The sequence below is a fragment of the Nyctereutes procyonoides genome, unplaced genomic scaffold, assembly GCF_905146905.1.
Source record: "Nyctereutes procyonoides isolate TBG_1078 unplaced genomic scaffold, NYPRO_anot_genome, whole genome shotgun sequence".
In the NCBI taxonomy this organism is placed as follows: Eukaryota; Metazoa; Chordata; class Mammalia; order Carnivora; family Canidae; genus Nyctereutes; species Nyctereutes procyonoides.
This window is the reverse complement of record NW_026575125.1, coordinates 81,916,192-82,038,087: the sequence shown is the minus strand read 5'-3', so window position 1 is coordinate 82,038,087 and position 121,896 is coordinate 81,916,192. Positions and strand designations below refer to the sequence as shown.

The following is a 121,896-nucleotide window of genomic DNA, read 5'->3' as shown; positions in this document are numbered from 1 at the left end:
GTCTGCTGCAGGCTGTATTCATCTTTGTCACTCAGAAACCCAGGCTTTAAACACATGTATTCAGGATTCCTATGGTGGTGGGAAGGGAATGGGGCAAATCATGCAGTGGTTCTTAAAGCTGCCACCCAGAAGTGATACATCACTTTTGTTAAGATTTCAACAGCCAGGGACGCTGGGTGGCTCAGCGGTTGAGCGCCTGCCTCTGGCCCAGGGTGTGATCCTGGGGTTCTGGGATAGAGTCCCACATCAGGCTCCCTGCAGGGAGTCTGCTTCGCCCTCTGCCTGTGTCTCTGCCTCCCTCTCTGTGTCTCTCATGAATAAATAAATAAAATATTTAAAAAAAGATTTCAAAGGCCAACGCAAATCAGATGGCCATTCTCAACCCCAAATAGGGAAGGGGGGGGTAAATTTCGACCACGAACCTGAAAGGAGAAAAGCTGGAACTCTCAGAAGAACCACACCAATGATCATGAATTCTGTATTCTAGCACTTTTTAGGAATGACAGGCAGGAAGAAAATATAATAAAGAGACAAAAATTTGGTAACAAACAAGAATACATGCAAGTAATAAAGAGGCTCATATTAAAATATAACTGAAAGGCCCTAAAAAGGCTTGTAGAGTGAATTGTCAACTTTTAAATATTGAATCGAGGATCCGATTAATACATACTCAAAGTCGGTCAGTTTTCCTGTATAAAGAAGCAAACCTATACCATAGTACACTACTCATCAGTCTTTATGGGTCCTGCCATTTTTTGGAAAAGTAATCAAATAACCTGAGTTTTCCAAGTTCAGATAAGACCAGAAGCATTTGAAAGGCTGAAATTTATATTATCAGAACATTGTTCAGTAGGCATCATTCTGAATACCTCTACTTTCACATTCATTTCTGCCATTTGTGACAACACAGAAAGACCTTGAGTGTACTAAGATAAGTGAAATAAGTCAGATAGAGAAAGACAAATACTCTATGATCTTACTTCTATGTGGAATCTTTTTTTTTATTTATGATAGTCACAGAGAGAGAGAGAGAGAGAGAGAGAGAGAGAGAGAGGCAGAGACACAGGCAGAGGGAGAAGCAGGCTTCATGCACCGGGAGCCTGATGTGGGATTCGATCCCGGGTCTCCAGGACCGCGCCCTGGGCCAAAGGCAGTCGCTAAACCGCTGCGCCACCCAGGGATCCCCCAATCAATAAATTTTTTAAAACCACAATAACATTTGCAATTGCTCCAAAGAAAATAAAATATGTAGGTGTGAACCTAATAAAACATGTACAGGATCTATATGCTGGAAACTGCAAGCACTGATGAATGAAATCAAGGAAGACCTAAGAAATGGAGAGACATACTGTGTTCAGGGACTGGAAAGATCGAACACATGAAAAGTTGTCAATTCTCCCCAAGTTCATTTATAAGTATAATGCAATTTTGATCCAAATACAGTCATGTTTTTTATAGACATAGATAAGCTTATTCTAAAATTTATACAGCAAGGTATGAGACCCAGAATAGCTAAAACAATCTTCACAAAAAATAAAATGGGACAAATCACTCTACCTGATATTAAAGCCTCTATGTGACTACGATAATTAAGACCATGTGTTGTTCGTGGAGCTCAGACACATAGATCAATGGAACAGAGTAGAGAAAGTAGAAATCGAGCTGCACGAATATGCCAAACTGATATTTGACTAAGGTGTAAAAGCAATTCAATGGCAGGAATATATTTTCCAACAAATTATGCTGGCGCAATTAGATATCCATAGGCAAAAAAGCGAACCTTGATCTAAATCTCAAACCTTGTGTAAAAATTAACACAAAATGGATCATAGATTTAAATGTAAAACTTAAAGAGTGGCTGGCTGGCTCAGTCAGAAAAGTATGTGACTTTTGATCTTGTGGTTGTGAGTTCCAGCCCCACGTTGAGTGTAGAGATTAAATGAATAAACTAAATTACATTTTTTTAAAAAATTTTTTTTAAATTTATTTATGATAGGCACACAGTGAGAGAGAGAGAGAGAGGCAGAGATACAGGCAGAGGGAGAAGCAGGCTCCATGCACCGGGAGCCCGATGTGGGATTCGATCCCGGGTCTCTGGGAAAGCGCCCTGGGCCAAAGGCAGGCGCTAAACCGCTGCGCCACCCAGGGATCCCTAAGTTACATTTTTTAAATGTAAAACTTAAAGCCAAAACACTTTTAGAAGAAAAATATAGGAGAAGATGTTTGAGATCTAGGGCTGGGCAAAGAGTTCTTAACATCAAAGCACGATTAACAAAAAGAAAAATGAAAAAAACCAAAACAAAACAAAAAGAAAAATTAATAAATTGACCCTCATCAAAATTAAAACCTTCTGTTCTATGAAAGCCCATGGGAAGAGGATGAGAAGAGAAACTACAGACTGGGAGAAAATATTTGCAAATAGCCTATGTGACAAAGGACTAGTATCTAGAATATATAAAAACTCTCAAAATTCAACTGTGAGAAAACATTCCAATGAAAAAAAATGTGCAAAATATAATGAGGAAACAGTTCACTGAAGAGGATACACAGATGTCAAATAAATACATGAAAAGATGGGAGATATCATTAGATATTAGGGCAATGTAAAAATATAACCCAATGAGCTATCCCTATACACCTATCTGAATGGATAAAATTAAAAATAATGGCAACCATTGGGCCTTTATCCCTGGGAAATAAAAAGTTATGTTCACTCAAAATCTGTAGACATATGTTCGTAGCAGCTTGATTTGTAACTGCCAAAATCTGGAATCAACCCAGTGTCTCGCAATTGATGAATGGTTGAACAAGCTGTGATACATCCGTACCACAGAATATTAATCAGCCATAAAAAGGGAATGAATTATTAATATATGCAACCACTTGGATGGGTCGCCAGAGAATTTTGATGAGTTAAAAAAAGCCAGTTTCAAAAGGTTACATAGTGCATGATTCCATGTAAAACTCCTAAATGTCAAGATTACAGAGTTGGAGAACAGTTTAGTGGTTGGCAGGGAGTTGGATGACAGGGAGAGAAGCTAGGTGGGACTGTGAAAGAGTAACACTGGGAATCTTTGTGGTGCTGGCATTGTTCAGTATTCTGACTGTGATGGTGGCCACATGAAGCAATACATGTGATAAAATTTCATATAACTATATACACAGGCAAATGGATGCATGCAAAACTGGTAAAGTTGGAAGAAGGTGGATGAAATATACCAATATTGTACTACAGCTAAGCATGATGTTACCATTGGGGATGAAGGGTATTCGGGATCCCTCTGAATTATTTCTTACAATTGTAAATCTACAATTATCTCCAAATAAAAAGTTTTAAGGAGTAAGTCATGATCTGTGCTCATTTGATAGGGAAAAAATTAGGTATGGAGAAAATCCTCAGTTTAGTTTAAATAAGACCTGGTAGGAAGTATAGGTTTGGACTCACCCAAATTGGAGTTCCCAATTCAGAAATCCAGACAAACTAATACAAGGGCCACCAGCATTTCCAATAATCAAGAACCTTTCAGAAAATTCTGGCAGCTGCCTTATATAGTTTTCAAGTATGTAAGAGATGATAAGCAAAAACTGCCCAGTTGGTAAGAACCATTTGATCACTCTATATTGTTTTAAGCTTTTTAAAAAAATTTTTTAAGCTTTTAAGCCACTAGGTTTTGGGGATGTTTTATTATGTATTAATTGGAATATTACATCAAGTAACGGGGAGTGAGTGAGTGATTGTAGCCAGATAGATGAGCTCTATTTTATTTTATTAAAGATTTTATTTATTTGACAGAGAGAGAGAACATGAGAGAGCACAAGCAGGGGGAGAGGCAGATGTAGAGGGAGAAGCACGCTCCCCACTGAGCAGGCAGCCCAGGTGGAGCTCCATCTCAGGACCCTGGGATCATAACCTGAGTCAAAGGCAGACACTTAACCAACTGAGCCACCCAGGTGCCCTCAAATAGATGTTTTAAATTTCAGTAACTCTGCTGATTTTCAATGCTGGGATTATGTTTGTCTCAGGCTGTTTTTCCTGAGACCCATTTTCCTGAATACACAGTCTCTTATCAGGTTGGCAGTGATGATGGGTGTTGGGGAACGTAGATACAAAGGAAATCGAACAACTAGTCCTTGACTTGAAGAACTCACAGTCTGGTGAGACAAAACATCAGCACATTAAATGGCATGAAAAGTTATAAGGCAACAAATCAGCAAGTTCAAACTAATATACTACAGCCCAAAATTGAATGCATGTGGCAATGTATGGCTACTCAAACAGGGGGATGGAGCTAGACATTTTCAACCCTGAAGGCAACACTTTAGAAAGGGCCCCTTTTCCTTTGTTAACAGTGAAATAAACATCTCCAGCAATGCAGGGGCTAGCTGAATGATATTAACACTTCCAAAGAAAGAAAAAGGAGGTAATTTCCAGAGACAGTTATTCTTGTTTTAATTTTCCTTTGTTCTGTGTCCCTGATATGTGATTTGGGGGCAAGCTACAATTTCCCTGAGCATCCATTTCCTCATCTCCAGGCTGGAGTAACAATCAGAGGGTGTGGGATGAAAGTCAGGAAACCTGACTTGGAATCTCAAATATGTCATTTACCAGCTGCATGACCTTGGATACATCATCTCCCTCCAGCCAGCTAATTTCCTCATCAGTGACGTGGAGATATTGAGCTTCATGGTTCAGAAGATCCCCACGGATTCTGACACTGGAGGCCACAGACAGTTCACAGTTGGTCGTGGGGGGTTAAAAAGGAATGATGATGTATATGAGAGTACTCTGTAACCTATAAAAATACATAGATGTTAGAAATATCAGTATGATCCAGTTCTATGAATAATAATAATAATAATAATAATAATAATAAGCCCCGTAGTTCTCTTCCAAATTTAGGAGCTTAAAATATAAATGGTACTGTCAATGCAGCGCTTTTGGGGCCCTTAGAGGATTCTGAGAATTCTTTGTAACTGCCACTCATCAAATAAACACAACTTTGCAGTAGTCTGTCTCAGGCTCACCAAGGCATCTGCGGTGCTATTGTGATTTCAAGGCTGGGTCCTTGGCTCAACTGGAATCCTAGGGACTGCTACAACAGTGGTGGCTGTGGTGGGCTATTCCGAGAGTTTTCTTCAAAACCCTTGACAGTAAAGGCCCTTTTCAGGGAGCACGGGGACCTTCTTTGTGGGAGAAAGCAGATTTCTAAATCGTTTCCTCTCCCTCCACACACACACACACACACACACATACACACACACACCCATCTCCACTCTGCTTTTAAGGACACCAACACTTTGCCACTTTTCTAGCCCATAGTGTGGATTCGGGAAACGCCCCGAAATGATAAGCAGTTTGCTGGGGCATAATCTGCGAGGCCAGCTCATCCTTCGTCCCGCGCACCGGCTCAGGACCGGACCACGTGCACCAGAGGGGCCCTGTGCCGGAGGAGAGGGGTTGCGGGCTTCCAGACACGGAGGTCGGAGGGTGGCCGGGGTCTCCAGGGCCCGCGCGAGTAGTGGGGAGCTCCTGGGTGCATTCCAGCGCAGAGGGGGAGGAGGGGCCGGAGGAGAGGTGCGGTCCCTTTAAGACCCCAACGCAGGCTTAGCCAGAGGAGGGGGGTGCAGTGGGGGCGTTGCGTGATGGGAAAGTCGCCGGCTGAGCCTCACACTTTCTCCTGATTTCTTAACTTTTGGGCCTGGGGAGCAGGAATAAAGCGGCCGTGCCGGGGTGGGGACGGGGTGCGGGCTGGTGGCGGCTGCGTGCCCGCGGACTTCCCGCCTGCGCCCGGGTGGCCGGCCTCTCCGGCCAAGTGGGGAGCGAGCGGCGGGCGGCGGGCGGGCAGGTGGCCCCGGGCCGCCGCCGCGCCCGCGCCTTGGCTCTGCCTCCAGGAGCCGAGCGAGCCGCTGCTCCCTCGTGGTGTGAGGGCGGTGATGTTTTTCCTCCCACCCACTTCTGAGTCCCCCCTCCCCCCCTCGTGCGCACTCTAGCTCTCGCCACAACCTGCAAGCCCCAGACTTCGGAGGAGCGCCCCGGGGAGCTCGGAGCGCGTGCACGCGTGGAAGACGGAGCAGGCCAGTGGCCAGGTCAGTGAGCAGTGCCTGATGCCCGCTCCCCCTGCCTTCCTTTCCATGCTTTGCACAGGTGGGGTGACTTCTGTTGGCCCAAGCCGCCCCTGGACGGTCCTCCCAGGGTGCCCCAACTCGCTCTGGGGTCCAGTTGCTGGCGCCCGGCTGGAGGTGGGCTCGCCGGCTACGGACCGGCGCAGATTAGGGACCCCGGATTCGAACTCATCACTTGCCGCTCCTCGCTGGGCTTACTTATCTTCATGCTCTGGCGCCCAGGGGAGGCCACTTGGGTAGCCACCCATTGGGTTCCACAGTCCTCTTAGTTACTGCCCGTGTCCGGAGCCTTTTTTTTCTGGCTTGCTGAAGTACCCTGGACCAGCGGGTGATTAATATGTGCTAAAGTTAATGAAACAGGGCGGTCGGGGGCGAGAGGCTTCTCTGTCCTCTGGGTATGTCTCATTTTCCGGCCCAGAGCTCTGGGGTCAGAGCTTGAGACGCTAGGCTCAGGAAGCAAGGGAGTACTGCCAGAGCTTAGGGCCTGGAAAGCCTGCCTTCCAGACCCTCCCTGCTGGCCCTGTCACTAACTCTGTGAGAATGGGCAGTTGAGTTCTCCGGGCTCCAGGGTGCCCATTTTGAAGGTGGAGTTGTTGTGGGGCATAAAATGAAATGATGGATATAGCAAGGTGTTTTGCAAGCCAAATGCAAGGCATTGTTTGTCAATCATAAGCAGCAGTGAAGGCATTGACTCTGAGACACAGACACCCTGGGCTAGATAGGGTTGCATTTTTTGGTGGAAACCCACCACCAGTGAGCTGAGCTTTTCTTGTTGGGTGGCGGAGTGGGGAGAGGATTTCAGCAGATGGACGGGGGCCCGAGACCCCAAGGTCTTCTTGTTTGTCCCAGAGAGAATGCTACCCCAGGGGGCTGTACCACAGGAGACAGTGAATGTGAATTTACGAGGTCAGTCAGGCCTCTCAGGAGGATTAAAGAGACACTGTGGGCCAAGAAGAACTGGCTGATGTGCCCATCCCTTAGCCTTCCTTTGGGAATGCCTCTTTGGTTCTCTTCTATCCAGGAGACCTCTTCTAAGAAGGTCTGGACTTCTGACAACTCGATGGCCCTGATGGCCTGGCAGTCCCAGCCCCGCAAGGAGCCTTTGGTCCCTTTGCTTGATGCAAATGAATTATGTGAATGCTTGTTTCATGGAGGTACCTTAATGGATTACACTTCTTTAGGTTCTGACATGTTTCTTGTTCTCTTGCAAAGCCCCTGCCTCCCCACACTCCTCCCCAGTGTTAGTTGCAGGATTTTGTTTCCTTACTTGCTTTCTTGTGGGGGAGGGGGCCTGGATCCCCCAAAACATGTCGGTGGCTATGTTTCTAAGTAAACTGTAGAAGAGTCAGTGCGAGTTCAATGGCACAACAGCCTGTGTGAAGCAGAGAGTTAATGCAGAAATAACTCCAGTTAACTGGGTCAAAGTATAATTTGAAAAATTAAGGACACTTTGGCTCTTTGCAAGTATAAGAGTCGGCATGTTTGCTGAGCAATGCTTGCTTAGGTTTATTGCTTTCTGCCCAACAAATGTCTTGAAGCACCTCCCTCCCCCAAAAGAAAAAGTTAAAGGGATCAAGAGAAATTGAACAGGGCGGGGTGGGGGGGGGAGTCCTAGGGAGAGAATTCTCCTCAGTTTATATTTCTGCACTGAATACAAAGACAGGGCTTCAGATCTTGTAAATCAAAAGTGAATATTTATAAAGCGATTCATTTTCTGATGTTCTTCGTCACAGCCTGGGAGGCCACACAGATGACAGGAACGCCAAAAGAGATTAATTACTCTCTTGTCACCAACTTTTCTATTTGCTCATTACATTAGTTGGGACCCAAGAAAAGCAAAAAAATTCTGAGAGCCGTTTTCTTGCCAGCTTGAGTTATGAAGCAATGCTACTGTTCGCCAAATCGCCCAGCCATTGTACAAGAAAAACAACCCTGTTGGTTCTTGCTTGGGGAGACCCGCAAATTGCAGTTTGAGAACTACTCCCTGAGATCTATATGTGATTGTGATAAATTGGATTTCGGCAGTTAGAAAAATCTTTCTCGTTCGAAGGCTTGGGAGATAAGCTTATTAAATGAGGCTCAGAAAGAGCCTCACTGGGTTGGGCAACTGTGTTAAACTGTTCATGGAAATTATTTGCTTCAAGGGAACCTGGTCACCCTCAGAGGACAGAGACGTTCTGAGTGATTGAAGCTGGATCACAATCTTGGGAAGGAGGTGGAGAAGACACGTGGGTTCCGCAAATCAATCGTGGCACATGATTCTGTATGATCAGTTTTTCTTTGGCTGCGTAGCCATAGTTTCAAACAATGGCTTTCCAGTTATCCAGACAAGTTAGTGACGTTCGAAGTAGGAGCTATGGCATCCGCATCACGGCCCAAAGACAGTTCAGTTTTCCAGAATGATCATCTTGCATTTCTGCCAGATCTTTATTCTTAAGATTTAGGTTGGCTCCTCAGAAGATATCAATGCGAGGCACCTGGGTGGCTCAATCGATTGAGCAATTGAGCGTCTGCCTTCAGCTTAGGTTAGGGATCCTGGGATGCAGCTGTGAGTTGGGCTCCCTGCTCAGCGGGGAGCCTGCTTCTTCATCTCCCCCTGCTTTTGCTCTCAAATAAGTAAATAAAATCATAAAAAGGGCAATCAGTGTTTTCTCTTCCCATCTGGGGTTAACCCCGAATTAAAAGATGGTGTTTCTTGAACGTTTAAATATTTTCAGATCATCTGTTGGAAGGGTGTTACAGACTCTGAAGTCTATGGAAATGACCTGTGGCAGGACCTGAGCTATAGCAATCTTTCTATGTTCTAAGGCTCAAAAGGTTGAAGATTTCCACCCCTTCAACTAGAAATGCAAATATCAAACTTTTAAGAGTGGTCACTGTTTTGATGGTCTTTGGCATGGTGGTGGAGTGTGAACACATTGTCTATTTAAATTTGCCTAATGTCTTTTAAAAATGGCCCACTGGAAATTTCCATTTCTCAGTAGATTTCATGTGAGAGCAGTATGTCTGAACCATCAAGGTGTTTAATTGTATCCATTTGCTAATAACATCCATCTTTTCCATCAAAAGTGACCAAACTGCGGATCTTTATAGATCTCATAGAAGACACAGGAGAAACATTGACCAATTTATGCCTCATCCCTGAAGGATTAATCATAGCAGTAGTCTTGAAGCTGAGATGAGTTAACTTTTCATTTCAGGAAGTATTTGGGTCCCATGCCTATTATTTTTGTCTTGGTTGCCAAAGGAGCCGTTTTGCAAACCCTTTTCTCCCAAAGAAAATCTCTTGAGAAATCAATTCTAATTCTGTTAGAAAGGATGATTTCATAATTTTTTTTAATTTTTATTTATTTATGATAGTCACAGAGAGAGAGAGAGAGGCAGAGACACAGGCAGAGGGAGAAGCAGGCTCCATGCACCGGGAGCCCGACGTGGGACTCGATCCCGGGCCTCCAGGATCGCGCCCTGGGCCAAAGGCAGGCGCCAAACCGCTGCACCACCCAGGGATCCCCAGAAAGGATGATTTCAATATTCATTTTTATTTTCCTACGACTTGCTTGTAAGGATTTTAGCCTTAGCAGTGGATAGGAATGCATGCTCATCTGCTTGAATTCCCCCCCAAACTTTGCAAGACAGGAGAGGCAAGTTCTCTTTCTTACACAGGAAAACAGTGCTTACACGTGCATAAATTCTCCAGCATATTTTTCCCCCTGACAAGTTAAAAGCATAAGCATTGGTGATCTTCAGTCAGTTTCAGAGGACCTAAGTCTCTTTTTTCTGCTTTTTTCCCAGCAGCTTGAATACACCGGGCCCTGAAATTTTGAGTAGCCTTTTACAGTGGCCAGGATGAGAAAAAAGTGGAAAATGGAAGGCATGAAATACATCTTCTCCTTGTTGCTGTTCTTTCTTTTCCTAGAAGGAAGCAAAACAGAGCAACTGAAACGTAAGTATCTTGAGTTTGAAAAACAGGATACTTTCTTCTAATTTCTATGAAAATGTGGTTATAATCTGTAGGGATGGTGATTTAGCTCAAATGTGGCCATACCATTATTCTAGGAGGAGAAAGTCAATGTTACTGGTTTATGCACGAGTTGATAAAAGAATAAGAGCTTTGAATCGGGCCAACTCAATTTGGGGCTGTTTTTCTGATTATCATATAGTTTTCATCTCCTAGAACACATGACACATTAGCCTATTTTCCTTTTCCTGTTCTAAACTGTACAAATATCATTCCATTTTACGTAACTCTAGAAATATCTGACAGATGAGCTGGATTTTTTCCCAAATTTCAGACTCTTCAGCAAAGGTTTTTAGTTTATGAAAAAAAAAAAACACAGAAAAGAAAAAAAAGAAAAAGAAAAAGTCAAGCAGGCTCTGCCTATTCCCTTATGCCACAAAATAAAGAAGGAAAAAAATCTTCACATGAACTGGATTCAGATGAGAAATCCTTTGAGGAAATTGAGATTCCAGGGACCGTGAACAAATTGGATGCCGTTTATTGAAAGAACGTCCCCGCAAAGCCAGGGAATATTTCTAGAAAGTCAGCGATCCGTGTGATGGGCTAACACACTGGAGAAAGCCGAGTGGCAGCAAGGCCAGGGGGGTGGGGGGGGACAATTAAGCCTCCTGGCCACCACATTTGGGAGATTTATGCATAATCGTTGACATTGCTGCTCTGGTTAGGAGCTTTCTGCTGAAAGGACGAGCCTCACCTTCTTGGGGCCACTTGCAGCCTTCTCTGGGGGCGGACCCTTGCTCTAAACTGGAAGGAAAAGCGACAGCTTCAGTTCCCGTCTTTGGCTGCATCAAAAGAAGCTCAAAATGGAGCTGGTCCAAGAGGGGCATTCATTCTCTGCTCCACTGAACTTATTCATGAGGAGGAACTGGGAAAATCTTCTTGGTCGGAGCTGAAGCAGCATCTGAAGCCCATCACTTAAACATTTCTCTCCATTATCAACAGAAGTTGAATGTTGCAGGCATGAGGCTTGGGGGCAGGAAAATTGGTGTCGGATTCATACCACCATTAGGTGTCTTTCTGACCCGCAGTGCTTTTCATAGTAATCTCTGTCTTCTGCCTGGGAGAAGGGGTGCTCTTGATGGGGCTCCTATGAATGAGTGACCTATGGTGGTATCTAGAGCAATGGGAAGGAAATTTGGCAGGGCACAGTTATTGGCAAGGAAACCTGCATCAGTCTCCCTTCCTCTTTCTCTCTCCTCTCTTCCTCAAATTGACCTCCTTCTTCTATCAGGAAGCGCTTCTTTGAGAGGCTGTGATAGAAACATTGTCCATCCATTCTCAGCTCTGCTTACAAGCCAGCTGGGCCAAAGATCCTTGCTCTCTTCTGAAGAAACTTCCCTTATGACCTATTTCTGTTGGCATCACGGGGAAGCTTGCAACTCTTAGAAGCCATCTCTTCTGGGAAGTCTTCCATATGTATGAAGAACTGAGGAATGCAGTCCATGCAACTTTGAGCTTAACCAACAAACCGAAGAAAAATAGGACTTCAAAAGCATTTACAGGCCCCAAGCTATCACTTTCTAAAGTGTCCTGCTACCTATGAATTTGTCCCAAGCCCTTTTGTTACTCAGTTGGTGTCAGAATAATTATATAGAAGGTGGCCTAGGGCCCCAGTTCTGTTCTAGTGGCTCAAGTTCACAGTCAGATGAGGCTAAGGGCATAATTATTCCCTGAATGAACAGCTCATTCAGGGCCACAAAGTGCCATTCTGTGTGGCCACGCCCAAGCTAACTGTCTCGAGGACATGTGCTAAGTTATCTCCACTAAAAGGGAAATCTCAAAGCATATGATGTCTGTATGTTGCCTTGATACACACACATACACACACAATCATACACACACACAATGCATGCACGGAGATTGTACTGCAGCTCTAACAATGAGACATTAGAAGCAATGGAAATGTCAGTCTAGTGGGGAATGGTTACATAAACGATCCATGTAATGTACTACCATGCTACCATTAAAAACATCACATATTACAAATTTGAGAGCCTTGCTAAATGCCGAATTAACTCCTTTTTAAATTTCTTGAATTTTATTTTTTAAAAGATTTTATTTATTTATTCATGAGAGACACACACAGAGAGAGAGAGGCAGAGACACAGGCAGAGAGAGGGAGAAGCAGGTTCCATACAGGGAGCCCTATGCAGGACTCGATCCCCGGACTCCAGGATCACGCCCTGAGCCGAAGGCAGACACCCAACCTTTGAGCCACCCAGGTGTCTTGTATTTCTTAAATTTTAAAATTAATAATACTTGTGCAAAATGATCTGAGAGTATCTGGGCTTTATGAAGATGCGTGTCCCTCAGTTATCAACACACTTCCCAAGGGTAGCCATGACTAATAATTTGCTATGTATTCTTCCAAACTCTTCTCTCTGTGTCATAAAAACACACATACATGTTTGTAGGGTTTCTCCTTTTCCAAAGATGGGGTATGATATGTAGTGTTCTGTAACCTTTTCTTCAGGTACGGTCTAGGACATCCTTCCATGTCAGAACCTTGCCACATAATGGTGCCATATTCTTTCTCATGCCTGCGTGCTATCTGGTTGTATAAGCATGCCACGGTTTAATTAACCAGTCGCTAGTTGTATATATTGAGGTTGTTTCCAGGCTTTGCTCTCACAACTAAGGCATTGATGAACACCTTAGGGCACTTAGGCCAGTATTTGTGAGGAATTGTTTTGTCAGAGTGGCTGTTTGGTTTTCACCTTGGTAAAGTGCCATCAAATTGTCCTTCAAAAAAAGTTGATGTCAGGTCACGCTTCCACTGTCTGTGTATGAGTGTCCTTTTTTAATTCCTTCACCAAAAATTACAATTAATCTTTGTATCTTGGGGCCCATTTAATAGGGGGAATTAGATTTCAGTTTTGCTGTGATACTTTTCCTATTACTAGTGTATCTTTGCATTTAGTTTTCCATCCAATTGTATTTCTTCAGTGAGCAACCTATTTTGCAGTTAGGTTGCTTGACTTTAGTGGTTGGGAAAAACTTATTTATTAACATGTTGTTATTTCGAACCTTGTTAGTGACTTTTGGTATTTACTTTTTTTAAAAAAAAAGATTTTTTATTTATGCATTAATGAGAGATATGGAGAGAGGCAGAGGCCTAGGCAGAGTGAGAAGCCCAATGTGGGACTTGATCCCAGGACTCCAGGATCATGCCCTGAGCTAAAGGCAGGCATTCAACCACCCAGCCACCCAGGCATCCCAACCTTTGGTATTTAAAATACTATTTTTCCCCCTCTGCTGTTTGCTTTAAACTTTAATTTAGATTTTCCCAAATGTAGGTTTTAAGTTTTTGTGTAGTCAGGACGGTTATGTATTTCCATTATGGCTTCTGAATCTCTTCTTATTCCTAGGGAGGTCTTTACCACTTACTCTATTATATTTCTTTACTACTGCTTTCATAATGTGGGGTTTTACCCGTAGTTCTCCATTCCATCTGAAATGTATAGTCATCGATGGTGTGCTATGGGGAGCTGACTTTTTTTTAAATCTGGGTGGAAGGTTCATTACTTCTTTTTGCTCATCCTTGTGCTTCTGTTCATTCTGGAATTTCCACAGTTGGCAAGCATGACTTTTAAAACATGGATAAAAATCTGCAATAACTCCAGGAAACATAAAAGTGTAAGGGCTGTAAACCCTCACATCTCTCCTTGCTGCCTGATGCCATTGTACACAAGGAAGCCAAGGCTTTTGACACTTTGTGGGTTGGTTTCAGTATAAGCTTCTGTATCAATTCAGATGCTCTGCAGCCTGCTTGCGCCCTCCTGTCTAGGGCATCAGGGTGGAAGGAGGAGTCATGCCTTTGGTTAAAGATGCTCACTCAAAAAAAAAAAAAGATGCTCACTCCATTGGTATAGAGGAGTCTAAAGAGGTCTGGAGAAAAGGCCATATTTGCAGAAAGCTGTTTCACCAGGAAAGGGAGGGCTGGATGCTGCCACTTGCTAGTGGCTAATTAGCTGTAGTTATGTTGCTCTCTCAGGAGACAAGATGAGTTCAGGAACCCAGAGAATCCTGATGGTTTATTGCAATGGGTGACGGAGCCGTGTGTGGCTTATCGAAAAGTCTGTGTCCAGAATCAGCAAGGTTTGAGGTCTACAGCCAGGGGGAAAAAGTCTTTCTGTAACTGCATTATGCTCTGTTGTTAAAGTTGCAGTCAAAGAGGCCAGGAAGCTCTTTTGAAGTTCAAAGGAGCGGAACATTCAGCGCATAATAACTCATGCAAATATGGGACAAACGAGCTGAAGAGTTTGCCTCTTTTGGCAGTTCTAACGTGGGTAATGAGCGATCAATCAAAGTGAGGTGGAAGAAGTGAGTTGTTGGGAATGTTCAGTGATGTATTTCCAAAGGACCAGCCTGTGCCAGGACTGGCAAAGGTTCTGGAGAGAGGGATTGTCCGTGTTATTTCATGGAGTCCATTCCTGCTGTATAAGGTGACTTAGCTGGATCTTCCAAGGGACTAGAATCTCACTCATTTTTTCTCTTCAGGAGAAAAGCATCCAACATTCACAGTTGGCCGAAAATGGGCCTTTTATGTGAACCTACCCAGAGCTTCTCTGTTGTGAAAACCAACCAGAGAGGCTTGAGTTTTCCTCTTCCAGATTCTCGTTTGGAGATTTGAGGTGATTATCGGACAGTAGAAAGAAGCAAGCAAAAGAGTTAGATATCTTTGCCTCTTGGAGGCTCTTGTAGGTGGGAGCAGATGAAAGGGAAAACACCTTAACTTTGGATACCTTAATGCTTTGCAAAGTACATTCTTAATTATTCTTTACGTTGGGAGTGCCACCGGGGTGGGGTGTGGAGGCTCTGGAGTCAGCTTAGATCCCAACCCCCAGCTCCATGGCTGGCTTGCTTGCTTGCTTGCTTTTTTTTTTCTCCATGGCTTTCTTATGGGCTTTGAGAATGTTACCTAAGTTCTCCAGCTTTAGTTTCCTTATCAGCACAAGTAGGGGAAATTATAGCTTGACAACCATGAACATGGTCACTAGCAAAATCATTGGTATTGTGTGTGCCAAGTGCCTTGCCACAGGGGCTGGCACGTAGTTAGCCTTGAATGAGCAGTAACCAGTAGAGGAACTCTCTTGCAAGCCGAATGATATTATGCTCTTAATTTTTCAGTAAGAGATTTGAAACCCAGTGAGGTCAAGTGCCTTGATAAAGACAGACAACAAGTCCGAGCCAGGACTAGAACTAAAACCCAGGTCTTCAAAATCAGTGTTGGGTTCACAACCCCACTTTGGTTCTAGCAGGTCTCTGGGGGCAGCCAGTTCATTCTCTTGAATAGAAGCCCATTCCTTTGCTTATGGCAGCCCCTTAACACATAACGGATGATCCAAGTGTATGAAGAGAGAACTTCATGACCAGAATTCTTGAGAGGCAGTATACTATGAGGGAATTATTTTTATTTTATTTATTTTATTTATTTTATTTTATTTTATTTTATTTTATTTTATTTTATTTTACTATGTGGGAATTAAAAGGGACTCACACAAACGTTATTCAGGAACCTGAATAAGCTAAGCCAAAGCAAATTTGTGAGGAAGGGTAAAAATATGTGCCTTTATGTCCGTGCTTCTTAGATTTCCCTAACTTCTCAGTAGGATTGGAATGTCCTCATAGTCCAATGGGAAGAAGGCTGTCCTGACTTTAAAGTCAGGAGACCTGGTCATTTCTGTTGCTTGCTATGTGGTATTGGTTGAGTCATTCAGGCTCTCTGAGCTAAGAATTTTCTACTTATAAGTGAGGGTTCTTGCTTTCTGGACAGCAGAGTAAAAGACACCAGAGTAGGCACTGAGGAAGTGGGGTAAGGGAAGTTGAGCCCTGCCTTTAGGTTCTTGGAGCACACCTGGACTTTTATCATTGTCACGAAGTTATGGCAAAGGGTATTACTCCCGTAAGCTTTATAGGCTGCCTGCTTCTAAAAAAGATTTAGATACAGGTTGTATGTGAAAGAATAGCTGCAAGCTAACAGTTTTAAAGATGAAATAAAATAGAGCACATCTGAAGAAAGTAGAAAGTGTAGATGTTTTTAGCAACTGGTTTGGTGCGCTATGGTATTCACACTCTAAATTTGGCTTGTGCTTCCGAAAAGATAAAAAGAGGCAGTTTGGGTTGGCTGGCAAGAGGAAATGACAGTTTTATCTACAGGGACTGGTCCCTACCTCCCACCCACTCAGGCAGTATCAATCATGGGATGTTTGCATAAGGCACGTTTGAGTAGTACAAGGATACCATCAGTAACCTTGGTTTCAGAGAAGAAAGAATGGCCTTTCTTTATTGACTCTGTAAAGGAAGAGGGCAAGTAGTAAATCATAACTCAATAAAAGTCCTTCTGTAAGTGTTAAGGCAGTGTGGTCCAGATCCTTTTAACTTCAGAGGATCTCGACGTAGGCTAGGTTGTCAATTATCAGACACCCTAAGCAAGCTTTATATCAAAATTATTTTTTAATGGTTTTAAAACATGCCCAGAAAGAAAGCTAAGTTGCCTCCAAAAGATAATAAAAAAAATGAAATAGATGCTCGCTGTTAAACAATCAGAAGACAAAAATATAAGAAGAAAAATATAAGAGTCACTGGTAATCTCAGTGTGTAAGGAAAACCATAGCTAATTAGTATATATGCTTCTGGTCTTTTTTTTCATGCTCATTTATACATATTATCATACATATACATCATTTTACAGAAATGAAGCCCTGCTTCAGAATCAGCTTGGTTTATTAAGTCAATTCACAATCTATTCTCTGAAATGCACTTGCAATGGTGATAGATCCTATGTCGTTTGAAGTGAAAGCTTTTTCACTTTTTCGATTTTCTCGATTATCTGTTGCAGGGCATGCAAAGTTCATCCCGTTGTGAAAAAAGGTCAAGAGCGCATCTTGAATTCTTGACCATAATGGATAGAAGGCAAGCCTCCTTTAGCAGAGACTTGCGCTGCCACCAAGGTGCTGATAGGAAGGACAACTTGTTCGTCCAAACAAAAGCTTTGATTTTTACCCAAAGTTCTGTGCCAGATGACATGTAAGAGATGATTTTTAGCCAGAAAAATAATCAGGTCACATTTTACCAGTCTAGCAGCCTTTCTGTAAAATATCTCCACATGGCCTCATTGTGAGGCCTGATGAGAATACCACCAACTCCCAGTTATCCATGCTAATGGCAGGGAAGGGCCTAGAAGAGCCCAGTAAGTTGAGATTTCATGGAAAATCTCAAGTTCTCATCTGATCCAGTGGTGTGGCCTTGCTCACTGTCAGACCTCTTTGAAATATGGACTCTCCTCTTCTCCTTGAGTTTGCCCACCTGCTAGTAGAAAATTGAACTAGCCACAAGGCAGATAGTGGAAGGGCCATGATGGGTTTAGGCCGCTCAATATATATTAATTTGAATTAATTGGGGCCAAATGATCTAATAAGTAGGAGTAAGGTAAATAAGGCCAATACAGAGGAATAAGCTGCACGTACAGGACGGAGATTTTGGCTTTTTCCTGGCTTTTCTTCTTCACTAGCTTCCATAAACCTGGAAATGAAGTCTTAAAGCCATGAGGAAACCTGATAGAGATTTCAATCCCAGAAACCCAATTGCCAGGGAAATAGGAGACTTTTACATCTTTAACGATGCTATGGTGTCTTGCCCTTCCTCTTCTCTGCTTCAAGTTTGATGAATAACAGAAGTAGTTATGCTTTTATTTTTTCTACCTTATTATAGTCTATAGTAGTCTTTTAAAAAATAATTAAAAAGGAATTGGGTTACTTGATTTGTCCACTTGTGTAAGGAACAGCAAAGATTCATCGCTCATTTCACTGGCTGTATGTGTCATAATAAAATAAATATTATTGCAATACTTGCATGATGATGTGTCTACCGTAATAGCTCTTATCAAAAACAGTTCCTAAGAATGTTTTCTTGCTTTTAGCCTGGCGATGAAGTTATCAACCTTACGACCTAGCTCTGGGTGCTAGACAGTAACAATTGGGCAAAATATTGATGGCATAGTGGCACATCTCTGTTGTTCACTTTTAATCATCATTATATCTGTTAACCGGGGCCCCTAAAGTAGCAGGGATTGCCACTGCTGATTAGGGCCAGCCACACCATTTGAAAATTAGCTATGATGATGCAGGTTGAAGATCCATCTCAAATGTTAGTTGCAATTCCTTTGGGACCAAGTTCTACTCACAGATACCATTAGTTAGTGGTAAGTCATGCATTCTCCAGCTGGTATCTGTCAGCTACTGGCAAGTGATAAGCTTACTTTTTCTTGCCTGTGTCGTGTAGAAGTTGGCAAGTCATCGTTGTTTTAATAAAATCAGCTCACATGTGCTTCTTGTCCAAAATGATACACTGGGATTTTAGGCGTGGTCGATTATGTGTGCAAGTCATTAAATTCTCCCATGGGCTAACGCCAAAATTTTGTAAAAGTTCAGACTTAGAAGCATGTGTTGAAATGGACTTGACCATAGTTTCTTAAAATTGACTTCATTAAAAGCAATAAGTTCTGCTCTGCAAAAGACACTGTTGAGCAAATGGAAATACAAGCCACAGACAGAGGGAAAATACTAGCGACACACGTATCTGGTAGAGGACTTGTGTCTAAAATATGCAAAGAACTCTTAAATCTCACACAAAAAAGAAAAGGAAATGACCAAGCCAATTAATAAATAAACGAAGAGCTAAACAGACACCTCACCAAAGAAGATATACAGGTGGTAAATAAGTATATGGAAAGATGCTCCCCATCATATGTCATTAGGAAATTACAAATTAAGTCAGCACACCCATCAGAATGGCTGATATCAGAAATACAGAGAACACCAAAAATACTTGTAAGGATATGGAGCAGCAGGACCTGTCATTCGTTGCTGGTGGGAATGTAAAATGATATAATCACCTTGGAAGACAGTTTCAAAGTTTCCTACAAAGCAAAGCATTGCTTCACTATGTGATCTAGCAGCCATACTCCTAGGCATTATCCAAATAAGTTGAAACCATGTCCACATGAAACGTGTACACATATGTTTATAGCAGCTTTATTCATGGTTTCCAATAATTGGAAGCAACCAGGATGCCCTTCAGTAGCTGAATTGGTAAATAAGCTGTACGCCCATACAACAGAATATTACTCAGTGACAAAATAAATGAGCTGTTAAGTAATACAAAGACAAGGAGGAACTGTAAATGCATATTTCTAAGTGCAAGAAGCAAGGTTAAAAAGACTTCACATCCTGTGATTCCAACCATATGACATCTTGAAAAGATGAGACTATAAAGACAGTAAAAAAAAATCAATGACTTTCAGGAGTTGGGGGGATGGGGGAGATGAACAGACAGAATACAGGGGATATTTAGGGCACTGAAGCTATTCTGTATGATACCATAAAGGTCGCTATATATCATCATGCATCTGTCATAACACATACAACTACGCAAAACAAAGTGCATGCTCACATAAACCACGTGCTTTAGTTAATATATCACTAGCGGTTCATTAATTGTAACAAAGGTACCACTGTCAATGTAAGATGTTAATAACAAGGCAGTTGGGGGTGGGGTCAAGAGAGGCCATATGGGAACCCTCTGTACTTTCTGCTCAATTTTTTTTGTAGACTTCAAACTGGTGTAAGAAATAAAGTCTATTAACTAAAAAAAAGAAAAAAGAGTAGGAGTGATCTTCTGAAAATGTTAAAAGTGGTGATCTTCTGGTAGTGGAATTAATATGTGATTTCTCATTCTTCTCTGTATTTCTTTTGTTTTATTAAGGTATGACTTACATGCAACAAAATTCACCCTTTTAGTTGGGTGCAGTTTTCTGACTTTTGACAGAGGCATTCTGCCAGGTAGGCACCACCATAATCAAGATACAAAAATGGCTCCGTCATCCACATTCCCTCTGCGCCTCTTTGTAGTTAAGATTCTTCCCCCTCCCCGGGCCTAGATAACTATGGATCTGTTTTCTCTCTCTGCAGTTTTGCCTTTTCCAGAATCAAAAGAAGTGGAATCATACCACATGTGGACTTTCAGTCTGGCTTTATTCATTTAGCATAATGCCTTTGAGATTCATCTATGTTTGTGTGCTTCCGACTTTCATTTCTTTTTATTGCTAATATTCCATTGTGTAGATGTTTATAAATTCATGAGTTGAAGGACATTCTAGTTGCTTTAGGTTTTGTGGATAATGAAAAGAGCCATTCTAAACACATAGGTATACGTTTTTGTGTTAATATATGGGTTTTTTTCTGTTATGATGATCACTTTCTTGTTGTAGATTTTAACAGGATTTGGGGGAAATTTGCATACAGCTTAGCGACACTGTGTCAACAATATTTCACTAACCAGTTTTTAAAACCTGCATTAGCTGACTAAAGTGCCAGGGTTTTCATGAACTGCATATATGCTTTTATTTCACTCGGAAAAATACCTAGGAGTGACATTGTTGAGTTGTGTAATAAGTAAGTGTTATGTTTAATTTCATAAGAAACTGCCAGCTTGTTTCCAGTGTGGCTTTACAGTTTTGCATTTCCACCAGCAAATATGAGGAGAGTCCCAGTTGTTTCACATCCTCACCAGTACTTAGCATGGTTTAGGTTTTTTGAGTTTAGCCATTCTGATAGGTGGGTGATGATATCACATCGTGGCTTCAAGTTGCATTTCTCTGCTGATTAACTATATGTTTGATATCTGTATATACTCCTTGGTAAAATGCCTTCAAATTGTATTCCCATTTTAAAAATTGGATTGTTTCCTTATCCTTAAGTTTTGAGATGTCTTTACATATTCTAGATAAAAGCCTTTAATTAGAAATATGATTTGCAAATAATTTCTCTCAACCATGGATTTACTTTTTATTCTCTATGCTCTTTTTCTAAAAAGAAGATTTTATTTATTTTAGAGAGAGAGAGTGTGTATGTGCACAAACAGGGGTAGGGGCAGAGGGAGAGAGAGAAGCAGATTCCCTGCTGAGTGGGGAGCCACTCAGGGCCCGATCCCAGGACTCTAAGATCATGACCTGAGTGGAGGGCGGAGGCTTAACCAGCTGAGCCACCCCAGCGCCTCTCAACACTCTTTCAAAAACAGAAGTTCTTAATTTTAACAAGGTCCTATTTTCTATTTCTTTTATGTATTGTGGTTTTGGTGTCATATCTCAGAAATCTTTGCCTAACCCAATATCACAAAGATAGCCTTCAATAATTTCTTCTAGAAGTTTTATTTATTTTTTATTTCTTTAAAGATTTTATTTATTCATGAGAGATACATATAGAGAGAGGCCGAGACACAGGCAGAGGGAGAAGCAGGGTCCCCGAAAGGAGCCCAGTGTGGGACTCGATCCCGGACCTTAGGATCACACCCTGAGCCGAAGACAGACACTCAACCACTGAGCCACCCAGGCATCCCTCTTCTAAAAGTTTTGAAATATGAAAGTTTACATGAAAGTCTATCTATGATCCATCTTGAATTAATTTTTGTATATGGTTTGAGTTACAGATTCATTTTAGTTCATGTTTTGTACATGACTGTCCAAATGTTCCAGCAGCATTTGTTCAAGAAGACTGTTTCTCCGTTGAATGGTCTTTGCACCCTGGTTGAAAATCAATTGAATACATAAGTGTGGGTCTATATTTTGACTTATCATTCTGTTCTGTTGGTATATTTGTCTAACCTTTTGCCAAAAACACATTGCCTTGAAAACTATGATTTTACATTAAGTCTTGAAATCACATCATATATGTCCTCCCAAATCTTTCTTGGTCAGAATTGTTTTGGCTATTCTAATTCTTTGCCTTTCGACATGAACTTTTGAATTAGTGTACCAATTTTTACAAAACATCCTGCTAATATTTGGTCTTAGGTTTCCTTGAATCTGTAAATCACTGTGGGGGGAATTGACATCTTCACAATATTGTGACTCCTGATTCACAAACAAGACATACCTATCCATTTTTAAGCCTTCTTTGATTTCTTTTATCATCGTCTTGTAGATTTCTGAGTACAGATCTGGGACACATTTTGTTGGATTAATGAATACCTCAGTGTTTCCATGTTTGGAGGGAGCTATTTCAAGTGGTAATTTTTAAAATTTCAATTTGTTTGTTCTTTATAGAATATATAAATGTGATCGGATTTTTTTCTATTGGCCTAGTATTCTGTAATCTTGCTAAATTCTCCTATGATTTATAGCAACTTTTTAATTTATTATTTATTGAAGTTTGGTTTGCCAACATACAATATGACACCCAGTGCTCATCCCATCAAGTGCCCTCCTCAGAGCCCATCACCCAGTTACCCCATTGCCCTGCCCGCCTCCCCTTCCAACTTTTCCCACTTATTTTCCCTCCTTGCCCTTATAATCCGTTTTACTATTTCTTATATTCCCTGTATGAGTGAAACCATATGATGATTGTCCTTCTCCGATTGACTTACTTCACTCAGCATAATACCCTCCAGTTCCATCCATGTTGAAACAAATGATGGCTTTTTGTCGTTTCTAATGGCTGAGTAATATTCCATTGTATACATAAACCACATCTTCTTTATCCATTCATCTGTCTAAGGACACCGAGGCTCCTTCCACAGTTTGGCTATTGTGGACATTGCTGCTATAAACATTGGGGTGCAGGTGTCTCGGTTTTTCACTGCATCTGTATCCTTGGGGTAAATCCCCAGCAGGGTAATTGCTGGGTCATAGGATAGTTCTATTTTTAACTACTTGACAAACCTCCACACAGTTTTCCAGAGTGGGTGTACCACTTCACATTCCCACCAACAGTGCAAGAGGGTTCCCCTTTCTCCACATCCTCTCCAACATTTCTTGTTTCCTGTCTTGTTAATTTTCCTCATTCTCACTGGTGTGAGGTGGTATCTCATTGTGGTTTTGATTTGTATTTCCCTGATGGCCGGTGATGTGAAGCACTTTCTCATATGCTTATTGGCCATGTGTAGATCTTCTTTGGTGACATTTCTGTTCATGTCTTTTGTCCGTTTCATGATTGGATTGTTTGTTTCTTGGGTATTGAGTTTAATAAGTTCTTTATAGATCTTGGATACTAGCCCTTTATCTGATATGTCGATTTGCAAATATGCTTTCCCATTCTGTAGGTTGTCTTTTAGTTTTGTTGACTGTTTCTTTCGCTGTGCAGAAGCTTTTTATCCTGATTAAGTCCCAGTAGTTCATTTTTCCTTTTGTTTCCCTTGCCTTCATAGATGTATCTTGTAAGAAGTTACTGTGGCCAAGTTCAAAAGAGGTGTTGCCTGTGTTCTCCTCTAGGATTTTGATGTAATCTTGTCTCACATTTAGATCTTTCATCCATTTTGAGTTTATCTTTGTGTATGGTGTAACGGAATGGTCCAGTTTCATTCTTCTGCACGTGGCTGTCCAATATTCCCAGCACCATTTATTGAATATTCCCCTGGCTATTCGGGGCCTTTTATGATTCCACACAAATATTTTTTGTATATTTTTTATTGGAGTTTGATTTGCCAACATATAGCATAACACTCAGTTCTCATCCCATCAAGTGCCTCCCTCAGTGCCCGTCACCTAGTCACCTCAACCCCCCGCCCACCTCCCTTTCCACCACCCCTTGTTCATTTCCCAGAGTTAGGTGTCTCTCATGTTCTGCCACCCTCACTGATATTTCCCACTCATTTTATCTCCTTTCCCCTTTATTCCCTTTCACTATTAGATTCCACACAAATCTTAAGATTATTTGTTCCAACTCTCTGAAGAAAGTCCATGGTATTTTGATAGGGATTGCATTGAATGTATAAATTGCCCTAGGTAGTATAGACATGTTCATGATATATATTCTTCCAATCCATGAGCATGGAATATTTTTCCATCTCTTTGTGTCTTCCTCAATTTCTTTCAGAAGTGTTCTGTAGTTTGTAGGGTATGGATCCTTTATCTCTTTGGTTAGGTTTATTACTAGGTGCTGTATGGCTTGGGGTGCAATTTTTTTAAAAAAATTATCTATTTATTCATGAGACAGAGAGACAGAGACACAAGCAGACTCCACGCAGGGAGCCCGACATGGGACTCGATCCCGGGTCTCCAGGATCAGGTCCTGGGCTGAAGGCGGTGCTAAACCGCTAAGCCACCAGGGCTGCCCTGGGGTGCAATTATAAATGGGAATGATTCCTTAATTTCTCTTTCTTCAGTCTCATTGTTAGTGTATAGACATGCCACTGATTTCTGTGCATTGATTTTTTATCCTGCCACACTGCCGAATTGCTGTGGGAGTTCTAGCAATCTTGGAGTGGAGTCTTTCAGTTTTCTATGGACAGTATCATGGCATCTGCAAAGAGGGAGAATTTGACTTCTTCTTTGCCAATTTGAATGCCTTTTCTTTCTTTTTGTTGCCTGTTTGCTGAGGCTAGGACTTCTAGTACTATGTTGAATACCAGTGGTGAGAGTGGACATCCCTGTCGTGTTCCTGACCTTAGGGGAAAGGCTCTCAGTGTTTCCGCATTGAGAATGATATTTGTTATGGGCTTTTCATAAATAGCTTTTAGGATGCTGAGGAATGTTCCCTTTATCCCTACACTCTGAAGAGTTTTGATCAGGATTGGATGCTGTATTTTGTAATGCTTTCTCTGCATCTATTGAGATGATCATATGGTTCTTGTTTTTTCTCTTGTTGATGTGATCTATCACCTTGATTGTTTTACGAGTGTTGAACTAACCTTGCATCCCAGGGATAAATCCCGCTTGGTCATGGTGAATAGTCTTCTTAATGTACTGTCAGATCCTATTGGCTAGTACCTTGTTAACAATTTTTGCATCCATGTTCATCAGGGATATTGGTCTATCATTCTCCTTTTTGGTGGGGTCTTTGTCTGGTTTTGGAGTTAAGGTGATGCTGGCCTCATACAATGAGTTTGGAAGTACTCCATCTCTTTCTATCTTTCCAAACAGCTTTAGTAGAATAGGTATGGTTTCTTCTTTAAATGTTTGATAGAATTCTCATGAAAAGCCATCTGGCCCTGGACTTTTGTGTCTCGGGAAGTTTTTGATGACTGCTTCAATTTCCTCACTGGTTATTGGCCTATTCAGGTTTTCTATTTCTTCCTGTTCCAGTTTTGGTAATTTGTGGTTTTCAGAAATGCATCCATTTCTTCTAGATTGCTTAATTTGTTGGCAAATAGCTGCTTTATAATACATTTTTTAAAATTGTATTTCCTTGGTATTGGTTGTGATCTCTTTCATTTATGATTCTATTAATTTGAGTCTTTTTCTTTTTAGTAACGCTGCTAGTGGTTTATTATATCTTATTAATCCTTTCAAAGAACCAACTCCTGGTTTTGTCAATCTGTTCTACAGTTCTTCTGGTCTCTATTTCATTGAGTTCTGCTCGAATCTTTATTATCTCCCTTATTCTGCCTGGTGTAGGTTTTACTTGCTGTTCTCTCTCCAATTCCTTTAGGTGCAAGGTTAGCTTGTGTATTTTTTTCCAGTTTTTTGAGGAAGGCTTGTATTGTGATGTATTTCCCTCTTAGGATTGCTTTTGCTGTATCCCAAAGATTTTGAACGGTTGTATCTTCATTTTCATTAGTTTCCATGAATCTTTTTAATTCTCTGATTTCCTGGTTGACCCATTCATCTGTTAGTAGGATCGTCTTGAACCTTCATGTGTTTGAGTTTCTTCCAAATTTCTTCTTGTGATTGAGTTCTAGTTTGAAAGCCTTGTGGTCTGAAAATATTCAGGGGACAATCCCAATCTTTTGGTATCGGTTGAGACCTGATTTGTGACCCAGTATGTGGTCTGTTCTGGAGAAAGTTCCATGTGCACTAGAGAGGAATGTATAGCAACTCTAAATCTTACTATTTATAGTAACTCTAAATCGATTATTTTGGGATTTTTCTTTGTAGACAGCCATACCATCTAATATTAGATCAGTTTTGTGTTTTATTCTCTAATATGTATGCCTTTTCCTTCTTTTTCTTATCTGATTTCACTGGCTATGCTCTCCAAAGTGGTGGAGCAGGCATCCTTGCATAACTCTCAATCTTAGGGAGAAAGCATTGTCTTTTTCCATTATATATGATATTAGCTGTAGGTGTTTTGGAAGATGCTCTTATTAGGTTGACAAAGGTCCTTTTCTACTTTGCTGAGAGTTTCTGTCACAGGTTGATGTAGAATTGTTAAATGCTTTTGCAGCATCTATTGTGTTGATCACATGATTTTTCTTCTCCAGATTGGTGATGAATTATGGATGAATTATGTTGCCTGAATTGTGAATGTTGAATTAGCCTTTAATTTTCAGGATAAATACCACTTGCTCATAAAGTATTATCCTTTTTATATATTGGTGGGTTTAAATTACTGAAGTTTTATTGAAAATGTTTGTATCTATGTTCAGGAGGGATATTGGTCTCTATTTTCCTTCTTTTTTTTTAAAAAAAAATATTTTATTTATTTATTCGTGAGAGACACACACAGAGAGAGAGGCAGAGACACAGGCAGAGGCAGAAGCAGGCACCCTTCAGGGAGCCTGATGTGAGACTTGATCCCAGCGCCCCAGGATCACGACCTGAGTCGAAAGTAGATACTCAACCACTGAGACACCCAGGTGCCCCTCTATTTTCATTCTTGTAATACCTTTAATCTTGTTTTCATGTCAGTGTCATGTTTACATCAGTGATTTAGTTGGGAAGCAATCTCTCCTCTTCATTTTTTTCTGAAATATTTGATATAATGATAGAATTCACCACTGAAGCTATCTGGCCTTGGAGTTTTCTTTGTGACAGAGTTTTTTTTTTTTTACTACTAATTCATGTTCTTTAAAAGATATAAGAGGCACTCCTGGGTGGCTTAGTCAGTTAAGCCTCTAACTCTTGATTTCAGCTCAGATCGTGATCTCAGGGTCTGAGATCCACCCCGTGTTTCAGGCTCTACACTCAGTGGGTCTGAGATTCTTTCCCTCCTTCTCCCTCTGCCCCTGCCCCTGCTCATGTGCTGGCTCTCTCTCAGAAATAAATAAATAAATAAATAAATAAATAAATAAATAAATAAATAAATGGAATATTCCTGTTATATAGTTCTTCTAGATTGAGCTTTGGTAATTTGTGTCATTCAATGAATTCATCTGTTTCATCTAAGTTGCTAAACTAAGTGACATAAAGTTATTTGTAATACTCCTTTTTTATGCATTTTAAAAAATGCCCTCTGTTGTCCCTAATATTGAGAATTTGCATCTTCTCTCTTTTTCTTTGCTTGTTTTGTAAGAAGCTTATCCATTTTATTAATTTTATTATAAAACAGGTTTGGTCTCACAGCTTTTTTTTTTCTGTTGATTTTCTGTCTTCAATTTCACTGGATTATTTTGCTCTAGTTTTTCTAGTTTCTTAAGGTGTTGGTTTCAGACTTTTCTCCTTTTCTAATATAGGTATTTTAGTGATATAAATTTCCCTTTAAGTACTTCTTTAGCCGAACCCCACTGATTTTGATATCCTGTGTTTTTATTTTCACCTAGTACAAACAGTTTTCTAATTTCCCTTTTGATTTTTTTCTTCGACCCACAGGCTCTAAGATACCAGTATATTACAAGTGGCTGTCTCCTGCAGGAATTGATGTCATGTTTTTCATATATATACATTGACGTTATTATTTTATTCTTTTTGGAACTTTGTGAATGTATTCCAGTTTTCTACATTAAGTACGCATCACTTTTCTAAAAAGAAAATAACCAGTTAACATAAAATAATGCTCTGCGTTTTGTAGTACTTTATAATTTACAGAGAGTTTCACTTAATCCTGCAATCTCTGCTTGAGAAACAGATAATCTATATTCCACAGATGTTGAAAACTGAGATTGACAGTTTATTTTTTATTTTGTATTTTAAAATTTTATTGTTTCCTGGGAGGGAGAGGAGAGGAGAGCGGGGAGTGGCAGAGGAAGAAAGAGAGAGAATATCAAGCAGACTCTGCACTGAGTGCAGACCCTGGCACGGGGCTCAATCTCATGACCCTGAGATAATGACCTGAGCCAAAATCAGGAGTTGGATGCTTAACTGACCAAGACACCCACGCACCCCTATTTTTAACTTTTTTTGAGATTGACAGTTTCAATGATTTGCTCAATGCCACACAGCTAGAGCTAGTTAAAATGCAAACCCAGATTTTCTAACAGTTCATCATTCTGAAGAAGTTGAAAATCAAGATTTGAAAAGTAAATTGGAATTTATCTTGTGAGTAGCTGGAAAAAAAAAAAAAAACATTGAGCGTCTTTGAAGCAGTGATTGACCTGAGACAAGGATCTCAGTGTAGTTTTAATCTGCATCTCTCCTTACTAGTGAGGTTGAACATCTTTTATGTTTATTGCCTATTTTCCTTTTTTCTTACCCCAAATTTTTGCTCATGTCCTGGATAAATAGATCATCTTTTTACTGGATTGGTTGGTCCTTAACTTATTAATTTAAATGATCAGAAAAGGTTCCCGATACTAACATTTTATTTGTTGGAAATATCTTCTCCCAATTTCTTGCTTATCTGCCTTTCCTTTATTTTAAGATTTGGATCATCAGAGGAATGGTGTACTGGAGAGTGGGGGAAACTAATGTGTTTGCTACAAGAACAGTCTTGGTTTGCTTTGACCTTGTATGATGGGATGCAGGAGGTAGATGAGGATGGGATGCAAAGGTGAATCATGTGGTTTGGAAATTCATTTACCAGTCATTTGCTAATTGATTACATTTATCAGCCACAGTATGCTAGACCTGCTAGCAGAGAGTGAAGAATAAATGCTGCCTGCTTTTAAGGAACTTTTACTTTAATGGAGAAATAAGACATGAAAAGTAATGCAAGTAACATAGTATGTGCTCAAGTAATTGTAGCACAAGATAAGCTGTGGCTATGAAAATCTCTGTTCATCAAAGAAGAAGGAGGCATTGCTTTTGAGTAAATTGGGAGTTGCTTATATAAGAAAAAGTCTGTAAGTTGGAGGAAAGCAAGGACTATGGGTATTTTTGCTCACCATTTTATCCTCAGCAGTAAGCAGAGTGCCTGATAATCAGTAAGTGTCCAAATATTGTTTAATGATTTAATGATATTAGCATGCATGGGCAAAGCCATTTACAGGAACTTAACATAATGTGTTTAGTTCATTACTCCTACGCCACCTCTGGGCAACTCTGAGAAGGATTGATCAGCATTTCGGATGTTCGCTTGCATTTCAAAAGCAAAGGAGTACAACTTCTTTCAGGAAGGACACATGACAGGCTCCCTTATCCTACTGTTGTAACAGAGCAGTAACCAAGATCTGTGCTTCACTCGGGCAAAGCTGGGTCTGAATCTCCTGTCAGTTACTTACTGGTTATATGACTCTTGATTTCCCTCATCTATGAAATGATACTAACAGTGCTGCCAACCTTACTGGATCATGGTAGGATCAAATAAGCACAGCACTTAAAAGCCTGAGCCCATAGGAGAGCTTCTGTCAACATTCCCTATGCCTCTGCTCCTGATATACACTAAACCAGGTAGAATGTGTGATTGCCTTTGGGTTTAACGACTTTGTCCATGGTGTCTAACAGTCATATTCTCCATCTCCTTCCTTGCAGATTCAGAGACATATTGTGTGTTTCAAGACAAGAAGTACAGAGTGGGTGAGAGATGGCATCCTTACCTGGAACCTTATGGGTTGGTTTACTGTGTGAACTGCATCTGCTCAGAGGTACAGTGCCATACCCAATTTTGCTCCTCATCATGTATTGGGTACTTCCAATGCCCGGGTTGGCTGGGAAGCAGGCATGGTTAAAGCCTAAGAGGAGTTAGGAAGCAGCTTATAAGGAGAAATATACATCTCCTGACTAATTTTCCCCTTGGTGCCTTTTGGTTGGATTTGTGTGTGTGTGTGTGTGGGGGGAATCTCGAGTATTTTCTAGGGACATATATTTATGGTCTCTTAGGCAGATGATGTGGGACGTGGTGGGAGAATGTAGAATAGTTTTATAGTGGGAATGGGGAAACAAAGACAGACCATTGTAGTGCCTGGATCATAAGACAAAATCGTTTTGAGGATCATTTTCAAGGCTGGCCTTTGGAGAAGAGATTAAGACAGATCATACACTGGTTCATTGGGAGAGAGTGTATTCTATGTTGTTTCAGCCAGTAGGGGTAATTAGGATCGAGGCTGTGAAACCTTGGCCTGTACCTGCTGATGACTAGAGTTCTCTTGGCTTGGCCTTGGCCCCTGGCCAGTCATTCAGAGGGGCGTTTGGACACCTTAAATGCCATCTTTGCAATAAGCAATGCAGGAAGTCTCGTCTTCTTTCCATGGCCTTGACTCAGGACCATAGCTACAGTCCATCTTTCTCAAGAAGCCCCCTACCATCTTACCCTAGGCCAGGGTTTCTCAGCCTCTGGACTAGTGACATTCAGGGACAGATCATTCCTTTTTGGTAGTGGGGATGGGGGGTTGTCCCGTACATTGTAGGAAGTTTAGCAGCACACTTGGCCTCTACCCACTAGATGCCAATAGCACTGATCCTGGTTGTGACAACCTAGAATGTTCTGAGACAGGGCCAAAGTGGCTTGGGGATCAAAATGACCCCTGGTGGAAAACCAAGTAGGTAAGGCCTTGAGAATGGAGGACTCTGAGCGTATGAAAAGAGTTTTTAGTACTGGCCTCTCACTTGAGACCTTGTGGAATTCCAAACTATAACTCCTCCTTAGTGCCCAGGTAGAACAGAAGCAGTCACTTGCAAGCCAGATTTCTTTTGCCATTTACACAGAAAATTGGGCTCTGGAGTAAAGACAGACCATGTTTCCAACCCTGGCTCTGCCACCTGTGAGCCCTGTTACCTCGGACAAGTTACCTAAACTCTCTAAGTTCCCTTCAGCTTCTTTTTCTTCAAAACGGGATAATGATACTGTGTATTTCATATGACTGTGGTAAGGATTAAATTCACTAATACAATTCAGCTACTTGAAAATGGGCTTGGTCAGAGTCAACATTTAAGAGATGTTAACTGCTGTCAGTGTCATCATCCTCACTATCATTATGGCTATTATTTTTATTAATCTGTTAACTCTAGAGCAGAATTCAGTTTAAAGCCTTAAGGAGGCATTGGTGTAGGCCCCAGCCAGGAGTGGTTTCTGATGTGCTTTGTTGATTTCACTTGAAGATGATACTACTTGGCTCTGATGAGAGTGGAACATAAGGAGGCTCTGTGGTGTTTCCAAATGCAACAATCCAAAAAACGTGTTCTAGGAAGTCCATGAGAAAAGAAAGAGGTTTAGGGTATGGTAATTCAGATTTGTATAAAAGAAGCCTGCCTCTTTAAATGGTAGTAAATAGAGCATCTGGAGGCTGATTAGCTGCCTGGTATTACATGATTGTGTCAGATTCTTGACCCAACATGTTGGAAATGGACAGCTAACCCTTGGGGGCTGAGCTTTGCTGTCTGCAGGGCTGTGAAAATGTTAATATGATCCCAGAGCTGACAGCTCAAGTGCTAGGCATCTTCTCTTTCCCTATCCTCTTTGTCACCCTCTTCCCCCACAAGCACATGATAGATGTAAGTCACCCTTGTTTGGAATGAATTATGGATGGAAATGCTAATGATAAATTTATTTCCAAAGGTTTCCTTTGATCTAGCAATGGTTGAGAGCTGTCAGAGCTGGGGATCTTGTAATTGTAAATCAGGCAGGGACCCAGTCAGTCACCCCGCCCAGGCATACTAGGTAATCAACCCAATTCCAAACCCTAACCTGTTCTCAGAAAGCTTATGACTGAAATGGAAAATGAGGAGAGAAGGCAGCCCAGCCTGCTGGACCAAGGCAGAGTTATATGGAATCCAGGACTCATGTGCCAGTGATGTCTCCTTGCCCAGGGGTGGCTAGCAGCTCAGAGGACCCACCACTCATTGTCCCTTCCTTCCCATGGCATCAGGCAGGTGATTGTGTAATTAGACTAGGCTCCTGTCAATGTGCAGCTGGACCAGGAAATGGTGAAAACACTACATAAGCAGGCCAGGAGGTGCCTGCCACAATTGGTGAGAGGATTTGATAACTGGAGCAAGAGTGACCCCAGCTTTAGAAAAATATGCCAGTAAACTATCAACCAACCCAGCAGAGGGACTAGTGATGCGAAAAGGGAAGAAAATGCTGATTTCATTCAGCTTTTTGGGAGTGCATCATTCATTGTCTGGGTGAGTCCCTGCATGACTATTTCCCAAATGGGCATGAGCACAGGTGACCTGTGAAAGACCTTAACGTTTTTTTTCATGGTTTGCCCCTTCTCTTCCAGAATGGGAATGTACTCTGTAGCCGAGTCAGATGTCCAAGCCTTCATTGCCTGTCCCCCGTGCATATTCCTCATCTGTGCTGCCCACGCTGCCCAGGTAAACTGGATTTCCTCTTTCTTTCCCAGCTGTGGTTCTCCTTCCTCCTACTTCCACCCAACCCACTCCATCTGCCTAATTCCCCAGAAGGGAAACTTCCAGACAGAAATTACAATAGGACACTTTTAGGCAGCCTGCGCTGGCCCCTAAATACTGTTTATAGCCCAAGTGGGGCATATTCTAGGCTCTAATAAGTTATTGGTCACCCAGTAACAGATTTTCATTGGGCTTTTAATCATTTGAAGGTGGATGTCAGTTGGGGGAAGGGAATTGTGGCCCAGAGAGTCTGTGCCATAAACAGCCTCTTCCTGCCATAGGCAGCGGGCACCAGGGGAGTTGTAGCATGGTGGCACGTGTCTTAAGCAATTAGTACTGGGATTGCATAAATCAAAGGAGTTGAACCAGTAAGGTTTATGACAGTATAAAGCTGCTTGCCCGCTGAATAGTCACCTCCTCCAGACTTCACAGTTATTATGTACACATTGTTAAGAGCAAATCCCAGGGGAAGGCAGGCAGAGACTTTTTCACAAGGCTGTTAGGACATCTACTTTGATGGTTTGTGGCTAGGGTGTGTGTCTGAGGCAGGGGCTCCCTCAATGACACTTTGTTCACGTCTGACTGGGGCCTGGCTCCCACACCAGAGGCATGCAAGCGTGGAATGATTAAGAGAATGTCTGAGGGCTGGACCGTGGTCCTAGGAAAGGCTAAGTGACAGCCTCAGGATCTGGGTAGTAGAAGCCTTATACTCCTGTAAGTTGATCTTGTTTCTCTCTAGGATGAAGATTCTTGAGCTGAAGTCTGTGGGTGGATTTTATGGGGTCAGTGAACCCTTTAAAATTGTTTTGTTTTTGGTGTAACTATGTATACATGTAAATTCCTTTAGAGAAGTTCCATAGCTTTATCGGTATTTGTTAAGGGGGTGTACATGACCCTAAAAGCATGAAGAACCACTAGTCTGGGGCATTGGTGGTTCTTTTTTAAGTAGTAGGGAACCTCCAGAACTTAGAGAAATGAAAAGTGTCCAGGTAGCAATGATAGGAATGGGGCCAGGAATAAAATTCAGTGAAAATTTGGCTAACATTTCAGTTACAGAAATGGAGGTGTTTATTTTTTTATTTTTTAAGTATTTTATTTATTCATGAGAGACACAGAGAGAGAGGCAAAGATATAGGCAGAAGGAGAAGCAGGCTTCCTGTGGGGAGCCAGATGCAGGACTTGATCCCAGGACCCCAGAATCATGAGCTGAGCCAAAAGCAGATGCTCAACCACTTGAGCCACCCCGGCATCCCAGGGAATGGAGGTGTTTAATGGAGAAGAAGCCCCCAAACCATTTTGGTCACTACCTTTGTGAAGTATACTTTTCTGCATCAAGAAATACACTCTGCTGAACACAGGGGGTTCTTTTTCCCAGCTGGCAAAAGATCATGCCATGTCACATTTATCATTCTGAATATTGGTGATGATAGTATATGCTTTAAGATGTAAGAGACTGATTTGGCATAAGATCTACCTGAAAGTTGGCTTTTGGAATAAATCCCCAAATAAGGCTTACTATTTTTATATGTGTTTCTTTGTTTCTTCTAATTAAACTGGATTATGGGGATTCCCCGGGTGGCTCAGCGGTTGAGCGTCTGCCTTTGGCTCAGGGCATGATCCCAGGCTGGGGATCGAGTCCCGCATTGGGCCTCCTGTGAGGAGCCTGCTTCTCCCTCTGCCTTTGTCTCTGCCTCTCTCATGAATAAATAAATAAAATCTTAAAAAAAATAAACGGGATTATGAAGGAAGGATTTGGTAGATGGAGCGAAATTTCTGATTAAAAAGGCCAATCTGGAAATTTTTTTCTACCTTTTTTTCCCCCAGAAGTCACCAAAAGTGCTATAATGCCATAGAAATTTATCTAAACTATGAAGATATTGTTCTTTCCTGGGAAGGAAGTGACCCAGATGCGAATCACAGGGTAGAAGAGCATACAGTGCATTATGGGTATCACCTACCCCAGCTACAGAATAGGAAGCAAATTTTAAGAAAAAGGAAAAGTATAAGCCAGCAGGTTTTCTGAGTGAAGAAGAAAGCGTTAAAGGAATTGAGGTCATAAATAGCAGAAAAAAGAGAGTTGCCTTTAAGACTTAAATAAAGCCAAGTTTGTGAACTATAGAAAGGAGGTGTTCATTTTCTTTTCGTTCTTGTCCTTGCAGGTCATGTCCTTGTGAATTCACTTTCCTTCTTGTTAACTCTATAACCTTTACCAGTTCCTTCTTTGAGCAGTGGTACCAAGGTTCCTTAATCCTTAATATGCAAAAATGTCTTTTTTGCCCTCATCCTTGAGTGATAATTTGGCTGGGTATAAAATTATAGGTGCATGCTTGTTTTCCCTTAGCATTTTGAAGATACTAACAAATGGTCTGTTGACTTCCTCCATTTGTGGATAAGAATTCTGCTGTTTGATTGTAGTTCTTTTGTAGGTAACTCATTTTCTCCTTCTTCTAGCTTTTACGATTTCCTCTTTTTCTTTGGTGTACACGATGAGGTGTACAGACATGTCATTTATTTTTATGCCTGTTCAGTACATAATTTTTTCAGCTAAAGGACACAAATTTCTTTTCAATTTTTACTCACTGGTTTTCTGAAAATTACATCTTACCTTTTTTTTTTCTCATTTTCAAAGTTGCCTTTGGCATATATTTTTGCAGCTCATTTAACTTATCCTCTGTGTGTGTCTCTCTCTCTCTTTTTAAAAAATGTATTTATTTTAGAAAGAGAGAGACCATTGCAGGGAGGGGGAGAGGAAGAGGGAAACTTAAGCAGACTCTGAGCCTCATGAGCATGGGGCTCAATGTTATGACCCTGAGATCATGACCTGAGCTGAAACCAAGCATTGGAAACCTAACTATACCACCAAGATGTCCCTATCCTCTGTGTCTCTTAATGTGTCCTTTATTTTTTTTTTCATCCTGGTACACTCCCCATAATGAAGTAATTCTTCAGTTCTGTCCTCCAATTCATGAATTCTTTCTCAAGCCTTTTCATGCCTACTTTTTAGGCAGTCTGGTTCTGTTTGTTCTTTTATTTTCAATAACTGTATTCCCCCCACACACGTTTTTGGATTACATTTTAAAATATCACATATTGCTATTTAATAGACCCATGTTAGTATTTCTTGGGATCTTATTTTCTTTATTTCTTAAAGGTATTTAACTATCTAATTAGAGTCCATTTTAGATTGTTTCAATGTGTTTTTTCAGGTGTAAATTCTCACTCTAACTGGGTTTCTTGACTTTCCTGGGTTTCTTTTCTTAGTTCTAAGTTTCTCCTTGCTTTCTAAAATCTTTGTTCAAAAGCTCATTGTCTGTGTGTAGAGGGATGGTTTCCCTTGCATATGTCCTTCCTTTCTGGTGGGAAGGTTATTCTAGGCCATGTAGTTCACTTAGCTCTGAATTAGGTCATATATTAGTGTCTTAGCTTGGGCTCCTTCATACCTGGATGGTCTATTTCTACCTCTATTTTCTTTTCTTTTTTTAATATTTTATTTATTTATTAATGAGAGACCCGGTGAGGCAGAGACATAGTCAGAGGGAGAAGCAGGCTCCCTTTGGGGAGCCCGATCAGGACTTGATCTCAGGACCCCAGGATCATGACCTGAGCTGAAGGCAGACACTCAACCACTGAGCCACCCAGGTGCCCCTCTATCTCTATTTTCTTATACAGTGCTAGTCCCTGATGATGATCTTAGACTGGGACCTCAGCTGCAGCTGCGTACCTTGGACAAGTAGTCCATTTGAAGGGGCTACTCAGGTGGGAAGAGCTATGTCAGCCCCTGGTTACATGTGAGGAGTGTGTCCCTCATCCCCATCTTTACATGAGAAGCCACTTGGAGGCCATAGTTCTTGCCTGGCCTTCTGGCCCAACTGTCTGTATCCAGTCCCAGGCGCCAGTGGCCCATATGATTTTGGCCCTCCGTTCTTTGCTCTGCTTTTCCTTCTGTGTTTTATTCCACAAGGAATCTTCTTTTGTTTCTGAGCATGATTTTGCAGTTTTATTCATTCATTTTTTAATTTACTCACCCTTTTAATTACTTACTTTTTTATATAACTGTAAGTTTTACATTTTATCCCTCACTCTTTGGTGAGAAAAGAGCAGGGCATTCTCTCCTGTGTTTAGCCTGCCATATTGACCTGGAATGCAAACTGGCTATTCTTTCTGTTGAAGATCAAACAAGAGTAAACAGGTTTAAACCTTAAACCATAGCAGAGAAGAGTGGAGTTTGGTAAGAGGATGAACTGTGGGACACAGTAGCTGTTAAATCCTAGTATAAATGTCTAAAGAGAATTTTAGTCTCTGTACAGGCATATTTCCGTAAGGAAAAAGATGCCCACCCATCTGAGATAGAGTTGTCACAATTCTGCTTTGAGACAGGGCAAGGGCTGTGATGACTCCTCTGTACTCCTTCCACCCCAGTGGTTATTAGGCATGAGGAAACTCATGCCTTCAGGGCCACAGGAATGTTTGGTCAAAGGAGGGGGCTCCAATTTTCTGTCTTAACCCAAAGGGGAAGGCACTGTGATGAAAATGTCCTCATTTAACAATAGGAGCTTTATAGCCAGAATGATGAGTGAGTCCTGTATTAAAAAGAGAAGATAAGCAAGGAAGCCATATACCCAAGGTTTGGGCTCTACACACTGTCGGATAGCAGTGTGGACTTCAGGGAGCATTTATATGGACAGAGATGGATTCCGTAGGAGGATCCTGCTGGACATGTCTAGAGCTCATCTTCCACTGAAGGAGACAGAGGAACCAGCACCCCCCATTTGTTTCTATGTTTCTCCTGGTTCTTGCTCTCTAAACTCTGTACCCTAGACATTTCCAAGGTTCCCACTTGCATTCGAGGTTGTCTCCTGCAGCTCCTGCTGAACTGTGGGAATCAAAGTTTGCAGACTGCTTTTCCAGAATTCCCAGAGAGAAATCCACACTGATCCCCATTAAGAGAAAATGAAAATTTTTTCATCAGTACTTCCTCAAGTGTCCATGGCAGAGGTCAGGTCTTGGTTACATACAACAGGGTGCTCTACTGAGCCCAAGGAGGCTGGTACTGCATGGAGACTGGAACATTCTTAATGGAAAAGTCAAGACTGCACAGAAGTCAGAAGGGTCACTAAATCTATCCCAGTCTATAAGCAGGACTCTCTATAGACCCTGATAATGGGAGATTTATAGGAATGAAATTCTGTATCTTCTCTTTTGGAGAAGTGGAGTGGTAAAGGGGGAAGGAGAAGAGAAAGATTATGACTTCTTTCCTTTTGTTCTTTATAGACAATTTTATGAAAAGACTCATAGTGACCAGGAGCCTAAGTCCTGATATTACATAAGATTTTTTTTAAGTAGGCTCCACTCCCAGCATGGACCCCAACGTGGTGTTCAAACTCACAACCCTGAGATCTAGACCTGAGCTGAAATCAAGAGTAAGAATCTCAGCTGACAGAGCCACCCAGAAACCCCTACCTAAGGTTTTTTTTTAAGTGGCCATTCCTAATGAATTTGCCACTCAGAATTCATAAATTTGTGTTCCTTTGGGGGTATTCGGACATTCTTGGGTCATTAAAGAGCTGTTTTAAAATTGCCAAAATATCTGATTTGATCTCTTACCAGCAACCTAATCCACAGCATTCCCTTTTTGCTGGGTGTGAAAAATGTAGTTCTGTGAAATGGTTTTAAGGACAGTGATGGTGTGGTTTTGCCAAGAGAGGCAACCCTCACCACAGACTTTTAAATTCAAGGGAGATTAAAGAAATGACCTCTCCAGTGATGCTTTCTAGTCTGTGTGTTTGTGTAAGGAGAAGCTGGAAGCCCCATGTGACTTGTCTCCTGACAGTAGTTGGGTTGTGAACTAGCTGGCAAATATAGGCATTTCTGCTATAATATGATCTATTTATTTCCTAATTTTTAAAAAAGATTTTATTTATTTATTCATGAGAGACACAGAAAGAAATAGAGAGAGAGAGGCAGAGACACAGGCAGAGGGAGAAGCAGGCACAGGCTCCATGCAGGGAGCCTGACATGGGACTCGATCTTGGGTCTCCAGGATCACGCCTTGGGCTGAAGGCAGGCACTAAACCACTGAGCCACCCGGGCTGCTTGCATTTCTTCATTTTAAAGAAGATTTTTATAAGTTTTAAATTCCAGTTAGTTAACACGGAGTGTAATATTAGTTTCAGGTGTACAATTTAGTGATTTAACACTTATGTGCAACATCCCATGCTTGTCACAAGCCATCCTTAATCCCCATCACCCATTTAACCAGTCTTCCCACCCACCTCTCCTCTGGTGACCATCAGTTTGTTCTCTATAGTTAAGAGTCTATTTTCTGGTTTGCCTCTCTTCCCTCCTCCCATGTTTGTTTGTTTTGTTTCTTAAATTCCACACGAGTGAAATCATATGGTATTTGTCTTTCTCTGACTTACTTTGCTTAGCATAATACTCTCTAGCTCTGTCCACATTGTTGCAATGTACAATATTGCCCTGTGCAACATATAATATAATATATTACATATATATACATATATGTGTGTGTGTGTATCCCCCAAATCTTCTTTATTCATCCATAAGTCAGTGGCCATTTAGGGTCTTTCCATAATTTGGCTATTGTTGATGAGGCTGCTATGAACATCAGGGTGCATGTATCTCTTTGAATTGCATTTTTATAGTATCCTTTTGGGTAAATACCTAGAAGTGCAATTGTTGGATGGTAAGGTAGTTCTATTTTTAACCTTTTAAAAAATATTGTATTTATGTATTTGGGAGGGACAGAAAGACAGTGAGTGAGAGCACAAGAGCAGGGGGGAGGGAGAAGCAGACTCCCTGCTGTGCAGGCAATCCGATGTGGGACTCGATCCCAGGATGCTGTGATCATGACCTGAGCTGAAAAGCAGATGCTTGACCGACTGAACTACCCAGGAACCCCTATTTTTAATTTTTTGAGGAACCTCCATACTGTTTTCCAGAGTGGCTGCAATATATGCATTTCTGAAAATCCTCACATTCTGCAAAATCACACACTGAAAAGTAACAAGGCTTAAGGAACAAACAAGATTGGAGAAATAACTGGAAAGTTATACAACTTTGTAAAGAAGTGGGGAGCCTACTACTCACTCTCCCTCTGCCTCTCTCCCCATTTGTGCTCTTTCTCATTCGCTCGCTCTACTCTCTCTCTCAAATAAATAATAAAATCTTTAAAAAATGAACTATACTAATAAAAAGCTAGCATGATTTAAGAATGTATCTTAGATATCTAATAAATAAAAGAAAATTACAGTAAGTGCAAACTTCACCTTTTCAAATGGTGATACACCTCATCTTCTTTTTTAGGGGCACCTGGGTGTCAGTGGTTAAGCATCTGCCTTTGGCTCAGGTCGTGATCCCGGGATCCTGGGATCAAGTCCCGCATCAGGCTCCCTGCAGGGAGCCTGCTTCTCCTTCTGCCTATGTTTCTGCCTCTCTTTGTGTGTCTCTCATGAGTAAATCAATAAAATCTTTTTAAAAAATAAAATAAGATGGCAACACTAGCTTGAGGGAAGAGGGAATCAGGAAGGGTTGAAGCTACTGAGTTGTAAAGATAGGAGAGAAATGCCCAGAGATCAGAAAGAATCACGTTATCAACACTTATAGAACAGAGCGTATGGCCAAACTCAGCCAAGACAAAGAATGGGGGGTGGGGTGTGAATGGGAATTGGAGAGAGTACTGTATCTTTTCATGGTTTGCCAGTTTCAGTTGAGTTCATGTACGTGGCCTTCAGCTGCTATCCCTCAATAGAGTAATGTACTGGGATAAATAATAATGTGCTAGGAAAAATCATGTATGAACCAATGTAGTTTCTACTTTATACCAATAGTGTTCTCTTATTTACCACTTGAGTTTGGACAAGTTAGGATGACACAAATCTATACCATAGGGGAAATCGCCTCCATAAGATGAGGTAGATATACATTATTTAGCCTTCGACAATTTCCAGTGAGGCTTGCTGGTCACTCGACCACTCTGATTCTGGTTTTTGGCCTTTAATCACTGACCTAACTACACAGTATGTTCCCCTTCTTGTTCTATGACTGTGTCCATGTCTGTGACTTTTACTGTTACAACAATCAAGTAAACAGGCCTGTTTTGCTCTCTCCAGTGGTTAAAAAAAAACAAGGGGGGATTTCTTTAATTTCTGTTGTGGTAAGGTAGTAAGGTACGCATGACCTAACATGATTTCAGAGTATATGACTCAGTGGCCTTAAGAACAATCAAAATGTTGTGCAACTATCACCAGTGATGTAGTTCCTGAAAATTTTCACCACCCCAAAGGGAAACCCTGTGCCAATTAAACAGTATATTCCCTTCCTCCACCAGCCCTGAGTAACCACTAATCTGCTTTTTGTTTCTATGGATTTGTCCTTTTCTGGACATTTTATGTGAATCAAATCATGGAGTATGTATATAGCCTTTTGCCTTTGGCTTCTTTCACTCAGCATAATATTTTCAAGATTTATTCGTGTTGTCACATGTATTTGCATTTCATTCTTTTTTAGGGCTACATAATATTCCACTGTATGGACATGCCACATTAATTCAGTAGCTCATGGACATTTGGGTTGTTTCCACTTTTTGGCTATTGTGACTAGCGCTGCTTCTGTTAACATTTGTGTGCAGGTTTTTCTGTAGCATGTTTTAAATTATTTGGGGTATCTCCCTAGGAGTCGGATTTCTGTGTCATATGGTAATTATCTTTCTACCTTACCAAGGAATCTTGTCTGATTTTCAGCCACTTCATCTTCTTTTGGTTCGTCTCTTTGAGTATCTGTTGATGGCCATCTTCATGGCTGCTAAGTGCTGCTGTTGCCATCCTCTGTGTCTGATCTCCATTGCTCTCTCCTGTCTTCTTTTGTTCTTTTCTGAATTCTCTATTCACCTCCCCCTTGGATTTTATTGAAAAGAGTAAATTCCTTTTAAACAGTAAAATAACAGCCAACTATCATACTCTTCTTCCTTTAAGGCAACTACAATAATTACAGTATGCAAGATGATCATTGGGGGCCATTTCCTTACCTGCAAAAGATTGATGTATTTTCAAAAAACCCTTTTCTGACTCCAGAGCTATCCAAAATCCTCAGGATTTTAAAATATTAGTCTTCAGATAGCAGGAGTTTTACTTTATTATTATTACTGTTGTTGTTGTTAGTTTTCTTATACCAATTGTTGAGAGGTATCCACAGAGATATGCACTGCTAATCACTAGCCCCTCCATGTCTATGCTGTCTGCTCTCTTACATCTTAGACCCTTTCACTGTCTTCCATGCTTTATTTCTATTATCTTTCTCATGCACTCAGTCCTTGAACACTGTGCAGAGTACAAAGTGTTACAGCCTTCTTCAGAAAAGTGGCACCCAGCTTGCCTCCTGCCAAGTGAGGTTATCATTGTCTCTGGTAAACCCTGGGGATTTAGTGGTTTTTGAAAAAGAATGTGGGTAATAGTGAAAGGGAATATAAGGGAAGGGAGAAGAAATGTGTGGGAAATATCAGACAGGGAGACAGAACATAAAGACTCCTAACTCTGGGAAATGAACTAGGGGTGGTGAAAGGGGAGGAGGGCGGGGTGTGGGGGTGAATGGGTGACGGGCACTGAGGGGGACACTTGACGGGATGAGCACTGGGTGTTATTCTGTATGTTGGTAAATTGAACACCAAAAAAATTAATTTATTAAAAAAAAGAAAAGAAAAAGAATGTGGGGATGCCTGGGTGGCTCAGTCAGTTAAGCACTTGGCTCTTGATTTTGGCTTAGGTCATGATCTCAAGGTCGTGAGCTCGAGTCCCATGTCAGGCTCTGTGCTTGTTTCAGTCTGCTTCTCTTTCTCCCGCTGCTCCTCCCTGTTCTCTCTCTCTCTCTCTCTCTCTCTCTCTCTCTCTCTCTCTCCTTCTCTAAGAAGTAAATAACTAGAAAAAGAATTTGATTTCCTGCTAACATGTTAGAAGCCCCTATGTCATATAAGAACAAGACTTTTAGGATAACTATGCCTTTGCTTCATGGTAGAGTAGAACCCCTCTATTTCAGTGGACATTAAGCAAAGCTTGCCCCAGAGAAAGGTAAAGAAGGTGACACTTCATTGAGGGATACTGAGAAGCTCCATTTGTCCCAAAGAAATCTTTCATTTGTTTTCTGTATTTAGGAAACCTCCACCATTACAGTCACTCTTCTGGGTTAAAGTTTGTCTCCAGGAGCACAATTTTATGGGATGATAATAGAATCTACCAAGGAAGCATTTATATAGGCAGGTAAACTTGAAAGTTTCTGGGCAAATAAACTTTCTGGATAAGACAAAGTTAAATAGGTAGCTTTTAATGCAGGACTTCTCAGAGCCTTTAATATATTAATATACATTATGAATCTATGAGACAGGTGTATGGGATGCAATCTTTTTCAAACTTACTCAGCTGAGGTTTTTTGTAAGGCACTTTGAAAGATTAGTGTGCTTTAGTATGTGTTTTAAGAACTCTTGGATTATGCCATTCAGTTTCCAGAAGTTATTTATATAATAGCAATAAGTTATTAGTATATAGAGTATCTTAGTTTGGAGAAGTTCATTAGGGTGTCAGGCCCTTTTAAAACAAGTCCCCAGACTAATGTGGCTCAAACTTTTGTGTGTTTAAGGACTACCTTGGGAGATTTGATAAAATGCAGACTCTCAGGCCTTACACTAAACATTCTGATTCAGTTGAGCTGCAGTGGGTATTCTGCACTTGAAACAAGCATCTCAGTTAATTCTGATGCAGTTGGACTGGGATGGCACTTAGGTCCCAGGGAAGATCTTGGTAAAGGAGATCAAGAACACTGCCTACAGAGAGCAGTGCTGGGCAGGGTCTTGGAGGAGAGGACCCTGTGCACACGCCAAGGGCAACAAAACAGCATTGTTTCTCTGATAATGGGGAGCATAGATACAGCATGACTGCATGACACTTTCCCAGGACCAGCCCTAAAGTGACATGTGCATAGTGTTCCGTCTGGCCAGGCAGCTTTCCCAGAGTTCCCACCTAAAGCCTTCCTCTTCTGCTACTTTCCACATTCAGAGACTCTGGCCATCATGTCCAGAAAGAAGGACCCTCCGTGGGGGAGCTCCCCGCTCCTCCCCGCCCATTGTCCATGACTTGTTGTTGGCAAGAAATGAATGGCATTTCTCGGAATTCGCCCAGGAGTTTCTGCTGATAAACAAATGAAACTCTCAAAGGGAAAAGCAATCAACATAGTTTGAAATAAAATCAGTGTTTTCAGCTTAGTCTGTTTTCAACTGCATCTGAATTAAGAGTCACATCTAGGGTGTTTTAAGGAAAGGCTTAGTAAAATGCGCTTTAGCGAGCGTTCTTCCTGGTTGCGGGGCTGCCTCTTAAAGCAGGACCTGCTTTCAGAGGAAGCAGAGCAGGTGATTATCACCTCAATTTCCCATCACCTGTGCCTGTCTGGCCAGCAGGGCGACAGCCCCCATTCTCTTCCCCTGTGTCCCTGCCAAGCTGCCTGACCCCTAAAATGCTATCATTATTACGGCTTCGTTGTCTTTATTTTTTAAATATTTTTTAAAAGATACATGTATTTATTTGGGAGAGAGAGAGAAAGAGAAGGGGGAGAGGCAGAGGGAGAGAGAGAATCTTAAGCAGACTGCACACCCCATTGCGGGGCTTGATCCGTGACTCTGAGATCACAACCTGCACCGAAACCAAGACGCTTAATGGACAGAGCCACCCAGTTTTATCTTCTTAATTCAGGCATTGGTCTATCTTTGAAAGTGGTGACTTAACTCATATTAACCTTCTCAGTTTCCTCTGCTCAGAGGATCTAGAGAGCAGGAGTTGATGGTAGAACATGGAGATGGATGGGGGGGAGGATACCCCAGGGCCACTAGCCTGGGTACTCAGAGGAGTTTTGGGGGATGGGGGCTTAAGGGGGAGGCTGGAGAGTCAGGCTCTATGTTTTCCATGCTCTTGTGGGGCACCAAACCTCTCTGTAATATCAAGGATAATAAATTCTTTATCTGTGGCAGAGGACACAATAGTTTCTAGGATGAGTTGCCAACTCTCAAGTTTTTTACTTTGGGGTTGTTAATTTAAAACCAATATGTTCTAGAAGGAACCAAATATCCTTGCTATCTGTTGCCTAGAGCCAAGAGGTTTCACTCCAGGTTTTGGATGCAAAATCACTATGACCCAAAGGTTTACCAGATTATTTGCAGCCACTAAGATAAATAACAGTCTTTATTAGAATGATTTTCATCTGATTTTTGCGTTTGGAGTTTTACACTGTCAGCTATTCCCTAAAAGTGATTTTAGAAACGGGCAGATGTAGGGTGTCAGTTGTTGCAATCTGTTCCAAAATCTATCTCCTCACAGGACTCTTTATTCGGCCATCAAAATAGGCTATTGTATAAATGTCTTGATGTGTTGTCGCTTATCTTTACCACATACATGCTAAGACCCAGAGAGTAGGAGGTGGTTCAGCAGTGCGTGTGTGGCTCCTGAAATAGTTTTTTTTCCTAGGGCTATACTCCCTGAATAGGAGAGAAGCTATGAAGGATATGTACTGTATCTTTAAAGAAAGGAATAAATCAAAGTTGTGGGCAGGACAGGGAAGAAGAAGGTTGGTTGGATTTTTTTTTTTAATAATTGGAGAGAATGGGTAAGACCTCAAACTTGGGAGTAGAGGTTACTTTTAAAACATCAAGATAAGGTACGTGTCCTTGCAAGCTCAATTTTTCTTTCCTTTAGCAAATTCCTGCAGCTTTGATTTGTTTTTTTCCCACATTTGCAAAATCATGCCCTCAAAGAATCTAGGGCCAAATCAGAGTCCACAGTCACCATCATATCCTCTGTATGGTGTATTCTATTATGACTGATCGGACAGAAATGGGGGTTGAGAAGGAGGGGCAAGGAAATTTGGCTTGCTTTTTTCCTTGCTTTTTCTTTGTTTCCCTTTTTATCTCTTCCCTGCCTCTCTCCCTCCCTTCTTTCCATTCTTCTTTTTAAATGTCTTTTAGTTTTTTATTTTTATTTTTGTTAAAGATTTTATTTATTTATTCATGAGATACACACACACACACAGAGAGAGAGAGAGAGAGGCAGAGACACAGGCAGAGGGAGAAGCAGGCTCCATGCAGGGAGCCTGACATGGGACTTGATCCTGGTTCTCCAGGATCAGGCCCTGGGCTGAAGGCGGCGCTAAACCGCTGAGCCACCCGGGCTGTCCTAAATGTCTTTTTATTTAAATTTTTTTTTCTGTAGCCTGGGTGGCTCAGTCAGCTAAGCGACCGACTCCTGATTTCCACTCAGGTCATGATCTCCTGAGATCATGCCCCATGTCGGGCTCTACGCTTGGATCAGAGTCCTCTTGGGATTCTCTCTCTCCCTCTCCCTCAGATCCTGAGATCATGACCTGAGCTGAAATCCAGAGTTGGATGCTTAACTGAATGAGCCACCCAGGTGTCCCTATCATTTTAAACACTTTTAAGTATACAGTTTTGTAGCATAATGTACAATTGTATTGTTATGCAACCATCACCACTATCGATCTCAGGGATGTTTTTCGTCTTCCCGGACTGAAACCCTGTTCCCATGAAACAAATCTGCATTTTCCCCTCCCTCAGCCCCTGGCGACCATCTCTTTCCTTTATGTCTCTATGAAATGGACTGCTGTAGGTACCTCCTGTAAGTGGAATCAAACAGTATATTTCCTCCTGGGACTGCCGCCTTTCACTTAGGGCAATATCATCAAGATGCAGCCTAATTGTGGTGTGTCTGTTTCTTTCCCATTGGGGAAGTGAGCAGAGAAGAAATTTCAGAAGGGGATGGTGGTACAGAGGAACAGCTGAAGTTGGAGACAACCAAGGGCTCCTAGAAGAATCTAGCAAATGTCAATTTTCAGAGCACACTTTTCATAGGCTGAGGAAGACTCCAAAAACCACTCTGTCTTGAGCAGTGACAGCCATGACTGGTGGTAACTGGTGCTAATGACTGTGTGAAGTCCTGGCTTTTGGAAGACATTTTCATTATTAACGTTTCCTGGGGAACTTCAGACTGTGTCATCTATTAGCAGCTAATGAACAGCAGGTCTTGTCATTTTTTGGAGAAATACATAGAGGTAGAATGGTGTCCTTGTTTCTCTTTATCTGGAGAAGTTACATTTCCAAAAGGGCCTCCTCTGAGATTTCTTTCTGAGGGGAAGGACATCTGGGCCATTCAGTATGGTTCGAGGAGAAAGATTATTAAAGGATCAGAGTAGCAAACCTAAGAAGCAATGTTGGAAGAAAAAGATAATTAATGAGCCCCGTGAAAGAAAGATTGAAGAGATTTCAACAATTTTCTGAAAAATAAATGGAGCCTCGAGGATGCTGATCAGCTTTATCCTTCCACCACCAAAGATGGGGAATGGGAAGAAATGGACTTTAGCACAGTTGACATGGAACAATGGACTTGGGCAGGGCTTAAGGATGCTGATGCCCCACAGTTTAAAATCTGTGTATAACTTTTCGACTCCCCCCAAAACTTAATGACAAATACCCTACTGTTGACTAGAAGCCTTACTGATAACATGAATAGTCAATGGATACATATTTGTGTGTTACATGTATTATATACTGGATTCTTGCAATAAAGGAAACTAGAGAAAAAATGTTATTATGAAAATCCTTATAAGAGGGACTCCTGGTAGGCTCAGTCAGTTAAGCATCCAACTCTTGGTCTCAGCTCAGGCCTTGATCTCAGGGTCATGAGTTCAAACCCCATGTTGTATTCCATTCTGGGTGTAGAGCCTACTTAAAATCATAAGGAAGAGAAAATACATGTATGGTACTGCACTGTATTTACTGGAAAAATAATCAGCCTATAAGTGGACCTCACAGTTCAAAGCCAGGGTTGTTCAAAGGTCAGCTCTACTTCTAGGCATGGATAAGGGGAGCAGGAGTCTTTTAAAAGTCAACATATAACAACTCAAACTTAATGCTGAGTAAAACCCAGACACATGTATATGCACAAGTGCATACAATGCATTTCGAGTAATATGAAGTTCAAAACAGGCAAAAATAAACTATATTATTTACAGAGGTACATAAATGTGATAAAACTATAATAAACAAGGCAATGGTTATCCCAAAAGGCAAGATTGTGGGTCCTTCCAAGGGGAGAGAACAGGCCCCCTAGGGTGTCAGCAATACTGACACATTTTCATTTGTTTTTGGATGGTAATGATTGGAGGCAAATGTTGACCTGAAAACCTTTAAATGTTACAGTTAAGCATAGGATTGTGTTTACACATATGGCTGTTTAGGACATGTTATTTTTGTGTAATTGTTTACGTTATTTTGATCTTTTTGGTGTTTGGTTTGGTTTCCTTTGGTCTGGTTTGCTCTCCCCCCCCCCCCCCCGCTCCCCACTCCCACATGCGCTGATCAGTACCAAAGCCTGGACAAAGGCTGTGCCCTCCGTCCTCTGGGTATGCCTTTGGAATTAATAAGAAGGCATCTGGGGGCATTTGGCCTTTGTCCTCTGAACCACAGAGCCCAGCAGTATATGGGCTTTTTAGATGAAGCCATCTGGCTCAGGTCTGTATCACTGACCAGAGGGCCCATTTGGCTTTCAGAATCTAGGCAAAATTTGGGAAGAAGAGAAAGCTTTGGTTCTATGGGTTCCACATTCCCTCCCCACATCCCTTGAGGCTGTATTGTGCTATCATATGTTGGGGGGAGGCACAGGGCCAGAAAGGATATGGGGTCTTACCCTGCTTCTTCCCCCCAATTCACTGTGGAACGTGAATAGAGCTGGCTGGCCTCTTTGTGCCTATTTTCTCAACTTGTAAAATGAGAGTGATAATTCCTCCCTTCCACTAAGGTTCGCATTGGCAGGGAAAACAAAGTTGATGTGGGAAATTGCTTTGAAAAGTATAAAGAGGTGTGTATATAAGCAAGGCAGTATCTGGCAAGGGAAAGAAGGAATTTGAACCCCAAGTCCCCGGATTACATCATTAGTAGGGAATGTGGGCAAAGCCTGAAACTCAGGCATTTTCGTATATGTTCTCATAGATCCCAGTGACAGCAGGCCCATAAACAGGCACTGGCCATATGTCTCCAGCCTTAGGGAAAAGTTGTGGGAGGCCTAAAGGTGACAGGTTTAATGAGTGTCAGGCAGAAGGCATAAAATAAATGGCATAATCTCTGCCTTTTTACAAAAGATTTATTTATTTATTTATTAGAGAGCGAGAGTGGGCATGCATTAGCAGGGGGAAGAGCAGAGGAAGAAGGAGAGTCCTCAAGCCCCAACATGGGGCTCCATCCTAGTACTCTAAGACCATGACCTGAGGCAAAATCCAAAATCAGCCACTTAACTGACTGAGCCACCCACACGCTGCTCTGCCCTTCCTTTCTATTTCATTCTGAGCAGATATTTAGAGGTGCCCCAAGTGAGCGCACTGCTCAGTAATGCTCATGTTCCCAAAGCCGAGTGAGCACTTAGCAGAGACATAGGGTAATGCCCAGAATTGCATTGGGAGACAAGGTAGCAATCTTTGGGGTTGCCTTGAAAGCTTGACTAATTTTTTTTGTTTTTTTTTTGTTTTTGTTTTTTGTTTTCCTTTTGGCTAGGCCTGCTCCTGCCCCTTGCCTCCAGTCATAAAGAACGTCGAGCAGGATTCTTCGCTCTGCACTGTCAAGTGCTGATTAGGCTGCCATAATTCCCGTTAACAGGCCAGGAGTGCTCCAGTCCCTAATGTCTTACAAATTCATGTTCTGGCTGGAGCCTGTCATCCTGCACCTTGTCTAGGCACACAGCAGGACCCTGTTGCAGGAGGCCTATCAGACCACCAGGATCAGGCAAAAGAGCTATTGCCATAGTGCTGCCTCCAAACCTGGGCAGATCAGGGCCTCCCTACCTTTATCCCAGGGCTTTGGAAATGTTGGGGGAACTCTTTTGGTCATCACAGTGATTGGGGAATGTCCTTGACCTTTACTGGGCAGGAACCAGGGATGCTAAATGTTCCACAGGGGGCAGGAACACAGTGCTGTGAAGAAGTGTCCCATCTGAATTTTGGCAGTGACCCTATCGAGAAACACTGGACAGCGGCCTTATTCAGAGAAGCCTAGGGAAGGGAGTCTCCTCCCAACCAGAAGTTGGTGGTTTGTGTCCATTCACTCACTCACTCGCTCACTTGTTCGTTCTTCTCACAAATGTTTACTGAGTACAGGCTTTGGGCCAGGTCCCATAAATAGTGCTGAGGGCTCAGTCCGTGCCTCAGAGAGCCCACAGGCTAGTTGGGGAGACAGGCCTAATGAGATGACTAGACATAATGTGATGAGTTCTTCAGTAGAGGTGTGGACAGGGATAGGCAGAGAAGGGAGGAAGGGAAACACTCTCCAAGAACCAGGAGCCAGGCTCTTCAAGAAATCAATACTCAAGCCGAGTTCTAACAGACAAATGGAGCTTTTCCAGGTGGAGAAGGAGGGAGGGGGAGGGCACGTGCAAAGGCAGGATGGGGCCTGGAGTGGGTGTGGGCCATGAGGTAGGCGGTTTGGAAGGTTCATTGGCGGGCACCCAGTCTCAAAGGGCCTCATGTGTCCTACAGTCAGACTTTATTTTGTAGAGCCAGCCTGCTGCAGACATCGGAAATAGATGAAGTTTGTCTGTCATGCCCCCAGACATCTTTTTGCACCCCCTTTCCTGTGTCTCGGTTCCCCCACAGCCTCACACCCATCCCCGCCCCTCAGCTGTCATGCAGTCACTTAGCATCTGAGGAAAGGGAGGCTGGGTGACCCCTTCCAGGGGCGTTCAGCCTGCAGCAGCACAAAGGCCCACCCTTCCCCAAAAGAACCCATCACAGATAGAATTCTAGACACCAGGGGGAGCGACTTCTGGGAAGACTTGGAAGCTGAGCCCTGAGGAGATAGTGCAGAGGGGGCTTCCCTTTAGTGGACACGCACTCCATGAGAGCGTGAACGTACTTAAGGTGTGTGTGAGAGCTGGTGAGCTCCTGTGCATGGGAGCAGCTGCAAAGGGGAGGGGCGGGCAGTGATGGTTCCCCACTCAAAGGACCAGTGTGAGGATTCAGTGAATTAATACACTGAACGGGCTTAGCCCCAAGCCAGACCGCAGCCCACCCTCAAACAAATGCAAAAGCTCCTTTTATTATTTTCTTTTTTAAAAAAATATTTTATTTATTTATTCATGATAAACACAGAGAGAGAGAGGCAGAGACATAGGCAGAGGGAAAAGCAGGCTCCTCATGGGGAGCCCAATGCGGGATTCGATCCCAGGACCCTGGGATCACGCCTTGAGCCAAAGGCAGATGCTCCACCACTGAGCCACCCAGGCGTCCCTCCTTTTATTATTTTCGAGGGTGGGGCCTCACAATTGTGTCTGAGGGAGGCAAGAATGTGCCAGCCAGGAGGGGGATGAGGACTTGATGCAGAGACCTCATGGCCATCTCTGGCTGGTTCCGAGTCTGTGTGTTAGCGGGGCCACGTCATTGCCTCCCCACCAAACAATATGGTGCTTTAGGACACGGCTTATCAGAATGGAAATCTCCAGTGGAGTCAGAGCATTATTCAGTGTATGTTGGGGTTTGCCTTCTTACTCCCCACCCCGCCCCCTTGCAGAGCACATGCAGGTGGGAAGCTGCAGTTTCCCAAACAGTGCAGACTTGCCTCTGCCATCTGCCCCACCACCATGGGAACACCAAGATGGGAGAACCACAGCACCTAAGGCCAGAGCCTGGGAGAGATGCATTAAAAGATATTAACTTGAGAGGGGCTGGATGAAGGGATGAAAGTGTTAGCTAGAGAAGGGAAGCAGCAAAAGGGGGAAGAAAAAAAAACTGGGACAGGATACATAAAGATCATCCAGCTGCCCCCCAACTGAACTTATAATGTTTTCTGTGTTCTCTTTGGAAGGCAGCTTGGCTTGTCCAGCATTCAGTGAAAACTTGTTGATTGACACTGTGTTGGGCACAGGTTCAATAGGAGTGTGCCTTCAGCTATTTATTTGATTTTCGTACAATTGCACCCTTTGCAGTAAGACCATTCTGATTCTCCTGGCACTCCGGGGGCAGCAAATTTGATTGTGCAAATAGGCCCATATAATGACACTGTCCTCCCTGCCCCCCTTCGGAAGAATGGGGCATGAGGTTGCATGACAAAAGTTAAACTCTCCTCTCCCCACCAAGGGAAGCAGAGACTCCTCCTCTGAGTCAGAGGTTTGCCAGAGCGCCCTTGCTCTGCAAGCCTCCCAAGTCAGCCCACACCCGGCCCCCACCATCCCCGCTCACATGCATGTGACCCTCACAGTCTCACCACCCTCGCACTCACACCCACACCCATCCCATGAGCTAGAGGAACCCTGGGGAGCCCTTGTGCCTGTCTTGCTCTTCTTTTGTTTTGCTTTTCTTCATTTACTTTGTTTTGATTTGAAATCAGTCTTTGGGATTACATTGGATGATCTTTTTTTCATGTTATTAGTAGTGCTGTGAAGGGAGCATGTAAGGACTTTATCCTCAGTCCTGGCCATGCCTGCTTATCCCAAATAATAAATACGGCACTGACTGATCAAACTGGTCCTCGTCAGACTTTGCCCACCATACCTCTTAGAAAAATCACCCGAGGGAGCTCTGAAAGATGCATGTGTTGTTGGATTATCTAGATTATTCACAGTTCTATTTAAAAGGGAAGTTTTCATGAGATGACTTCTATTGGCTTTTCTGAAGGCCCTGGGAAAAGATCAAAGGAGAAGAGTCAGTGGAAGAAGCGTGGAGTGGCTGAACTCTCTGAGCAAGGCGGTAATGGGGGCCAGAGCACAGCCCTGCCATCTGGGAACATCAGCATTGGTCACAGCTGGACAGCCATGATGAGCCCAGGCCTAGAGGGCATGGAGGGGGAAAGTTGTGTGTTCTCTGGTTAGCTTTGGTGCAGGTTGTCTCAACAGGTGCTGCCCAATGGAACTTTTTGCAACATTGGAACTCTTCTATATTCACACTGTCCAGTATGGAAGCCACTAGCTCATATGGCTCTTGGGCTTTTGAAATGTGACTACTGTGATTAAGGAACTGCATTTAAAATTTATTTAATGTCAGTTATTTTGAACATACACAGATACACGTAATTAGCGCCTACCATTGTGGATAGCATGGCTCGGTATCATTCATTGGATACTTTCCTGTTGCATTGAATTTAATTTTGTCTCTTCCAACCCGTCTCCTTAGTGTCTTGCAATTAGACTGTAAACTTCTTGAGGACAGGAATGATATATCCTACAACCACAGAAAATCATGTCTTAAAGGGATTTTTTTTTTTGTCCATTTCTCTCCCTCACATTTTTGTGAACTGGGGGGATGGAGGAAAACTCTACAATTAGCCTGAAACCACAGTGCGCATTACAAGTAGCTAAGCCTGGAGCCCAGGTCTCCCAGCCACCTAGACTGTGCTTCTGCCACATCTCTCTCACGGATGAGTTTCAAAAATAGTAAATACCCTCTTCCTTCTCATCACGGTTTATGACTGAGATTAATGTCCTGATATTTGGAAATAATTTGGATCCCAAGTCTGTCTTTATCTCCTCATGAGCCAAGGCACAATGTAGGCTCTGGACAAATCGAATGTTCGTGGAACGGATTAATTTGCTAAGTCCTTTCTGGTGTCTCTTCTTTTTTAGGTTATATTTTCCAAGAAAATGGGGAGCCCAATGTGGGACTCGATCCCAGGACCCCGGGATCACGCCCTGAGCCAAAGGCAGATGCTCCACCACTGAGCCACCCAGGCGTCCCTCCTTTTATTATTTTCGAGGGTGGGGCCTCACAGTTGTGTCTGAGGGAGGCAAAAATGTGCCAGCCAGGAGGGAGATGGGGACTTGATGCAGAGGCCTCATGGCAATCTCTGGCTGGTTCCGAGTCTGCGTTAGCACAGACTGTCTCATTCAGGGTGTTTGAGTCAGCTGGCACTCATGCTGTCTTAGCCCGGGGAGGCAGGGGCTCTGCTCTGTGGACGTGGCTGTGGCCCGGGCAGGTACTCACGTATAAACTAGAGAACCTCCGGAAGCTGCCTGGCAGGCTGATGAAAATGTTGTAGCGCTTTGTGCCCTAAGGACCTATCTGCATTTCGAATTCTCTAGAATTGATGGTAACCAGGAACAGCAGCATAACTCTCTCCCTTCTCCACTTTTCTCTGGCAAAACATAATCACCTAGAACAAAGGTACCACAGGCAGGGCATAGGAGCCAGAGCTTACTAGTCACCTTGGAAATTGAGAGGAAACACCTGATCCACAGTGCTCACTTGAAAACCAACTGCTACAAGAGCCAAATCAACTCATAGGTCCAAGTAAAGTATGCATTTTCATCTTTATTTTCCTCTCTCCATTTCCTACCCCGGGCCTTTGTCCCCACCCCAGAGCCAAGCAACAGTAACTCACAAATAGCTGAATTGAAGCAAAACCTGTTAACAGCCACTGAAGCCTGAGTTTTAGCCAAGCAGCTGGCTCCTCCAGGCGGCCCTGCCAAAAGCCAGGCTGAAGCAAGGAAGCAAATGGCCTGCATCCCATCTGCAGTGGAATGGCCAGCTCGTTTGTTGGTACCACCTAATGAAGGAGCGATCTGGTTCTGAGATAGAAGGCTTCCAGGGACCCGCCCAGTCCTAAAAATCTTAAGCCCAAGTATAGTCATTGGATGCCAAGGACACTGGAGAAAATCTTTGGAACATGTAGTACACCAAGCCAATTGGAGTGCCTGCTAAGCCAGTCCAGGATTCCTAGCATTCCAGCCACGCCATATACACCCCCACCCCCAGAGGGCAGCCAGTGGCCACAGCGGAGGTTAAGGTCCATCCAGCAGGCTGAGACCCTCATGGGACCCTCCGAGAGTCTGCTCCCTTGCTTAGGGTCTGCCTGCTTGCTTTATGCTGAGTTCGGGGAGGTGGACAAACTGTACCACCCAGTTTAGCCTAAGAACCTCATTTGCCATGGAATCTCTAGGCAGTGAATCATTTTGAGCAAGTACTTAAGCAACTTTCCACTGAGTCATCCTGAGAACTGTCAGGTTCACTAATCCTGACATATACGGTGTATATCCTTTGTTCAGATCCTGTCCCCATCCTGATAATGGGAGAGAGGGGTTGGTAAACGACAGAGCTTTAAAGATGTACTTTATTGGAACTCACTTGTAGCAGAGCTCCCTTTGCCTATCTCTGAAAAGGCCTGAAGCACTAATTAAAATCCTGCTGGTGCCGACTCTTGATTGGTGTGTGCCCTTTCTTGGCTACATGGCTACCAAGAGTGTGTACTCTTTACTCTGGTGGAAGCATGTGTTGGATTTCTTTTCCAGACACTCCATGGATCTCTTTTCACTTGGCTTCTTCTAGACCAGGGGTCAATACTTTTCTTTTTGCTGTAAAGGTCCAGAGAGTAAATATTCTAGGTGTTGCAGGGCATACAGTCTCTGTTGCAAAGACTCTTCCACTGTAGTGTTGAAGTAGCCATAGACAAGATGTAAACAAACGATCATGTCTGTGTCCCAGTAAAACTTTATTTACAAAAACAAACTGCAGGTCAAATTTGGCCCATGACTGCTCTTCTAGACATAATGTGCTGATTCAAATTAGTTGGCAGGACCTGTTTTCAGCTGCTACTGTGTTTATGAGTATCTCTTTGGGGAAGAAATGTAAAAATTGTGGGAGTATTTTTCATCTTTCCCATTTTGAATGTGAAAGCCCATTCTTCATTAAATGTTGAATGCCCTATAATAATCCAAATAGGCTAAATTATGATTCAGTCACTACTTACAAATCTCAGTGGCTTCAAACAAAGATTTATTCCTTACTCATGCTGCCTGTACTCCTCAGACTGGCACATGTCTTCCTCATGCAGGGACCCTGGCTGGCTGATCATTGCCATCTGGAATTTAGTTCCAGGGGCATGGGAAGGGAACCTAGCACATTTGGCCATGGCTCTCAAAGACTTCTGCCCATAAGTGACACAGATTACTTTTGCTCATGTGTCGTTGGCCACTGCAGGTCACATGGCCATGTTTTGACTTTGAAGGGGCAGGGAATCGCAGTGCTATCATTGGGTCTGTCTGAAAGGAGAACAAGAACATTGATGAATAGCCCTGATGACTATCACACATTCCAAAATCCTTTTTTTTCCAGGTTTCTTCTTCATATCCTTTCTTGCCCAGCTGATTATCTGTTTATCTCTTGCCCAACTCTGCCTGGCTTTCTTAGTCCTGCTAGTCGTTGATATTGACACATGAGAGAATAGCTTAGGAACTAAAAGGCATTGGGACAGTACTTATTCCTTAAAATGCTATATTGACCAGCCATGAAAATAAAGTCAGGCCTTCGAGCTGGGTCCTCCATGCCATTGGATCCAAGGATTGATTATTGCTGGGCAGCAAGCCTGAGAACAGTTGGACATCTCATGCCTCTGGGTTTGATTTCACTTTGGTTTGCTTTTTTTTTACTTTTACCCTGGTTTGCTTTTAATGGGAATTTGAATCATAGGGGAAGTTCTAAGCATATTGACTCTAGGCAGTTCCTGCCCTTAGAGCTATGGAGGGCAGTTGTCCAAATGGAAGCAAGAGGTCAAAATGAATGGTGGAAAGTGATGTTAATGCAATGTTACAGGCTACAGAGAAATTTATGGCCCATGATTTTGGAGGAGGGAACATATTTGTAGGGACAAAGGAATAAGCTAATTGCTCCAAATCCTAATATCTCAGTGACTCAGCACCATGGATGGGGGGCTCTGCTCCTTGTGGTCACTCAGGGATCCAGGCCCTGTCCAGGGTGGTGGCCTCACCATCCTCTGGGGCCTTGGCGTCCTCCATGCACATGGCCTTCAGTCTAGGGAAAAGAAAGGAGGGTTGTGAATTAGGTTTTGCCAGTCAGGCTTCTGATACATGTATATCACTTCTCACCACACTCCATTGACCTGATTGCATTCCTATAGCCCCACCCAATTGCACACAAGACTGTGAAATGCAGTGTAGCTGGGTGTTGGGGTGGGGGTGAGGTAGAGAGGAGGAAAGTGGGTTTAAGGACCACACACCATTGTGTATATTACTGAATAGCTGCCTTTAGCAAGTGTGACTTTTCCTAGTAAGAGCTCCAGCTTCTGAGTGTCCAACTGAAGTTTTTACTCACATCCTTCCAATATTGAAATGTTTGCCACTCACAGAGCATCATAGGCTTTGGTGAAGTAAGAGTCTAGTCTTGCCTTCAGAGAACTTGCATTATAAATAAATATAAAGGCAATCCCCACCCCCGCCCCCACCCCTGCCAAATCTCACATTTTGCATTGTACTTCACATGGCCTCAACTCATAGGTAAAAGCAGTTATATTCTTGCTGGTACAGAGGCTTGGAATGTGTGTCCTAGGGGCAGAAAAGTAAAAAAAAAGATGACATTCAGTGAAATGATGATCAGTGACCATGGGCAACTCCTTCTGAATCCTAGACTGTTCACAAATCATTCTAAGAAACTAAAAGGCAGGCATTAAAAGGAGAACTTTTTGCCCTGGCTACCAGGGTACTCAGTCTTTAATGCTCACATTCAATAATTATATTAACTCTATAGGTTGGTATTTATTTTTTTAAAAAAGATGTTTTATATTTATTTGAGAAAGAGAGTGAGCAAGAGGAAAAGCATGAACAGGGGAAGGGGCAGAGAAAGAGAGAGAAGCAGACTCCCCACTGAGCAGGGAGCCTAATGCATGACTAGATCCCAGGAGTCTGAGATTACAACCTGAGCCGAAGGCAGACATTTCACTTACTGAGCCACGCGCGTGCCCCTGGTTGGTATTTCTTACAACTACTTCTTCCTTCATGTTTTTTCAATTTACTTTGTAATTACTTCATGGTATTTGCCTTTTCTTGTAGAAATAAAGAGGAAAAAAAAGAAATAAAGAGGTAAAAGGTCTTTTTTTCTTGCTTTATTTAATGCTGAGTTTGAAGATTAATATTTGTGAAAGAGATTTTTGGTATGTATTGTGGCTTCTGTGCAGTTGATTTTACATGGTGTAGTTTTGGAGAAGAACCTAATGTTGAAGAAAGGCTCAACTCTCTAAACCAAAGGGGTGTATCGCTACTCTGAGGGCAGCTAGAGCTTCTGTGACTAGCCCATAGCTGTTGGTCAGAATGGAGAAAGCCCTTTCAAGTTCCTTTTCTCTGTAGCTTTATGTTGAATATTTATGGGTCAGATCATTTGTTTTTATTATTTCCTCTACTCCAGAGTTTCTCAACCTCTTTGGGAGCCAGGGAATTCTTTCTGGTCAGTTGCTGTCCTGTGCACTGAAGGATGGTTAGTGGCATATCTGACCTTTACCTGCTAGATGCCAGTAGCACTGCACCCTCCTCTACTTGCGATGATAAAAAAAAATATGCCTCCAGACATTGCCAAATGTCCTCTGGGGGAAGCATTGCCCTCAATTGAGAACCATTGCTTTAGTCTGAAAATATTTATGGTCTTGCATAGATACCCTCACATCCCCTCAGGATCCCAGTCTTTAATTCAATGTATTTTGCCATTTTTCATAGAGATGGCAGTTGGAGACAGAGGTTAGGGGTGGCAGGGAACAAAGTTCTAAGATTGCCTGCATTTCTACTCCCATGGGGCAGAGGATGAGGCAGTATGGAAGAAACATCACGTGTGTATGTCCAGAACTGGGAATTTAAAAAAGGCCTTCTCAATATTCATGAACCTGTAAAAAGCTGACTCCATTTCTAGGGTATTGTCAAAAGTTTGGAAGAAGATGAGCTCTAGAATCTGAAGCCCTGAAGCAGTACCTCTCAAACTTTCATATGCCCATGAATCACTAGGACCCTTGTTGAACTGCACATGCTGAGTTGGTAGGTCTGGATGGGGGTCCAAGATTCTGCATTTCTAACTGGCTCTCAAGTTGACACTAACACTGCTGGTTGCCCTACCACACTTTGAGTAGAGGGTATGTGGTCCCGGAGAAGTGGAGCTGGCTGATTGATTCAATTTTCTGGCTCTGTAGAGGGAATGGTTCTGTTCCAGATTGTCATTGGCCCAGTAACTAAGAATTTTTAAACATTCCTTCCTTCTTTTTAAAAAATACTTTATTCATTTATTCATGAGACACACACACACACACAGAGGCAGAGACACAGGCAGAGGGAGAAGCAGGCTCCATGCAGGGAGCCTGATGTGGGACTCGATCTCAGGTCTCCAGGATCACGCCCTGGGCTGAAGGTGGCACTTAACTGCTGAGCCACCCAGACTGCCCACATTCCCTCTTTCTACCCCTCTTAAGAAACCACAGACCTAGGATGCCTGGGTGGCTCAGCAGTTGAGCGTCTGCCTCTGGCTCCAGGCATGATCCCAGGGTCCTGGGATCAAGTCCTGAATGGGGTTCCCTGCAGGAAGCCTGCTTCTCCCTCTGCCTGTGTCTCTGCCTCTCTCTCTGTGTCACTCATGAATAAATAAATAAAATCTTTAAAAAAAAGAAAGAAAAGAAAGCACAGCACTAGGTTATAGCCTCCCCTACCCACTTTCGCACACTCACCCTAACCATTTGGGGCTCATAGGAAGTGAGGTGGTCATGTGCTTCCTTTCTATCCCTGTATCTTTTTAGACCACCTCTGTGAGACAGAGACAGAGAGAGAGAAAGCACAAGTGAGGCAGGAGGTTCTTTTCAGAGTGGGGAACTTAGGAAAAGCAGTTCAGACAGGATTTTGTGTGAGTGGCTATGTTAACCAAGCTGTGCTTTCAAATAATGCAGTGTTGATCTTTTTTTTTTTTTTTTTTTTTTTGCAGTGTTGATCTTGACAGCAATAGAGTGTAGCTCTACTTCCAGGACCAGACACCACCGTGGTTCTGGTTCTGGCTCACTTCCTTGCTTTAGTGTCCTCCGCTGAGGAGAGAGATAATGATGACCCCTACCTCCTGGGGTGGCTCGGGAGAACAGAGCTAAAGCCTATGACATACACATACTGTGCTGAACAGAGCCTGCTCAGCAGAAGCATGAGTCAGTAAATCCCAGTTGCTAATGATACTGATGCTGTCTCTGTAATTATCAGAACCAGGGCTGTCAGATCTGTTTCTGCCTCTGGAGTATCTGTGCAGACCATGCTCCCACAGGTGACATCTGGCATTATGCTCAGTGTTTCCCAGTTTGAACTGGGCCAGTGTGTGAACTTTGAAACCACTCCTGCCAGAGACCCCAGTCCTTTTGAGAATGAAGAGACCCCCCCCTACACACACACACACACACACACACACACACACACACACACCCTGCTTTTGAGAATGACTGGCCTAGAGCAATGATTGAATCTTGTATTAGATTTCCAGTCCTGGTAAATCCAAAAATGGCAGCACACCTTATCTACCTGCTTAATCTCTGGCCCCTGCAACCACTGCTGCCCATCATCATTTCACTTGAAAGTGGGGAGAAGGGCCATCCTGTGAGCATCTGGCTGCTGAAAGAAGAGTCCCAGTTTCAGGAAATCAATATTTTTTTTTGACTATTCATGCCTCCATTTCCTGAGAGATAGTCACAGTCCCATGGCAATCAGTGGTAGGATTCTTTTGAATCCACATTCCCTAACCCAACTTGCTTTTCATTCTCTGTAATGTATGCTCTTACCTGTGTTACCCTTTGCCCAGCAGGGACTTCAGCTTCCATACTTAAAGGTTCTCCTATCATGGGAAACACGATATTTGTTGGTATCCATATTCTATGCTCACAGTATCCCTTTTGGCGGGCTAAAGGATATCCGAAGTCCATGAGAAGGCAGAGGAACTGCCTATTTTGGTCTCCAGGAAGAGGTGGACTGACTTCCTAACAGCACTTGGACTGCTGCAGCAGCCTGGAACCTTTGTCTGCCATCACTTTCCATCAGCCTCTACCAGTGGCCTCCAGGGACCACTTTCTGAAGCCTGCCACTAACACTTTTCCAAACACAACAAAACGCTGTGTTGGGGGATATGTTTTCTCAATTAATCCTTAAGTCCTGAATGCCTCTTTTCTTCCTTGAGTATGTAATGTGGTAACAATGGGTTCTTTCTCTAGCCTCCTGACAGATCCTGCCTCCCACCCCACGGCTTCTCATCCAGTCATCTTAGACCAGCCTCTCCGAAATATTCATCTCACCAAATAACTTCATTGCTGAAATCATTTCACTGGCTTCTCCTCCTCTGCAGGAAAAATCCAAACTCCTGGGCTGGACTTCTTTCCTCCCTACAGCCTGATGTCACTGGGCCGCTGTTGTTGCGAGTGCCAAACTGTATGGTTCAAGTTAACAATGTTTTATGGGGGATGTTTTCTCTTGTTTTACAGGGCTGGCTAATGAGAGAAAGAAAAGAAGGGAAAGGAGAAAGAAAAGGTTCAGGAAATGCCCACAGCTACCTAGGGATAGAAACACGTTAGGTCTTAGCAGGAGCTCGAGTGATTGAGGGTGGAAACAGGGTCCTGAATTTAGTAGTGTCTAGTGTCCACGAGATGGCAGATATCCAGATCCTCAAGGTATCTAGTTAGGAGTCATATTCCTAATATCCAGGGATGTTCGTAGCTATCACATCAATGGGAAAAAAAGTGCAGTGGTTTAGTAAAATTAGTCAGGGGAAATGCAGGATTTTAGTTAAACAGGACTATTTACTATGGGACTTTGGATATCCGTTAACCCACCGAAAGGGATATTGTGAGCATAGAACATGGATCTTTTCCCAACTTTAGTTGAAGCACAGCATTTTGTTTGAACAAGGCATCTTGTGGACTAGGAGTGCTTTGCCTAGCGGACTTGGGAAATGCTGGTGTAGGCAATACAAAGGAATGCTTGACTACACTCCCCACTGTCTCAGCCAGATGCCTTGCATTGTTTCTGTAAATGCTGCTTGAGGGTAGTGACTAATTTGTCCATTTCAAAGGGTCGTTGACCTTCAAAAAAAGGGGGGGCCAAGTTCCCAAAGGATTAGAACCGAGTAATAGAACTCATTCTTTATTTAGGGGAGAAGGGGAATGACAGTGAGTGACACATGTTACTACAAAACCTGTCTATTAACAATCAGGTGTTATGCAGAATACTTGATTTCGCATTCCCATTTCAACTACAAATGCATTTGTTATTACACCATTGGGTAATTAGAAAATTTTAAAAACCCATTGTGTAGTAGTTTAGGAATGAGAGAATTGGTGCCACTGCAAAAGGGGATTCTTGTTGTTGGGCTGCATAATCCAAGTTCGGATGGAGACTTGGGATTCTGAACTTGGCCCATGAAAACAGAAGGATTTGTTTTATCTTTTCCCCAGCTGTTGGACTGGATTTTAGTGGGCTTCCCTAGCCCTCACATTTTGTAGCTCTGGGTAAAATTAAGTTTGAGTCCTTGCTTTGGCACTAAATTAACAGAGCCCTCTTGGCAACTCTGGCCTCACCTGCACCTGTCAAGAGTGGGAGGCCATTTCCAGTTTCCTCTTGGAGATATACACAGGAAACTCTAGAAGGCTTATGTGATGAGAGTGGAATGGTCCATGAGCTGAATAATGGAGCTGATGATAAAGCTATTCAATAAAGTGGAAGAAGACATTTTGACAGAACGGAACATAGAGGTTCCCTCTAAAGACTGGATTATGGGAAGTTTTTGCCAGTGCACAGAAAGCTGAAAATGAGCATGAGGGATCCTGGAACCCTAGAACATGGACTGAATTGCCAGCAAAATCCCCATGGTGCTAAGGTGAAACCCACAAGCTCTTCACTTTATATTAAACGAGTGGAGGCACCTCTTTGGGTTCATGGAACATTTTGAGAAGCTGGACCCTCTTCTCAGAAGAATGCACCTACCCTCATGCACTCAAAATTCTGTAACTCACTTCAGAATCCCTTTCAAGAGTCATGCTTCTAGCACCCCAGCTCTCTGGAACTTCAGTGAAGAGCAACCTTGCCCCTGGTTGTGCACATAACTCTTCATGGAATTAATAAACTCTCAACGTTTGAGCTTGTATTACTATGTGAATGTTTCTTCCTCTGCTCCAGTGCTAGAGCCAGCAGAAGATGAAGAAGTCAAGACATAAGCCTTGCCTCCTTTACACTTATGGGTTCCTTAGAAAACAGTACACTTGTCATCAGGTGTTAGACTAGACAAACAGACCATTAGAGCTGCCACAGGAAATCAGAGCATGTGGGATGGACAGTGAGGGCTGGATAAAATATGAGTAAGCAAAGGATAGTCTGTGGGAGTGGTTGGGTCAAGCATGAGCCAAGGCAGAGTTGCCAAGGAGCACAGTGAGGCCAAGGACCCGCTGGTCTGAAGTGGAACATTCTTTAGCCAAGGGATGTCTCTTTGAGGTGTGCTTCATTACCCTGGCTGGGCCATGCCACGAAGGTGCTCCTCACCTAGAGCTTCAAGCCTTGGATGCTTGCCCACAGGCAGGCGACTGACATCACAAGGCTAGAATGGGCATCTGAAAGGCAGCGGTCACAAACTGAGGGGACTATTTTGAATTGGCAGAACCATCATGAGATGTAGTAAGCTCTGGATCCTGGACCACTGGAGCAGACTCAGTGATCATTCTCCTTCTACCTTCGGATGAAGTGCACTTGGTAAGCCAGAGATAATCATAATCAATGGGCTCTGTTGGGTATAGCTTCTTTGTTCCCAGAGCCTTTTCCAAAACTGGGATCTTGGGCATTCTCACCACATCCCCGTGAAGTAGAATCAAATGAAATGATGGTGCCTGACCGATACTTACTACCTGCTTGCAAACGCAGAACATTCTTTAGAAACCGAAGCACAGAGATGCGGACTGACAGAGCAAATCAGTGGCACAACCCAGCCAAGAAGGCATGTGCTTCCCCCCAGCCCCATCCCCAGATCTAGTGCTGGGGCTGCCAACAGCGCTTGTCTGCAGAGAGACGTGGTCTTTTCTCTGGCTCAGACTCTCCTCAAGCCATCCTTCCCGGCATCTGTCTGACAAGAGGGCATATCAAGGCAGGGTCAGCTACTGACTGCCAACAGCTGAAACATTAAGGGAAGTGGGATGAAAAACAGTCCACAGATGGGTTCCGGGTGAGGAGGGAAGAAGCAGGATTATACCAGGGTGTGAGCTTTCAGCACTTTCTTGCACTCTGCACTCCAGCTGGACGGGCAGATGACTGTTTTCTCTCACTCAGCACCTTCTTGCTTTGGGACAGAGTGTTGTGTCTGTCTGTGGAACTGCAGAGTGATCTGAACCTGCTGCAGGAATTTCCTGGCCCGGGTCCCCACCAGGGAGTTAGGCTGGGGTGCGAGTTGGGAGGCCACGAGTCTTGTGGAAGGTGTGGGCCTGAACACAGTCTGGAAGATTCCGAGCAGGAAAATACTCCCTTGCCATCAGCCTCCTCTTTCAGCTCAGCTGTCTGGCAGACCTACCCCATCTCCCAAGTGGGGGTACCCCGTGGCATGGCCACAGAACACCAGATAAAACTATGACTTGGGATTGACCACCCCACCCTACCTCCCACCCCTTTGTGGGTTCTCCTTTCCTTTTTCATCTACCTTTCCTTCTTTGCCTGCCTCCCTATCACCTTACACAGCACCTTCATTTTGCCCCGGCCTGCCCCACTCTGATACTCAGCCCCTGTGTCTGAATTTTAGGATGTTGAAGTGGTTTAGTTTAATTGGTAACAGTTTTATTGAGATATAATTCACATATCATTTACTCTTTTGAAGTGTGCTATTTATTTGGATTTAGTGCCATCACAAGATACTACCGCCATCACCACTGGCCACTTCCAGAATATTTTCCTCAACCTCAAAAGAAGCCTCATAGCCACTGGCAGTCACTCCAGCTCTCCTCCCCACAGGTCCTGGCATCTGCTGATCTACTGTCTGCCTCTATGGATTTGTCGATTCTGGACATTTCATACAAATAGAATCATAACATTATGTGACCTTTTGTGTCTGGCTTTCTTCCTTAGCCTAATGTTTTCAAGGTGGATCTACTCTAACTGAATAATATTGCTACTATGTGGATATACCACCTTTTGTTTAACCTTTAATCCATTGATGGACACTTGGGCTGTTCTCACCTTTTGGCCATTATGAATCATGCCGCTCTGTAGATGCGTGTACCGCATCTGTTTGAATCCCTGCTTTGACTTCTCTGGGTACATGCCCCACAGTGGAATTACTGGTTCATATGGTAACTCTGTATTTACTTGGACGAACTGCCAGACTGTTTTCCAAAGCAGCTGTACCATTTTACATTTTTACACTCTCACCAGCAGTGGAGGAGGGTTCCAGTTTCTCTACATCCTCGCCAACACTTGGTGTTACTGACTTTTTTATTATAGCCATCCTAGGTGGGTACAAAGTGGTCCCACACTGTGTTTTTTTTCTCCCCTACACCAATGCCCTGCTCTTTATTGGGGGACTCCTTTCCAGTCTTTGGGACTCACTAGTGTGAATTTATTAAACCTCTGGGAAAGGTAAAGCCCCTAACTAATGTTGGAACCTAGGGCTATGTCAGGCACTCTGGCAGAGCAGAAGAAGAGAGTTTAGGGACAGAGTGGACTTGCCACCTTTGGAAGCTCTACTGTAGCAGGAACAGTCTGCCCTACCAGTCAGCTGAGAACAAAGGCATAAAAGGATTCTTGGTGAATGTGATGGCTCAGATGTGACTTTCTAGTCACCACTCAGAATCTGGCAATTTTTAAGTTCTACGGAGCAGTGGAATACAGTTGTTTCAGCGTGGTCTGCTAGAACAAAAATACCATAGATTGAGTGGCTTCAACAACAAATATTTATTTCTCACAGTTCTGGTGGCTGGGAAGTCCAAGATCAAAGTGCCAGCAAATATTGTGTCTGGTGAGACTCCACCTCTTGGCTTGCAGACACCACCTTCATGTGTTTCCTCACATGCTGAGAACAGAGCTCATTTTCCCCCTGTCTCTTCTGATAAGGGTACTAATCCCATTCATGAGAGCTGTGCTGTCTTCACCTAATCACCTTCCAAAGTTTCCATCTCCCTTTTTAATTTTTCACATTTTTATTTAAATTCGAGCTAGTTAACACAGTGTAGTATTAGCTTCAGGTGTACGATATAGTGATTCAACACTTCCACGTGACACCTGGTTGCTCATCACAACAAGGGCCCCTCTTAATCCCCATCACATATTCCCCCCATCCCCCCCACCTCCCCTCTGGTGATCATCAGTGTGTTCTCTAGAGTTGAGTCTGTTTCTTGGTTTGCTTCTCTCACTCTTTTTCCCCCCTATGCTCGTTTGTTTTGTTTCTTAAATTCCACATAGGAGTGAGATCATATAGTATTGGTCTTTCTCTGACTAACTTATTTCATTTAGCATTGTATTTTCATGTTGTTGCAAATGGCAAGCTTTTGTTCATTTTTATAGCTGAGTTATATTCCGTTGTACACATGTACCATTTCTTCTTTTTTTAAATGATTTTATTTATTTATTCATGAGAAACACAGGGAGAGAGAGACAGAGAGAGTCAGAGACACAGGCAGAGTTCGGAGAAGCAGGCTCCATGCAGGGAGCCTAACGTGAGACTCCATCCTGGGTCTTCAGGATCAGGCCCTGGGCTGAAGGCAGCGCTAAACCGCTGAGCCACCTGGGCTGCCCCCACTTCTTCTTTATCCATTCATCAGTTGATGGACATTGGGGCTCTTTCCATAATCTAGCTATTGTTGATAATGCTGTTAGAAACATCAGGGTGCATGTGTTCCTTTGAATCAGTATTTTTGTAGCCTTTGGGTAAATACCTAGTAGTGCAATTGGTAGGGCAGTTCTATTTTTAACTTTTTGAGGAACTTCCATACAGTTTCCCAAAGTGACTGTACCAGTTTGCATTCCCACCAACAGCACATTCCCCTCTCTCCACATCTTTGCCAACACCTGTTGTTTCCTGTGTTGTTCATTTTAACCATTCTGACAGGTGTGAGGTGATTATCTGTTCATAGTTTTGATTTGTATTTCCCTGATAAATGATGTTGAGCATCTTTTCATGCATCTGTTATCCATCTATATGTCTTCTTTTTAAAAAGTTTTATTTATTTATTTATTTATGAGAGAGAATGCACATGAGCAGGGGGAGGGGCAGAGGGAGAGGGAGAAGCAGGCTCCCCGATGAGTAAGGAGCCCAATGTGGGGCTTGATCCCGGGACTCTTGGATCATGACCTGAGCCGAAGGCAGACACTTAACCAACTGAGCCACCCAGGCAACTCTGTCTTCTTTTTTTGAAAGATTTTATTTATTTATTTATTTATTTATTTATTTACTTACTTACTTACTTAGGAGAGAGATGAGGTGGGGAGAATGCAAGCAGGAAGAGGGGCAGAGGGAGAGAGAATCCCAAGCAGACTCTATGCTGAGAATGGAGCCTAATTGGGGGCTCAATCTAACGACCCTAACATCATGGTCTGAGTCGAAATCAAGAGTCACATGCTTAACTGACTGAGCCATGCAGGCACCCCAACCATCTGTAAGTCTTCTTTGGAAAAATGTCTATTCATGTCTTCGACAAAGGCCCCACCTCCCAATAGCATCTCATTGGAGATTAGTTTTTTAATATATGAATTCGTGGGGGAGAGAGGACACAAACTCAAGTGTACTGCAGGCACTATAAAGATTAGGCAGGCCCACATCTCTTCCCTCACCAGCCTACTTTCTACCTTCCAGAAGTTCTGTCATTTATAGCTAATAGTAACACAATGTTAGTAACAGCAGTTACTAAGCATTAATATGTACCCAGTAGTATGGCAAGCACATTATTATGCATCTCAAATTGTTGGTTCCTCACAACAGCCTATGAGGTGGGTCCTGTTATCTGCTCCATTTTTTGGGTGGGGGAACTGAGGCTCAGTAGTGTAAAGTGATTTGCTCAGCTAATAATGGTAACTAATTAATAGTGGAGCTGGAATTTGGATCCGAATGGGAAACTCTTCTCTCTCTTCTCAGTTGGACAGATCTTAGAGGCTGTATTTTCAGTAATCTCCTCCACATAAGCCCTAAATTCTGGAAAGTTCCACACCCCTTGCCTCTTGCTCTACAACTTCATTATGGTTAAAGCATCAAAGGCCCCTGTAACAATTTAATTATCTAGAAAAATAACCTGTTTGCAAACATTGTCTTCCATTGGCACCTGGGTATGAATGGAGATGAATCCCAAGCCTCCCTACCAGGACCTCAGTGTGGTGGACCAGAGAGTTCAGCTTTTATGGAGGAGGACAGTTTGGGAAAGATCTGGAAGTCTTATGCACTGAAAGGAAGAAATCTAAATGGTAGGCATCCCTGATGTGGCTGCTGCACCCATCTGAAGCAGTACCTTTGCTCTTAGTGAGCATCCCAAAGAAAAACTCATCTGAGCCCACATGGCCTCAGAGGCTGAGCACTGTTCCTTTTTGGAAGGGGGCTATAGGCGGCCACTGTTCAGGATACATTCATTCTGCAGGATTTTTTGCATCCTTGCTTTATGCAGCACCCAGCTGTCCCACTGCAGCTGCGCTCCTTGGAGGAGCCTAAGTGGTTTCCCATGAGCACCCTCAGGCGTCTGCTTTCTTGCTGTCCAGCCAAGACCTAAAAGTGGCCAGAATTTGCATCTTTAAAACAGTTTGTTTTAGAAAGCAGAAAGCTTTAGAAAGCTCCCACTTTCCGTGGAGGTGTTGAATGGTGTCAGGAAGAAAGAACCATCTCACTGTGGTTGGACTGGGGATAGAGTTCTAACTAGGGTCTGTTCCATGAGTGGAGTAGAGCTGTGACCAGCTTTGTAGGATTGATTTTCTATTGTTGGAAAGGACCTGAAATAGTCACCTAGTCTAGCCTTTGGCCTTCAAGTAGAATTTTTTTCCTCCAACAGAAACTCTTTAAACTGAATTTTGAGAATTTTTTTCCAACCGAAACTCTTCATACAATTTTAGAATGAGAAATACAGTTAAGGATTGCCTTCTAGTGTCTAACCTAAAATTGTTCATGATGCAGGTGACATTTCTTCCCATTTGCCATAGTTCGGCAGTTTGCAGTAATCTGACCTCTCTTCCAACCTTAACCCATACGAGTTATCTAAACATGTTATTATTTAGCATCTTTTAATGCCAGCCCCTCCAACAAGAGTAGGATTTTCCTTGAAATCAGGGACATGTCTTATTTACCTCTGTAGCTCTAACCTAGCATGGTGCCAACTATTATCAAGATACAGTCGAGGACCTGTTTGCTCTAGGTATAGTCAGAGACCCCCATAAGTAGAAGTTGAATGAAGAAGGAAAAAAAAAGTAAAATAGTCTCTTAACTGTCTTTATTCCCAGAGTACCAAGGTACACATAAGCACAAAGCAAACATTTAATTTTTAAAGATTTTTTTTAAAAATCTATTCATTCATGAAAAACACAGAGTGGCAGAGGCAGAGGCAGAGGGAGAAGCAGGCTCCCTGCAGGGAGCCTGATGTGGACTCGATCCCAGGACCCCGGGATCACACCCCAAGCCAAAGGCAGATGCTCAACCACTGAGCCACCCAGGTGCCCTCAATGCCATTTAATTAATTGCCCAGTTATCCATGGAAACAAGGAAATCCCTCTATGTTTTTCAGGTTTAATAGCATTCCTCTGTGGGCCTTCTTTCTATACCATTTACTGTGCACTGTTGTTACATACCAGATACTTGGGGGCTTTTTCAAATAAATGATCTCTAAACCTCATAGCCATGGAAGGTAGATGATATAGTCACTTTGAAGATGAGGAAACGAAGATGCAAAGAGATTAAGTAGCCTTCCCAAGGTCACTGCTCAAAGAAAGGCCAAAACTGGGATTTGTACGTAATGTTCACAGACCTCGGAGACCAGGCTCAATTCTGTTTGTTTGCATCGATGTGAGACAGGGCTGAAAACACTGCCTATAAGCAGCTCGCTATCTCAGGACTTCGTTCCTTGACCCTTTGGCCTTTTCCTTCTCGGGTTTCTGAGATCTAGGGTCAAACTCTTTGGACTGTACAGTTGTGTGTGTGTGTGTGTGTGTATCTCATCATAATTAAATTACTCCAAGCCTTCTGTCTTCATCTCTAAATTCCCCTCTGCCACACCTCCAGCATGGTCTGCAGATGTGCTGAGATCACACCAATAGAATGACAGAGAACCAGACTGGAAACATTAGCACCAGCCTAAGCCATCAAGAGTAAAGTAGGAACCCAAGTAACAGTAGCAATGGGCAAGAGAAGGGAGGGACTTGGAGTCTAGGAGATTGGCAACTGATCCCTGGGAGCTCTGGAGAGGTTTGCATTTCTCTCATAAACACTGGGAGTTGATTGGTCTCCTGACATGCAAGCAGCCTTTCTGACTTGCCAAGAAGTGGCCGACCAAAAAAATAGAAATTTGAGGGTAGGGGGAGCAACCCTACCCTCAAAAGAGAAATCAGCAACCAGCATGAGGATGTTGGGTTCTGGAGGGTGGGAAGGAGGCCAGTGCCAGGAGGGGAGAGAATGGTGTACCAACGGAAGTGGGATAGGACCACAGACTTCTTGGTAGGATTTTCCTGTTTCTCTGAAGAGAAAAAAAGAAAACAAACTTGCAGCAAAGTTATTCATACTGAGATTTTCTTGACAATGTATAACCTCTCACAGAAATACTAGGATTATAAAATCTGATGGCAGAAAGGCAACCTTTTACCCCAAAGGAGTAGACTCGTAGGGATGGCATTTTATGCACCAGTGAGATCAAAGAAAGATATATTTAGGCTAGGGGAGCATTTTTCTGAGCCCCCCCTCCAGAAGTCATGGTTCTGTTGCATATAAGACCATCCCTAATGTGGGGGGAGGGCTGGAAGAACAGCTTCTTTTCCAGGCACAACTATAGTCACACAGCTTCGTGCTTGTCGGCTACCCCATGATCCTCCTCAGAATAGCATTCCTCTGAGGGACCCTGAGACCAGCTCTGCTTTGGACTATTTTTTTTCTGCCAGTTTCCGGCCAGGAACACTGAATGTGTTCCCAGGACCGTTGGTTTAGAAGCCCAGTCACCTTGGAAAATCTCGGAAGGGAGAGGGCACAGAACCAGGTGGCCTTCTAAAGATGCAAGAGGAGATTTGAATCCCATGTCCCATTTTTTTTATGCTACAACTACCCATTTTCATTCGATAAAACTGCGGATTACAAGTTACTTCTCCCACTTATTTATTTCTGAGACTGTGCACCCTTTACTTCACGTTATAAATTCGGAATGTAAGGACCCTGCTGTTCCACTGTACTATGAAGCTACCATTTGCATCCATGCCCTAAATAAACTAATTTATTATGATGATGAGTTTTGATTTTTATGGTTTTTAACCATGATCTTTGGGGGTGGCTTTTCCCCCATATATATATTTATTTACATATTAAGATAAATATATATATTTAAAATAAATGTATTTATAATATATAAATATAAATAAATATATATTTTAATTCTAGTATAAGTAACATACAGTGCTGTGTGAGGTTCAGATGTACAATATGGTGATTCAATACCTCCATACATCTCATTCTTAGAAAGAAAAATGGAGGCCAAGAGGGGTGAAGTGGCTTGTGCAATGTTATGGAGAGTACCCCAAGCTGGCATTTCTGACTCAGTGATCCTACCTCCCAGTTTAAAAAAAAATTATTTTCTTTAGTAGAAATTGGTGTGCAACATCCTGCTTTGATATATATATATATGACTACTACAGCCACTTTAATTAGCATCATCTCTTCACATAGTAACCATTTACTCTGTGGTGAGAACACTTGACATCTGCTCTCTGAGCAAATGTCCGGTATACAACCTAGTATGATTAATTACAGTCATCATGCTCTCTATCCATTAGATCTCTAGGCATAATTCATCTTACGGAACCTCAACTTTGTGCCCTTTGACCAACATCACCCCATTGCCCCCGCCCCTGAGCCCAGGTAACCACCGTTCTACTCTCTGCTCCTATAGATTTGATGGGTTTTTACATTTCACAAAAAGTGAGGCCATACAAGTTTTTTTTTTTCTTTCTGTATCTGGCTCATTTCACTTAGCGTGTTCATCCATGTTGTTGCAAGTTGGGGAAATGTCTTTTTTAGGGTTAAATACTATTCCATTGTATATGTACGTGCTTTATCCGTTCGTTGACTGACAGGATGTTTCCATACCTTGGCTATTGTGAATAATGCTGTAAAGAGCATGGGGTGCAAGTAACATGGGAGCCCAGATCTCTTCCAGGTACAGATTTCATTTCCTTTCCACACACCAGTATTAACACCCACTCTGTAAAAAGAGCACAAATTGTGAGATCGGAAAACTCTATTTTTGAGTCGGCTTTCCTGTTAAATAGCTAGGTGTTGTGGGCGGAATCTTTTTGGATGTCAGTAGCCTCGTTTCCTTAATTCTCCCATCACTCCATTAAGGCTATTAAAAGAATGAAATAAGAATAAATGGAAAGATATTTAGATAAATTTGTCATGTAAAACTAGCAGTAAGCATGCTTATAATCGTTTTTTTTTTCTTTGATTCTCTTTTGTCTTTTTCTCTTTTGCTTCCTCCTCCATCTCCCGTTGAGCTGATTAATAGATTCAATGCTAGGCAACTCTGAAGACCGTTGCAAGAAAGACTCTCAAGGAGAAAAAAAACCTCACCCTGCAGTTGCTTCCCCATTGACCTTTTTAGCAGCAGACTCAATTTGAAAGAAAATCAATCCACATTATTTTGAAGCAAAATAATTCCAACCTTTTTTTCCTTTTTTGGCATTCCAAAGATCTGTCAACTCCTGTAAGAGTCATGGTAGATATTCTTTTGTAGGTCATCCCAGTTTTCTTTCACCACAAAATACTGAGATTTGGTATAATTAGAGCCCAGGGGGGTAAAGAGGCTGGCCTCTGTCCTTTCTCCAGTGAGTTTCACTCCTGTCTACCAGCTGCAGCTATCTGGTTGTGTGTATTTGTGGGCAGGAGCAGGGGCTTAGGGTCAAATGGTATGAGTAAAACATTCTCTAGGAGCTAAGGTTTCTTCTTTCTTTTTTCTTTTTTGAAAGATTTATTTTACAGGGAGCATGTAAGCAGGGGGAGGGGCAGGGGGAGGGAGAGAGAATCTCAGACTCCTGCTGAGTGTGGAACCTTAGTTGGGGCTCAATCCCTGGATCTTGAGATCATAACCTGAGCCAAAATGAAAAGAGTTGGATGCTTAAGCAACAGAGCCATCCAGGTGTCCCTAAGGCTTCTTCTTGTTAAGGAACTACTTTTGTATCCTGTACAGAGTCGTTAATAAGTAGTGAGTTACTCAGAAATTGCAGCCAGATCAATTTATAAAGCAAAGTGTAGAGTTGAGTTAGTTATGCAAATTGCTGAAGCCAAAGTAAGTGTAATAGCAGTTTTCTGGTTAATGTAGGCCAAAACATTGTAGAGAGACAACATAGCCTTCCTGTTCCATTGGTTTTGGTTTTAAAATTAAATGGTCCCTTCCTTGTTACAGGTTTGATGTGATTGACACTGCCCTTGGTGTAGTGGTAAGGTTGGAAGATTCTAAAATCAGTCCGACATCAGTTCAGATTTTGGTGCTACCACTTGCAAATTGTGTGACCTGGAGCAAGTCAGTTAATTTCTTAAGCCTTACTTTCCCCGTCAGCAAAATGGGCATAATCATGTCATTTTAGAATATTATTGGTAAAAACCAATGTGAGCATGTATGGAAAAGCACTCACCACTGTGCCTTGCATATTAATTAGGGCTCAGTAAATGTTAGCTATTATTTTATTATTATTACTATTACCATTAGCCTTTATCATTTTCACCTACATCCTACGGAAAATTTCTTTTTTTTAAGATTTTATTTATTTATTCATGAGAGACACACAGAGAGAGGCAGAGACATAGGCGAGGGAGAAGCAGGCTCCTTGCAGTGAGCCCAATATGGGATTTGATCCCCGGATCCTGGGATTACGCTGAGTCAAAGGCAGACGCTCAACCACTGAGCCTCCCAGGAGTCCCTCTAAGAAGAATTTTATTCTGTTTTTTCAAAGGGTGAAAGATTTATACAATCTGAAGGGAAAACAGAGTATCATTCTGTTTTTTTAAACAGTTGTATTTATACTGAGGTATAATTAACCCATAAGATGAACTCATTTGCATTATACTTTTGACTCATAGGAAGGAAGGGATGACAGTCTAATGTCTAAGCCTTCCCCTAGTGAAACACACAACTCCCCTGATTTCTCTTCCACTGTTCTACAGAGGGCACTTTCCAAGCCCTATTTAGATCTATTGTTAATTTGTACATAAGTGATGAGTTTAATCTGGGGGCTTGTTCATTGTTGGGTGTGTGTATGCACGAGTTCGTGAGTATGTACACACAGGCACATACACCATGCATTTTAATGAAGCCCGGTAAAAAGAGTTCTTGAGACCATTCACTTAGAGCCAAGTCCCCAGGTGCATTGGTACATTGGCTTTTTGCTACATGGCCACCCTGCACTAGATGCCACAGAGAAAAGAGACCTGTAAGGTAGAGTCCTGGTCCTTAAAAAGCAATACATCTGCATGTATACAGAGGTTGACAGAAAAAAAATGGAGTTTAGGGTCATCACATACTACATCTGGGACTTCAGAGAAGTCAACCTCAAGTGAAAAATGAAGTTAAGCCTTACTTGATTGATAGGGTTGTTATGAGGCTCCCTGGTAATAATTTGTATGAAATCTCTTTGTAAATTTTTGGCTAGGTGACTATAATTCACAAATGGGAGTTATAGTAACATTCAGGTGCCGGTTTGTGCACTTTGGAAATGACATGTATTTCAAGGTCCAGATTATGGGCTGGAGCTATGCGGGGATGCTTCCTAGAGGAAAAGGAACTTTTCCCAAGCCTTTAAAATCAGGACTGCAGTAGGTGGAAAAGAGTGGGAGGAGGGGGGTGATCTTGGTGGTGGTATTTAAAATAAGCAAAGACTCTCTGTCACCTATATATTAAAAAAAAAAAGGCAAGGACTCCAGAGGCCGGAATAAGCATACAAACACATGCCAAGTGATACAAAACATGGGAGGAGGTAAGGTTACCAAGGTAGTTGTAATAGATGATTCTTCTTCTGAAAGAACTCCCTCCTTCCAGCCAAGTTAACATGTTATTCGCCTGGTCTCTTAGCTCAGTGCAGGCAGGGGTCTTGTCCTTCTCCGATTTCTCTCTAGTGCCCATCACAGAACCTGGCACATAGTAAGCATTCAATAAATGCTCAACAAATGAAAGAATAGATGGATGGTCATGTCCCTTGCCATTCTTGTCTGGTTGCTTTCATATTATCTAAAGTCATCAGCTACTGAATCGGGGGTTATCTTGAACTCCCTCTATGTGGTACAGCCCCCTCTGCTGTTGGGATTTATGAAATTCTCTGCAGTGATGCCAATACTCGGTGTGGTTTTTCTCCGCTCTGTCCTAGAAGACTCCCTACCCCCAGCGAACAATAAGGTGACCAGCAAGTCCTGTGAATACAACGGGACTACTTACCAACATGGTGAGCTGTTCGTGGCTGAAGGGCTCTTTCAGAACCGGCAACCCAATCAGTGTACGCAGTGCAGCTGTTCGGTAAGACCCAGCGTCTTCTCATTCCTGCTGGCCCCTACCCCAATACCAGAGCTTCTCCAGTGCTTACACCTTTGCTTTGAGCCTACACAGTGAGTTGTTTGAAAGGAAGACAAATTGCATTTATTTGTTTAAAAGATTTATTTACTTGAGAGAGAGCGCGAGTGTGTGCACAAGTAGGGGGAGGGGCAGAGAGAATCTCAAGCGGACTCCCTGCTGAGCGTGGAGCCCCACATGGGGCTCAGTCTGACAAGCCTTGAGATGGCGACCTGAGCTGAAACCAAGAATTAGACACTCAACCAACTGAGCCACCCAGGTGTCCCAAGACGAATTGCATTGAAATCCTCAGCCTCCCTGTTAATCTAGACTCCCTGAATTTCACAAACCCTGAACAACCCTGACCTCTGTTAAAGAAATCAGACCCTGTCATATCCTGGTCTTAAAGCTTTGGGACTGTTTAAATGGATAGACATGACCTGATGGTCTTGATCTGCCATCCTTTTCACAATAGTCACCCCAGCAAAGCCTTCATCAGAGGGACTCAACTATTCGAAGCTTTGGGGATGCTGTGGCTAGAAAAGCCATTGGCACCATCGAAGGCCACTCAGTCCAATTCACAAGAAAATGGGGATCTCTTGGTTCCCATCTCTTATGTCTTCTCCCAGCCAGTTTTCTCTGGATAACTTGCAGTGAGAACGCTCTGAGCAAAACATGATTGTTCCTGTGATATCACTTGTCAGAAGAACCGTATATACCTTAGGAATAAAGTGTACTGATTATATCTTCATGCAATTGTGCAGTTCAAAGAATGTAATAGGTAGGACCAGAAAATGGAATAAAATGGTTGTTTCAACTGAAGTGTGAAGCAATGAAGTTAAAATTAGGATTTTTTTTCTGTAAAGGCATTAAACACTGGATTGCCAAGGGAAGTTCTAGAATCCCTTCCCTTGGGGACTTACAGTAAAAATACGGTATCTTGGTGGTTTGGGAGAATTTGGTTGTGGCCTTGCCCTCCTAATGACTTTTCAGGGAGACTTCTAGCCCCAGAATAATATGCTTATAAGAACAAGTTTTAAGGAAGGATGTTTGGAACATAGAACTTTAGGGAGTGGAAACTATGTCAAGACAGACATAATAGCAGGTAAATTTGATCCTCTCCCTTGCCTGGTGCTGAACTGGGGAATCCATTCACATCGTCTTGTGTAGTTTTGTATTACCCCAAACAGCCAGTCTCCCTGGTTTGGAGTGTTATAAAAGATGGCTGTCATACAAATCTGCATTCCCTGGAACCCCAATATCCAGCTGGGGTGTGATGTGGATCAGGAAATACAGTGAACAGAGAAGACAGGAGCAAGACCATATTTTGGGGTTTGGCAGGCCAGTGGCAGCCCTAACACTGACTGCTTTGTACCATCTTAGACCAGGATGTCCAACAAGGATTGCCAATTCTTCGGTAACATAGTCTCTGATGTGGAGAAATAGTAAACAGAAAAAAAATAAAGCATCATAACATTTAGGAAGCTCTAGAACTAACTATGGGAGAGCTCTGGGAATGGGTGGCATGTTTTGGATTCCTACTCATCCCAGGTCCTGAGCTAAGAAGACTTTATGCTTCTACCCAGATCCTTCTGACCTTAAATTCTGTTTCTCCTTGGCAGGAGGGGAATGTGTACTGTGGTCTCAAGACTTGTCCCAAGTTAACCTGTGCATTCCCAGTCTCTGTTCCGGATTCCTGCTGCCGGGTATGCAGAGGTATGTGTCCCATATCACAAGACATAGGGGTGCTGCCATCCTGGATAGCTGTCCAATGTCGTAAGAAAGGGAATTTTTTTGTGGAAACGTTAGGTTTTAGCTGGGGTGGAGAGGAGGGCAATCCATTCAAAAAAGAGAGGAAAGAAACACTGATTTTAAGGGCCACCACCTGAAAGAAACTGCCCTAGCATGTGGCAGAAGAATAAGAGTGAGTGTCATCTACTGAGAAAGTGAGTGCCTATATCTTTTCTCCCTTGATCACTTTTAGCTGGGCCTCTGTGTTACTGAATTGTGAAACATAGGCCATTTCCATGAATAGCCTTAACAGGAAGAATGGGCCTTGCAGAGCCCTGGTGTGACCATTTTGAAGACTCTGCAGGGAAAATCTAGGTATATTCTTTAAAGCCCCACAGTCAAATGGTGACAAACTCAGTAAAAGCAAAATGGAAGGCAGAAGGTGTCATCTTCTCAGATTATAGCCAAAATGGCATCATTGTTCTCAAGCCAGTGTTTTTTTGTTTGGTTTCCATTTCTTTGATAATGACGCCATTTCTATCCTCTCAGATCGAGCATAATCACCTTTAATTTCTCCTTTATTGCCTCTTCTCAAATCATTAAATCTATCAGCTGTCTTCTCTATCCCTTTCCTTTCTGGCTTTCCCTCTAGCAGTATTCTGATTTTGTCTTCTTTCCTTCCACCCAATCGACATATTTATTGAGCATCTACTGTAAGCTCAGCCCAGTGCTAGAAGCTAGATACGTATCGGTAAGTAGAGTAACCTACAGGGCACTGCTAGACTCCAAGGCATCTTTATGCAAATTACAAAGAGAATTATTTTTTACTTAAGAGACTTTACTGCCATTTTCTTTTTTTAAAATTTTTTTTATTTATTTATGATAGTCACAGAGAGAGAGAGAGAGGCAGAGACACAGGCAGAGGGAGAAGCAGGCTCCATGCACCGGGAGCCTGATGTGGGATTCGATCCCAGGTCTCCAGGATCGTGCCCTGGGCCAAAGGCAGGCGCCAAACCGCTGCGCCACCCAGGGATCCCCCTTTACTGCCATTTTCCAGAAAGTCCTTGTTAATGCACCCCTTCTGTGCAGCACATTTATGCAGCACATACCCTCTACAACCAGATATGGCATACATAGCAGCAAAAACCCATTCTTCACTCTTGTGGAACTCACATTCTACCAGAGAAGACAAATGATAAACAAATAAATAAAGATTGAAACAGTGTACTTGCATTTTTCTTCTCTGGACTGTAGTAATTGTAGTCCAAGCTGGCTGGAGATGAGGCTGAAGAAGTGAGCGGGGGTCAGACCATGCAGGACCTTCAAGGCCATGGGATGGAGTTTGCATTTCAGTTTTTAAATACCTTGGGAAGCCACTGGAAGGTTGTGAGCAGGGCATGACATGAACCAGTTGATGTCTTAAAAGATCTCATTGGCTGTTGTATCCATACTAGATTGGAGGGAGGCCGCAAAGCAAGGGGAGAGCCCAGGAAGAAGGCGAGTGTAGTAGCCTGTCTCGTGTGAAAGGGCAGGTGTCTGGTTTGGGGACACAGTACAAACTAGTGGTTCACACTGGAGCCTCTGGAACCAGCTGCCTCGGCTCTGAGCCCAGTCTTGCTACTTTCCAGCTGGATCATGAGCAGTGCATTCAGCCTTTCTAACAATCTCTAAAGGGAGGATAATGTTAGTACTTACTTCGAAATGCCTGTGAGGTTTAAATGAGATCTTGCAGGAAAAGGACCATTTAGAATATACATCAATCCCCTGCCTCAGACAGTGAAGGCCTCTCACACTGTAGCTTCAACTTACCTTTCTAGCCCATATTCTTCCATTCCCGCACCTTAGGTTCTTCTCTCAGTGTTCCTGTGCTGTCTTACCTTTGTGCTTTCACTACCCACCCACCCCCCCGCCAGCAAGATTTCTCCAACATTAGTGTGCTTCAGAATCACCTGGAGAACTTTCAGATCCTCAGACAACAATTGCAAGATTGTGATTCAATGGCTTTGGGGTGGGGTCCCGGCATGTACATGTGGGCAGGCCCCATTGTCCACTTGGAGGCAGGTGGCCCGTAGACTCTGCTTTAAGAACCTATTCCTAAGACCATGTAGATGACTGGAGGCAGGCAGCCCTAACAATGGTTCATATTTGGGTTTAGTGCACTTAAACTGAGCACATTAAAAATCTGAAAACTGAAAGCAGTAGAAAAGTAACAAATGTCATTCTGACTGGCCAGAGGATCTAATTCCAACTATATGGCAACTGACTTTGGGATGAATGAGTCACAGCCATTTCATGATAGGGAACTAGGAGGTCAAGGGAACAAAATGGATGCCTAGGTACAAACTGACATGGACAGCAAGATCTTGGAGGAGGGAAACTTGCCTTTTTTCTGGAAAATCCTTTTCCTTTCATCTCTGCCTATGGAAATCCTACAAGTTTCCCAAGACATAGCTCAGGTACAACCTCCTCAGATTCCGATGCAGGCAATCCTCTGGCCACATCTCGATAAATACTAGACAGAAGGCCTTTCTCTCTCCTCTGCCTTCCCCCTGCCATCCTTAATTTCTCCATCCTGAATTCCCGCTTATCCAAAGGCCAGTCCAACTGCCACTTCCTATATGAAGCATTTTTTTTAAATCTATAAGTGAGGAGTAAACCACCTTCCTTTCTGAGACTCCACAGCACTTCCTGGGTGCTTCTCTAGTAGCATTTATCACTTCATTACCTTTTGTTTTTTATTATGTGTGCCCATGTCCTATCCTCCCTATCAATTATGAGCTTCTTTTTAGAGATCTTATTTATTTATTTATGACAGACAGAGAAAGAGAGGCAGAGACCTAGGCAGAGAGAGAAGCAGGCACCCTGAGGGGAGCCCGACATGGGACTCGATACCAGGACCCCGGGATCATGACCTGAGCCAAAGGCAGATGCTCAACCACTGAGCCACCCAGGTGTCCCCAATTATGAGCTTCTTAGGACAAAGGCTATTTCTGGTTCATCTTCTTCCCCCTGCCCCCCCTGCACTGCTCTAGGTACAAAGTAGGCGCTCTTTGAATGAATGCACACTAGCTTGGAAGTACTGCCAGAAAGTGATAGTTTGAATTAGATGCACCTGACATATGATATTATTGCTGTGTTTTCTGCCTCTGAATTACTGACAGGCTGTGGTAGGGGTGGTGCTGGCTGTACATTGATTCATGGTCGGTAAGAAATCATTTGGTGTCATTTCTGATGACCAGGTACTTTTCCAACCCCATCACACTTCAGGAAGTGACCTCGTTCTGAGTACCAGTTTATGCTCATCCCTTTTCTTATGCCCTTTCTAGTGGTCCTCACAAGTCAGTGTGGATTTCATGAGAGCCTCATTTGGTTTGCCTTGTATCTCTCTATGATGCTTTCTCACAGTGAGGGTGTCCGTACATCCATACAGCTATGACATTTAAGCCAGAAAAGATGAGCATTTTGTTCCTCATCTCCCTATCTTTGCCCCCACCTTAATTTGAGTCTGCTCCAAAGGGAAGAGAATCCGCACAGAGTACACGCGCTTGCTCACATCACCAGCTAGTTGCTATAATCCACTTGTCAGATTGAGATTATATTGTTTGAAGCAAAGGAAACCGTGAGAAATCTAAACTGAAGAACAATGAATAAAAGAAAGGCAGCTGCCAAAAGACATACTATTGCTCCTGAGAAAAGGCGTGGTGCCACGGACATAGGCTCTGAAGCCAGAAGGACACAGATTTGATGTAACTGAGCTTCCGCCTACTAGTGATACCTCTGGCAAGCTGCTTACCTACATGGAACCTCATTTTTTTTTCAGCTCTGAAAATGGAGCTTATAATACCTAACACCTATGGAAAGGTAAAAATTAACCAAGGTGATGTAGAGAGCTAGGAAAGTCTTTTTCTTTTCCTTTTTAATTTAAAGATTTTATTTATTCATGAGAGACACAGAGAGAGAGAGGCAGAGACATGGGCAGAGGGAGAAGCAGGCTCCCTGTGGGGAGCCCGATACGGGACTCAATCCCAGGGGTCCTAAGCCGAAGGCAGATACTCAAACACTAAGCCACCTCAGCTTCCCTAGGAGAAATTCTGATACAGAGTTATTGCTTCATATGAAATAATTATTATATTTCACACAATATTATTATATTTATTGGCCGGAGTTGAGTATGATTGCACCCTCTCCTCTATGTGTGATAGTCTTGCCTTTTTCTTTACTTAATCTCCACACACAGAATTTAATTTCTCATCCCTCTTGTGGTAACAGATCCTGGGGCTCACCATCTTCTCAGCGATTCTCTTGTCACAATTTAAATTTCCTTTCTTTTATCATGTCCTCAAAAGCAATGCATAAAAGCGAGCTGTGACGGATCCTGTGTTGTCCCTTCATACACTTGACAATTCCCGAAGTTCTTTCTCCACTATCTCTCCTCCAGCCTAAATAAACTCTTCTCTTTCATCTTTCCCTATGAAGACTAAATCCCACACTTTCATAAAATTGATGCTTTTCTCTTTGCCTCGAATTTCTTTCCATCTTTCAGTTGCATATAATGTGATTGAATCTCCTTTGAAGTGCTAATGTTGGAAGCACCTTGTTATTTTTTTTTCCTGCTGAGATGGTGTTTTTACAAAGGTGTATCTTGCATAAGCGTATTACTCATACAGCTGGGAATGCAGACACACTTCTCCCCTATGCTGACCACCCTAATTGCAGACAAATACTGCAGGAGAAATACCCTTTTAAGTGCTGAACTCACGAACGTTAATATAAAGGGCCCTATTTGAACAGGTTCTTTCTCTGCGCTGTCACCCAACACAGATGTGTGCTCTCTTCCTGGGTCACATGGCAGTATTAGCCACAGACTGGATCTCAACCCCAGCTCCAGGGCTTTTGACTGTCCCTGAGGCTAGGAGTCAGGAGAAAATTGGCATGTCATTGCTGGCACTTCAGCAAACCTCTTCTGTACTGGAAATGGAGTGCAAACAGCCACTGGAACCTTTAGAGAAACTTGATCAGAACAAAAATCTCATACGACTACCACATTCTGGGCAGGCAGGCCTCAAACCTATACCCATTCCCAGCTTCCCTCTCCCACTTATCCTTTCTGCTTCCTGTCTCCTGCCTATCTTGCCAAAGCAAAGGGGAAGGCTCTGTACTTGGACTCTAGACAAGAGAGAGGTTTGGTGTTGTTGACTGTATCGAGAGGCAAGCCTGCATAGACAGAGTACGTATGTGGCATTTACTATGTGCCAGGCAGTGGTGTAAGCACATATGTGTGTAATACCTCATTTAATCTTCATTACAGGGATGCCTGGGTGGCTCAGTGGTTGAGCATCTGTCTTTGGCTCAGGGTGTGATCCCAGGGTCCTGGGATCGAGTCTCACATCAGGCTCCCCGCAGGGAGCCTGCTTCTCTCTCTGCCTATGTCTCTGCCTCTCTCTGTGTGTCTCTCATGAATACATAAATAAAATCTTTTTAAAAAGTTAGGGCATAGCAATGGCAGTCTTACACTCCCAGGATCTCACCAGGGAGTGGAACTGGCCACTCGATGCTGTAGGAGCGTCTATAAGGGTCCTTCCTCTGTTTTACGTGTGTATAATACCCTAGTCCAGGCTTTTCTTCTTACAGAAATACTTGATCCTGTTGGTCAGTGCCTACCATATCCTACCACATTATACAGTGTCAGTTCTTCAGATGGTTTTAAAAGGTGCTTTATTATTTTTTTTATTTTATGATAGTCACAGAGAGAGAGAGAGAGAGAGGGAGGGAGGCAGAGACACAGGCAGAGGGAGAAGCAGGCTCCACGCGCCGGGAACCCGACGTGGGATTCGATCCCGGGTCTCCGGGATCGCGCCCCGGGCCAAAGGCAGGCGCTAAACTGCTGTGCCACCCAGGGATCCCTAAAAGGTGCTTTATAAAGCAATCTTCCCCTTCCTTAACCTACTACTCATCCTCATTCCTCTGACGCCAACACTCACACCTTATACTCTGGGCTGGCTGTTCCCTTTGTCCTAAAATATGCTCTGTTCCTTCCCACTTTTGTCTCCTGCTGTGTGCCTCTCTTAGCTCTCACTCCCCACAAGCTTAGAATAGCTTTCCTCCTCTCTCCTACAGATTACGATCCTAACCCATCTTTCAAGAGCCCAGCTCATGTCCCACCCTTTCTAAAGAGCCCCACCTGATAACTCTAGTCCTCCTTGAGCTCCTTGGACCACACTTGGGGCTTAGTCTAGCTTGTAGAGTCCAGTATTTAAAACATTTTCTTGTATTGTTCATCATTTCATTGGTCTCAGCTCCTTACCTGGGGAAGGGCCACCCTTTTCCTCTGTTTACCCTAGCATAGAATTACGCATATCTTGTGGTGGATATATTAAAAAGAAAAAGCTACAGCTATGAAAATCTCTTGACAGCATTCTAAGTGAGTCCTAGGTAGGGAGGCCAGAGAGATGACTGAACTTACAACTTAATCAATCCAAGCTCATTTATCCAATACATTTCCAAAGAGCCAAAGGAGAAAATTGAATCTTGCTTTATGAAATTGGAGCTATTTCTACAAACTTCCACAAGTGACCAAAAACCAGAAGCAACTGTCTAAAAGCAATTTGTCAGTATTCAAGACAGCTACCATTTTACCTAAGGCTTTTTATTTCTCTTTCAAAAACAAAAACAAAAACAAGCAGCAAAATTACACGTGAGGTGCCGTCTTGGCTGGAACCCAGAGGTCTTGAGGGAAGTGGTGAGCCAGGTAGTTCATTTTTGTAATAATGTCAAAAAAAATCTCCCCAAGTTTTCAAACTTCTCAAAATCAAACAGAACTGGGGAAAATAACAGCACCTCCAAATATAGATCCTCGTGTATTGGCCTAGCATTATTTTGGGTTTTGTCCACATTTTCTGCAGAAACACCACCATCACCAGGTCATGATGAGGAAGAAGACATCGTTAATGAGACACACTGCTCAAAAAAGATAAAAATGAATTCAGTCATTTATGGTTTTTGAGTTGCTGTGCTCTAACTGAAACTTCAAAATGTGCTGAAACACTCTGACCTCTTCAGTGACAGAAGAGTCTGACAACCATTAATAAGCCCTGTTCTCAGGTGAACCATTCATGTTCATGAAGATGGGGACCATCTGACAGCCCACCCTTGGCCTTCCTCTTTCCTTCTAAATCTCCACTGGAAGCTTCCTTTTTCCATGGAAACTTTCCAGCTTGTTTTTGTTCTCTCTCCGGCCCTTGTGCTCAGATTTCATGTTCAGGTACTTACTGACACTCCCAGGACTCTCACTCCTCTCTGGTCATCGTGTTCCTACTTGGGATGTCTCTTATGTCTAGAATGTTTCTTTTTTATTTTAAAGATTTTATTTTTATTTTATTTGAGAGAGAGAGAGAGAGAGAGAGAGAGAACAAGCAGGGGAGAGAGAGAGAAGGAGACTCCCCACCGAACAGGGAGCCCAGTGCAGGGCTCAATCCCAGGATCCCAGGATCATGGCCTGAGCCAAAGGCAGACACTTCACCGACTGAGCCACCCAGGTGCCACTTAGAATGTTTCTTCTTAGACAGAAAGCCCTTCAGACGGTGGATGAGACAGCGTTGACATTGACTTTCATTTTGAGCTTAACAAATGAATAACACCGATTCCTAATTGGCCATGTCGAATAAACACCCCCATCCTGCTCTGGGATTGAAGGGTTTCTCATATGTATAGGGATCTGGTTCTATAATAAAAATAAGGAATTTCCGGTGAAGTATTTCAGAGCAAGTACTTCTTCACAGGTTAAAGCTACTCTTCCTTCAGCCCTGTCCTTCTGACTGCTTCAAGGGATGCCATGACTGCCCAGAAACACACCACCACATGTGTGCATTATTCTCATTGGAATAATCTTCCTGAGCCTAGACCCCAATATTTTTAGAAATTGGTCTGATTTGTTGACTGACAGCATGAACAAGAAAAAGAAATGTGAGCAAGACAAGCAGTGTCAGGCAGAGGGAGTCATATTCGAATATTATCTATGTTACAACAAAGTCCAAGTCTCTTGTAGCCAAGGCAAAGTGGACAGTGAATACCACTTATTCAAGCAAATCAGTAGAATGACTACATCCACTTACCCCTTGGATTTAGCCATGAAAACCAGCCCCATGTCCCCTACTCCCACCAGACATCCCAGTCCTCTTTGGATAAGGCCGGGGAGCTAATGCAGTATTTGTGAATTGAAGGACTTTAAATGGACTGCTTTCCATTCATTCCCAGGTTGACCAGCAGTAAACATTGATAGATCTCTGAGCTTCCCTTCTCCATCTATCTGCTTGTTATTTTCCCTGTGTGGATGTAGGACTCTCTTTATTTGGATCCTTGGACTGTTATCACTCTGCTTTATTACTACAAGATTGCACTCTCTCCCAATGAAGCAGGTATCTGCCCTCTTCAGCCTCATTTTAAGTCAAGAGAGAATAAGGGATGGCATTAAAACTCAAATGCCTCTTTGACAAAGATGACAATTAGGAGAGGACTAGCATAATTATGAGAGAATCTAAGCCAGTTCAGAAGGAATGGGGCTAAAAGAATCTCTGTGACCTTTTTTCTTTCTTTTTTTCTTTTCCTGCATCCAGGATCCTGGCTTTCAAAATGGAATGAACAAGGGGTAGTGGAAGGGGAGGTGGGCGGGAGGATGGGGTGACTGGGTGACGGGCACTGAGGGGGGCACTTGGCGGGATGAGCACTGGGTGTTATGGTATGTGTTGGCAAATTGAACTCCAATAAAAAATAAAATAAATAAAATAAAAAAGAAAGAGAAAAATATCTATACAAAAAAGTCAAAATGGAATGATTTTAAAATGATATAATTTCCTTTCTATGAGCAGGCATAAATGTTTTTCTTATTGTTGGGCTTCATTTTTTGTTTAATCCAGAGCCTTTCCTTGTTAGATACTTCAAATGCTCACGGGAGTCCTTAAGTTGGGTTTTCCCCATGGGTAAGCTACTCTTGAGGGGAAGGAGGGAAGAAGAGGAGGGAAAGGATGGGAGGAATAGGAAGAATAACACTTGCTGTGCCAGGCACTGCTCTGAGCTCTTTGCTCACACTAATCCATTTCATCCCCCACTACTCTCTGGGCTGGATTTGATTGTCTCCATTTTAGCCATAAGGAAGCTGAGACTCAGAGAGGTTCATCACTTGCCCAGAGTCACACGGGTGAAAAGGGGCAGAGCCAGGACTTGGACCCAGGTAGTCTGGCTGGCGTGGGTGGTTCTCTTAGCCATGACTGCTATGTTGCCTCTCAACTTGGGGATGTGGAGCAACTTTGAGGACTCTGAACTCTGAGGCTACTGGGAGGAACAGACTTTGTGACAACTCTGCTCCCTGGGGCTGGACATGGTAATTCTTCCAACTGAGTTATTGGGATAAGACTCAAATGCCCCATTTCTAAGTATCAACTTGGATCTGCATAACCACAATGCCATTGGAAGAGCAGACTGTGGGTTGTGGGTACCATCTAGCTAATAACTTCTCTGTGCCCTCTCCCATAATTCCCTCTCACAAGCACACGCAACTTTCACAATGCCTTTTTAAAAAAAGTATGTATTTCTGATTTTTCTGGATAAATGCTTTTGTATTCTTCAGATTTGGCTTGCTCCTCTTGGCAGGATTCCCCCTTGTCTGTGCCTTTGTGTGTCTCAAGCAGATATTGTGTTTAAAATGCTAAGAGCTTGTATTGACAGCCCAAACAATAAAGTGCTTTGACAGTGAAGTATTTTTAGAAAACATGACTGTCTACAAAATACTGGAGGGCTTCCTGTGGTACTGTATATCGTTGTTAGCTCCAAGGTCTAACAGTGGAGAATCCTTGTGACCCGGGTTCTTTAAAGCTTCACTTAAATTTCAGCATGCTTGCTCCCTCTCAACAGAATTTGTAGAATTAGATGTTTGGCAGAGGCCCCTGAGTCATCTGCTTCCACTCTCTCATCTCCAGCTTGGGTATTATCTGCAGGCCATCAAGTGGCTCACCCCAGAACCTGGCACGTAGTAGGTGGAGATGTCACGATCCATCACTTTCTTCCTCTCCGCCCTCTTCCGGTTTCCCCTCACAAAAGCCCTTTAATAATTTGCCCTGGTTCTGCTGATTTTGACATGTTGCTCTGAAAGTACAGAGATCCCTTTCCCTTTCCCTTGTCACAGAGATCACCATACAGCCCCCACCCAGTCTCGGGGATTCATTTCATTTCCATGTGCCTTATGATTAGAGCGACTACATATCTTATCATCCAAACCAAGACACTTTTGAAAGGGAGAGGGCTCAGTAATTATGCCTGTAGAAAAAGAGGCATGAAACTGGGTTGTCTCAGATCCATCAGGACCTATAGGCACGCTCTTTATGATGTTGTGTGTGGTTCAGAAGTGGCCACATGCTGGCGTAGTTTTGCTTTCTGAGGCTTATCTTCATGGGTATCTAATAATCTCATTGTACACTTAGTCCTTTTGAGAGGACAGGGTTTACTTCTGTGACCTACTCAAGCTAACCAAAGATTAATGGAAGCCACAGGAGTTATAAACAGTCCGAATTGTAGCCCAGCTCTTGACTGTATTTCAAATGCTTGTTCTCCATTTCTCCCATTACCAGAAAGCCAAGCCATTTTAGCTCTATAGGGTACCACTCAGATTATAATTGAGGTTTGAATAAACAACACATGTGGCTTTTAAGGTTAAACGAATATTGTTTGACATACAGTACACTAGAGTTGTTTTTCATTTTGGTTTTAAAAATTGGTTAAAATTACATCTTGTTGCTTCTCAGAATTAACTAGAATCCATCTGTCTCCATTAGAATCACTGGGGGGTTTTTTGTTTGTTTTGTTTTGTTTTAAGTAAAGCCTTGGCTGAAAAAAGAAGCTCCCTCTCACTCAAGATAATTTACCAGTGAATCGGATGGGGGAGGGAGGAAGGGAGGAAGGAAAGGAACAGGTTTTAGAGTATTGGTGCTTGCTTTTTTCTTTTATGCATTTTGTCTCTTAGATATATCTAAAGTGTAGTATCTAAAGTAGTAAATGGATAACTATTATCACCTCTCCAGACAGATTTGGCCCAAGTCTAAGAGAATCACTCACAGCTGAACAAAATGTGAACGTCTGAGAAGATTCTTCCAATTTAACTATGGTTCAAATTACATCGAATGACTCCTTACTTATAGAACATTCCAACTTAGAGAATGCCATTTTGATGATGTCAAAAGCTCAAAAGCAACCAAAATAGTAGTCATTCCTACTTGAGATCTATACAGAAGTAATGACTCCAGTAGTTTTTAATGAGGTGAAATGATTCCGATTGAGGCACACATGCCTGTCTGCAAATGCTTAGGTGTTGCGACATCTTGGTGTTACAGGATATTAATAGTCCACTCCCATGCTTGATCCCGACTTGCCTCCTCATTGTCTTGCTATCTTACCTATCGGCTCACTTAACAGGGACTACTTGCTTCGAGATTCTGCTTGGACGCTAAGTATTTCAAGACACTATCTAAAAGCCCTTTGAAGACTCTAGAGTCTAAATGCAATAAATTGACCTTCTCAGAAGGTCATGCTAAGTAAACATTGCATGCCAGTACCAACCATTAAATCTACATTTGCAAAGAGCATTTGGGGAAGAGAGCTCTTCTCTCATTTTTCTTTTTTTTTATTTTTTAAAGATTTTATTTATTCATGAGAGACAGAGACACAGGCAGAGGGAGAAGCAGGCTCCATGCAGGGAGCCCGATGTGGGACTCGATCCCGAGTCTCCAGGATCATGCCCTGGGTTGAAGGCAGGCGCTAAACCACTGAGCCACCCAGGGATCCCCTCATTTTTCTTTTAAAATTTGTTCTCTTTGGGCTACTTAGATTAGAAAACATATCCTATAGCTTTGACATTCTGTTCTGCCATTTGCTCGTGAATCTCTTCTGGTTTCCAGTCTTCTCTCCGGTCCCACATTTTCATCTGGCTCACGACAAAGCTTAGACCTGCCACTGCCAGTGAAAACAGAACGAGTACATTTAAGTTCATCCCACCTTACTGTCAAGGGCAGTGCCATTTCCCAGCTGGCCATACTTGCAACCCTTAGCATCCTTTTATGTAAAAAATTTTTTTTAAGATTTAATTATTTATTTGAGAGTGAGATCATGAGAGCAGCAGGGAGGGGCTGAGGGAGAAGGAAAGGGAGAATCCTCAAGCAGACTCCCCGACGGACATGGGGCCCGATCCCAGGACCCCAAGATCATGACCTGAACAGAAATCAAGAGTGGGCTGCTTAACTGATGGAGCCCCCCAGGTGCCCTCCGATCCTAACATCCTTTTATACTGTTTTTTCCCTTACCACCATTCGCTGTTAGCAAATATCCCCAAGGGATCTTATCATTTCCTTTTTATCTGGAGTAGTCTGGTTTGTCCCTCCTTCATTGTTTCATTGTTTTAGAGATTCTCAGGACCTGTCACATGTTACTACAACAGCCTCTTGGTTGGCCTCCCAAGATTCCACTTGCTCCCCAGCTAGGTGACACTCAATTGCCAGGCAAAGCTGCCACAAGTCACCTCTTTCTTTTACTGTAGGAACTCTATATAAAAATCAGTAACAGGATAAAATGTGAATTCTTTAGCCTCTTTCTGAAGTCTACACAGCAATTATTTACTACCCTTACTTAAGTCTCCCTCCCCTCTTTCCCCTGTTCCCCTTTCCCTCTTCCTTTCTTCCTCTCCACCATCTCTCTTGTTTCACATCTGAACTTTCTACTACAGCCACAGCCACATCCTGTTGGCTGTTTCCAGTATGTTCCTTACTGTTTCAAAGCTCTGCTCCTTTGCAGTTACTTATGTTAAATCATATCACCGTGATGCCTACTTCTAAAAATATGACTGATTATTTTGGGAAGCTTTCCATGATTCTGTCTTACTGATCACTTACTCCTTCAATCTCTCCCAAGCACCTCTTGACGAATCCTAATTTTTTTCCCCCTGAGATGATCTTTAAATCATGAAGGGCTAAAGTCATAACTTTGTTATATGTCACTGCCAGATAATATTGCTTTCAAAGGAATTTCGAGGTCTTTGGCACATCCTAAAACCCAATGATATTATCTAATTTTCCCTCACAGGACTACCACATCCTTGAACCAGTAACATGTTACTATCTCCATGTGGGCTTTGAAAGCTCGAGGGATAAATTCAAACAGAAAATCCATAAATGCTGATACTTTTTGGTATTTCCTGTTACCCTGCCAAATACATGGTTGAATTGATACTGAGAGTAAGACCAAGCTCTTCCCAGTGACTTGGTTGGTCATAGATAACATGAGGTAAAATCCTTGGAAATGGTCCTGTGGTTAGTGATCTTTAATCAGTAGAGGAATATCACTGTCTGTAGTGTGTTGTTCTCAAGACTAAAAGTCGGATCTTCCTCCTCAAACCAGTTACTCTGGCAGTGAGGCAATGATAAGTAGTTCACTGTTCAAAGAATGGACATACAAACCAGGGGAAGTGATCTCAGGCAAAAAAAAGAGGAGTAAATCTTGGATATCTGTTATGTAAATATTCCAGCCACCAAAAGTCTTACCTTAACTTTCAGACCAGGGCCTAACTTTCCAGAGACATAATGGTGATTTTAACAAATTATAACAGCCCAAATCCTCGAATCTCTTATTTTGTAAGGGTAGTTTAAACACAGGTTAAATATGACCTGCAAAATACTTAACTGTCACTGGATAAGATAAGCAAAAATGAGGCTGACAGCTCTATTACAGTGGAAAGTGATTATTTTGTCTTTTGTTTCCCAAATTTTGTGCAATGTGAATCGATTGGCTCTTTTGAAAAGTGGCAGCTTTCTTCAGAGTTGTTTTGAAAAATGAAGCAGGCCCAGAGAGGAATCTTTCAGGGTCACTTTATGAAGGAGAGCCATTTTTTTTGAGAGAGAGAGAGAGAAGGGAGGGGGCCAGAGAGAATCTTAAGCAGGCTCTGCACCCATCACAGAGCCCAATACAGGGCTCGATCTCATGACCCTGAGATCATGACCTGAGCCGAAATCGAGTCCAACGCCCAACCAGCCAAGCCCCCCAGCACACAGAAGGATAGCCATCTTAACAACAGTTAAAATGTCTGGAGAAATTTGGGATCATAGAATCAAAAATGTTGCTAGGTCACAAGGGTGATGGTTTTCCCTTCTATGTTTGTATGACTCTTTCTTTATTTTGCAATAAACAGGGGATGGAGAATTGTCGTGGGAACATTCTGATGGTGATATCTTCCGGCAACCTGCCAACAGAGAAGCAGTAAGTGTAAATAGCTCAAATAATTCAACACCCCGCAGCACCAGGCCAAACTTTTCTCCTTCCATGGCTGTTATCCTAGGAACTCCATAAAAGGGCCCATTTATAACACCATTTCTCTTTCCCTTGCCTTAGAAAATTAAATATTATCACCAATCTCAAAACATGTAAGTCCACTGTATATTTGGTAACTAGGGCCAGGACACGGGCACAAAAAAAATCACAGCCCCAGCACCTAAGTACCCCTTATCTAGATTGGAAGTTGGTAGCCTTTCAGGCTAGCTTGCCAAATCTTTGCCTTCTGGATGGAAGGCAGGTCACTGCCTCTGTCCTCAATAGTCCTTAACAGAGGAGCTTCTATGGGATTATAAGGTGGATCTGTCCATTCTTTAGGCAGAGGTACTGTGGACATGTCTCCATAAAGCCTCTCCTAAGCCTTAGGCTCTCAGTCATACAGCAGCAAGAGAAAAAAAGGTAGCAGCTACACACTCCTTCCCCACTCTGCAATATCCCATTTCTATGTTCAGTGTATAGCAACAGCATCTCTTGTTCCTGTGTATTTCAAAGTAATTGGCAAAATGCAATCCCTCTCTCCAAAACATATGTCTAAGTACAGCAATACCTTGAACTTCTTAAAATCTGAAAAGGAGATGTTCCAATTCAAAGAATCTCATCATACTGATGGATTATAAAAATATACAAAATGTATGAAGGCATTCATGGTACATAAATGGGTATTGATTGAACCCCTATACAAAAAAGTATACGGGGCATTCAGTGCAACATTATTTTTATAAGAGCAAAGCCAGTGGAAGGAACCCAAACATAAGTAATAGGGGCTTGGTTGAACACACCCAATCTGTGGGACATGGTGCTGTTGTTAAGTAGAATACAAGACATCAAAAGTGTACTCAAGTGGAGGGATCCCCAAGATAAAGATTTTATTTATTTATTTAAAAGACACACAGAGAGAGGCAGAGACATAGACAGAGGGAGAAGCAGGCTCCTCAGAGGGAGCCTGATGCAGGACTCGATCCCAGGACCCTGGGATCATGCCCTGAGCTGAAGGCAGATACTCAACCACTGAGCCACCCAGGTGCCCTGATCCCCAAGATATATTATGTAAACAAACCAAGGTGCAGGGTGCAACTCATACTGTCATTTCCTGTGTGCCTGCACAAATTGAATGCATATAAAAAGATCTGGAAGGTCAGATACCAATAGGTTACGAGTGATAATCTCAGAGGGGTAGAAGCAGCAGGGGGAAAGGGAGAGCGTGATTTTTTTTTATCTTTTCTGTATCATTGGATGTTTTTCAATGAGCGTCAATTTGTTGTGCAGTATATAACGTTTAAATGATTGTTTAAAACCTGTGGAATTAGTTCTCAACAAGCATTGCATAGAAGGCCAGAGTCTAGGGAATTATATGGCAAGCCTGAGGATGGGGAGGGGGGGCAGGTGTGAGGAAAGTGTTGATAGGAATGTAATAAAATAGCCAGTCTAAACATCCCGGCGTTGCTTAGTCCATGTGTCCTGGTTGTCTCATGTGCCACTTCTGACCTGCATATACCCAGCTCACCAGCACACCCTCAGCAGGGAGTTGAAATGATGTCTGCTTTATTCTCTGCTCCTACTATTTTCTAGACCTTGCTGTTTCTGAATGAGTGTGGAAGGATTGTGGGTTGGGGGAATGTGAAGAACAATACTCTGGATATCTCAAAAAAAAAAAAAAAGCAGCATTCCTGCAAGAGAGAATGGTCTTCCCAGTTTCCCAGTGATTCTGGATCCCCAGGATGGGTGAAACAGGAGATGAAGATGAAGGAGGGCACTTGTGATGAGCTCTGGGCATTGTAGGGAAGTGTTGAATCACTATATTGTACACCTGAAACTCATATTGGGCTGAAAGTTCACTAACTGGAACTTTAAAAAAAGTTTAAAAAATTTAAAAAGATTTTCTCCACCTAGCTCTATCTGCTAAGCGTTGAGGCCAGGTTGGTGGTCCTGCTGGTAAGGCCATTAATTTGCCTTTCTTCCTGACTTCATTTTATGCTGCCTCCAGCTCCACCCTTGTCTTGCAGTCTCGTCTGTCCTTCTTCCGAAACTGCCAGTGATGGGACTGAGCTTAATCCCATACTTCCTGTAGCAGAAAGAGGTCAGGTATAGAATGCAGGGCCTTGAAATAGTTATTGATTTTCAAAGGAGTTTGAGACCTATCTTTAGAAACAAACATTGGAGCCCGGTAGAACAAAATGTCCAGATGGTTCCACTTTATTATAAATAAATATTTTCCTTTGTTTTAAAAGGGGGTAGATACTGTGGGATATGATTTGAATAATAAAGAGCATCTGTAGTACTAGAAAAATACGTACCTGGCACACAGTAGGCCCCCAAGAAATTCATTTTGAATGAATGTGTATGGAAGGCAGGGTGAAATGTATGTGAGGGGCTTTTCATGAATGTGAATGTACAGAAATTTGTCCCAAATCAGAGAGAGATGCTTCTAACTTGTTGCTGGCTCTTGACCAGCCAAAAATTAGAAGGTAGGAGAACCCATTCTGAATATCCTTTGCAGGCCTAATGCTCTCTATGGGATCAAGAAATGCAGCACTGGGACACCTGGGTGACTCAATGGTTGAGCAGCTGCTTTTGGCTCAGGACATGATCCTGGGGTTCTGGAATCGGGTCCTGCATTAGGCTCCCCATGGGGAGCCTGCTTCTCCCTCTGCCTATGACTCTGCCTCTCTCTGTGTCTCTCATAAATAAAATCTTAAAAATTAAAAAAAATTTAATGCAGCACTAACAGCACATTGCCAATTCAGTAGACTGTCACTTTAATAGACCATTCATATTTACAGGAAACCATCAAAAAACCTTAGTTTGTCAGAAACACAGAGGATTGCTTTATTTTGCCAAGTGGGCTGAAAACCATCAGTTTACCAAGTTTTATGAAGTCCACAGGAAGGAGAACCTGTCACCAGTGGCTCAATTACAACTCCTTTGTAAAAACCTGAAGTGGTTTCTGTTTGGTTTCTGGATCATAATTTCATATGCACTGGTCCTAACACCATGGGTGTGTGTGTGTGCATGTGTTTCTGTGTGTGTTACAGTGAGGGAGAAGTAGACACAGGTCATAAAGCCAAAACATGAAAGCAAGCCGAATTTTGTTTTGGACAACGGCCAAACTCTGACTTTGCCCCCAATAGATTACTCAGAGATTTACCATTAGAAAAGGGAAAGATTTAGCGATAGAAACAATATGAAACAGATAGAAATCCATGTCTCACTCACATCGTCAGAACAATGGTTTGGGAAGGAAACTGGCCCAAGGGTCTCTCAGGTGGGGATGGTCCTAGAGTGCCAGTGATGAAGATATAATGTGCTCATGGCTGTGTGAATCATGACACATTCTGAAGACATTTTTAAAGAGTTACTTATGACAGACAGCACAAGGTGGGGGTGGCAGGGGCAGAGGGAGAGGGAGAAGCAGACTCTCTGCTGAGCAGGAAGCCCAAAGCAGGGCTCGATCACAGGACCCTGGGATCATGACTTAAGCCTGAGCTGAAGGCAGACTCATAATCTACTGAGCCACCTGGATGCCCCGAAGACCTTTTTTTAAAATTAAACTTTTTATTTTATGGTAACTTTAGATTCATAGCCCTGAAGGCCCTTTGAAGGCTTTTCCTGAACTGTCCTATTTTCCTATCTCTGCCAATAAAACCCTCCCATCTTAGATCTAGGACAAGTAAGGAAAAAGTTCCTGGGGAACTTTCTGTAATGGGATTTTCCACCACCAGAAAAGAAGTGTGTGAGAACTACTTCAAAAGCCTGAGATAGAGGTACCTGGCTGGTTGGTAGAGCTCAGTCAGTGGAGCATGTGACTCTTGATCTCTGGGTTGTGAGTTTGAGCCTTGTGTTGGGTATAGAAATTACTTCAATCAATCAATCAATCAATCAGTCAATCAATCTTTTAAAAAAATGCCTGAGAGAGTTACCAGCACTGAAGTCAGGAAATCAAATAATACCAAAATATTGAACAGAATAAAACAAAGCATAGGTATATGGCCATTTCTACCTTGACCTGCTCTCTCAAAGCCAGATCTTCACAGCTGGGTTTGAAGATAAGCTCCAGTTTCACTTAGAACTCCAAGGCCTTAATGTCTTTTTTCTCCCTTGCATTAAGTTACAAGGTCAGAATGGTCCCTGGTAAGCCTCTTTCATTCCTTTGTTTAGGGGAGCAACTCTAAAAGAGCCATTACCCTTAAATCAAAAACCCCCACCCCCAGGTTGTGAACACTGTATTTTAGCAGACTTTTTTTCTTTTTAAGATTTATTGATTTATTTGGGTGGGAGAGGGCAGGGACAGCGGGAGAGAATCTCAAGCAGACTCCCCACTGAGCACAGAGACCGACATGGGGCTCAATCTCACAACCCTGAGTTCATGATGAGAGCTGAAACCAAGAGTTGGATACTTTACCCGACTACACCCCCCAGGCACCTCTCTCTTAGCAGACTTTGATATTTTCTTCGGAGCAGCTTTTAGCCAACCATCTGCAGGCCGCTGAACTTGACCACAACATTCCCTCTCCCACTTTCTCTTTCCTTTCTTCCTGTCTTCTCCCCCAATCCTCACTCTCCTGCCATCTCCAAAAACTCAATCTTCACTGTCACCCTGAATAAAAAACCCACTCCTCTCTGGCCTCAGTTTCTCCATCTGTAAAATGAAAGACTTGAATAGGGGGATGTTCTGGAGAGCTAATCAAAATCCTTAAGGTTTTTTGTGTTGTGTTTTTTGTGTTTTTTTTTTAATTTGTTTTGTTTTGTTTTTTGGTTTTGAATCTCTTTTTTTTTTTCTGCCCTTACCCAATGTCCAGGGTCTGAGTGCCTGGTACCGAAGAACAGCTTTTCACTTTGTTTTCACCCTCATGAATCAGAGTACTTCTTGTACTTGCAGCTCATTTTTGGGTCAGCGACCTTTTCTCTCTCAAGTTCTAGCCCCGGTGAACTCCCTTCCTTCAGCATCATTGGTAGGACACCCACCAGCCAAACTGTCCTCTCTGTGTTCCTTTGGCAAAACTTTGCTAAACTCCAGAAAGGACAGAACAATCTGTAACGGTCTTGGTGGAATGTGAGTGAAAAAGACACATGAGCCATTGTGGGAATGAAAAATATTTGCACTAAGAATCCCATCTGTGTACATGATAATCAATTGATGCAAATTCTTATTTGTGTGAGATTTCATAGCAATGCACCAGCATGGACTCTTCCTAGATTGACAGAATTATGTTCTCTTTCTCTTACGCCAGCTCCTGTTCTCTCCCCCCTTCTCCCACCAGTGCCTCCCTCCACAAGAGAGTAATAATAATTCCCAAAGCTACATTTGCGACATGTGTGTCTATAGGACATAACTGTAATACATGTTTTCTGGGATGGTGGGGTCAGAGGATCTTATAACTACCTTCTCAAGGCCCCTTGCCATTTCTAACACTGAATATAAGCATCTTTCTAATTGCCTGTGGAAGATTTTTAGTGGGTCTCCTGTCCCACTAGTGTTACCCCTAACACTTGCCCCTAAAACAAAATGTTATATGGTTTTTCGCTTGAGGGTCCAGTCTTCATCCATTCCATCCTCCTCTGCCTTCATGCTCCCTTAGCTCCTGGGAAAGGGGTGGGTAGCAGAGTAGTGGGCTCATCATGTGTTGAACCCTCGCTAAGAGAGCAATGGTTGCATCATTTGGACTATAAGATTTTCAGCTTTCATTAGGGACCATGGCATTCATTCATTCATTCAGCAAGTGTTTAATGAGCCCCTTCTAAATGCTGGACACTGTTTGGGGCCCTGGAGATGTAGCAGTGAGCAAAACAAAGTTCTCACCTCTGGCTCACATCCTGGTACTGTCATATACCGTCAATTCTACAACATGTCTAGGGTATCTCTACTCTGCCGTGTAATCTCATGCCATTGGCTGCATTTAGTGTCAGTGCATCTAATCTGGACTATCCTAGGGTCCCATCTCTTCCTCCTGCTCAGTTTACCCTATACATGATCTGGAATCAATGCTTGGAAACACAATTCTGAGGATTTCCCTACCTTAAAAAAATCCCATAAAGGCTCCCACACCATCACCTCTGTTGCCTACCACATAAAGTCTTCACCCCTTCGCCTGTCATGTAAAGTCCTCCCTGATCTGGCTGCAGCCCACATTTTGGAATGTTATCCTTCAACTGTTCCCTCTTATGGACTCTATGTTCTCTGCTACACCTTCTCAACTTGGAATCACTTCCTGGAATATTCCTCACCAGCTCTGCCTGCAAAAAGTCTGTCCAGCCTTCATGGTCCAGGTCACAAACCGTCCCCAACCAGTTCTCTTTCTCTTCCTACTTTGCACAGCAATTCCTACTTCTGTGGCCTGTGTCCCATTCTGCCCTTGTGTTGCAGGCTGCTACTTTAATTCTTACGTATGAGATTCTCGGGAGCGGGAAGGACATTTTATTGACCGTTCTTTGGCTCTTTGCTCCCTCTGAGGTTTGTCTATGAAGCTAGCCCAGTCTTCTGCAAGAAGAGAGGGAAATCTCAGTCCGTTCTCAAGGCTGCTCTTATTTCACATACCTGTGTTGCTACCAGTGTGGGTGGATGTGTAGTTCATTTAAGATCAGAGCTAAGCTCATTGCTAGAAGTCATCAGATGGACTCTAGCTGTGTATAAGTCCATTCCTGCCTTCCCTCTGGCAGATTTGGGGAGCTGAATGTGCCCTGTCATTTTACAGAGACATTCTTACCACCGTTCCCACTATGACCCTCCACCAAGCCGACAGGCTGGAGGTCTGCCCCGCTTTCCTGGGGCCAGAAGTCACCGAGGAGCTCTTATGGATTCCCAGCAAGCGTCGGGCACCATTGTGCAGATTGTCATCAACAACAAACACAAGCATGGCCAAGGTAAGGAGCACGCTCCTTTTATACCACATCCACAGCAGTTCTACCACAGCGCACCCCCTCCCCTGCCCCGTATTTGGAGGGCTGGACCTGGAAAGGGCCTTGTCTCCCATGCATATCAGAAAGTTACACAAGCATCACTTACCATCAAGCCTCAAAGCGAGTCTGTCTTTATTTAGGACAAAAGGCAAAAAAGCAGGGAACTAATGCAGTGCCCAGCGTTTTCTCAGTTGCCCTAGGGGGTCGCAGGGCACTGGGGGAAAGTGTGTTGGATTGGATTGGCTGGTTAATAGAATGAGAGGTTGGTTGTTTTTCCAGTTGGGCACTTGATATTCACAGATACTCAGTGCCAGATGCTTCTGAAGCTCTTAACCCTGTGCCTTAGAAGCAGTAATTCTCATACCTCTCTGTGCCCAGGATTCTCCCCCGGCCTCTTGCTAAAGAGACATATTCTGGGCCCTAGGCTCAGAGATTCTAATTCATATGAGGAGATTGTCATTAGAAATGAGTAATCCAGTAAGAAATCCAGAAACATCCTGGCCAAGCACCAGGAGAACTGACATTAGGTTAACAGGGACACGCAGCCCACTCAGCCGACCAGGTGGCTGCAGCAGGCACCCACACACGTCCGTGGCCCAGACCTTCCTGAGCCTAGTTCCCCAGTCTCCACTTCCACCCCAGTAGTGGAGGTAGGGGGAGGAGAAATTCAATCAAACAATTGACTGCTTCTTACTTTTTTAGGCTCTTTAGAGCAAGAGCTCAGCTGGTTCCTTTTTATGAAACCACAAACATGTTTGGTTTCCTTTAAAGGAGAAACAAATCAAAGCTGGTTCTCTGAACGGGTTAAAAGTAATAAATTATTAAACCAAATGATTGAATAACACGGGTGAAAACCAATCCGTTACAAAGAATCCCTACTATAAATCTCAACAAAGCTGGTCAAACCAAAGCTAGTTGATCACATCTGTTATGAGTTAGATGTAAATTTCAGATTACAGATAAAAAACATTGAATCGCTTTGGAAACTAACAGGCTTAAAAGAAGAACATGCAAAATAAAACTCTTAATAAAAAATGGTGATGTATTAGAAGAATTGGAAGTATTTATTATCGATCTGGGTTTGATTTGAAGTGTATTATTTTTAAATTCTGAGGCATTCTGATACAAATTTATGAAATGCAGAGGAGTAGGAGGTAAAGATGCAGTTTGATTTTCAATCCTAAATTGCCTCCAGTAGATTCCATTTGCCCTGAAAATATTTCAAAGCCTTAAAAAAAAAACCTGTGGGCAAATGGACTTTGAAAATCCTAAATCCCATAATTTCCAGAGGCCTCTTCATTTCAGGGCAAAGGCTCATCCCTTGATTTTTTGTGTGTCCTACAAAAGGCCCAGCTGGTTTACATTTTTTTATTGCTCCCATTGATTTGGATGCAGTGGTTCTTTCCTGGCCTATTATAGGTTACTGGAGAATCACTTGCCCCCACTCCCAACCCTCAGTGCCCCAGCTGGATGATTCAAAACCATCTCAAGAGTTTGTTGGTGGGGAGAAGCCATCCTTTCCCACTAGAGCATTGACCTCCAACTCTTAAATCGCAGAGTGTAGGCTCTCACCCAGTCGAGATTGTTCCCTTAGCCCAAATGTTTAGAGGAGAGTGATCCTGGCTATATAACACTGGAGGTCCTACCTGCCCTTCTCCATAGCTTTCGTGTTAACAGACATGCTCCACTGAGACACATCTGCTTGGTCCCTTGCTTGAGTCAAAGAGAAGTGATAGGACTCTGCCATTTTGAACTTGACCCCTGCCTAAATTTGCTTGAAGCAGACTAGGTACCCACTTGGTCACATGGTCTAGAAGGGAGTGTCACTATCTTTGGAGGAGGAGAAGGGGTAGGGGCAGGAGAGAGAACACATCTGGCCTGTCTTGTCACGTGATTCCACCCATGGCCCTGAGCCTCAAAGTCCACGTGTCAAGTCCCTGTTCTAGCTCCCTGTATGGTTGGGAGCTTCACTGGTTTAGGTTCTTGGTTCTTGGAAATCTTTGCATGGATTGACCTGTGAGAGCACCTAGTACTCTAGCAGTACTTGCAAAGGACAGGAAAAGGCAGCCGACATCATCCATATTTCCAAATGGGACCCAGTGGACTTGATGAGAAAGAACTAGCCCAATGATTCATCATTCTGAGGCCATTGTCTCACAGCCAGATCAGTTCCTAGAAACGCCCCAAGTGGGGCTGTTTCTCCCACCCTAGCCCTGCCTTAAGTGATACAACCCACCCTAGAGACGTTGTTGATCAGGATGCTGACAGGTCTCTCTGGGTATGATGAGGTGATGGGAATAATGAGAAACACACCCAGTCCCAGCCATGGCTTAAAATCTCCAGAATGTCTCAGCACTTTCAAAAAGGGAGAGAACTTATTCTCAGCCCTCCCCATTTGCAGCCCAATATAGTTCTTATCCTGGAGCCTAGCCCCATGCCTTACAGTGGGAGCTGGATATGTTTTGGTTGGTTTGCATTGGCAGATGTTCCTATGGCCCCTTCCCTTCATAGGCCTCTTTGCCTGCAGCTCTTAGGATACTTGCTCTTGCAAGGCCCCTTAGAAAACATGGCACCAGTGACTTCACCTCCCACCCAACGAATGCGAGACCACCAAAGTCTACCTGTAGGACAGGTAGTGATTCACTGTAGTGGAATCTATAGCCACTGAGGTGGGCAACAGAGGATATTGCCTGGAGATTAGAGGCATGAAAGGCTTCTTCATGATCCTTTCCCTCTTGATCCCATTTTAGTGACTTCCTTCCCATGCCAGACAGAAGGCCATCTCCATTAACTCCATATCCATCTGTGTTGGTGGATCAGATTCTCATAACATTTGATATTTTGAAAGGATTTGCTTCAGGATCTGCAAATACTGGCCCTTTGGGAAGAGCAATAGTTTCTGCAACTGGCCTCCCTGGCAGCCAATATCTCTGGGAAATTTTTATACCAAGAAGCATATCCACTTGGGCCATACAGATCTTTTATGAAATTGCAGGTATTGACACTAAATTCTACTAGAGGTTCCTTTGCAGATAACCAGGGCAGATGGAATTCTGTTTTCATGCATTGTTTCATTCCTCCACTTTCAGAGCATTTAGTGACTGCTCACCATGTGCTGGGCGCTTATGAGCACCCAGAGGCTGCTCCTGAAGGACCTGAATGGTTGCTAATGATAAAACAGGAACTGAGCTGGGTTTTTTTGTTTTGTGGGGAGGTTGTTTTTGTGTTTGTTTTTGGTTACAGAGGCTGCTCTGTAAACATACATCCACAGCCATGAAAAGGACAAAGGATGCTTGATGTCTTGAGGGGTTCAGGGCTTACATTCTGAGCACAGGGGCCCATTTCAGCTCCCTAGCCTTTAATTTCCAGTCCTATGTTCTCTTCCAGTGTGTGTTTCCAATGGAAAGACCTACTCCCACGGCGAATCCTGGCACCCAAACCTCCGGGCATTTGGCATCGTGGAGTGTGTGCTGTGCACTTGTAATGTCACCAAGCAAGAGTGTAAGAAAATCCACTGCCCCAATCGATACCCCTGCAAGTATCCTCAAAAAATAGATGGAAAATGCTGCAAGGTGTGTCCAGGTAAAAAGGCAAAAGGTGCGTTGGTTGGAAGCCCTGCCTTTGGTTGACTGAGATCCCCACAGAGTCCTTCTCAGTATTCATTAAGCATCAGAAACCTAATCAACCTGACACATCATCTCAATGTTACTAGTTCTAACAATGAACTTCATTCCCCCCCTCTTTTGAAGGGCTGATAAGATGGTTGCTTAGAAGAAATTTACTACTCAGAAATAGACTGGGAGGGGTGCCTATGTCTGCTAAACTTTTGGCCCCATGTAGCCCTAAGCGCCAGACTTAAGCCTGGCTTTTCTAAATTGCAGAGAAATTGGGTTATGAGGATTATACAGAAGAGCAGTAGCACCTGTCATTGATGTCACTATCTAACTGATCAAGCACAATCACATCCGTGACCCTTTTGAGACAAGATGGGAGGCAGGTGAGGTAGAGTGGAAGGAGAGTGGGTTCTGGGCCTGAGTGAAGTTGTTGTGTGACCTTGGAAATGTGACAGATCTGCTCTGGCCTCCATCAGCTTTTCCTTAAAATGGTATGCTTAGAACAATTAATCTCCAAGCACCCGTCCTAACACTACAGTTTTATAATGATACTATTATTGCTCTATAAAAGTTAAAACTGAAGCATATTGAGTGACCTGCCCTGAGTCCACAAATCGATAATAAAATCAAGGTTTGGATGTCAGGTCACCTACAGCCCATTGTCTTTTCCAGGGCAGTAGAAGATATGAACTGATAACAAAAAAAGCAAGTGGATTAAATAGTGGTTTTAACGCATACGAAATAGATAAAAACATAGTCTGTAGTGTTGGAGTTGACAGCATAGGGAATTGGTGATCCAGCATTCTAATCCTGGCTCTGCCACTGGTTTCCTGTGTGACGTAGAAAAAGTCACTGCACCTCTCTGAGCTTCAATTTCCTTATCTGCAAAATGAGAGGGTTAGAGTGGATGATTTCTTAGGGTCTTTCCAGCTCCCAGCATTCTAGGAGTCAATGAATTCCATGTACATGAATTAATCTATCATTTATTATGCCTACCTGCATTTTTGTAAACACATGTGAAAAACCAAAAACTTTTTCAAGGTAGGCAGAGCGCTAAATCGTATATTCCTTCAACTTAGGCAATTCCTTATGATCAGCAGGCCAACATGAACTTAGTCAATGCATATTTTTTTGAGCATATTCATGTAGGCCAGTCATTCCCAAAATTGTATGCACATTGGAACCCCCAGGAAAGCTTCTAAAAATACCTGTGTCTCATTCCCAGAGATTATGATTTCATTGATTTCAGGTGTGGGCTGGGAGGGAGCCCTTGAAAACATCCCCAGGTGATCCTAATGTGCAGACAGGTTTGGGAAGTTCTGACATAGGTAGTTTATGGCCTTGCTCAAGATTTGGTTTGTGGACCAGAAGAACTTGGAAGCTAGTGAGAAATGCAGACTCAGGTCCCACCCCAAACCGACTGCACCAGAAATCAGCATTTTAACAAGATCCCCCAGTTGATCCCCATGCACATTAAAGTATGAGATCTATTTGTGGCACAAACAAAATCTTTCTTAGTGGAATGGCCCTCATCTTCCACAGTAAACAGTGGGTAAGATGTAGATAGGGAAGACAGGACCTATCTGATCTGGAGTAGAGAATTGGGGCACTAGATCTGATGAGGAACTATACTCATTAGGGGTAGGGAGAGAGTACAGTCTGAGCATGATACAGACATGAGGGCTACCAAGCCATAGTAACCTATCACGACCTCCAAGTGTGCAGTCTTACTGGATCCTCAAACCTTTTAGTGCCCCTTAGGAGTAATTCCACCAACACAGTTTTCTCTTTGGTCAAGAGTGGAACATCTACAGTCATATAAGTAATACAGCATGATAATTTCAGACAAAAGCTAATCATTATCTAAACTACCACAGGGAAGGTAAATCCTGCCCACTATACAGTACTGCAATTTCGACCTCAGACCTTCAGACCAAATCCCATTTCATTGTATGCTTAGGACTTTAGGGATGCGGGTGATTCAAACAAGAAGTGAACACATCAACTGAATATAGAAAAAGAATTGTTAAATAAATACTGTTCTGTATACTACGACCAGCAAAAATCATTGTAGGCCAAGATTTAATTGCATGGAAAGATGTTTGTGACATATCTGATAAGTACAAAGAGCATGCTACAAAACAATATTATGATTCCACTTGCGTTAAAAAAGCAAGCCTGTATAATACACTTAGACAAAAAAAAAGGCTGGAAGGGCATATCACAGACTGTTAACAGTAGCTGTCTTTGGGTGATTAAAGTTCTCATTTTCTTCTTTTGGTTTATCCATATTTTCCAAAATTTTCGACAATGTCTATTACCTTTGTAGGTAGAAGAATAAGTTATTATTTTAAAAACTGCCCTTCAGAATCCCAATCCACAATATGTCAAAGAGTCTGGTTGACCCAACCTTTCTCTCTAGAAGAGCTACTTTCCCACCCTGCTCAGGGGGTAGAGATAGATACAGGACTTAGAGAGCAACATGGAAAGTGAGAATCTCTGTCCCATTCTGTGTGCCTGTCTCTCAGTGAGCCAGGCAGGAGTGTCGGCAAACTGAGTGACACCTGATAGTCACATTGCCTAATGGAGTCATTATCCACAGATGCCAGGGCACCTGCTCCAGCTACTCAGAAACCTCAGAGCATTAGGGAACATGCACTCACTTGTGCCTTCAATCTGAAGATACATATGTGCCTACTATCTGCAAGTAGAGAGAGACGAACAAGCCAGACAAAGGCCCTTTGCCAGCCTGATTCTTACATCCTATAGGGAAAAGAAAGACAATGAACACAAACAAGGTGATTTTACATTGTGATGGGTACTGTGAAACAGACCAAGCAGGATCAGGTAACAGTAAATGGGGGTGGGTGGTGACAATGAATGGCACTTTCTTTTAAAAATATATATATTTTTTTATTTATTTATTTGAGAGAGAGAGACAGTGAGCCAGCACAGGTGGGGGAGAAGCAGAGGGAGAGGGAAAAGCAGACTCCCTGCTGAACAGGGAGCCCGACGTGGGGCTTGATCCCAGGACCCCGAGATCACGCCCAACCAACTGAGCCACCCAGATGTCTCTGAATGGCACTTTCAAAAGAATGGTCAGGGGAGGCTTCTCTGAAAAAGGGATACTTGACTAAAGTCCCGAGCAGTATAAGGAACGAGAAAGGGAAGGATCACAACATCACCAGCCTCTTAGAAAACAACACATGACAGAGAAAAGGGGACAAAGAGTGAAGAGGGAGGAAGATAGATGGAAAAAAGAACAGTAAAGTCAGTTATTTGTGTTGAGAAGGGAAAAGACAGAAATAGAATTCACTGATGACCCATCCAAAAGCTTCATTATAACAAATGATCACGGGCTCCTCCAGTCACAAGCAAAGGCCAAAATAAAGGATGTGAGTTTTTTTCTCTTTTGCCCTTGCTCTGGTAGAGGCCAGCCTGGCGTTGCACAGCAGTGGTCACCTACAGTGTTGTGTAGGACTTCTACTCCTTGAAGGCTCTCCAACTTCTCTCCCGCCCTCACTACACCTCCCTGATGTCTGGAATACCCAAAATTACACACTTCTTTTGGTTTATAGCAGAAAACACCTCTTTGAGACTTAAAAGTTACCTAGGTGGGGATAATACATCGCCAGTCCTCTCCACTTCCATAAGGAAATGCTTTCTCAGTTTCTTAGTTCTGGAGTGCTTGGAATACAAGCATTCTTCAGGGAAGCGGAAATGGATGGAAATGACTTGAGACATAGCAGGCTTCCTTGGAAGGAAATGAAACGAGGTGAACATGAAGCAATTAGAAAATACATTGAAGTGAAGGGTGTGGAATGAGGAGGATGTTGCCCACTGGGTAGCTTGAAAGACACATTTGGTTTACTCAATATTTTCAAATGCCAACTAAGGTTGAGTCACTGATGGGGTTTCTTGTTTGTAGAGCCCTTCTCCTGAACAAACTAAGCTCTTGGTGGGGTGTGTAAGATGACTCTTCAGGACACTGGGACAACTTTCAGTACATTATGGGTATTTACAGTGCCATCAAGGATATCACTTAGCAGTTATAGCTGTAGCCAATATTAAGCTGGTGCAAAACTTTTTTTTAAGGTTTTATTTATTTATTTGAGAGAGAGCACATGAGCGCAGGGAAGGAGCAGAGGGAGAGGGACAAGCAGACTCCATGCTGAACGCAGAGCCTGATGCCGTGCTCTATCCCATGACCCTGAGATCAAGACCTGAGCCAAAATCAAGAGTCAGATGCTCAACCGACTGAGCCACCTAAGCACCCCGTGGTGTAAAAAAATTAAAAACTGAACTCAGCTCTCATTCTTTTTTTTATGATAGTCACAAAGAGGAGAGAGAGAGAGAGAGGGGGCAAAGACACAGGCAGAGGGAGAAGCAGGCTCCATGCACCGGGAGCCTGACGTGGGATTCGATCCCGGGTCTCCAGGATCGCGCCTTGAGCCAAAGGCAGGTGCTAAACCGCTGCGCCACCCAGGGATCCCCTCAGCGCTCATTCTAAGTGTGATACATACATAGAGGTCCCTGTATACCCAGAAACCCACTTCTCCCACGTTATGAGAAGTCCCAGCACACATCCCTTAATTACCTAACACATCAAAAAAGGCTGGCCCATTGAGCAATTAAATAATTAAAAAGGACAAAAGGAGAAAGGAAGCTTGGCTCTAGGATGACCTGCAAACGGAGTAGTCCAACTTGAAATCATCAAGAGAAGACTGATTTTGTCCTAAACACTGCCAGAATACTGGTGAGGGTGGGAAAGCTAATCAGGTCAGTGAGAGATGCACGATAGCAATTTGATTCCAGCGTCTGGTTCAAATGCATCCAATTGGCTATTAACAAGTCTCCCTAATTGAAGTCACAGATCCAAAGCACCCAGCTCTCAGTGGTTTCCTCAGATAATCTTACAGGTGACTTCTGCATATACTCAAAGTTTTCAGGCTGTCCATGGCTTCTCTTTGTTGTTCTGACTTGAGTATACTTTAAAGACACAGCTGAAGAGGGTGCTGACCATGAAGCCAGCAAGGAAATTGAACTCATGGATAATCCAACTAGGAGAGAAACTTTTTATTTTTGGTTGGGGGCTGAGGAAAGAGGAGGGTGGAGCGGAATGGGAAGGATGAGGGGGCTGGTATCTTTATGCCTGGAAGCTGATATACAGCAGTTTAGTTTATACTTTAAATGATCCATAGTTGAGGGATTTGACCAGTCTTTGTGCGTGTGTGTGTGTGTGTGTGTGTCCCAACCATTCATTTGGCATAGCATACATATGACTAATCTGACATCTAGGTTTTGGCACTGGTGTTGATCTGGTATTATCTTTCCCCTTACAAACAAATCAAAGAGCATTCACAAATGTCAAGCCAATTTGAATAGATCCTTTGGGCAAGTATATGCACATAAATGAGTGTCATAAATGTTTTCTAAGTATACCTAAGTGATGTCAGGGAAGTTAACCAAAGCGCTCTGTCAGCCCATTCCCTGGGTCTCTGTTGGTAACACCGAGCTAAACAGACCATGACCTGGACCCAGCATGGAAAATCCTATATACCCTGAAATGCCTAAGAGATTTGTACCTGGCCACATTCTTCCTCCTCATGAAGGCCTACTCCTCTGTGGCGGGCAGGGGAGCAGCGTCAGGGGGTGGATCCAGTACACTTTGTGGGTCAGTGTTCTGCAGAGCTCTGGATTCTGTCACCATATGGCCTTAAATGGAAGGTCATGTGTTCCTTTGTGATTTGGTGGCTGTTACAGGGTGGCCTAAACTGAGCCAAGGAAATATAGGTAGGATTTCTATCCCCATGAGAATGCTCTTGTTGACTGTCCACGTTTGACAAGTGCCAGGTGTTCCAAACAACGAGATACCTGAATGCAGATGTTTGCTTCTAGTTTTGGAAAGCCATTGTGAACCTCTGCTTGCTTCCTGATTTCAGAAGAACTTCCAGGCCAAAACTTTGACAGCAAGGGCTACTTTTGTGGAGAAGAAACGATGCCCGTGTATGAGTCTGTGTTCATGGAGGATGGGGAGACCACCAGAAAAATAGCCCTGGAGACAGAGAGACCACCTCAGGTAGAGGTCCACGTTTGGACCATTCGAAAAGGTGAGCAAGGCAATATTAATTCCTTGTCATTTTTTGTAAGGGGTTGGAGGAACAGGAAAAGAGGGGAAGACTTACCTTGATTTTTGCTTCAAACTATTCTTCTGTTTGGCTCAGTTCTCCTGATTGCTCAGTAACTAACACATGACTAACACGTTTGTGATTATGACCTTTCGTTTCAACTAGGACCTGTCCAAAAAGTAAAGTATCGACCCTTGGGGTTTATTGTCTTTCTCATACCAACAAAGGCTGGAGGAGTCTTCCTCCTCTCGGAGTGCACATCGGAATCTTCTGGGAGAGGTTTTTGTAAATACCAAATGCCTGAGCCCTATCCCCAGAGATGCCAATTGATCAGCCAGGAATGGGGCCTTGGCATAAGCATTTGTTCATAAGGCTCCACAGGTGATTCTAATGTGTAGCTAAGATCACAACCTACCAGACTATAGCCTACCATTCTTTCCGACATGAAGCTCAACCAACACGAAAATCCATTCATGTGGTGCGAGGCTAATCTCTCAAAGCATGCTGTGTTCTCTGGAGTAAAACACATTGAAAACATCATCCCCACCCTCAAGAAGATTTAGTCTCACCAAAGGGACAATCCCAGTCTTTATGTCCCTCCAATTCCTTTTCTGCTTACTCAGCTGACTGTCATAGCAAGCTCTTCAAACCATCCCACAGACATGAGGCTAGTGTTGATCTAGTCTGGTCAAGTTTTCTAGAAATCTAAGAGGTAAGATTTCAGTTGGGAAATAAAGCACATCCTTTTTCTCCTGGCTTCTGCATAAGGCTTGAGAGTGCTCAAACTTTAGTGTGCTTTGACATCATACAAGGGAGCTAGTTTACAACATGTTCACCTGGCCCCATCCAAGAGCTGTGAATTCAGTAGGCCTTGGGTAGTGCCCCCAACATGTCACAAACAGCCAGTGATTCTAATTCAGGTGGCACTTGGACCATACTTTGAGCAACAACTGCTCGAGTGTTAGTAGGGCTTCTTTGGCTCCCTTTCCCCAACTTTTCTTACCCAAAAGAGCGAGTTCCTCCACACCCCTTAAAAATATGCTAGAATGCACCTATGTTTCTCATCCGTGTTTATTTTTGCTCTATACCTAGGAATGTTGGTTTTCTGTCTCTGATTCCCTAGCTCCTCTGTAACTGGTCACCTAGGACTACTAAGCCCTCTTCTCTTGGCTTCCCTAGCAATGGACCTGGTATTTTTTGCTTCACATCGCTCACCCCCTTGAAGCATGCGGGTGTCTTTCAGCTTGCTAGCATAGCATCTATATGACCTCTTGTTCAGTGTTTGGCTAGCAGAGAAAAATCCAGGCTTCAGTTATGTTGCGCTCTCTAGACATAAGGATGAAGTAGGCTGGTAGCTTGTTGCTCCTTAACTGCAAGGCCATTTTTCCAGCTTGTGTGTTACGCCGATAAAAGCTTTTCAGGCAAAGTTGAGACCAGGTGCCCTCCTCCCTCCCCCCTTATTTTAACTTTCCCCATTTTCTGTAAGGGAACACTGAAGGAGCTGTGAATATTTCCCAAAGGGAAATACGCTTTTCAGTGAATTTGGGAACAGGGATGGCTTCTCCATTTACACAAACAACCTGTCTGCAGTTCCACTGCTGGCTCTCACTGCTGGCCAGAAGGGCAGCCCAGTGGTTGGCAAGAACATCATCTACCTGGACTTGGGGTGAGGGCAGAATTTCCAATCCTGCCTTTGGCTCTAGAAGCTCCCACCAGCACCCATGCTCGATTCTGTGTGGCTCTCCCCAGGAGGGGGATCCCATGGTCAGCAACACTATCTTCCATATCTCTATCCTCCGGAGAACCAGAGGGGGAGGCCAATGAGCCAAGGTAACAGATGGAGTCAATTATAACCCTGGAGTCATCCAAGTTCCTGGTTAAGCACATTACACAGCCTAGCTCGATGCTCCTAAGCCCCTGTAATGAGATGATATGCTCAACCCAAGCAGAAAAAGGGGGGGGTGGTTCTAGTTAGAGAGGGCCTGACCACCTGCCGCACTTTTCACTTGGCCCCAGGCATCCTCCAGCACTTCCATATTGAGAAGATCTCCAAAAGGATGTTTGAGGAACTCCATCACTTCAAGCTGGTGACCAGAACAACCCTGAGTAAGTGGTACCTGCCTTTCTTTACTCCTCCCCAGAAAATGCCTCCAGCCTTCGATGTAGTTTAGCCCTAAAGAAAGTCCCTTTGCCTTCTCCACTAATGTTCTCTCTCTTCTCTGGAGGACCCTAGCAGCAGAGGGGGTGTCTGAACGTGAACTGAAAAGCTTAGACCTGGGGAATACAAATCCAGATGCAGTCTGAGCATAAGCTACCTCGAGTCAAGGTTCCCCTGATTATCTTTAATGAAAACTGTTAACCCTAGAGTCTCAAAAGGATCAGAGAAAGTTCACAGGATTCCTGGTTTGGTAACATTTGTAGAGACTTCACATCCAGAAGGCTACATCCTTCTGTGGTGGGGATAAGAGACAGAAATTGAACGCATCCCAATTCGTCAAAGCTCTGGTCGACTCTTTGGAACTGCCTCCTGAGTGGTCATGTTTCTCTAAAAGCATCGGCCACTCAAGCATACATACAGGGATCCCTCTTTCTACACAGGATGCAGCCTAAGGACTAGATACTTCTAGGCCCTGGGGGGTGGGGAGCACTTGTGAAGGAATACAAGGCCCAGAATTTCTATCCACGGGGATTGCCAGTGGGCAAGAAAGAACACGAAGATGCCTTCTCTATGAATCAATCTAGGTCGGAAGAGTTAAATACCTAAGCACTCAGAGGAAATCTGCAAGGAACAATGAGATGAGAGCCAGGTGGGCTTAGGCAAGGAAGGCTTCCTGGAGGAGGTATATTTTGAAAGAGAAGGGTGTGATGGGGCAACAGGTCAGGGCATCCATTCAGGAAGAGGGAGCAACTTAACTCAGGAGCAAACAAATGTGGGAGTGGGTGGCCCTGGAAGAAACTGGAGAGACGTTCATGTAGAAGGCAGGTGGCATTGATAGTTGATACAGACTTACAAATGGCCTCATAATACGAAAATGGTGCTTTGGAAAGATGTCTCTTGGCTATCAGATAGATTTAATACAAATTTACTTTGGTGAAGCCATATTCCAGAGAGCCCAGTATGCCATGCTGAGAAGTTCAGCTTGCTTTCCAGACCAGAGAACCCCAAGGGAGTGTTTTAAACAAGTGCACGATGCATGCAGATCTGTTTTTTAGAAAGGAGTTCCGCTGTGCAGAGTGAAAAGTGAACTCCCATGGTGAGTAGCTGGTGGTACTCTGAATTAGGAAGCTCTTATACCATTAAAAAAGAAAAAGAAAAAGCTCTTAACACTGTATTAGGTCAGTGAGACAGGGAACAGAGGTCACTATGAGGGACAACTCTGGGGCTAAATCATCAGGATCATTACAAAGAGAGAAAGGAGTTTGGAATGACTCCAGGAGTAACAACTTTATAGACCTGGTGAATAGTGGTAATTAGCTAATGGGAAACTGGAGAATAAGCAGGTACTGGTGGGGGGGAAATGCATTTCACTCGGAACATGTTTAGATGAAGATACTTAAAGGCCATCTGAGCAGAATTTATCCTATGGGCAGCTGAAAATAGGTTTGATGAGGTCACTTGTTTATTCTGTAGGGGACAGAAGACCATAAACTGAATGGGAGGAGAATTCAAATGAGGTGGGGGTGGGGGTTGGGAGTCCTTACATGTGAGTAAGGAATAAAGGGGGCAGAATCTAGGATTCGGTAGCAATGATGTGACTTTTGAAATTACCAAGTAATTTCACAGAACACGTTTTTGTTTGTCCCATGAGCAAGGCACTGTGCTGGGCACCAGGAGGGCAGGCAGCTCAAAAGATGATTGAAATAAATTCTCTGTCCATAATAGAATTTGGGGTATATAACAAATGTAGATGGCCTGTACCTCCACCTGTGTGCAGCTGAAGGAAGTGGGGAATGAGATGATCCTGTGGGGTCACCTAGGGACAAAGCAAAATAAGCCTGATCCTTCCTCCCATGTAGCTATCAGATCCTGACACACAGCAGGGCTTCCGTGGAAGCCAGTGCCTTGCTCAACCCTTCTTTCCTGTTGAGTTGGAGAGAACAGAGAAAAGTGAAGGATCCCAGGAAGAAGGGAAGGAGCAGAGGAATTGAGTCTGTAAGGGAAGAGGGTCATGATCTCCTGTGGCCTGGGAAAGAAAAGAGGTTCGAAATAGGTTCTGGATTAAGAGGAGCTCGCTGACCTTGGACCAGGAGCTCCCCAGCTTGTAACACCATGAGAGCAGGAATAAAAAGACCACAGAGGATATCCAGGGTGGGCAGTTTGTTACAAAGATTATTTGCCGTGGCAAGATGACAGCAGGACAAAGGAAGACCTTGCCACCCAAGGATCAGGAAAGTCAGAAAAGGGATGGTCCAGAAGAGAGAGGATCTAGAGTAGTTTCCAATGCTCAGCACAGGGTGTGCACTCCAAAATGTTTGCTCAACTAGCATGACGGAATGGGGAAGAGGCAAGTTGGTAAGGACATGCTGGATGCATAGACACGTCCATGGAGGAAGAGGAGAAAACAGGGAATGGAAGAGAGCCACTGGGGGGAGGAGTGAAGTGAGAGGTGCAAAAGGGGTTGGTAAAGACAGCATCTGAGCATGGAAGAAAACAGGTGGACAGTTTTTAGCCAGGGGTGGCACAAATAGAAGAGTGGTAAATAATCAGGTCCCCTAAACTAGTATCTGGCCCTGAAAAAGTAAGCAGAGCCTCAGTAACACGCAGGTACTGCTTTATTTGACCTGAGGCCAAATCAGCCACCTAAATAGCTAATGACCTGATAGAGGAGCATTTTGCAAATGCTAAACATACTGGAAAAATTCCAAGAATACTACTTCGGTTCAACTTGTGAGGCAGTTATGTATTATTCGTGGCATTCTTAAAAATACTGAGTGTTGAACACTCCTCGGCCCGTTGTCCGTATCTGTTCCCCAAAAAGTGTTTTGGGGGCTGTTCTGCTTGAAACCACATGACATTTGTAAGGATGGGGTAGATTGGTTACACTCCTCATTGGCTCTGCTCTCTCCTCTTTCATCTCTGGGCTGCTTTGTGTTTGCTTTGTAGGCCAGTGGAAGATATTCACCGAAGGAGAAGCTCAGATCAGCCAGATGTGTTCAAGTCGTGTGTGCAGAACAGAGCTTGAAGATTTGGTCAAGGTTTTGTACCTGGAGAGGTCTGAAAAGGGCCACTGTTAAACGATACAGATGGTGTTGGAGAGGGTGAAGCAAGAAAACTGAAGCTGCAGCTGGACTGCGGGCTTATTTTGCTTAAGTCACCAGTGCCCTAAAACCCCAAACTCAAATGCAGTTCATTATCCACGCCATGCACAGTATAACTTGCTCCTTTATGTGGAGTGGTGTGTCAGTCCTTAAACATCTCCTCCAAAGAGACTAGAAGAGTCTCGAATTATTTGTGGGAGGAAGCAGGATAGAACACCACAGCACTGCTCTAGTTTCTGGGAGAATCACATTTCTTTACAGGTTAAAGAGTAAACAAAAACCTAGGGTTTCTGTCTAGAAAGTCACTCCAGTGAAAGAAAAAGACAAGAATTTGCTTAGTAGGATTTGTGTAGTACAGAGAAAATATGTGTATGAAATTATACTCTTCGACTTTTAGGATGTCTTGTGTTTTTAAGAAAAAATTAATTCCCCCTCCACATCCACCCAGAGATGCATGTATACGCGCACACTCACGCACACATGCGCGCGCGCACACACACATACACCAGACACTAAACTGCAACCTTCCTTCTGAGGCAAAGCCGGCACAGGCTCTCCCCTCCTTGCCTGGCTCCCAGGTAGCTTGGAAGTTGTGGGTACCCAGGAGGAGAAAGAAGGAATTGTGAGCAAAAGGCTCTGCCCTTGGGTCAGTGGTGTGGTTGCCACCGTCACCAACTATGGTGGCAAGGTGAAGAATAAGAACACCGTCTCATGGCCACATTCACTTTGAAGCCCTAAATAACTTTTCCCTAGTGCTACACTTCTCTTTTTTCCCTGAGCCCGTGAGGCCCCCATAAAGAAGTTAGAACTGGGATAGAATCTTCTGAAACTGAGTCCACACAAGACAAAATAAATGTTGAAGAAAATGGTGGCTCAGGGTCCACAAGGCAACCTTCTGTGTTTTCAAGTCCATAGAAATCACTGACGAATAGCTCAATATTCATTCATTTTCTTGATGCCAGAGTCTGTAGTCCAAAACTTTAGGTTAAATTATTACATTCTAGAAGCTCCTTAAAAGGGCACGGTTCCTTCTTCTCCAGTTACAGGAGTTCATTTTGACTTTGCAAAAGGGCTCAGTCCCCCACAAGCTTCTGATTATTGGCTCTTCAGTTAGAAGAATTATTGCTCATTAGGGGAGGTGGACATTCTGGTTAGGATCTTTGTTCTAAACTTTGCTACCATTCTCATCTCATCCACCAAGCAGGGGTTTGAATCATGAATCCTAGAGAAGGCTGCTCCAAAAATGTCAATTTGCAGCTGGATACCAGAGTGGAACTTATCCATTCTGAGGCCTGGCTTTTAGAAATCATTTTTGTGGCAAAACCCTAAATTCTCCACCTGGCTCTCAAGTGGGCCTTCTAGATTCATCCCTTCTGAGAGGCATGAATGAACTCTAATGAGTACTCAGAAGTATTAAGGAAGCAGACATCCCATATTCCCACTCCATGACTGCAGGAAAGAGGAACAGTGTTTTCCTTACAGTAGTTGACACCAAGAGGGAAAAATGCAGAGGTCTTTATGGCAACCTGGCATAAAGGAATCTGTTCTCATAAGAGACGGGGGTGCCTCATGGCCAGGCCTTCAGGAGACAAGCCTCTTACCAACCCTTCCTACATAGTCTCTGTGGGAAAGGGAGGGAGGACACCCAGGGCTAAGAGGCCACAGAGCAGTATTGCAGAGGCTGCTTAGTAGCTGCTGCCTCCCTCCCAGAGGTGGCAGTATTTCCATAGTGTGGAAACAAGTGACTGGATCCTGAAGCAAAGTGGTGATTTCCCCTTCTGGATGACTCACCCCAAAGCCTTCCCACCCAGGTGTTCTCTGAAATCTCAACCATAAGGGAACACCCGGAGAGCTTCCCTAGATAGACTTCTGCCCCCAGGGGCTGGGACACACCTTTACAAAGTACTGTGGGAAGTAGGAGCTGGGGAGCTGTGCTAGGCCAACGGAGAAACCTTCCAGCGTTTGGTGTAGGCAGTAGGACATTAGGGAGAAGAGGCCGAGCCACCTGTACCTAGGAAAGGAATGGATGTGGTTCTTCTTGTATTTATTTGTATCATAAACACTTGGAACAACAAAGACCATAAGCACCATTTAGCAGTCGTAGCCATTTTCTAGTTAACTCGTGTAAACCAGAGTAACGTAACAGTATTAGCCTTTCGCTCTTCTCACAGGACAGGTACCTAAATAGGGTACTTATTTATGTAGTCGCTGTATTTCTGGATTTTTAAATTAATAAAAAAGTTAATTTTGAAAAATCATCTGCAGGAATGCCATGTGAGTGATTGTCTCTCTGGCTTGGTATTGACCTTGGACTGGGTAGTGAGTGATGGGTGGGCCTGACCGTTTTGCACGCAGCTCGACACCCTCTCTCTCCCACTGTAGCATCCTCTGGTAATAGTGGGGACGCTGGGGTCAGCACGCCAGCAGTTTTAATCCCAGCTCTGGGGGCGCCTGGGTGGCTTAGTGGCTCAGGTCATGATCCCGGGGTCCTGGGATCGAGTCCCGAATCAGGCTCCCCCCGGGGAGCCTGCTTCTCCCTGTACCTATGTCTCTGCCTTTCTCTATGTGTCTCTCATGGATAAATAAAATCTTTTTAAAAAATTAAAAATCTCAACTTTGTGCTTCCCAGTCATGTCAGTCTCCCCGTCTATAAAATGGGGATAATTATGGTACTATCTTTCACCTGCAATTGCACGGTGAGGCTTAGTTTAGCCAGCGCACATCCAGTGAGTAGCCTAAGTTCATTTATGACCGTGGATGAGTTCAAGAAGGGCATGGCATTGAAAATGGCCATTGATTTCTGGCATCCACTTTAGGCAAAGACATTTAAGGGACTGGGGACAGGGATCCCTGGGTGGCGCAGCGGTTTGGCACCTGCCTTTGGCCCGGGGCGCGATCCTGGAGACCCAGGATTGAATCCCACATCGGGCTCCCGGTGCATGGAGCCTGCTTCTCCCTCTGCCTCTCTTTCTCTCTCTCTGTGACTATCATAAATAAATAAAATTTTTTTTTTAAAAAAAGGGACTGGGGACAGAAAGCCACTGACTTGGGTTTCAGGAGGGCCTCACTTTCAGTCTGCTACTCCGTAGCAGAATTGTATAGGGAGCGTGTTAAGAGTTTTGCCATCTATGTTGATCCAAAGTAAGTTCCCTCAAACCCCTAATACCGATTATATGTGTGCTATCACAGAAACCAAGAGCGCTAAAATGTCAGATAATGGGACAGAAAAGTGTGCACTGGTGTGAGCCAACACAGAAGTCACTGGTGGTGACATGTTGGGGGACTGATGGGGGCAGAAGCCAGAAGTGAGTGGGGAGATGAGGAATTGGAGACAGAAGTTAGAGCCACTCTTTGGAGAAGCTTCATTATAGAGAGTAGAGAGATTACATGGAAGACGTAGCTGGAGGATTATGGGGTCAAAGGAAAGTTTTTGGGTTTTCTTTTTAGTTTTTATTTTAAAGATTTTATTTATTTATTCATGAGGAGCCATGCAAGCAGGCTCCATGCAGAGGGAGAAGCAGTCCCGATGTGGGACTGGATCCCAAACCCTGGGATCACTCCCTAAGTCAAAGGCAGACGCTCAACCGCTGAGCCACCCAGGCCTCTCTCGTTTTTGTTTTAAAGACTTATGTATTTATTTCAGAGAGAGGGAGGGAGTGTGTGTGTGTGCAAGCAGGGGGAGGGACAGAGAAAGGGGATAAGCAGACTCGCCCCTGAGCAGGGAGCCCAAGGCAGGGCTGTATCCCACAACCCTGAGATCAGGACCTGAGTGGAAACCAAGAGTCAGATGCTTAACTGACTGAGCCACCCAGGCACCCCTGGAAAGTTTTTGTTTTAAATATGGGAGATACTTGGCCATGTCTGAGCACTGAAGGGTGGGACCCTATAGAAAGAGAAAGATGAAAGGTAACAGGGAAAGGAGTATACCCTGGTGTGGGAGGTACATGAGAAGCCATTTCCCCGTGCTGAGCCTTGAAGTCCCCAATTCTTGACCTACAACCTGGACTGAATTTTGGCCGCTGGTTGCCAACCCCTTACTGTGCATTAGCTGTTACCCTTCATCTCTGTTAGCTTGTCCTGCCCCACCCTTATACCCAGCAGAGTTTCTTCTACAATGAAAGGCTCTAGATCCCATTACCTGACCTCCAGTGGGATAACCACATAGAACTCAGACCAGACACTCTGGCTCCCTCTGGCACTCTGCTCCCTATCCATTATCACCCACATTCCAAATTTCACTGAGCCCTAGCATTTTGATCTCCTAGATGTGGCCCATGTTTGCTGCTGTTTGCACATCTCTCCTTCTGCAGGATCTTTTCTTTGTAGTCTCCACTTCCAGGTGATTCCCAGGAAGTCCCAAAGGTCATCCCATGTAGGCTTAAGGACCAGTCCTGCCTACGACCACGTGGTACCCACCCTTTCCATTCCCTTCTTCCTCTGGCCTCCCTCTGTGATGGGCACTGCTGGAGAACATGGCCACCAAATGCTTCCATCACCACCCATCTTCTGACACTCACCACCATTGCCCGCTGTGACATGGCAGGCAGGGGCTCCTTCTGCAGGCCCAGATTTGCCAGCATGGTGGTGGCGCTCTGGGATCCTCAGTCATCTTCCCTGGTGGCACCTTATCCTGTGCTCCAGTGGAGAGAATGCCTCCTTCCCTACCGTGTTTGTTTGTTTTGTTTTGTTTTAAGATTTTATGTATTTATTCATGAGACACACACACACACACACACACTCACAGAGGCAAAGACACAAGCAGAGGGAGAAGCAGGTTCCATGCAGGGAACCTGATGTGGGACTCGATCCCGGGACTCCAGGATCATGCCCTAGGTCGAAGGCAGGCGCTAAACTGCTGAGCCACCCAGGGATCCCCCCTACCTGTGTTGTTAATTAATACTTTGCCTCCTTACGTGAAACCAATTTAACATATAGCTATTGGTGGTGTATTACGTGGACCAAGGCAGAGGTATTCTTGTGTCTCAGAGTCTCCTGGACTTCTGTATGGAAACAAATCCTTCATTCTCCACTTCCAGCCCTTTTGACCAGAGTGCAGAGACTGTGCTGAGTATAAGCCTCCAAGACAGACAGACATTCCGGTCTGTCCTCCTAATCCCTCTTCCTTATGATTCACATGTACAGCCTCTTTTCCCCACTGACTCCCTCAGGGGATCAGTCATGCAGATCGACTTTAGGAGGCCCACACCACCAGTCAGCCAAACAAGCTCAGATTCCTCTGAAACATCTATGTGGGAGACATGAGTCCTTAAATGCAGAGCTCCAGCTCCAGTACATGGTCTCCCAAATATTTCATACACATTTACAAAGTTGTGCCTTTGTATATGCTCTTCCCATGGGCTAGAATGTTTCTTCCCTCTCCTTCACCCAACAAACTCCCATTTATCCTTCAAGGCCCAGTGGAAATGTCACCTCCTCTGTGGAACCTTACCTGCTCCCTTCCTAGTTGACTACCATTTATCCATTCTCCCTATGTACTATATCCTCCCACCATGCCAACTCCATTCTCTTGGAACTTATTGTGTAGTAGAAAGTCCTTAGTACTAGGAAGTACTAAGAACAACTTAATACTTAGAAGTCCTTAATACTTATGTGCCTTTGCACACAGCTCCCTTTGCCTGAAATATTCATCCCCTGGTGTCTCTACTTAACACCTACTCATCTTTTAAAACTCATGTTGCTCATCTCAGACCTTGTCCACCTCTTTCAGGCATGGTTATTAGTTCCTTCCCCCGTGCTCCTAAACAACCAAAGCACTTAGCTCATGTCAGCCTCTGTAGTACAATCTAATGACATGCATGCTTTCTTGGCTAATCCTCAACCACAGCCCTGTGTGGTAGGTCCCATTACTAGCCCTTTTTTAGAGATGAGGACATTGAAAGCATTCACATTATATGCCATTACAGTGGACCCTTGAATATCTTGGGGGTTACAGGTTTCAGCCCCCAACATGGTAAAAAAATTTGCATATAATTTTTGACTCCCCACAAACTTAACTACTAACAGACTACTATTGACCAGAAGCCTTGCCAACAACATAGAGTTGATTAACTAATATTTTGTATGTTATATGTAGCAGATACTGGATTCTTACAATAAAGTTAAAGAAAAGGAAATATTATTAAGAAATGCACAAGGAAGAGAAAATACATTTACAGTACTGTACTGTGCAAAATTTTCATGTTTAAGTCGACCTGCTCAATTCAAACCTGTATTCTTTGAGGGTCAATCATGTGCATAAAAATGACATATTTGCCCAGCCCCAGTCTCCATGATTAGACTGGAGTGTTCTGAGAGGGCAGAGACCTACTGACCAGCCCTTTAGGCATTCAATAAATATTTGCCAAGTGCATGGTCAATCTAATAAGATTCTTTCTCTGATTGAGAAAGAAAGCAGTCCAGAGATTACTATATCCAGGGGCTAGGCAGCCCTTAGAACAGCTTTTCTGTCAACCTCTCTTAGGAAAAACTAATAAAATCCTGGTTAACAAATAGAAATGAAAAAGTGCTTGTTTGCCTCACAAAATGATTTACCATAAGGCATCTTCTAAAATAACTCACAGATACCAGATTTACGTAGCGACTTTCTTTTGCAGTGCTTAAAGCAAGATGTCCACATTTGTGGCATAGGCCTCACAGCTGTGAAGGATTCTTGGTAAGACTTCAATATCGTGTATGACAAGTAGTAGCTATATTTCTGTATAGACTATCTGTGTTGTAATATTTGGAATAGCTGTAGTGCATATTACAATACTTATATCTCTATCCATGTGCATGTGTGAGCATGTGTGTGTGTGAATAATTAGACTCTGACATGGTGTGTTGTTGTGCCCAAGATTGCGAATCCCAGAAACCACCAAGGAGCCGACACCAATGCAAGCGCATGAGGGTTTATTAGCAAGCTCGAGCTTGGGCTCAAGTATACTCCATAGAGTATACGGAGCAGGGACTTGGACCCCGAAATGGGTTACAGCTGTTTTTTTGTTTTGTTTTGTTTTGTTTTTATAGGCTGGTCTAGGGGATTTTCAGAAGGGGTGGAGGAATTTCTCAAGTTCTGTTTACATTCTGATATGGGGCTTTCAAGGGCATTGCGCTCTGTTCTCATTCTTATATGAGACTTTCTACCACGGGCGTGGGCTCTGTTGTCTTTCTGATATGGGATTACCTGCCGAGGACATTGAGGACATTCTGCAGTTTTTCCCATAAAGTTCAGCTCTTATTCACAGGGGCCTAAGATGGCTGTGCTTGTGCTAATGCTAAACTTGAGGTGAATGGCTTTGATTTTTCTCGGTCTCCACAGTGTATGGAGCTTTCACAAAATGGACAATACAAGATACCCAAAGCCTGGTTTCAAGTTAACATAGACAGGAGTTCTGAGCTGCCTCCAAGTACAAGCAGTCTCCAATCTGGGAATGAAGTGTTGGCCTGCAAACTAGAATCCAGCATGCATTTTCTTATAGAAACATCATTTTAGGGACACCTGGGTGGCTCAGTGGTTGAGTGTCTGCCTTTGGCTCGGGTCATGATCTCGGGGTCCTGTGATTGAGTCCTGCATCAGGCTCCCTGTGAGGAGCCTGCTTCTCCCTCTGCCTATGTCTCTGCCTCTCTCTGTGTCGCTTATGAATAAATAAATAAAATATTTTAAAAATATCATTTTATTTGGTGCTTGAATTCCTGGGCCAGTCCCCACAAGCCTCTTGAATCCTGAACATAACCAAGTAATAATATATATATATATATATATTTGTGTTATATATATATATATATATATATATATATAGTCCCTGCTTAAGCTCAGTCCCAGGGGCAAGGGTGGGTGGTGAAGAGAGAAGAGTGAGCAGAAAGTTTCACCTTTCTGGGCGGGGCGGCTGAGAGGTGGGTGAAGAGCAGGCTGTAGGCAAAATGGCAAAGGCAGCGTTTGTACTTGACAGCCTCCTGTTTGATCACGCACGCTGCTGTCCACTGCTGCCACTCCACCCTTCGCACCCGGTTGTCCCAGACCTAGTCCTGCCTGGCCTGGATGACGGATGACCACAGGTGGCAGGCTCCACGGTTAGGGACCTCACGGGACACTCAGAGCCTGAGTCCCCCCCCTCGGGGCTGCTGTCTGGGCCTTAGAGAGGACGCGTATTTAGTGAAGTGAGTGAGAGATAACCCTCAGATCCTTTTTCACCTTGAAAGACTTCATTACTCTTGATTACTCTCACAATGAATTCCCCAATTACAAAATTACAGGCAGAGGGCTGGAGGGAGTGAAAACCTTCTGGCAATGGAGACAATAGGAGGGAGGTGTGTGTGTGTGTGTATGTTGGGGTGGGGGACTGGGGGTGAAGTTTAATATGGGGGGGCAGGGGAAGTAGGCAGCATCAAGTAAGGAAGTCATGCTCACCTTTCCATCTGAGTCTCTGCTGATCCACCTCTACCCTTTGGAAAGATCGTTTACGCTATTCCTCTTTTCCAGCTTTCTCCTTTTACTTCTTTTAGTAATAGTAGTAGTAGTAGTAGTAGTAGTAGTAGTAGTAGTTTCAGGGGTAGGATTTAGTGATTCATCAGTTGCATATAACACCCAGTGCTCATCCCATCAAATGCCCTCCTTAATGCCCATCACCCAGTTACCCAACCCCCCCTCCCCTCCAGCTACTCTCAATTTGTTTCCGAGAATTAAGAGGCTCTTATGGTTTGTCTCCCTCTCTACTTTCATCTCCCTTTATTTCTGAACCTGCTACTTCTTTAAAATGCCCAGATTTGGGTTTGTTTATGGTGGGAAATAGCAACTTGAGAGGGTGCAGTGTGTGGAGGCCTGATGAGGAGGGAGGGGCTGC

At 43.3% G+C, this 121,896-nt stretch overlaps 1 protein-coding gene across 6 annotated transcripts; it reads left to right on the top strand.

The window, feature by feature from the left end:
* Nucleotides 1-5,851: 5,851 nt before the first annotated feature.
* Nucleotides 5,852-115,314, top strand: CHRDL1 (chordin like 1). 6 transcript variants are annotated; one of them, XM_055338793.1, is made up of 12 exons: nucleotides 5,852-6,087; nucleotides 9,919-10,066; nucleotides 29,703-29,815; nucleotides 32,393-32,486; nucleotides 74,894-75,036; nucleotides 76,692-76,785; nucleotides 91,022-91,089; nucleotides 97,851-98,019; nucleotides 101,443-101,637; nucleotides 107,612-107,779; nucleotides 109,814-109,903; nucleotides 112,902-115,314. In XM_055338793.1, the coding sequence occupies exons 2-12, from the start codon at nucleotides 9,970-9,972 to the stop codon at nucleotides 113,030-113,032; spliced, it is 1,362 nt and encodes a 453-aa protein (XP_055194768.1). In that variant the 5' UTR covers nucleotides 5,852-6,087; nucleotides 9,919-9,969; the 3' UTR covers nucleotides 113,033-115,314. The 6 variants fall into 6 exon arrangements, with proteins under 6 accessions (XP_055194768.1, XP_055194767.1, XP_055194766.1 ...); XM_055338792.1 differs by having other exon boundaries at nucleotides 74,891-75,036; XM_055338791.1 differs by having other exon boundaries at nucleotides 5,853-6,087; nucleotides 101,443-101,652.
* The last annotated feature ends 6,582 nt before the right edge of the window (nucleotides 115,315-121,896 follow it).

Excerpts from the sequence above, each read along its gene's own strand:
- CHRDL1 (XM_055338788.1), top strand. The coding sequence starts at position 9,970 with ATGAGAAAAAAGTGGAAAATGGAAGGCATGAAATACATCTTCTCCTTG. Across the intron at positions 75,037-76,691 it reads GTACGCAGTGCAGCTGTTCG|GAGGGGAATGTGTACTGTGG; the intron begins GTAAGACCCAGC and ends TCTCCTTGGCAG. Across the intron at positions 98,020-101,442 it reads CAAACACAAGCATGGCCAAG|TGTGTGTTTCCAATGGAAAG; the intron begins GTAAGGAGCACG and ends GTTCTCTTCCAG.